The sequence below is a fragment of the Numenius arquata genome, chromosome 9, assembly GCF_964106895.1.
Source record: "Numenius arquata chromosome 9, bNumArq3.hap1.1, whole genome shotgun sequence".
NCBI classification, from domain to species: Eukaryota; Metazoa; Chordata; class Aves; order Charadriiformes; family Scolopacidae; genus Numenius; species Numenius arquata.
Window position 1 is genome coordinate 9,603,409 of NC_133584.1, and position 144,179 is coordinate 9,747,587.

The 144,179-nt window shown below is 40.1% G+C and overlaps 3 protein-coding genes across 3 annotated transcripts; 2 read left to right on the forward strand and 1 right to left on the reverse strand.

Annotated features, from left to right (window-relative positions):
• Nucleotides 1-8,911: 8,911 nt before the first annotated feature.
• Nucleotides 8,912-36,991, forward strand: GPR149 (G protein-coupled receptor 149). Its single transcript, XM_074153914.1, has 4 exons — nucleotides 8,912-9,880; nucleotides 10,912-11,104; nucleotides 14,023-14,477; nucleotides 36,419-36,991. Exons 1-4 carry the CDS (start codon nucleotides 8,912-8,914, stop codon nucleotides 36,989-36,991), a joined length of 2,190 nt encoding a protein of 729 aa, XP_074010015.1.
• Nucleotides 36,992-43,385: 6,394 nt separating this feature from the next.
• Nucleotides 43,386-62,806, forward strand: DHX36 (DEAH-box helicase 36). The gene is made up of 25 exons (XM_074152988.1): nucleotides 43,386-43,637; nucleotides 44,376-44,497; nucleotides 45,325-45,526; nucleotides 46,226-46,264; nucleotides 47,548-47,718; nucleotides 48,601-48,680; nucleotides 49,683-49,757; nucleotides 49,899-50,065; nucleotides 50,650-50,731; nucleotides 51,222-51,362; nucleotides 51,864-51,966; nucleotides 53,559-53,646; nucleotides 54,488-54,543; nucleotides 54,659-54,723; nucleotides 55,223-55,366; nucleotides 55,959-56,076; nucleotides 56,830-56,928; nucleotides 57,096-57,269; nucleotides 57,545-57,631; nucleotides 58,135-58,218; nucleotides 58,314-58,413; nucleotides 58,500-58,590; nucleotides 60,042-60,162; nucleotides 60,765-60,917; nucleotides 61,857-62,806. Exons 1-25 carry the CDS (start codon nucleotides 43,386-43,388, stop codon nucleotides 62,040-62,042), a joined length of 3,000 nt encoding a protein of 999 aa, XP_074009089.1. The 3' UTR covers nucleotides 62,043-62,806.
• A 5,047-nt stretch (nucleotides 62,807-67,853) lies between these two features.
• Nucleotides 67,854-120,514, reverse strand: ARHGEF26 (Rho guanine nucleotide exchange factor 26). Its single transcript, XM_074153374.1, has 14 exons — nucleotides 119,468-120,514; nucleotides 117,903-117,942; nucleotides 115,795-115,940; nucleotides 110,753-110,809; nucleotides 106,306-106,466; nucleotides 90,802-90,954; nucleotides 90,169-90,298; nucleotides 89,327-89,401; nucleotides 88,182-88,271; nucleotides 81,778-81,932; nucleotides 75,266-75,475; nucleotides 71,615-71,682; nucleotides 71,057-71,161; nucleotides 67,854-70,152 (listed from the first exon to the last, which is right to left on the reverse strand). The coding sequence occupies exons 1-14, from the start codon at nucleotides 120,512-120,514 to the stop codon at nucleotides 70,010-70,012; spliced, it is 2,580 nt and encodes an 859-aa protein (XP_074009475.1). The 3' UTR covers nucleotides 67,854-70,009.
• Between the last annotated feature and the right edge of the window lie 23,665 nt (nucleotides 120,515-144,179).

Genomic DNA, 144,179 nt, shown 5'->3' on the forward strand with positions numbered 1-144,179 from the left:
TTCTTGTGCTGCGTGTGCTTGCTTTTCTTACAGCTACTTTCCCTCCCCAGGTGATAGTGACAGGAAGCATTGCTTCAGTAACTCCTGCTCCAAAGCACCATTCTATCTTATTTTCTGGAATTGACCGTGCATTTGCTGGAGATCCACGGTGAGACACCTTGCCAGCCCTTTTGACAGCAGGCGTGAAGTTGGCTCCATAACACGATGCCTTTGCAGCACCAATCAGAGGTAATTTTTGGTACTGTTCAGCAGCTCCCACAGTGGGGTTAAAGGTTCCCGTCAAAGCCATGTGATCGAGAGTCTTTAAAGTCAGTTGTAATTCCTGGGTCTTGCGTTATAGGCCTGCAGAAAGCTGACTGTATGAAACACATGAGTCTGTATCCATCCTTTGTCAGTATTGTGTTAAATGTGTCATAATCATTTAAATTATTTCGAGGTTCATGAAGATTTGATTTTTTTTTCCTTCTCTTTTAAAACACAATATTCATATCAGGAGTAAAAAAAGAAGAACATTTTTCTTACTCTATTCCAAGACTGAACACAGAAAACATCAGACATCTCCCAAGAGAGATGGATTTTATGGTAACTCTGGCATTATTTTTCAGCTCCCAGATATTGATGTAACTTGGTCTGACTTTAAATAACTAATGAAGTTCCTGGCTGAATCCAGGCAAACTCTTTAAAAATTTTGAGGTCAGTAATCATCATGCATAGGGTGAAATAGTTCTGAATGACCTTCCTCTTTTCATTCTGGCTTTATTAAGAAGGCATCTCTGAAATTGGTGGGAAAATTTGGCGTCTCGTCCTTTTCTATGCATTTCTATTTCTCTGATTTCTCCTCTGTGCCAAAATACATTCTTCCTAGATTTTACAAAACAGCAAGCTGTTGCTCCTGTTGTTGCTCTGGGGGTAGGATCAGCCCAACGTTGGAATATTAAAATTGGTGGTAGTTTTGATAGGCTTAGGGGAATGAATATTCCTGAGGAGTGAAAGTAACACAGGATAGCTTTGGGGTTTAACTGTTTGTGTTTTAGCAAAGGTTTTATGGAACTCGTGGGGGAAGTATGATAGTGTCCATTACCCAGAATATTAATGCTGTGCAGAAACACTGAAGCTAGAGATGGGTAACCAGCAGAGCAAGATGTAACTGTCTTGGAAGAGTGCAAAATAGTGTAGCTGCCTTGCTTTGTGTACCTCAGGGAGCTGACAGAGAGAAAGCCTGAATATCTCTTCATGTTGCATTGCCTCATGATCTGATGACCTTTGGCCTTGCAGAGTGGTTTTTATAAATACTTTACAAACAAAAATCCAGTTACTTAAAAGTGAAGTTTGTTTAGAAAAATCTGAAATTAAAAAGCATCATAATCTAAAGTGAACATTTTCTTTCTCAAACACGTACAACCTTGGGGGAGATATTTGGAAAACACTACTGATTTGATTTGTAATCTGCAGTATTCCTTCTTTGCCATTCTTCAGATTTCATGGAAACACTGTCCTTTTGATGAGCTCATACTTCAATAAAACCTTTTCATGAAAAAAAAAAAATCTTGTACAAGAAGAAAGATTTAATTCTGTATTTCAGTCTCATTTTTTACTACCTTTTTCACCCTTTCCAATACAAACTCAGTCATCCTTTACATCGGCAAAGCTAATAGACCTTTTTACTGTCACTCAACATTAATTAGCAACACTTTCTTTACCCAGTACTCTAAAACCACTCCAAAAACACATGCACATTTGGTTACCCTTTGGGGAAGAAGTTAGAGGATATGGCTATGTTACAAGGTGTGATTTTTAGGGACTCCAGGACACAGATGTCACAGAAGCAGTGGCTAGGGCCATCACATGCATTCGCAGCGCATTTTTCATATCTTTTCAAATTTATTAAAGCTATGGCAAAGAAATATTTATTGTTTTTTATAATGGTCTTACAGAATATCTGAAATCCACCGAATTCGCTTTATCACCTGTTTTTCTTTTACAATATCAGTTGTGGGTTTTTTCAGCTTTACCCTAGACTCTCTTCTTTTCCTGTTTTTCCAAACTTTTCCAATGCTTCAAGTCAGAGTAGACGTGTTCCCAAGAAGTCCCAGGATGATTGCTGCACTCGAAGCCATAGCAGCCTCCCCTAATGGGTGAGCTTAAGAAATTTTCCTGTAGTCTCTCCTTTCTCATTCAGACTGGAGAAAGGCTGCCATCTTCCTGCAGAGCTGCTCCTCTCCTTGGGGCTCCTCTTGGGAAAGAGCAGCACGTTTCTGCTACTCTGCTTATTTGGGGAAGGAGTGCTGGTCTGCTGCACAAAAATCATCTCTTTCCTTAAGGTAAAGTACTTTAAAGTCTCTGTAACGTGTGCAGAATAGACAGGATTCCCCCTTTTTTTTAGAAAAAAAAAAAAAGATGTTTTCTTTGTTTTTTACATGCAGTAAGCTGTGTCCTATGCTTTGTCCGCATTCTTTGGGTATCATTTATGATAGCATTTATATTTGAGGTTTCTGGGTAAAGCAACGCTTAAAACACTGGCTTCCTTGCATAAATACTTGCAATAGTATAAGAATAATAGTATCTTTTCAAGAAGCAGGTCAGTGCTAGAAAGAGAATAGGTTTGTTAGTATATGAAAAAGCAGTGATAACCAGCAAATAAAAGTTCTTAGTCCTCTCAAGGCAGAATTTGGTTCCAGAGCTTTCAATCTTCACTCATGAAAACTTGATTTCATCCTGACTCCTGGGGCTGAATTTCCTGGTCTGTTCGTTCAGCCTTCCTTGAAGGTGAGTGGGAGAGATGATGAGGAGGAAGTAACGATGGAAAGAGAAATGAAGGGCTAAAACAACCCACTGCAGAGCTCTTGAGACTATACAGCAGGCAGTGAAATGTGCAAACAGTATTACAAATGGCTCTTGCGGTCATTAATTTTATTACTATTGGACAAAGTTCTACATATACAGCTGATTTTCCTGCTGCTTCCAGATGGGGTCATAGCTGGGTCACTCAAAGGCATATGCCTTCTTCCTTTTTTCCCCCTCCCTTCAGAAAGGCATAATTGTTTCTTCCCAGCTGTTTGGATTCTCTGGTTAACTCTCTCAGTGCAGTTTTCCACCGTAGTGTGGTATTACTGCTGCCCAGCTCTTGCTAGATTGCACATTTTTTTTTCTCCAATATGCTACATACATTTTGCAGCGTCTAAAATAGGAGTGATTACCAAGCACAATGCTACATTTACTAGTTTTGTTCAGTGATTAGGTAAGATCGTGCTAATACAGCTGCATTATGGGTGTTCTACTGCTAGTGGAGCTGCGCAGCAAAATTAAAAGCATTCATATCATGCTGTTCCATGAATTATATTCACAGCCTGCTGTGCTCTCTATTAGAAAGCAAACAGTTACTGTGAGGAGGTGTACTGAAGAATTGCCTCCCTGCTAGCTGTCTGTCTCCTCCTTTCAGTCCGGTAAGCCAGGGCTGCTCAATAAAAGTGACATTGTGAAGTGTCTTGTGTCAAGAGAGCAATTACGCCACACCTAGCAGAATGTTTTACTCTCCACACTATCTAGAATTGAGCATCTCTCCACTTTGGTGGCTGCAGATTTTGCTACCACCTCTCTGTCTTGCCATCCACTAGAGAAATAACGCCTTCCTGACTAGAATTGTCCCTTTCTCCTCCTTGTATACACTGCGTACTTAATGTCTCTTCCCTTTCAGCATTGCCATCCTGGAATTATTATGTTATAATTGCTTGTTTCTCTTCTAGTTGGTCCCACTTTGGACATTCCCTGAATAACAGCACATAATCATCTCTGGTAGTGTGCATATAGTGCAACCCGGATGGATTCAATCTCATCTCTCTGCCATCTTGTTTATTGCCAGCCTCGCTGAAGTGCTGGCACTATTTTCCTTTCCCATCGGCAACCTGTTTATCGGCTTCTGAAACTCTTGGGAAAAGATGCCCACCATGACTGTACCTCACCCAGTGGACACTTTGGGGCTTACTCACTTTTACCTCCGTTTGTCTCTTACTAATTCTGTAGTTGTCCAAAACCTTCAGTTCATTACAGTCCCAATTTACTGTCTATGTTTACAGCACAAAAGCAGAAACCTGAAGTTAGGGAGCTCTGACAATGGGTGCTTGCTTAACGCTGGCCCATCTGCTCAGGGAGGTGCTGCCTCATGGAGGGACAGGCTGTGACCTGGTGCTACAAGTGACAATAGCCTGTTGGTTTCAAAAGGAGCATCTGCACAGCATGGTTCTGTTTCGCTGGAGTTAGAGCCGGTACAGTCTAGTTCATAATGAGCATGTAAGTTAAATCATATTTTTAGGTTTAATGGAGTTACTCCTGATTTACATTGCTCTAATTGCTCCAAATCAGTAAGCACGCTTTTCAGGCAGCACAGCAATACAGCTGCAGCGGAAATGGATTAAGAATAAGAGTATCTGCCTTTTACTAGAAGCCTCCATTGATTTAATTCATCTGAGCCAAATAACTAGATGAAATAATTAGCTGCAGTTTAACCTTTTTGTATCTGAAAGTGATGTCTGAGCCCGATAGACCAAAAATGATCACTTAGTTTGACATATTTTTAAAAGTCTGTTAAAAAAATCTAGAAAAAATAAACCATGTTTTCCCCATACGATTGAGGAATAAATTACAAAGACGTTTATGGAATTTTATATATATACATTTATGCCTGGCATAGAGCTTATTTCACCTTCTGAAATGAAATATTTGTACAACTGTTTGCTGTTGTTATCTCTCCTGAGTGACAAAGGGAAGCAAAACCATATGTCAAAGCTTAGCTTAGTGCAAGGTATGAAAATAAAATGTGACTCATACACTAAATATGATAAATTTTTAATACCCTATTTGTTGGTTGTGTTTTATGAATGGTGAATATTTGATTCTCTTTACAAGCATTCCTGAATTGTTACGTGCAGTCTCTTAGAAATCCTTTCATGGAGTGTTGAGTAGTGCTGACTCTTCTTTAAAGAGGCATCATTGTGCAGTGCTGTTTGAAATGAGGCCAGAGAGGAGATTTCCATGCCTAATGTATTTTCTCTTTGTGATCATTCCTTAGCAAAGAAAATTCGCACTAAGGATATATAAAGAATATATACCTATATTGCAAAGGACAGTATTTGTATTTGAAACATCCCATAATTCAGGAGGCTAAATGCAGAGAAGAAAGGGAATAATCTACAAATGTATCCCTGCCTTGACACAGTCCAAACCAAGGATACAGCAGCAGATAAAGGTGTCTTTTTCTTTTGGTTTCTGGAAGATCATTACCTGTGGCCTTTTGGCAGTGCTATATTATTCCATTCTAGCACTGTTTCTTTAGAAAACTTGGGAGAAGGAGGGTTGTGATGACAATGTCTGCCTCTCTGTTCACTTACCTGGCCTTGCCAACCCCACACCTAGTTGAGTCTGTTCACAAGTTTCAGGGAAATTTGGGAGCAAAATTACAATTGCAAACATAGTGTTCCTGTAAATTTTGAAAGATTGCAATATAAACTCATCCTTTGGAAGAGACCAGAGAGTCTTAATTCAGGTTCATTTGCCCCAGTCACAAGAGATATTTCAGAGCTTAGACCTTAACTGGGCATGCAAGTCAACTGCCTAGAGGCACAGCTGTGTGGAAAATCATGCTTCTCTTTGCAGAGTTGCTTGTTTCTTACTACAACCAAATTCTAACTTTAGTTTTAAGATGAAGCTGATCTTTCTGCACATGTTTTATCAAAATTTATCAGTCATGTTAAAGGAAGAGAAATAAGAAGGGAAGCTGCTTGAATTTGCTGAATCGCTTCTGAATCAGTCCTAAGACCTTTGGTTTATAACTATGAAATGACCAGAGGAAAGAACATTTCATCATATTGTAAGTTATGATAAAAGCTGCCACAGAGAATGACAGGGTGCAGTTCATAGAATAAAATACATTCTGTGGGAAGGGAAACTGAAGTGAGTAATACGTCATCTGCCTTGAATGGGTACGGCCATAAATAAAAGTGACTGTCTTCTTAAAAACACTGACGAGCATTTCATTCCAAATACAAGCAGAAGACACAGAATGGACTGCTCTTACCAAAGTGTCCAAAAATCTACAGAGAGGCATAGGGGTTGTATATGAACAGCCAATAAAGCAAGGTCAAAAAAGTACATGAAGAGGATCGTACTGAGGGAACTTTCAGAAAAAATGTGGTTGATATCTGCTGTCAGCTCTATTGCATATCCAGTGTATTTATAATGACTCAGGATACAGAAGAAAAATTTTCCGAAGTAGGGAAAATAGATTTCCCAAGCATCATTAAAATTGTTTCTAAACACCTGGCAGTAATGTGGCAAGAGCAGATGAGGATGACACAGGCAATGGAAATAGGGAATTTAAGAATGAGTGTAACTGATCACAGATCAGGAAGCACTAAGACGTACCAGAGTGAATGAAGTTGTTTTCCTGCAGTTTAGCATCCAGGTTAATCGAAATTTCACGTGAAGGTTTCTTTATGGTTGGAGTATTTATAAAGCCTCTGCTTTGTCTTCAGTAGTTTCTGGTGAAGAGGGAACTCATCTGCTCATTCTCATAAAAGTTGTGGGAACATAATAGCTTTGACACTGTCAGATTGAGATGAAAAGGATCATTTTGTCAAATGGATTTGAGGGATGGGGAGTGGAAGAGAGAGACATGCACAGGCCTATATCCACGCTCAGGCATGGTCGTGTGTTTCCTGAGGAAGCCAGGCTGAAAAATAAAGGTCCAAACAAGGGTGAATGATGCTTCTTTCTCTTCTTATCTCTTGACTGTACTTCTGACCATGCTCACACTGTTAATCTTAAGATTTAGAACACTGTCCTTAATTTAAAGTTGACTTGTGGGGGCAGAGGTGACTGTGATTTGTAAATAGAAGGAAATGAGCCCTGGCCTTTAGCTGGCACAGCACAGATTAACAATCAATAGTCCAGCAGGACAGATAAATCACAAAAGCCAAGTCAAATCCTGTACAGTTAAAGGCCAGATGGATGGTCCAGATCCAAGACTGTGCCTTGTGTGGAAGGCAGGATGGATGCTCCTCTCTTTGGCAAATTTCTGACATGGGGGTTGACAGTTGGTCCTGATAAATAATGCAGAATCCTCAAGAGGCAGCTGCGATGTGAAAGGGAGAATGGGGAGGAAAAGGCTCCTGGTCACGCTGCATAGGAGGAACGTGGCTTTACAACAGGTCCTGCACTGAGGACAGTGCTATGGCTGTATGGGGCACATGGGGTGGACTGGAATCCTTACCCTGGTTTGGGAGATAAGCCTTCCCAGTGTCGTGGCAGGGCAGCATGGAAATTGGAAATGAGGGAGAGGTCATTCAGAGAAATTGTCATTGCCCTTAGCACTGATTCTTGCATTGTGGGTGCTTGTCACACGATACAGCTGCAGCCGTGCGTTCTCTTCCACTGCCTATCCCATCTGGGGCTCCAGCACCTCTGAGAATTGCTGCCTCCAACCCTGCCCTGCCCTGGCAGGAGGGAAAACATGCGAACAATCCAGCCGTTGGCTTGACACAGCTAATGCATTTCAAAGTGGGTAGAATTGAGCAGGGATCGGGTTGTTAATCACACAGATTTCTAACTGAGTGGATTTGTAATGTTACTCAGACTAGCAAGTAATTGCAGCAGCCTTACAATATTACTTTTAATCAGAAAATATTTGTCCTGCATCCCCATTGCATATTTGAACTCAAAAGTGGTGCCAAAAAAAGAGGCAGAGTCCTCCAAGAAGATAGAAGATAGATTGAACCTATCTGTCTGCTTAACGTCTGAGTGTTGGAAATTTTGTCAGCTTATACATTTCACCAGTATTGCAGGTTCTCAAGAGAAAACATTCATAATGTGCCAGAATGCACTTGGCTGTGATTCTATCCATGTACTCAGCTGGAGCAGACAGTCAGCATTTGATGCAGCTCCGATTTGAATCATGCGCGGAATGAAAGTTTTATAAAGCCCAGACTGAGTTGAGATACCACATCGGCAGGCAACACCTGCCTGACATGCATTGCAGTTACCGGTCATTAATGAGAGGTTGTCACTTAAGTATACAGTTAGCATCCATGTGCAGTGTATGCACGCACACATGTGCACTTACCGTGGGAGTAGGAATACAAAAAGGGAGAGCAGACACACCCCTTCTGTTTCATCTTCATAAAAAGCTCCTGTGGCTTTTCCCTTCGCTAAGCTTGGGGTACAGAAGTGTGAAAGAATAAAAGCGGCACTCTAGCTCGTGATGCACAGCCCCGGAGCAGCCATGGGCTTTACGGGAATGACATTTACAGCTGACATCAGATCTGAGTATTTGCATTGGATTTCAGTGTCAGCATCGGAGGTGTGGCTTAACAGGGACACTGTTTCAGTCTTCTGATCCAGCTAAGAGGCAGCTCCGTCTGAGAAGATACTCACTCCCCTCGTCTCCGCTATCCTGCTTGCATCTGACTCCTCCCTCCTGCAGCTCAGAACAGCGCAGGGTGAATCCAACAGCCTCTCCTTTCTACTATGTTTCTCCCTGAGCTACTAGAGCTTGAACATACCTGATATTCTGCCTTCGTTTCAACTGAATTCGTGAGTAAGGCACATTGACTGATATCTGTCAAAAGTGAATGGCATGTTATTACCTGAAGAGCCTAAATTAACCATCTTCCAGTACTGAAAGGATTATGAAGAACTGCATTTTTTTCAGCACCTTTGATACTTCATTGTTGCCTGATTTTTCGAGAGCATGACTTGTTCTGGTTATCAAGGGTGCTTTCACCTGAATATTTCTTCATCAGATGCCACAAAAGTCTAGGAAAACAAAGAAACTTGTGATGTGGAGCTAACAGTTCTGGTTTCAGCTAGTGAAAACTTGCAGAGTCAGTGAGAAGGCAAAGAAAAAAATTTGCCAAGGACAATGTCGGTAACGCCTAGTAATTTGTCACTCAATGGGACGAGCTTCTTTGCTGAAAATCATAGCATTATGGATAAGCCTAGTGAGCAGAGAACTTTGAATGTCTTTCTTTTCTGCTTGACTTCTATCATTGCATTCGCAGCACTTCTGGGCAGCATTTATTCACTAGTTTCCCTGCTGAAAATGCAAAACAAAACCACGGTTTCAATGATTGTGACCTCTTTGTCAATAGATGATTTGATCAGCATTGTGCCAGTGATTATTTTCATGCTCACCCAGTGGTCTAGTAATGTCCTCCCACAGCCTCTGTGCACTACCTCAGCGCTTATCTATTTATTCCAGGGTATTTCTAGCAACCTGAAAGGATCTCTTATAGTTTCTTACAACTTCTACACTATCAACAAAAGTGAGACAATGAGCTGCAGCACTTCCAAGCGACGAGTGAGCATGGTGCGGGCCATTTTTACCATTTGGATTTTCAGTTTGCTGATCTGCATTTTGCCTCTCTGTGGTTGGGGCAAGTACATCCCTACCTCCTGGGGCTGCTTCACAGACTGTACCAGTTCCTATATCTTGTTTTTATTTATTGTCTACTCGCTGTGCTTTTGCCTCCTCACAGTGCTCTCTGTTCCTCTAACTTACCAGCTGTTGTGTTCAGATGAGCAACAGCTATTACACATTGATTACCAGGAAATCTCTCGAGGCTACATTACCCCTGGGACACCTGCAGGCTGCAGTACTGCTACCCCATCTTTGTCACCGGTGGACCCTGTGGATAAAATCCTGAAGCATTTCCAAAATGCATGTCCGAGTTCAGAGGCGGTTTTTAGGAAAGGTGTGGCTGAGAGCGGTGCACTCGAGCCCCGTTGCATGAACAACGTACAGAGCAGGAGCTTCATGGTGGGCTTTGCCCAGAAACGATTCTCACTGATTCTTGCATTGACAAAAGTCATACTCTGGCTTCCAATGATGGTAAATCATCAGATTGCTTTACTTTCTAATGTTTACTTACCTTTAAGTGGGATGGGAGTTGGTGTGCCATGTATTGAAACAGATGAACAGTAGCCATTGCAGTTGTTCCTTATAGTATAGTTTGTGCTGGCAAAAGTCCTTTTAAGCAGGTCACTACATTAATTAAACTGGCTTTCAGCAGGTTTGGCAGAGCCTGATTCATCAGTATGTTACTCTCATCACATCATTTGTATCTCCTGAATACAGGGATGAATAAGGTCCACCCTTTTGTATTGCCAGCTCTCTGACAAGCATTGGTTCAGCATTATGGGGTCTGTGAATTGTACTAAGCTCGCTCTTCTGCCTCTCCTCACAGCTGTGAGTCACGTCCTTTGCCAGACTGGTTAAAAAATAGGAGTTTGTTAGAAAAATGGGGTTTGCTTGCATCTTTGTAATCTCTGTAGCATTGGGGTGGTGGGATGGGTGCGAAGGAGTACTGTCCATGTGCATGCACTGGTATATTTTGGAACAGGTACTTTCATGTATAATTAGAAAGGAGTCGGATGAGAACAAGGAACATGGGGCTGGGGCAGTGTTACCCCTGTCCCCAGGGTGTGTGTAGACTCAACATCTGAGCTTCTCTCAAGGGAAAGAGGACATTACAGAGCATCTGCAGCACAGCCCTGTGCGGTGCCAAGTTCTCTCTCCTATTCGCCATCTGGAGTTGGGGTTCCTCAGTACCATGCAGGAGAGACTGAGCTCACAGTCTCTTCTGAGCTGCTTGGATTGCAAGTTGCTTGTTTTAACAGTGCTCAGGCATCTATATTTAGCTTAAGCAAGGGTTTTTCTGAGAAATGCAGAATGAGGAGGAGAGCCTCTGTCAGTGTGTTTTCTCCACTCTCTGTTAGAAACAAAATTGTTAGGCTCAGCAAACATTGATGACAACCTGTGTCTTTTAGTTGTGTCATATTCACAGTGAGATGTTCTGTTTATTCCTGGAAGTATCTCATGTGCCTGAAGCGATTTAAATTTCAAAATGCTCTGCCTTTCAGATACAAATGGTTGTCCAGCACATCACTGGCTTTCAAAGCCTTTCATTTGAGATACTTAGCTTCCTGCTGACCTTGCTGGCTGCCACAGTCACCCCAGTATTTGTCCTGTCAGAACACTGGATCCACCTGCCCTGTGGCTGCATCATTAATTGCAGGAGGAATTCGTATGCAGTGTCTTCAGAAGAACTCAAAAGTGAGTATGGAAGGGTGACACGCAGCTGGAATGTATCTTGTAGTAAAGAGCAGAGGGAGGTAGTGTCAGTAACAATGCTTTGTACTCCTTGAGTCGTTTACCTGAGTTGTGTAGATATGGGAGACTCACAACGTTAATGTGAGACAGCTGGATGGAAATAGTGGATGCTGCGGCACAGAAGCTTGGCTGATTTTCCCAGGTCACTGTCAGACCTTTTAGTAGAGTCCGATGGACTCTGAATCCTAGTTTCACTCTCCTCTCCTGCCCTGGGAAGGATGTATATACCAAATCTGACTTCTACTGATCAAATACATGGAACATGCTAAGCATGTTTAATGTTGTGGAGGAAAAAAACATGCTAATTGTGAGCAAATTGTAAGAAGGAGAGGAGCTGTTGTTTGTACACCCGCTACTAAGCAGAAATCACAGCAACACCAATAAGCAAATAGCAAAGGACGTGAGTTCTGGGAGGGGCCTGTGCCTCACTGTGTTCATGCTGCTTGTTGAAAGCTGAGGAACTCCTACACAGCTTTTGCCTAAAAATATTTCCCTACGTGTTTATAAAGTTTACCTTGAAAGGTTACCTTTGTGTAACAGAGGATGCCAGACCTTCACTGGTAACCTTCTTGGAATCTTCTAAAGCCCTGGTTTTCTCTGGGCCTCCATGTAAAACGAGCTGTAGGAGCCCTGCACACGCTGACTGCCACAGCCCGTCTCCCGCAGTTACACGACTTTTGTTCTTCTCATAAAGAACTTGATCATGTGGTAATACTCAGTAAGAGAAATGGAAGACAAAGAAATACAGCTGTCGCTCCATGAACTTTTCGCTACTTAAAAACACATTTAGGCTTCTGTGAGCATGAATAACATTGTCATATTTGTGGCTAAAAGACTGCATAAGGCTTCCCTGTAAATTTCCTGGCTACAGTTACTTATAAAATACCTCAGTCTCCACTCTTCTTGGGTCTGCACAGAGGGACTGCGTTTGGAATTACAGATGAAAATATGTTTTCAGTATGACTCTGAGAGAAATATGTCTTATTAAAATGTTTTATTGAAGTTTATTATACCTACTAATGTAAGTTCAGTATCTTGATTAGTGATTAATTTCTGGGAAAACTTAAAATGTACAAACTTTAAAAAAATTAGCCATTCAACAATAGGTAATTATGGAAAATCTGAAGGACAGAAATCTACCACAGGATATTAAATACATCTGTATCTGTTAGATCTCTGTTAACATACAATAAATACATTCTGGTAAAAATTTCAGTTTGGAAGCTTACAAGGAAGGAATACAGAACAATAACTGATTTTTTGATTCATGTTCATAATTATTATCAAGAATAACAACATAAAATAATTTTTATTTCCTATTTATAATGCTGCAATTATACTAGCATATAAAAATTATAGATTTATGCATTAATCTTTCAGAAGTGAGAGTTGCAGTGCTGTTTTGATACAGTTCTCTCGAGGCCTGGTCCAAGGGGAATTGAAAGTGCTGGCTAGTTTTATTTAGGAAGTTGGAGTTGGAATGGAGTGAATAGAATAGAATAGAATAGAATAGAATAGAATAGAATAGAATAGAATAGAATAGAATAGAATAGAATAGGAGTAGAGTAGTTCAGTTGGAAGGGACCTACAAGGACCATCTAGTCCAATTACAAAAGTTAAGAGCTATATACTTCTGAGGATCTGGGTGTTTCACATTCTCTGGAGTCCTCTGACATCAGTGGATGGATTCCTGACATTCACTGCACCTTTAGGGAGACAGAAAGCTCCTGAATCTTAAAGTCATTCTCATTCATGGCTTTCACTTACTTTGCACACATTTTCCAAGTGCAGAATGGCTTGTGCTGCAACTGATGCCTTTTCAAACCCTTTCCCAGAGAGGATGGCTGTAGCCCATCAAGAAGGCAGCTTATTTCAGATATTTTTAATAACGCTATCTAGACAGATAAATATACAACAGATGGAAAAGTAGCAATTATAAAATTATTTAAAATAAATCTGTCACTTTTAGATATTTGTACTAAAGATTATTCTCAACTTTTAATGCAATGACTGCTAAGATCAGAATTTCACCCACATGTAAATGTAATCTAGTAAGCAAAAAAAACCCTGTTGAGTAGAAATAGAAGTTGTATAAATGTATCCCCATACTGTTTATTGTATAATTTAGCATGAAAGGTTTGGTGGGAAGATGATTTCATTAGTTAAATAAAAGGCACTTCTTTAGTTACTACATAATGTAAGGTGAAAAGGGGGAGGATGGAGAATCTCAGGTGGTTTGTGTTAGAAAGAAGGAAGAATGGAAGGGTATAAATAATAATTGGGAATTTTTATTTAACTGTTCAATTACTTTGTAAGAGTAGTTGGAGCACTGAATTTAGAATGGAGAACATACAAAAAATTCATTGTGTATTTACTTCAAATATTTATTTTTTATGGTAAAATTCTGCTTTTCTTGATTATTGATATTCAAGTTTAGTTATCGATTCTCAGCAATGTTTTATCATTTTGTACAATTTTTGACCTTTAGGAATACAGCTGAAACAGGCCCTGGCAAACAGACTATTTAAAAATTTAGGTATTTTCTTCTTGTGTATATCCCATAAAACATCATATATCCTGTGTTTTTGAAAATGGCAGATAATCTACCAGTTCCTGGGAATCCATTAACTTTGGAATGTGTAATTTCTGAATTTGTTAGGAAGGCGGTATAATAACATACTATCTGAGAAGTCTTTCTTCTCAACAATTCATTCTTTTTATGGAAGGAAAATTGCCTGTCTCTAGCAGTAGTTAAATTATTTATTCCATGTTTTAGAATGTCATTTTCATTGTGTATGCAATCTCATTTTTCTTTTAGGTTTTGACTCTTTTAATGTGACTTTCCTTTCCTCTCTGCTTAGCCAAACGTAGGGCATTCGAATTCAACCTGTCATTCCAGCAGGGCTATGGAATCTACAAAATATCCCATGACAACCACCACCACGATGGTGATGATAAATCTACATCCTATCACAACCTGGTGAGCTACGACTGCGGTAACTCCAAAGAACCTCGGCGAGGAAGCGGCGATCGGCCCCGCGCTGGGGAGGCGGCGTTCAGCACCACGGCCCTGGCGGACAGCTCCCGGGGCGCCCCAGAGGGACCCAATGGCCGGCCGGAGCCAGGCCAGGAGAGCAGCACCGACCGCCTCCTTCCCGACAAGCTGGGAGCCTTTAGCAGAGAAGAGGTCAAAAATTTTGATAAATCGACTTTTTTTGAAGGACCAGAACGGAGACTGTCTCATGAGGAAAGCCATAAACCTGAACTCACAGATTGGGAATGGTGCAGGAGTAAATCAGAGAGGACCCCTCGGCAGGTAAAATACGAATTTGCCCTTATTTTTTTTCTGATAATAAGAATTACCTTACCAAAAGCTAAGAATAATTTTCATTTACATTGAAGTTACTATTAGGCCTATTGGTAGTGCAGCTACCTTTAGCAAAAATCATAGTTAGCATTGTATATTTTAGTAATCTTGCACATATTTGCAGATTCTGATCCTGCAATAATTTCTCACTTGTCTTCTTAATCATGGGGTTTTAATTATTATGATTATTTTGTGTGCAGCTGCACGATCTGTATAAGGTAAGAATTCAGCATGAATTATATTAATTCATCTTAATGAATAGGAATTTTCTCTCCAAAAGACTCCAAAAGATTACATTTTCAAGAGTATTTCCAAGCATCTGGTGACTTTTTTTGTCATCCTTACATTTTTGGTAGGGATAAAGAGAACTGCAAAACCAAACCTATATGGTAAGTCCACGGATAAATGCATTATTTCAATCTGGGCACAAAGATTCCTATTAGATTCAAACAAAAAGATTCCATATATTATATTTTTCATCCCTTTCCTTTAGATTGTGGAAAGTTCTTGGGAAGAAGAAATTCTGAGAAACTTACTAGTTTTCAGGAGCTTTGAGAAAAAAGTGAAGGTGGAGTCTTGATACATTAGCACTTGAAATTGAAAGACTTGCTAAAGGTGTCTGTAACCTCACCTTGTGTAGTTCTTTGCACTGAGGTTCTGATTCTGCTCTCTCACATTTGCTGTGCACTGTACTGAATCCAACAGAGCTTTTCACAGCTTGGGAGAAGAGGAATATCAAAACCTGTAGCCTTTAAGGACATGCCATCTAAAATGAATAGAGCAAGCTCCAATCTTGCTATGTGACTCTTTCACCTAAAGGTGTCTCCTGTTGAATATACCACCATTGCCGCAAAAGTTGGGGTTTGCTTTCAGTTACGAGATTGCAGGATTATGGTCTGTTCCAAGTGCAGAGTCTTCATTTGCTGTTCCTTGCCTTGCTGGTTGTGGCATATCAAGAACAGCAGAATCACTGATTTCCTCAGCTTGGAGATGTTTTGATTCTGCCATGACACACCTTGTTGTTAGTGCCCGTACTGGCAGGGTCTGCACTGACTTCTGACTAGAGCTGGGTTCAACACTAAAGAAGAGCTGTGAGAGAGAATTGCCCAAAACTGCCATCTGTAGAATGGCAAACTGAAATTAGATTCAGCAAAAGGACAGCTATTATTGCATGTAAGAACATGGGCTTAAAGGAGAACTGCCAAGCTTTACTTTTTTTTCTATAATCAGTGTTTGTTTAAGCGGAAAAATGTCACAACAGCTACTGCAGGTTGAATGCTCTTAATGAAAGAAGGGAACGATTGTTAGCCATTCCTTGTCAACTGCCTGTTAAGTGGGCAATGAGTATGAGCATTTTCTGTCTCCTAAAAATTTGTGACTATGAACCGAAGGCCAAACACTGCCATGAGGCACCAGGGGAGCCTGCAGTGTGACATCTTTAGTGGAAATAGAAATGAGCAATAGCCATTTATCCCTGTGGAATTAACATGCTGCTTTCATCGCATACTGAACTCTAAAAAGCATCTCAGAGTGGCCTGAGGAGTACAAAGAGATAACACTGTATCGTGCAGTTATCTGCTCCTTCTGTGTGCACCTTTCCCATGCTAGCCAGGCATTTGTGCTTCAGCACCCAATATTGGTCTGCATAAATAGTGTAGATAATGGTCCTCTGGCAGCATAGGTATATACTCATTTTCAAGATAAACCAGGGAAGTTCTGTGTACATGTAAGTACAGTTTTCATTTTTCATATGTGACACAGTCACAGGTTCCCATTGCTGCTGTAAATTGACTCTGAGACAACTTAAAATGTCAATTCTGCCTGCTCACCTTTGGAAGTTTCCCTTGGTGGAATCTAAAAGGAGCCAGTATCAGGCTTTCAATTTATTATGCATGAGCAACCAGGAAACACATGCAAAAGGACTAAACCAAAGAACACTGAAGTATTAAAAAAAAAAAAAAAAAAATTGCTATTTGAGTAATTAATAGTAATAGTATTTGAGTTCAGATTTTCATTTTATTTTATTAAATTTCAGGAGCCTTTGTAGCATGTAGCAAAATTACTGTTTTTTTTCTGCTATATTGGCACAGTGAGAAGTTCATACTGGCATAGGAAAAGCCTATCTTCAGTTTTTCTCTAGGATTGTGACATTGAGAGGATTTCTGAGGAATGAACAAAATCTTAATTGAAAACTTAAATGCTCAGGAGGATGATTTTATATTTGGGAAAAGCTGTTTCTTGTGTCAGATGGAGCAGTTATTCTCCCCCTGTCCTTCAGTGGTCACACAAACTAAGGTATCAGTTGCCTGTCAAAGGGGTTTAGGTGTCTCCACTGAAACAAGCAGAAGTCGCTGTAAATCTGAGAAGCACGTTTCCAGGGGATGTAGTTGCACGTTTATGCCCTACTTAAGAACAATGGAAGATGGTCAATATTATTTTCCTGGAAGGCTTAGTTTTTCCCAAGGTGTCCTGCCAATGTTTGGAAGGGGAAACTTCCATTAAGGAAGTTGGATTTTAAGGTCCGAATGAGAGGGAAGGACTTGACCTGTCCTGGGTTATGAAAACCCTGTCTTCTGGAGCGAGTGTTGGCTGAACTAGGTGAGACTGTCAGCTTTTGTAGCATCTCTTGCAGAACTGTAGCTTCTGTTAATCTTTCCAACATGTCACTTCAGTGAACTCCACAGTTGGCACAGTCTCTCCTTGCTTATTTGAATTCTGATACCTGCTGATCCCTAGAACCCCAATCCTTCCTCCCAGCACAAACCCAAGGTGATGCAGGAGGCAGGAATTTGGGGCACAATGAGGTCAGAAGCCAAAGCCAATCTGCCTGGTCAAGTTAACTAAACTCTGAGGGTTTGGGTGTGCACTGTGGAATCCAGTAGATGTTTGCCATTACATTCTATGGGAGTGGGGTAGGAGCCTGTGTGAAGTCCACAAGAAAGGAGCTGCAGAAGGCTTTAGGTTGGAAAGGACCTCTGAAAGTCACCTAATCCAACCTCCTGCTCCAAGCAGGGCTGACTTCAAAGCTGGATCAACTTGCTGTGGACCTTTGGCACATTCATAGGTAGGATGTATAAGATATGTTTTATATCTAAATAAGGGAATCCCTTCTCCCTCTGATAAACACAAGTTTATGATTTGAGTCAAAGTAGGAATTTGATATTTCAGATTTGATTGATCATCCCTTCATGAAAAAGCAAATGTTCACTTCTGGTGCAGCGTGCAGTGATGAACTACCGTGTTTCTGTGCAAAAAGTAAACGATGACTCAACCTGGTTTTAATCTACTAGTTCTTGCTAACCCCTTGTGTGCCATGTATAGTTTGGTTAATAAAGTCAGTATTTCACTAGATTCATCATTAATTGTGACTCTCCTTGCAGTAGTTTCCAGATGGTGTTTAAAAAAAAAAAAATTAAAAATTCCTTTTGCCATTTCCTGTGACTCCCATTTCAAATTGCTAGACCTATGACTTCCATTACAGCAGGTACAAGCGTCTCATGTGAAGCAGCTGGCAATGACTTCATGTGGATGACTTTATTTGCTCTGGGGCTTTATGTGCCACTTTTGGACATACTTCTTCACTACTTGCATTACAAGGAATCCCAATTCAGTCTTTTCTGACATTTTCCAACTTATAACTCAGTGTGCAGTTGCCAGGCATTAAGGCTCCTATGGTCTAAAAGTTCAAGGCTTCTAAGTTACAGATCTCAGTGTTTCTGACATTCAGCATGAGCTTCCAGAGCTTCACAGCGCTGACATTTGCTTTGCTGCTGAAAAAGGGCAGAATATAGAACTCCAGCAAGCATTGTAAAAATAACGTTAATGCATTTCTCAGAGGTATGTTGGATGAAAGATCAATTTGGGCCAAAGTTGAAAGCCACCCCTTTTATTTATCCTGTCTGGAAGTCCCTAAGTATCTAAGAAAAGTCACTTTCTCCTCATCACTCTCCATTTCTCACCTTTGTTCAAAAAGGAGTCTTTCCCCAGCATTTATTTGCCATATACTTCTGCTTAATTTGTCAATTAAGCTAGCCAACTGGGAAGAAGGTACCAAACCTTACAAAGAAATGGATGATTATCCTCATAGGGTAAAAGTTCCTCATCTTCAGTGCTTTCAGACTGTAAGTGCTTGATCACAGAAATAGAGATGTTCTTATTGGAGTACTTCCAGCTTTCTTTTCAACAAGCAGAACTTGTAATAACTTACAGTAGGAGGAGGAATAGCAATTACACATGGATTTTCAGTTTAGCTGTTAAGTGATATGGTAAATGTACCCTTACATGCTGAATTTCCACATAGCGAAGGGCATAGATGCTCGGCCTGAGAACTTGAGACAACCATGACCTCAGTCCTTCTGCACATACTTTTTGAAAAATGGACAGTGAGTTGTCTTATAGAAAATTAGAATGCACTTTTCTCACATTAAAATTCTTTTATCTTTTCTGTTGTACTACCTGCTTTGAAAGCTTTTGAAATTAAGAGCCCCCATGATAGCCCTGAGAGCAGCCAGGTCGGGGTGCTCCATTTCTCTGATGCTGTTATTGGGGTTCCCCCTCCAGCTGTTGTGCCTCTGGGCTCCTTTATGTTCACAGGGAGGATCTTTTACTCACACAACCAAGCAATTTGCAGTTCTGCAACAAAATGGAGAGTATTGCAGTAACCAAGTCTAGAAAATACCATGTTGATGAAGTTACAGTTGGGAGAACTGCAGTCAACTTCAGCCAGATATTTGGGAAATCATTGTGAGAGTTGCTGCTGCTGAACGAGTAATACAATGTGCATTGCTGCAGCTGGCAGATGTCCCATTTGGAATAAAACCTGCTTTACCAAGTGCAATAAACCAGAACATTTTGGTCAGGGCCAAAATGGTACAAGGTCACCACCTTCCTAAGGGCCTGTTGTGCCTTTTATTAATCCTTCTCATAGCCACTTCGCAGATTGAACAGGAGAGGAGAGAGAAAAGGGAGATGAGATGTAGCGTGCAAATAAAAGCAGGCTTGAACAAGCATTATTCCATGAGAGAATAATTGCCCAAAGTTTCTCTGAGAAAGTTCAGGAGGAAAAGAAGTGACATACTGGAGAATAGCCTGGTCTGAGCATGCTGCGGTCCAGAAGCAAACTCAGAGCACATCCTGCTCGGGGTACCTGTGGCAGCAGTTTTATATCCTTTACAGGGTGACCTACTACTTCAGCCTTTCAAATGGCACAAGTTCCCTGGGACACAACCTGGCTTGAGGAAGCTTTTGGCACAAGGGGCAGTGACAAGAATCAGAGCGGGCTGTGCAGAATGGTCTGATCACCCTTTCAGTAGAGGGATGGGTATGAGGGGAAAGGAAAGGCAAGGAGGGCTTCTCCCACAAAAGAGAGCACATTCATGCTTGTGTTTTGTTTGAGGGACCTGTCTGAAATAATAGACATGTAGCTCTATGTTATTTTAAAAAGCCATGAAATCACTAAAAGGTAAACTGTTAACTTGAAATAACTCCTACTTTCTCTGTAGACCGTTACTTAGTGTTGCTTATGTAAGGAAATGTAATTAGGATGTATACTTCTGCTGCAGATCACCTTAAGGCTGAATTCCAGAGTTCATAGCAGTGAGTGAGATTTTTACTGGCACTGATTTATAAAATTGACATTGTTTAAAGAAATTTTTCTGTGTCTGCGTGTGCATGTTGATTTATATTAAGCTATCCTATTTTTGTAAGTATCTGTAATGATCTGGAGGTAGAAATACATTAATCTGATGACATTAAAATGATGATGCTCCTCAGGAGATGCAGTGCAGCTGTGTTCCATGCAAGGCGCTTGGTTGGCATGTTGTTTCTGAGAGGGCAGCAGGGATTGCAGCAGCTCTCCGTTGTCTTGCAAGTTGTGTTACCAGAGAACTGGTGGTGAGATCTTGCAGCTATTAGTTTTGTGCTTCTGTTTACTCAGAACTGGAGTCAAACCAGAGAAAAGCAGGATGGGAAAGAGAAAGTTCAGTCACATACTTGAATGTAGTTTAGAGTGAAAAGGCTTTGTGTCTGCTCCAACAAAAACCACTCTCCAAAGCCACTGAAATAGTGCTGGTCAGTTGCAATACCATTCAGGAATGATCCATCTTCTTTTTTCAGCCTTCTTTTTTTTGTGGAGTATCTAATTTACTCCATACCATTATTTATTTACTTACTTATTAGTGTTCACTAATTTATTCCAGTTCCTCACCCAGTCTTGTGCTATTAGCCAGTTCTAGTGTCTGTACAGTGGCTGCTCTTCAAGCTTTCAACAGACCACACAAAAAAGTTACTGCAAGGGCAGGGTTTGAAGCATTCTGTTTTTCATTTCCAGAAACATCCATATGTGCAGACTGTGTTTTCCCTTCTACTTACCAACAAAACCTCTGATTATTTTGCAATACATCTGTTCTAAGCTCTGCCTCTACTGGCAGTACTTTAAAGTTCTCTGCAGTTTTTTGCAGGCTGCCATCAAAAAGAATTGACCTAATCTCATGGAAATTAGTTGGTCCCTTGACTGATCAGAGATACTGCTGCACTCACTGAGAGTTGATCCTAATTCTGGTCTTAAAGAAGACCTTAGGACTTGAGTACAGGCAACTCCGGTACCCTTCCCTGCAGCTTTATGCTGCTGACAATCTACTGGTTTCTTCTGAAACCCAGATGCATGTAATACAAACACTGTGAGGGACAACGGAGATCTAGGCTTGTGGAACTGCAGTGTCTCTAATATGTTCTGTCTGCCAGGGAGGAAAATGATGTGGGAAGTAGCAGGCACTCTGCAGTGCCCAGTTCTCTTCTTTGCTCATTATCTGCTGGATCACGTGCTGGGAGGACCCCGGGGGAGGAACCCCAGGCTGAACTGGAGGTGGGACAGTACCAAAATCCTCTTGAGAATATGGAGGGAAAGTGGAATTTAGCTCTGTCCTGCACATCATCTGGATAAACTCTACTGAGCTTCCCACAAGTCAAGTTGGTGCAAAATGCACATATAGCCCAGTGAGCTGCTGCTGGCTGCGATCTTCAGTCACAGCACAATTATACCATCAAGCAAAACTAAAATTTAATATGGCTCTGAATGACAGGAGATCCTTTGCCTGCCAGTTGCCTGGTTAGAGACAGTTTTGTCTCTGCTTTCTGGAAGGAGACCAGTGCTAGTGCCACAAAAAAAACCAGTAGAGAAGCAATGTTTGGATGTTACTTTTTTTGTCGCATGGGCTGGCAGTCCAGTGGGTGGAGTAGGAAGAATTGTCTGATCAGGTCAGGCTGAGCCTGAGGCAGACTTTGGGAGTTTCTCTGCCAGGACTTACTTCAGTTTGGCAGCTGAAGGGCAGCCGGAGCTGGGATGGGGTCAGGGGCAGAGGGGGTTGGTAGAGCCTTTTGTGCAATAGCAGAGGACACGTAGAAGAGGAGGTTGTAGAAAGGGAAGAGGCAGCTGCTCTCCAGGCTGTTGCAGTAAATCCATCCTTGAACCTGTTTTATAAAGCTTTTATCTGTACTCTATCACAGTTCTAAAGAAATGCAACAATTAACTTGGCTGTCATTTGGCCTTTCTTCTAGTTTTCTTTTATTTTCATATCCAGAGCCTGATAAATTGCTCCACTGTAGAAGTACTGCAAGCGGCAGTGCATTTGTTTCAGCAGAACAAAACCTGATGGCAGCTGAAGGGAGACATCACAACGTGGCTCCCTGTGACTGAGAAGCAAGTGAAGGAGCAACATGGCATAAGAAGTGTAAAGCACATTAATGAGGACATATATTTCTTTAATACTGGTTTACATATTGTAAGACTTCGAATTGAAGTACCTTCCTGCATGTCAGTATATGAAGAGGTGAAAAATGTCACCTGTTCCACCCCTCCCCCCAAGCTTCTTCCTACCATGTCATGTCCACTTTTTTCTTTCTTTCTTTAGCACTTTCCGGTAAATTTACTCAGCCCTTTCACCTAAAAGCTGTGGTTTTGTCTCTGTTTCAACCCAGGGAAAATGAGTGCAAAAATAAAGCTTCCATAAATCTTGTCTTGCTGCAAAGCAAGCACGTGGCAGTAGCTGTGCTGATGAAATGGAGGCAGAGGTGGGAATACTGCATGCAGTGCTGTGTACTAAATTGGAGTGTTTACAGGTAAAAATATCCTCTTGGGCTGCATCCTGAGGGTAGGGACATAGCTGTATTTTTCCCATTAACGCTAATGGAAGTCAAGAGGCTGAACCACACACCATGCCCTGGAAATGTGTCCCCTTACAAAGCCATCTTGTACATTTCCTCCCAGTTCTGCTTCTATAGCAGAGGTGTTCAGAGGTGTTAAATGGTTATAGTCATCATGCTGGTGGTCATATGTGCTATTCTCTCAGTTACAAAGAAATGTTAAATTTCCTATTTTGCTACCTCGAAACTTGGGGTGTATATTGGGCAGATTGGCCCAGCGTGCATGCCACTTCTTAATAGTGAAAAAACCTTCTCAGGTAAAGGACTTGCTGAAATCTTAGTGAATTCTGTGCAATAATTTTCATCTCACTTGAAAATGGTTTGCATTGCTCAGTAAGGGTAAGGATCCAGAGAAAGGTTATGCATTGCTGATGCAAAATTAACGGAGTAAGGAATGAGGACTGCTAGTCTCCTCTCAGTGTTAGGTCAAGTAGAGTTGGAAATAGTGTCTTGTGTTGGTATGACCAAACGACTCATCTGCACTGTGATTAAGAATTAAATGTGAAAACCTGTGTGCTTGGCTAAAACTTGGTCAGCCACTTTGCTGAAAGTTAATTAGTTTCAGCTGAATGGAAATTGGGCAGCATTGAGGACTCTGCAGTTCAAAATTTAAACCCTGCCAATAACATGCAATTGGATCCTTGTGAATATGACTTTGCTGATTTTGAAGTTATCTGATGCACATAGTGAGATAAAGGCATTAGGATTTCATAGTTAAACACACAGTCCTGGAGTTACTGTAGAGGTGGTCCTCATTGACAGCCTCTTCACACACTGCACGAGGGGTGAGAGTTGCAGACTGACCTGCCAACTGCACGTCAGCAAGCAGAGGTGTGATATTGGAATAATGTTAAAAAGTACAGCTCTCCCCAGTAAACTAACCTCTTACCTCAGGTAATAAACTGGGGTTGGCTTTGGAAGTTGGAAGGTCAGAAACAGATGTGGGTAGGTTACCTTTGGCAACTCAAACTTTTATCAAAATGGGGAAAAAAATCCAACTGTGTTTTACTAAAGTTTGTAAGTGGCAAGGTTAGTCAACAGTGGGTCTGATCCAAAGTCCAAACACCCTAGCTTTTAGTCAGATAAATATTCCATTATATTTACTGGGCTTTTTTACAGTCTGCATAAAACTTTCATTTAAAAAACTGCTGGTATTTCATATGTCCGGTGCCTGCGGCCACTCCAGTACTTCAGGGGAAGGTAACTCTTAGCAGTAGTGCATATTTTGCAGTGCTGTCTGCTGAGAGGAGGGGTAGCGCATTCCAGCTGGCCTGCACTGCTCACTTGCCTGGAGTGATTCAGGGAAACAAGGGATAAGAAGTGTCTCCCTATGTTACTTTTTTTTTCACCCTCTGAGCAACAAGTGATACTTGCAGAAGGCTTTCCATTTTAATTTGTATTGTGAAAGCAGTATTTTTTATTCTGTTATTTTCAGACCTCAAATAAGCAGTGAGAAAGGTATCAATTACTTTGATTTAGTTTTTTTAGAGCAGGGTGCCAAACAATATATGTGATGCCTTTGATTTTCTGTTGAAGCTATGTGCTACTTGGAAGATGGCACTTCCTTGGAGTGATAGTAATGATGCTGTTGCTGGTTGTCTCCTTATCGTCTGTTCTGTGAGTAAAGAGTTACTCCATCAAAGCGATTTCAATTTCGCTGGAATAGAAGTGGCATGAAAGGAGAATGAGGGAGTGGGTTTTATTTAATACCTACATAGGCTCACTGTAATTGAGAGGGAGAGAAAAAATGTGACTTGTCATTTCTAACTCTCGCTCAGCTGCATTTTTGAAAGATACCTTTAACATCTCATAAAATACCAGTGTATCTTCTTTCCTAAAGAGATTGGGTGTAAATATATCATGTACTTTTTTGCCTATAGTTAAGCGCCTTCAGGCAACAGAAATATTCCAGGCTGGTGATATGTTATAGGCTTTCTGATTATTTTTTTTTTCTTTGACTTGATACCTCGTCTATGGGTTGCCTCAAGCAAACTCTTTCGAGAGACTCTCTGTACAGAATCTATTTATGTGTCCTGCAAAGAGAGAGAGGGGGAGGCTGTGTAAATTAATTCATTTTGGAGGAGTCAGCGCTGTATCTCTGTATGTCTATAGTTTGAAGTTATTTTAGCAGTGATATTTCTCACTCCAGGAAAGTTGTAAACATTGCAGTAAACCCTAGGCACAGCATAGAGGCTGAGTTATGAATGGACTTGAAGATTATATTTGCTTTCCACTGGCCTATACAACTATACCCACGCTCATCTCCTGTGATGTTCTTCTCATCTGGTCTCTTCCTGCAGGTGGTGTTCCCTTGGTTGGAAAATCAGTGTAGCATTTCACCGTCATCTTCTAACTTTGCTCCAAGTGGGATAAAGTGGTGTGGTCCTTGCGATGCTTGCTGACTCTCTGCTTGCAGTTAAACTGCTATTGGCACTCTGTTGAACTGCACGAACAGGAGAAATATTGAGAGTAGAAACATTTGCCCAGGAAGGAAAGGCTGAATATAGGCAAGCTCCTATAGTGCTTCCCTCATGCTGGTACCCAAGCGTGCAGCAGCTGACTTCCTATGGCTGCTGTTTATTCTGTCTGGTTCAGATCTGTTGCTTAAAAAGGCTTTTATGAATGCTAGATACAAGTATACATGCACACACGGAACTAGAGAAAAGATACAAGAAACTGGGTTGTGAAGAAGTAATGAGGATAAATAAGGCTTGTGGAGCTGACCAATGACACTGTATGTCAGAGACTCTTACAGAAATTAATCCTGCAAAAGGGTGGCACTGATTGATATCAATGTTCTTTCTCTGAGAGAACAGACAATGCTACAAACAAAATCAATATCACACTGACCAAGGGATCCTTGTACATTGGCCCTAACGCCACTTAATGGCACAGGAGTTACAAAAGCAGTGCAATTTAGACACTTTCCAATAAAGCCATTACATTCTAGGCTGATATGTTCTCCATTTTTAAAGGTCTGTTCTGTTCTTCAACATATTTTTCTTCATTATATTTTCCTAGTAAGTAGAAACACCATTTCAGTTTAACTTTACAATATGTGCAGATCAGCAGAAAGCCTGTTAGTATGATGCTTACAAATGAATTTTTCTCCAGGACTGGCAGTACACACATCAAATAGACTTCATCAAGTCTGGTGAAAAGGGTAAGGCCCAGTTTCGCTGCTATTACAAAAAAGAAAATGAATGTCAGCAGATCACCTCCTGTGCAGAGAGTGAACACTTCCTGGTAGCAACGTGATGGAGAGCGCTGGGCCAGACATCCCAAGCTCTGATTTCTGTACCCACCACATGCTGCCCAGTAGACTTCTCTCTTCTGCAATACTAACCTTCTTTAGACAGTTAATAATGCAATTAGCCCTGCCAGTCAAGACCGTAAGAAGTCATTTTCAAATGTTCGTGGCTGGAAAGCTTTGGTAGATATATATAACTACGGAAAAGCCATGTTCTCTAGAGTGTGCAATGTAAGTTGCAGATCTGCACCTTTCTAAAGCAGGAGATGTCAGTTCTGTGGACACTAACACTGCTTTAATTGTGGTCCGGTTTACAAACCCCTTATTACTTGAGACTCATTGATCCTGTGCAATGGAGATGCAGAGGTGGAGCTATCTTTACAGCTAGGAGCGAGGTGGTTGCCTCAGTGCAGTGCCAGCCTCATTGTTCTGCTTTATACCCCAGGTAGCTTCTGCGCCTACTTCTTGGTATGAGCATAGGTATATACAGAGACCATGACATTAGCCTTCAATTGCATGGTCAGTTATTGCCCATTTTCACTGTACCCCAGGAGGAAACCAAGATAGAAAAACAATAAAAGGAAAACAGGGAAAACAAGATAGAAATACAAGAGCCAGGTAGCCAGAGTTCTGGCGTTTTTATATTTTCAGATTCATGACTTCGCAGTTTAAGTGTTCCCGTAGTGTAGATTTTGAATAACATCTCTGTTTCCTGTGCACATCCCAAATATTTGTCTTCATGCAAATAATTAAAACTAACTGAATTTTTAATTCTGCGCATTCTTTTTTACCTGAAAGAGCAAATAAATTATAAGAAATTGTCATATCTCACACTGTGTTGTGAGAACAAATGCACAGAATTATGTAAGGACCAAGTCTGTATTTGTTCTAAATCTTAGTAAAAATAGCAAACATACAAATCAAAACAGACATGGTCATTTTCCCAGTTACTTTTAAAAGATCAGTGTAGAATGTGAGACAGGTGTCCCAAAGGTAAGAAGTTCGGTAAAAGCCAGACATATCAGCCAACCCCATCAGGAAAGCCTGTTTCCATATTAAAGAGAGTTGTTTCTTGTAAAATCAGCTATTCTGTTGGTGAAGAAGCCTATTTAATGCAACAGATGTGAAACAGCAAATCTTTACATGAAAATATAGATTTAACAGTTTTTGCATAAGTAGGTACAAAGCATCTAGACTTCTGTAGGACATCAATGGTAACAGATGACAGAGAAACTGTAGCTCGTGGCAGATGAGTCCCCTGAAGCCCAGCAGTAAGCAGAGCCATGGACTCATCCCAATGACCTTAAAACCGGGCGCCTCATGAACTTCTGTCCATGCTACATCTTTACTGAATGGGGTCGCTAAAGGTGCCATATGCATTATTTGTGGAATATTAAAGGGCTTTCTGTTTGACCTCATTTACTTTAGCCCCAGACAACTTAGTCCAGAAGTTCTGGTACATAGATGCAAGTAGTCTTACCTAGAATGTCTCTGTTACACTTTCTGATGCTTATTTGGTCCAAATAAGGGTCTGTCCGCATTGGACAGGCCGATGACAAATACTGTTTTTCAGGTCATCTGAGGTGAGCTTGTCTATTCTTGTCATACCCTATTAGCTCTAAATTTACTGCAGTCAGCCTCTTAAAGGGCAAATCATTGCAGTAATTAATTTTACTGCAGCTAATTTTTATTTTTAGGGAAGCGGAAGACTAAGCCTCTATTTTAAAATAAACAGAAAACACATTGTCTCTGGAAAGAAACGTCAGGATCCTTACTGGAAACATTCTAAAAATAGAACTTTTCAGCTAGAACTGTATTCCACCAAAGTAATTAGGAATGCAAACTCATTAGAGCTTTATTTAGGTTACTGATATTTCTGTTTGGGAAGGCGGCATGGCCCAACGGGAGTGGCGTTGGACTGGGACGCAGCAAAACCTGACGTCTGTTCTTGGCTCTACCACTGTGCCGTTCCGCAGGCTTGGGGGAGTCACTCTCTGTTCTGGGACCTCACCTCAGAGCTCTCCTACACTTTCCGGAGATGAAATACACACACCCTAATACGAATTCTACTTTGCTGTAACACTAAATTTACACCTATCCCGATTATTCCAGGACCTGTGCTTCATGACATTTGAAAATTAGGAATTGTGAGGGAGAGTTTACAAACTACCTTGTGCTTGAGTCTGTTGCCCAGACCCAGGCAAGCAGATCCAGTTGAGATGCTTTAGGGTGTCCCACTTGGCTTCCAGCTGCTGCTTCAGGAGGCTGTAGGACTCCCATTAGTCCTCTGTTATACTTGGAATTTTTTTGAGGGTGTCTTGAATCCTCTGTGGCATCTTTGATGGCTCTGGGTAACCATGTCTAGGCAGTTCAAACTTAAAATGTCTGAGTACGCAGCCTTCTTGCATAGTCAGGGAGGGTAGCTCCTAACTTAGGTGCACTGGAGTATCCTCCAAACAGATTTTCGTCTTCTCCTTGATCATGTAGGAATTCCAGACTCTTAGGCGTTTCCTTTCTTCCCCCAGTTAACCATTTTTTCTCCACTGGCCTTTACCATACTGCAACAGCAATATATAATCTTTAAAGTCAAACAAAGCTGTGAGCTACGTGAGCCACCATTCAGCTCATGTGGCTCTGAACAGTTTATATCTTTGATATCAGTTGCTAACAAGCGTTACCTAGCTAAGGATCCACTTCTGGAACAAGTCAGCTTTGTTCTCAGGAGATGGAAGTATTAACTGATGACTGTGTTTGGAGAATGGAGCTGTTCATGCTTTCCTTTCCCTGCTGGGCAGTCATCAGCTCCCTGAAACAAAAAATTACTGGGAAATCCTGGGAAGTATGTGCTTATCCAGACTGGACGATGGTCTCTGCAGGTGCTAAGCACTGGAAAACTGGGACCGCTGAGTTTAAGATCCTTGTAACAGGATGAATTCGCTTACACTTAATATAAAATGCAAAAAGTATGTAGAAATATTTAGTACTTGAATTATTCATATGTTATCCTTAAAGAATTTTCTAGACTTCCTCTAGCAGAATAAATTCATGATCACTCATAAACTAGAGTTTTAAATTATTTTGAACATCGCATGTAAATACATCAGAAACAGTATTCAAAATTGATTGCAGTCATACATTCCTGACTGTTCTATAAGCGCCCAGCTCTGCAAACTGCTGATCAACTCCAGCAGACACTGAAGGGGAGCAGAGGAATGCCGTATGCCCCTGGGAGGCACTTACCAGCATGCAGAGTGAGGCTCTGCTTTGGCAAGTGATGAAATGAAAATTTTCTTCGAGTGTACTTGCATCTTAATACCCCTTTATTAATATTTCACATAAGTATAACTATTTCATGGCAAACCAGATAGAAGAGGGTGTTTTGCTTTGGTTCCTGCCAGTTTGCAAGGACAAATACAATAACAGATTTCCCTGTTGGTTTTTTTTCCCTTTTCCCTTCCCCCTCAAAAAAGCCATAGGGATCAGAACCTTATTTCCTGTTCAGGGAAGGCTGCAGAGTTTCTAGGTTCCATAAATGGCCTTAGTAGGATCATTTAAAAACTGTAAGTCAGATGGCTCTTGGTGGACCCTTTCTCACTGCTTTGAGCATTTCCAAATCAAAACCTTTCTGCCAGGGCCCATTGCCAAGCCACTGTGGGGCTCGGTCATGTCCTCTGCAGAGGCTGAAGCCTCCCCCATGTGACCATATCCTCCCCCCATGAATCCGACTCTAACTGTGCTCAGGCAGCCAGAACAGGACAGGGAAGCCCGATCTTAAAGTACAATGATTATAAGGAACATTTGCCTCTTAGCAACCACAACTGCTTTTTGTCTTCTGTGAAATCTGGAAGGTGGATGATTTAATTTAATAATGAAAGGATTTGCTTTATCAATTATGCAGAGATTTCTCTGTTCAGTATGCATCAGCACTCCTTAAGGAACAAGTACATTTGTGATTTATTTCATTGTAATTTTTTGTCTTCACTTGTTAAAAATGCATGTGCTGGTACATGTAGTCCTCCAGTGAAATCCCTGTCCCAGATTCTAACAGACAGAATCGCCTCCAGCCACCTCGGGCAGGAGCTGCACAGAGGGTATGTCCTGTGGTAGGATGTGATGGAAATAAACAATCTCCACAGAAAGGAAAACTTAAGCAAGGGAATGGTCAGCTCCCGTTGGCAGGAGCGCATGGCAAATATCGCGGCATTAGAGATCCTGCAGCATTCCCAAATGATGAAATGTGTGTGGATACATTATGAAGCAACTTTGAAAATTACCAACTTGCTGTTTCTGTGATGCAAACCTGCAGAAAATGGTCCTCCAGAGAGATAGCTCAGATTTAGTGCTAGTCTGCAACTTTTATGAGACCCAGCAGATATTTTGTGGGATTCAGTTAAAGCTGGCCTCAGCATAAACATAGCGATTTTGGCTTACAAAATGTTTTGATTGGGGAGTGCTGTAGTTTTAATTGAAGCATTTGAGCATTTCCAAATTGAAACCTTTCCTTCAGTCCTACCAGAAATTAAGAAATTAATTGTAAAAAGGTAAATATTTTATATACATATATGCATGTGTACAATGAATAAATAAGTACTTGTATGTATCTATGCATGTGTGCACACAGAGAAAAAGTATCTCTATGTGGATATAAGAACCAGAAGAGACTTAATTTTAAATCTGCTGCGTTCAGGCAGATAAGTGTCTGATCCTTCCTTTACCTCTCCTAGTTGAAAGTGAGTAAGGTCTCAGAAAGACGAGTCTTCACTTCACATGATCAGAATGGTTGATAGCAAGGCTTCCTTGTCCTGTGTAGTTACCATGGATGCCAAACTGGTATGGGATGCATGAGAGACAGAAAGAATGCACTTCAGCTCTGGGCTGTCTTTGTGATAGTACTGCAAATCCTGGTATAACTAATTCCGACAGAACAAACACAATACTGGAGTTGTAGAAAAATGTCTTTAGGAATGATGATAATATTATATGTGTATCTAATACACTGCAAAACTGCTGAGACACAAAAGCTGCCAAATGGCACTTTGATCGAAGAGATAGGATTTTATTTTATTTCACAAAGCTCTTTACTCTTATGCTAGTGCTTGGTTCCTGCATGCCTTGTCAAGACAGCATCAAAATTATGTCTATCTGAAGATGATCCAAGAAACAAGGGGCTGTAAGTTTTCTGTACCTTCTTAAAAACACCTTTGTAGAAGTGCTTTAAAAAGAGAACACATAGCACAGATTGTGTGGGAGGAGTTATGTGCATTTCTTTTAGAAACTAGGTTATCTTTTAAATACAGGAATACAGAGCATGTAGGCAAAAGAGTGTGGAAAGAGCCCAGTGGAGCGGTACCTCTTCAAAGAGCATTTTGGGTCCAGGCTGTTCAGAAACAGCACAGACGTTCAGAAACAGCACAGTGGATCTCCTTCTGTTTTCACTGAAGTAAAAATGAATCACAACCTTTCTACAAATGTGGATGCTCTTGTTCACGTTAAAATAATGCAGAGATGAGATACAGGAACCTGGATAGATGAACTGAAGGCCACTGTTAAGCATTACTGAAATTGCTTCCTGTTCCTTTGGCTTCAGAATTAAATTGCATTGTAAGGCTTAAAATCAGAAAGCTGAACTGTAGGTAATGATGGGAGTGGAAGATAAAATACTTCTTTACAGGATATACCATTATAGTCTGGTTTGCTAGTAGGTTCTTATTTATTGACATGGATGTGTCATAAGAAGCAAAAATGGATATTTAATAATGTTATCAAGGACAAAATAAGGGTCACATTCTGTTCACATTAACGGTAATTGATATTGAAAGCGATTTCAGTATGGCTATAGACAAAACCCGAAGTGTATTCTTACCTCTTTCGCACTAACAGTGTTTTTATTCATAGCATTTTTCTGTTGGGCTGCGGAACTCCAGAGCGAAGCTTGCAAAGCAAGCACAAGACGGGGGACACTCCGAGCACAGGAGGGAGCCTGGCTGTGTGTTCAGTGCCCTGTGCATCACTGATGAGCTGAGGGGCTGAATCCAGTTCTCGGTCACTAGCCCCTTCCCAGCTCTGGTGCAGTATCCTTTCAGGTACTCTGGTTGCAGAGGGACAGTCACCATCTGTGGCTGCAGCGGTTCCCCTCCAATGTGGAGCACAGAAGTCTTCCTGGGGCTGTGGCAATTTTGGGGCAGCCCAGGTAGTGCTAGTTCCTCTCAGCACTTAGCAGGGAATTTCCAGAGCTTTATTCCTGCCTTCCCCTGTCATGTAATTCCAGAGTTTGATTTAATTTTTAATATACGCTGCTTAGGAAGTTCTATAGTACCATGCAACTGCTGCTTACTTTTTTTCAGTAATTAGCTGAATTTTTTTAAACTTTGAACATTTTGCATTGGTGATAAATGGGTTTATTTCATACACGTGTAGGTGGTCAAAGCTTGCAGTTAATGGTGCAGTTTCCGTGCTACTCGGTTGCTGCACTAAGGGTGTTTAAGCCATGATTTGAAAGCTGCTCCCTGCAAGGGCAGTGGTTAGCAGGCAGGCGCCTGTCACAGTCATGAGTGCACGGCATTATGGTGCATGGTTTACAAAGAGCCAGATGGATTCTCTACCTGTAGAAACAGGTGAAAGCATCTGTAATTAAACAATATCTCTACTGGAATTATTCTAGTAGAAAATGACATAGTTTACTGGCTTCTTGGTTAGTGACTGGGAAGCGGCATAGGAGACTTTGTATGTCCCTTTCACTTCTAAAAGTAAACACTGATTTCTCAACAGAAAACAGACTTTCGGAAAGAGCTGTGAAATCCGTGGTCATTGGAAAATTTCTCATTCTCCAGAACTGGAGTATTCATTCCAGCACTGAGTGAGGATTACTCATTCTCCCTCCAGGTGCCTCAGACATACCCTCCATCTTCTTGACATAAAGTCCGACAAATCTGCAGTGTTTTATTAAGTAAAACATAAACTTGCACTCAAGTAATCAGTTCTTACTTAACTTCTTTTTTCATACTCTTTAGATGTCTTTCTATATAATCTAAGTGCTGTTTTAGACTTCTTCAGACTCTGAGCTTGATTAACAGCCAGAAATGCAGACACTCTTAACTGTCCCTGCAAAGGACTTTCAGCGTTGATTGCAGAAACTAGACGGGGGGCTGGAAACAGAGCTATAGGGCTTGTATCCAACAGAAATACTGTTCTAAATGTGTGTTACCAAAATTGTTAGGTATCCAGGCTCTATCTATTGCAATATCCAAGACACTAACCTTGTGCCTCCATCTGCATTGCTTAGAACCAGGAGACTTTGCCCACTTCCCCAAAGATGGATTTGTTGCTCTGTCCTCTGCTGGCCTTAATCACCTGGGATGGAAGACAAGCGGACAAGAGCTTCCTCAAGCTGAGAAAACAGTTATTCTCACATCCCTCCTTTCTTGGAGGAAGGACTCTAATTACTAATTACTACAGAAAATGTAAATGCCAACACCTAACCGTGCTTTCAAAAAAGGCTCCCTTGATGCTTTGAAGCAATGGCTGCTGGTGCTTACCTGTGGGAGAGCTGCACTTGTGGGAGCCCCTGTACCTGCCATGGCTCCATACAAGCAGAGGCCAGGAGCTGGTGGTGAGCTGCTGTCCTCCAACACTCACTGATGTAGGACATTTGCTGGCTCGATGACGCAGCACAATAGCTGCCTCTGTAACTGCACATCAGAAGAACACTTGAGAACCATTTTTCTCTGACAAATCTATTAAGGAGACTAATACAACTTTGATTTCTTTCCAGCAGGGCAAGCCAGCTCCTAGGGTTTTGTCAGGCAAATTCCTTTGTCAGAAGAGGACCTTAAGTCACAGTCTGGCAAGATTGTTCTACACAATGAAACCTAATTTCCTTTTCATGCTCTTTAGTGAAGGTGAGGTAATGTGGCACTTGATTTAGCTGTGTGTTGTAAAGTTGTGCCTAACTCAATAAAGGTCTCATCACAACAGCTTCCTTTAATAATCAGCAAGTAATTGCCCTTCCCAGCTCCCTATGAGCAATTTCACCTTTCCAATTGGTATCCTAAACCTCTCTGTTTTTACTCACTTTCTCAGTTTTACTAGAAAGGAAGTATTAAACAGAACTGGTCCTAGTGGAAAAGGTCCTTTCTGTGCTGAGATAATGCTAACACTTCTCCGTACTGCGGTCTAATACTGAGGTCTAATAAGACCTGGTCTTTCTGTCATTCCTCCTTCTTCCTCTCTATTCACACAGTTTGCACAAGGCAAATCAGTACCCAGGAGGACAATATTGGCGCTTCTGCTTCTGAGGGTAAGCTCAGGGCATCCCCCTGTAACTTGCCTGGGAAAGACCTGTCATTTCTGAAGCTCAATTATTCTGCTGTTTTTCTCTTGGGTGCAGGTAAATTAATCACAACACTCACAAACAAAGAGGCATATCCTACTCTCCTAGGCAGCTGTGTCCCTCTCTCATTTTAGCCCTCCCTTACATGGACAGGAAGAAATGTGAGTGATATCCAAACTGCTTAAATGCCTCAGACTTACACATCCTGATAAATCAACTGTATGTCTTCCCCTGATTACCTATACCTTGTCATTTTTTCACCTTGTGCATTGATTGCTGTAATATTGTTTCTTATTCCGAGATTATCCAGAAAGTTACATGCTACTAAGGAGGGTCTCTGTGTGCGGGTACGTGTGTATATAGAGATGGGAGAGGGGAGGATGAAGTTTGCCCTGCCAGGCAGCAGCAGCAGGAGGGAGAGAAGCACCTTAGCTGGAGAGGGAGCTGCAGCGCAATAGGGGTAAGGTTGGGGTTCACATAACAATGTGGTCTGGAGATAATCAAGGTCAATTTAAAAGATCATCAATGGATCTGGAAAGCAGCATAGCAACAGCAACACAGAATACTCTACAGGGTTATTCATCTTGCTATCTGGCAGCTTTTCAGTAGCCTCGGTGCACACTTCTCCCTAGTGTCTGTGTGAGTGCAGAGCTCGATTCTACAGCTTCCCCTAATTTCAGTAGTCTTCTCTGTTGTGCATTTCTCTCTAAACCAGTGCTGCCCTTCCTCCTGAACTGTCCTGTCCCAAGGTCAGCACTTAACTGCCTGCCAAGGCTTCTGCTTTTGGCAAAGCTGAGGTTCATTTTAATGGTATTTTTTAGTGAATAAGAGCAAGTTTTCAAATGCTAATCCTTGCCCTTCTCAGTAAGCAATCAAAGCCCAACTGTAGCAAAGCAGATGAGGATGGAGCAATAGGTGAGCCTTCTGTGAGATTCTCCAGAACCTGAGTCCAATGTTTCTTTGCTGTGTGTGTCTACTACTGCCATCACTATGGTTCTGTCCAACATGAGTCACCGAATGGACAACACAGTTAAAAATTAAAGTGTAGGAAAAAGAGGCAGGATCTGTCCTGCAGCCCTATGGAAGGGAAAGTGTAACAACCTTCCACTGAGTTAGATACCACAGTCTACATAGGAGCAAATCATGTCCTCTGTTCTCCGTGCAGGCACTCACGGGGATTTCTTTGTGTAATGCCTTTATTTATTTACAGACACTGAAACACTATTTTTGCTGCAACTGCTCAAAATTCTTGGTTTGAGCATGACCTTCAGTAATACAGAGCTGTAGCTGAATTTTCTTTCTCTGCCTTCAAGCGTGTAAAATTTTTTTTTACCGATAAATTCAGTTTTGTTCTAGAAAAAATCCCATATTGGCTTCTAGAACTATTGTGAAATGTGGTTGGGAGTAAGGTTCTGGATGGGCTCTCTTGCCATCAGGGTAATGGTGCTGTAAATCCTTATTATAGATTTCCAGCTGGCACCGTTGAATTAACATTATTTCCACCATAAAAATAAAAATGCACAAAAAGTTCCTTGAATTATATCTGACAAGTTGTTTTGGAAAGGTTAGCTTGGTAGCTAAGCCATCTAACTTTAGGCACCTAATTTAGTTACAGTGCTCAAGGGAGGCAGATGCTGTCAAAGTTGGGTCTTTGTTTTGAAGAGTCCTCTGGTGTCATTTCTTTCCTTTCCATCACTATATGAAAAGCCTTAGGAGATCAGTGTTTTGATCTGAATTAAGCAGAGTGAAAAAAATTCAGAGATACCTGTTAATACCAGCTAGAGAGGTGCCTGCTAGTGCTGGCTGTCTCCTTGTGGACTGGCTGCAATCAAATGGGAAGTCTGTAGACTACTGGAATAAAGTCTCTGTGTCCATAAGCTGTAGCTGAGTCACAGTCACTCGGGACTTCATTTTTTACACTAAAGTATATGATTATAAAACACTTCTCTCTACTCTTTTAAAAAGTCATAATGTTAATTTAAATACCAGGTTTCTAAAATACTGTAAGGAAAAATCTACAACGGTAGAATAAATTAACAAACTTGGCTTATTTATAATGGACTTTAACTTCAAAAATTAGCATTAGATAATGGTCATTCTTTCTCTTTTCAGCGAGCAGGTGGGGCCTTAGCTATCCCTCTGTGTGCATTTCAAGGAACTGTATCTCTTCAGGCACCTACGGGAAAAACATTGTCTTTATCTACATATGAGGTAAGCACTGAAGGGCAAAAAATAACACCCACGTCAAAGAAAATTGAAGTATATCGCTCTAAAAGTGTTGGTCATGAGCCAAACCCGGAGGAGTCTCCTAGTACATTTGCTGACACAAATGTTAAAATTCATTTAGAGGTTCTTGAAATTTGTGACAATGAAGAGGCCCTGGATACTGTGTCAATCATCAGTAATATCAGCCAGTCCTCCACGCAGGTAAGGTCTCCATCCTTACGTTATTCACGGAAAGAAAACAGGTTTGTCTCATGTGATTTAGGGGAGACTGCCTCCTACTCCCTCTTCATACCATCAAACAATCCTGACAGCGATATTAACATATCAATTCCAGACACTGTCGAAGCTCATCGGCAGAACAGTAAAAAGCAGCATATGGAAAGAGGTGGTTATCAGGAAGAAATACAAATGTTGAATAAAGCATACAGAAAATGGGAAGAAGATGGCAACAGCAATTAAAAGGCATTTAATCTAGACATTTAAACTGATTTGACAGATACTGCTCCTCTTCACTCAAGTTACCCTACCAAATACAATGTCAACTGTTTTTTCCTAACATATTACTTAATTTTGTTTGGGTACACTGTTAAATAGATTAAAACTTTTAATGATATATGGATGGGATAACAAATACTTAAGTGCTTTACAGCTTTGCATAGTGAATTTCAAGTTATTTATGTAGCTATTTATTTGAGGAGCACTTGTGTCTAAAAGGAATCCTATATAAAGTCTTAAAAAACAGCTTTAGTTGCTTGTTGGCACTGGGTGGTCTGTCTGTGGGAACCTGCAGAAAATGAGGGAATGGCTCCACGGGTGTGAAGTTACAACGGTTTTGGCTGACTTGCAGTTTTGCTCTTACTGTTGTGCCAGACTTGAAATATTTATCTGAAAAAATGTAGCCCAAACCTAAGACTAGCTCATTTATTTGACTAAGTAGAGGATTAAAAGATGTAAATTGTTTAATTTTCTACTGCTCTATACATGATTCATATGTAATACCTATATAAGTGGCTATTGTATAGACCTTTGAATATGGGTGGCTGAAATGTAAGCATGCACGTTTTGTAAATACGACATTGTGAAACTTAAGAGTGTTCTCATGGCTTGACATTTCTTTGATCAAATGTGACAAACTGGTTAATTTTATGCCTGTATTCTGAAGAGTCCCCTTGTTTGCCTCTGTGATCTCTTACCAAGTTAAGAAGTTTGCCAACCTTACAGAGTATTTGCACTCAATCCAAATAAAGGCAGCATTTGAGATGTTTGAGGAGCTAGGATGTCAGAAGTAATTTGAATAATTCTTCATGTCTGAGTTGTCCCTAAGTAGGGAATAGTTTTACGGTGTCACCTCCCTCCTCGAGGCCCGTCTGAAGCTAGTACTTCTCTCGACACAACCACAAGAGCAGGTGTACCTTGCAGATAGTTTCAGGAGTCCCGATGGCTCACAGCAAAAACACTAATGTTTTTTTCTGCCATATATATTCTGTCAGTAAACCTGTCACTCTTCTTTGGATGGACCCTCATGCTTTAGGTCTGAGTCAGGAGCTGGGGTTACGACTGATTTGTGACTCCTTAGGAGAGACGGAAGGAGCTATTCAAGGTGGCCAAACTTACGGACTGAACTTAGATGTCAACTTCTAGAGGGTGAGTCTGGTTACCTACATCAGGTCCCTGCCCTGTATCACCCTCAGGAGGAGCCCATCTTCCTACTTACTTATGAAGAACATAGAACTAAGTCTAAAACCAACCTTAAACCAGTGAATACTCTAATTTTTGTCAAATTCAGACAAGCCAAGGCAGAAACAGAGAATGGACCCCTAAAGTCTTACATTAAATATACTGCATATGCTTGAAATGCTAGTGTATTTTGACTGAGAGCTCTTTTTTCTGACGGTTTGTCATTCATTTCAGTTAAACAGAGGTAAATATACTCCCAGGACTTTCAGCAGTTTGGTTAAAAATTATAGTGCTTCTTTAATGAATAAATTTAATTTCTGGTGGTACGCGTGACGACAGATGTCTGCAGTTTTCCACTCAGTGGGAAGATGCAAGGGAAAATAAGCACAACCCTATTCAGGATTCCTGTATGGGTTATGAACAGACAGAGCAAAAGTGCCAAATCCTGTGTCTGTTTGCACTCAGCATTCGATGTGGAGACATGAAAACAAGCAGGTCACTTCCCTTTCTACTACACCAGCATAAATCAGGCCTGCCGTCGCGATCAGTGGGGCTGTGCTGGTGTGACAGTGATGTAGCTCTAAGAAGATTGGGGTTTGAAGACTGCAGGTTGCTGTGATAAAGACGGATCACTCTGCAAGTTGTGCTTTGTGTGCTGCCTTTCCAAGGTGAAAATGAGGGTTCTTTCTCTTAAGACTGCTTCAAGGCCCTTAGTTCCACTGAGATGCTATGTTATATTTCAGATCTAACAAGAAACTAGAGTAGAAGGAGCAGTTAGCGGTAAGTCTATTGAATAAATCCATACCCATACCCAGAGAGCAGAAGGACACATTCTGCTGTCTCTGAAAGTGTTGCTTTTCTTCGTGTTCTGTAGAAGGAACACAGAATGTATCTTTATAGCAACAGACACACTCGATCCAGATAAAGGTAGCACAGTTGTGAGGGAGGATGCACTCCATCGCAGCTGTAGATTGGTCAGGTGTTCTGTTTTTTCCCTGGAAGTGATTCGGACTGTGTTAACAAGTTTATGTCCTGATGTGTTAATCTCTGATGGATGTATTTACAAAGGGTAAAAATTTGGTGGTATTAAAATTCCACATAGCTGCAACCCCCACCTTGACCCAATTGTAGAGTGTTGTCTTGCTGCTGTAATAAAACATTTTCTTTAATGAATCTGTAAATTTGATAATGTACAAATGTCTGATTGTTTTATTTTTTGCTGTAAGTGACTTACATCATTAAACATTTTAAAATGTCTGAAAAGCCAAGTTGTGATTATTGAGTAGATACCACCTCCTTGCACAAAGCACCAGAAAACTTGCTGTTCGAGAAGATTTGCTCCTGGTTTGTTTATTCACGTAAGTGTTAAGTTGTCTTCATTTATCATTTCATGAAATGTATTTGGACTTAATTTTTTAAACAAGAATTTCATAATAGTTTTTAAGGAAAACATTTTTCTTCCTCCTCTGTTGTTTTTCCCCTGTGTGACCTTTTAATGCATTTCAGTGACAGCTTGACATTTGAGAGCAAAGTGTTTGTCAATGAACATTTGAAGGTGACTTGAAAGAGACCTCATCTCTGTTCAGACACCGCTGTGATGGACGGAAAAAATATCCATTGGAAAACGTGACCTTAATCAGCACCTGGGCTTCCCTTTAGGAGGTGGGTTGTTGAACAATGCAAAGGATAGAAAACAAGAAACTCAGAAATAATTTTTGAGATAATCTTTGGTAAGCGGTATATCCAGTCAGAGTTTCCTTTCAGTGGCACTCATGTACACTAAGAATAACATTGCATTAACGTTACAAGAAAAACAAAAGTGTAATAAGCAGGGCCAGGCCCAAGAATCCTAAAGGATGCCTCAAAGGATTGTGCTTCTTGAAATAAAAGATATAGCCAGGTAGTGAAATGGAAATTTTCTATACTAATCTTGATAGAAAATATATCTTACAGCATCATACTGTTTCAAAGTAGCAGTAATTTAATAAAAAGATAATAAATGTTACTTATACGTTATGTTACCGTTAGAGATATGGGGTTGATGCATAGATTCTGGAACATGGTTTCACTTCCCAGTGTGTATCACTGTAATGATTTCCAAGATGAGGGTTTGAGTGTTTTGTTCCTCTCTCTTAATGAATTTTGCAGATTTAGATGTCTCAGAGCAGAATAAATTCTGCTTTTCTAGACTCAAGCAACAGCACCTACAAGAATTACAGTACCCGTATCTGTATACTCCTGTATGTTGTACGCTCTGTGTTTTATAAAACAAATTGTAAAGACCTTCAGTCCTTGCACAAATAATCTTTACTCATAGAGACAGTCCAACTGACTGCAGTGCTGCGAGTGTGCAATAGCAAGATTTACTCACTGGATTGAGAGCTCTAACGTGGGATCCTCTTTTATTGTGTCTCCGCCTTCTCAGTGTTTGCCTGCCAGGTTTCATATTTCCATGTTAGGAATTTGACTTCAAGGAATCTTACTTCAAAGTACTGAAAAGAGAACATGGTTTTCTGTCCTCTTTGAGGGCATGCTGCTGCGTAGAGACCATTATGTGCAGGTGCATTACTTTACATCATGATAGTGTGCTACCGAAGTGCACATGAGCAGTGGTTAAAAGGAGTTGAAAAGGCCCAGTAATATGCAAACCACTGAGATACTTTCAAGAAATACTTCTTGTCAGAATGATCTATACGTCATAGATGCACATTTACTCTCTTTCCAACATCTAAATCTACAAATCTACTAAAAATATTTGAATTTGTAATGTTTTCTTTATGGTGTGGGTTTTTTTGCAGTGTTAAAAAGACGTGTCTGAAATGCAGTAGGTACATGCATACATCTGGAAATTTCCTTTTGCACTAAAATCCCATTTATTTCAAATGTGTGCACTGCTGAGGTGTCCAAATACACTATCATGAAGAGATACTGGATCAAACAATAAATCTGATAAGTCACTGGAGTGATTCAAGGTAACACTAGAACATTTTTCTTCAATATTTTTAAGGAGATGCAACAGACAAAACCAGCTTTCTGACAGCTTGCCTAGGCATGCAGAACCTAACACGAGATGCAACGGCGTGTCTCAGTCAAGCGGTGTCTGAGAGCCTGGCTGGTGGCACGTGTTATGGATGGTCACCAGGGGCTCTCTCATTCCAGGCTTTGCTAGTTTCAGATTAGCATCAGGCACGTCTCCTGTTCTGGTATATCTAGATAACAGAACTGGAGACAATAATTGCCCCAATTTATATTCACCTACATGCTAAAGAAGGCCCAGAAAGCAAGCTCCTTTGTGTGCTGTGACACTGACATGGAAGTTCATACCTGAGCAGCAGGGTATGTTTTCCCATTGGGTACCTATCTTGTCTGGCTTTTCTGATGGACTTGTGCCCTTCTCCCTTGTTTAACCCGTGTAGGTATGCTAGTGACATCAGGGGATCTTTTAACATTTCTTAGGTTTTGGAATTATTTATTTTGCACTCATTTTCTTTGGCTCTTTTTTACTGCCTAGTTGGTTGCCACTGTGAGACTTGAAAAATGCTGTGAAATGACTGTTAGTTTATGTAGGATGGTGAGCACAAGAAGCCATGGAGTGTGCTTCCCTAGACTGCATTAAGCTGCAGATGCAGGGTGAGAAATGGGGAAGTAAAGAAGAAGTATATTTCCTCCGAGCTCTCTCATTTCTCTCCCACGCTCCTTCCGGTAATTTGCCTTTCAGATGATCTTCCTCAGGATCCTGCAGTCCTTGTACGCTCCGTTCTTGGTCCCCTCCTTTTCCCTCTTTTCTCCGGGTAACCTCACCCAAAGTTCAGCTACTCACTGTGCTGATGACTCAGAGACCTTGCTCTCTATTCCTTACTTGTCTTTTTATTGAAATTAAAACCCGAGCTTCTCTTGAGATTTCCTTGTACCTGCAAGTGGGTATAGCTAGAAAAAGACCCCATGATGTTTCTTTCACAAACCCTCCTGTGCAAGACCATGATGTGACGCGGTGCCGTTCTGCAGACGTACAGATCAGCTCTGGGTGAGTGGGTAGATCCGTACAGGACACTGCGGTGCTCTGCGGTCTCCAGCGCAGTGGAGTTTCATCCTTGGAGGAGCAGGCCAGGTCAGCCATCTGCCACCTACTGCCTTGGTCACTAATAGGAGCTCCTTGTCATTCAGGTCCATCACCTGAGGTGTCTGAGTACAAGGCTACAGAGGTATGCTGTGACAAGGTGATGTGGTTTTGGTTTGCGTGTCTTAAGGCCACAGATTCCTGTGGCCACAAATTCCATGCATTTCCTTAAGCATGGAACAGGATAAGCCTAGCAGCAAGATAAGTGGCTACTTGGGTGCATAAAGCATTTTGTGAGGGGAAAGGAAAAAGGAAAATATAGATCTTTAAATCGAGCACCTAGTTCTTATTTCATTACGTAGCCAACTGCTGGGAGGTGTTGGGCTAACTATAGGTAAAAGGTAGGCAGAGAAAAAAAGAGAGAACAGTTTCCTTTGAAAGAAGCAGTCCTTTACCCAAAAGAAGTTTGAAGATCAGTGCATAACATCGTATTTCAGAGATCTGAATGCTAGTAATTTTTAAACGTAAATCACACCAGTAAAGAAGAAAAGGCAAAATAATATGTAAAGAAATGAGATTGAAGAAGCACTTACAGCTGCACAACGGTGTTCAAGGAAACAAAAAGAACATTAATTAACTGTTGAAAGAGTAATAATTTGGTGAATAATTTCATAGGCTTCATTTAACACTCCAGAGAACATTGACAAAGTATACCACATACAGCAGTGATCAGCCAGCAGACCCAGAACTGGTAGCTGTTTACATTTGTATATTCTGTTTAAAAAAAGAACCACTAGGAATACCCATCTGGTAACACCGGAAGGGTAATAACCCCCTGTGTAACGATGGAGGCCAACATTTAATGTTTCCTTAAAATCTTATTGGCAGCCTCGGGAAGGGAAATCAAATATTGGGTCTGTAAATTGAAGCAAGATGAGGTATTAATGCAGGATGAACTTCAGTGACATCCTGCAGTGACTGTATTACCTTATTTAATCGCTATTATGCTTTGCTCCCAGCTGTGGTTTGAGGTGGGCGCGGGACTCGAACCCGCAGCCCAAGGGGCGGGGCGCAGTGGCGCAGGGCGGGGCGGGACGGCGGGCGGAAGTGAGGCGGCGGATGAGGCGGGCGGTGGCGGCGCTGCGAGCCGGCTGCCGGGCGGCCATGAGCTACGAGCACCGCCGGGATTGGGGCCGGGGCCGCGGCGGCGATGGCGGGGCCGCCGCCTCCTCCTCCTCCTCGGCGGGGGGTCACGGGGGCCGCGGCGGCGGCGGCCGGGGGCGCCATCCCAGCCACCTCAAGGGCCGCGAGATCGGGCTGTGGTACGCGCGGAAGCAGGGCCAGAAGAGCAAGGAGACGGACCGGCAGCAGGTGAGGGGCGGCGGCGGGCGAGGCCCCTCTGCCGGGGCGGCGGCAGCAGCAGCAGCAGCAGCAGCAGCATCGGTGCCCCCCTCAGGCCGCCGCGGTCCGGGGGCGTTTCGTCCCGCTCCCTGAGGCAGAAGGGGAGGAGGGGCAGCGGGGAGCGGGGGCCGGCGGGAGAGCTCGGCCTCATCCGTCCCTGTGAGAAGCTTCCCATCGTGGCGAAGAGTCTCGCTAGGTTGAGAATGACATTGAAGTGTTAATAATGTAATATCTGTCGATATTACATTTTATTATTCCTCTTATTTGGTTGAGAGAGTTGGGGTTGTGCAGCCTGGAGAAGAGAAGGCTCCGGAGAGACCTTAGAGCCCCTTCCAGTCCCTAAAGGGGCTACAGGAGAGGTGGGGAGGGACTATTTATCAGGGAGTGGAGAAATAGGCCAAGAGGCTATGGTTTTAAGCTGAAAGAGGGGAGATTTAGATTAGATATTAGGAAGAAATTCTTGACTGTGAGGGCGGTGAGACACTGGCCCAGGTTGCCCAGAGAAGCTGTGGCTGCCCCATCCCTGGAGGTGTTCAAGGCCAGGCTGGATGGGGCTTTGGGGAACCTGCCCATGGTGTCCCTGCCCATGGCAGGGAGGTTGGAACTGGATGGTCTTTAAGATGCTTTCCAACCCAAACCATTCTGTGATTCTATGATATGCTGAGTATGTGTTGATGAAAATTGTACTTTTTTTTTTTTTTTTACTAGAGAGCTGTTGTGCGTATGGATGAACGCAGGGAAGAGCAAATTGTGCAACTGTTGAATACTGTCCAAACTAAAAATGAAAAGGAGCAAGAAGCCATGTCCTGGTGGTCTGGGGATGAAGAAGGGTAAGGAGAAACAACTACTAATGCTTTTATTACTTTGAATTGAACAAACTTCCCACAAACTGGTAGGAAGATATATCAGAAGGTGTTTATATTTAGTGAGTGAATTAGGTTAACAAATATACTCAGTTTTCTCTACGTGTATTGTCATACTGAAACAGTTGGTTGTAACTGTTGTTCTGAAGCTCTGTTCCAGATTGTTGTTGAGTTTAGGATGTTAAACTTTTACTTAAATTCATAAAATCCCATAACTGCTCTGCAGGCCGACTTGAGTAGATACATGGAATTTTTCAGATCCCCTGTCCTCTGGAATTACTCCTCCAGAGGTGGCATTTGACTTCATTTTTCAGTTATTGTACAATCTTGGAATGTTTTCTCAGTCTCAGTGACATAGGGTCCATTCTTAACACTTAAAGGATTTTAAATGATGGCAGTAAAATGGGCAGCCGGGTGTGTTACCCCGAGTCTGCTGACAGGAGGTGTTTGGGTCTCCCTTCTGAGTGATCCAGTTCCAGGGCAGTGGTTCTGACAGTGGGTTAGGTAGCGAGTCTCTGGAGATGTTTTGTTGCTCTGTTAGCTTAATATGATACAAAAGACCATCTTACACTTCTAGATACCGATGTAAAATTTTTGATGGCGGATAATTTTCAGACTTTAGTTGTTTTAACGTCATATGCCGTATTCTCATCAGCTGATGGCCAAGTAACCTGCAGCTGTAATGCCTCGAAACAGATTTCAGGTTTGCCTTGAAAATTTGAGTCTGCTCTTCATGGGGCCCAGGCACAGCTTTGGATAACCTTTGACGTTTCTGTTCTCTGTACTTGTTTCAGACCTACTCCAGAACAGCCTGCAAAAGTGAAACCAGATACTGAAAAAGCTCCTGTAAAACAGAGACCAGTCTTGGAAAAAACATTTCTTGATCGGGATGTGGAATACCTCTATGAAAAAAATGAGCAAGATACTGATTTAGATGAGCAACTTAAAGAAGACTTAAGAAAGAAGAAATCTGATCCTAGATACATTGAAATGCAGGTACATTTCCACGTGTTAAGTAGGAAGCTTTTTGGATTTTTTTCCGTGTTTTCTTTAAAATAAACTAATCAGAAAACATAACTTCTTGTAATATATTTACTAGGAGGTTGTCATGATGTTACTTTGGCTAAAAATTATCTTCAGAATTTACAAAATGCATACCTATTGATAGGACAACTATTAAAAAAATGAACAGGCTTTCAGTGGCAATTGCTGACAGCATAAAATCTAAAATTTGAATCTTACACATTGTCTAGTTGGGTGAGGTTTTCCAGTCTGTTTTTTTAATGGATTGTACCCCTGCATTTATGTCTAAAGCTGAAAGCACAAAAATGGGCTCTGAAGGGATTGCCTCTTAAAAATGTAGTTTATGTTGTTCTAACAGCCATATATAAAGTTGTCAAATAAAAGTCTTACTGTGAATAGGCGGCTCTCCCTTTGATCTAAGGCCCTAATCTTGCAACAGTACATACATACCTCTTCATGTATTATTTAAAACTGTTGGTTTTAAGTAATTTTGCTAAATGTAATGAAACTGAAAACACAGATGGAATTAAACTTATTTCTAGAAGGTCCATGTTTATATAAGTATTAGCCTGACAGTCTGTCATGTTGTTTCTCAGTTTAGCTTAGATGGTAGATGAAATGTTTCAGTGCTGAAAAGGTGTTTAAAGGTACTGTTACTTTCTTTTTCCCCAGAGATTCCGAGAGAAGCTCCCTTCATATGGGATGAGACAGGTAAATGTATTTAATTTGAAAGAATATGCGTTACTGTTGTTCTGTTTTAAAATAGGAGGAAGCAGTTGTGTAACTGGGACTAACAGGAAACCTTTATTGCCGTTTATGAAGGTGCTGAAGCTCTCCCAGTTCTGACACTGGATTTGACCTCTTTCCAGAAAGCAGCTCAGGTTCACTGTTTTGTAATGTGTGTGCAGTTACTCTGGAGCTAGTTACAGTTTTATCAGTAGGGGCAGCATTATTCATGGAAATGGTATTGGATGCTAGATACGTTGAAGTACACGTTTCTTTTCCTTTTTTTTTTTTTAATTTATTTTTAAAGTACAAGTCTTTTCTTCTTTCTCTGCCAGTTAAATTTCTAGAATGTTCCTAGTCACTTGGATTTTATGTAGAGTAGATGACCACTGCATAAACTATCATGCATTTGTTTTCTTACATATATAAAATTGTGGCCATTTGTTGAACATCTGCCTAATTTAGAATTGAATATAATGCAGGTTAAACCTTTTTCTTTTTTAATCACAGACTTTATGGCTGTACTGCTGGTTGTTACTGCCATTAATTTCCCAGGAAGAATATAAAATCAGTGACAGTATAGGTTGTTATTAGTAGATGTTAATTCTTCATTTGATGTCACCTGTATGAAATAGGTATTATGAGTACTCTGTTACGTTTTCTTTTGCAGGTTCGATGAATGATTAGTGAACTTCTTTTCTAAAGTTAATGTATTTGTCATAATGTGGTCCTTCCCATTAATGTTTTGTTCTTAAAACAGTTATACTCCTCTTTACAATCCTTTGGATTGGGAGGTAGAGGCCGGGAGTGTAAGAAATATGGTCCTGTCAGTATAAGAAACAATAAGATGTTACTCTGAAAATCTTCAGTTAGCAGTCTTGAAATCAACAGAAAGCACTTCTTTTCAGTCACCAAAGACATACAGAAGGCAAGAAGGAGGGAGAAAAGTTAAAAAATGTATTTCAGGCTTTTTTTTAGTAATTTTGTGGGTTTTTTTTCATATAGGATCTTCAATATTTAAAACTAGTATTCAGATTTTATATGCTTTAAACCTTATGCATGTGAAGTGCAAATGTGCAGAAATTACTTCTCTGTAGTTCAAACTAAAACTTTTTTTTTTAGTATTATGAGGAACAGATGAGTATCTATTTCTTTAGTTGCTACAATGCTTTCTAAGTTCACCACACAGTAGCAGAGTATTGTCAAAATCCTTCTAAAATCTGTTTTGAATAACAAAACAATAATGTTTTCTCTTTGTTTGGAAACAGGAACTTGTAAACCTCATAAACAATAATCGAGTAACTGTGATAAGTGGTGAAACTGGTTGTGGAAAGACCACCCAAGTTACACAGTTCATCCTGGATGATTACATAGAGCGAGGGAAAGGGTCTACATGCAGGATTGTTTGTACTCAGCCTAGGAGGATCAGTGCTATCTCGGTAAGTGCTATTTGACAAACTAACTTCTTGTAATTTTTTTTTTTTTACTCTCGAACACATTTGAGGAAAAATTACTACCTTACTCAGAATCACTGAAAATATGATTCTTACTGGGCCTAGGATCCGTGGGCAAGTTGATGAACTGAGTGTACAGTCTGCTAGATTATTTGAAGTTAAGATCTGAAGAAATTCCAAATGACCTGATAGGTACTGTGCATCTCTTAGAGAAACTGCTCTGCCATCACGTATGCTCATGCTAAATTTAAAGCTCAAGATAAGTGTTCAGCCTGTAGTGGACAGTGAAGATGACTTTCTGTGTGTTTGTTTTCAGTCATCTTAAATTCTATTGCAAATAACACTTGTGTTAATACACACTAATTTGACATCTTGTAAGTTTTGGTCATTGATAAAGTGCTGGCACTGCAAGCTTCATTCTTCCCTGAGTTTACTGATGGTTTATATCTGTGGCTTTAATGGATTTGGGCAGTGCAAATGTGTCCAGCCTGTCAGAGGTATATTAATGAGCAAGAAAGAGTTTGGTTTTTAAATGCACAGTAGTTACTCTTCCTGATAGTGAAGTACCAAATGACTATAGAACCTTACTTACCATGAGGAATAGCTTGCCCTGCTGAAAGGGGGAGCGTATTGCTAATGCCTCAGTGGTTGTCTGTCTTTAAAATATGTCCTGGGTCACAAACCTGGTCTTGGGTTTCTGGCAGGAAACACTGCTCTCAGTAGAGGAGAAAAGGTGATTTTCAGGATGTTTGTTTTTTAGGTTCTAGGTATTTCCAGCTGATGAGTAGTGAAATCATAGATCAGCCTTGTGGAATTTTGTGATTTTTTTTTTTAATGTGCTATTTTGATTTTATTTATTTTCCTAAGGTGGCTGAGAGAGTCGCTGCTGAAAGGGCGGAAGTGTGTGGTAACGGCAAGAGTACAGGATACCAAATTCGTCTACAGAGGTGAGAGAGGCTCCCTTGGCAGTTTTTGTGCATTGGTGTACAGTGGTATCTGTTTTTACTCAAGCAAGAAAATTTGAAAAATAGTTCATTACATAGATGGCTGCTTTCATTCTGATATTTTCTCCAAAATGAGTTTCTGTGAATAGCTGGTGTAGGGAATAAGGCTTCTGAAACTTAGCAAAAAGTTTAAGTGCGATTATTGTATTTTATGCAACATGTAACAACGACCAGCACCACGTTATACTTTGTCTAGTAAGTCCTTTTTTCAGCTCTTCTAAAAGGTTCTGCTATAGATAAAACTGATGTCCCTAATCCATTAATTTCAAGGAAAAAATGGAAATGCTAAAGGAAAGAATGCTATAGCCCATATTTCTGGGGAAAATTATGTATTAGCTACACTTATCTATTCAGTAATCCCACTAGGATCAGGTAATGAAGTTAGGTGCGTTGATAAGAGTTCATAGACCTAGTGCCATAGAGCAAAAGCTATTACATTTGGAGTGATCTGTAATTTAAAAAAAAATCTGAAACGTTACCAGCAAATAATGGAATCTCAGTTATTGTTGTGGGAAAAACTGCCGGTGAGAGATGACAGCTTACTCCTTTCAGCATTTTAATTTGAGTTTATAGAATCTCATTTATATTTTTATTTACTATTTAATCAAGAATGTTACACTGCTATATATTTACCTGTCATCTGTGCTGCACTTAGATAGCTATAAGAACTTGGAGTCAGAGGATCCATGTGCAAATGATGAAAAATGATGTCTGGGAAGTCAGGGCTTCTGTCAAATTACAAGTAGTTCATTTCCCATCAACAAAAATGCTGCAACTGTGGCCTAATTCCCTGTTCCACCAATTGAACCCTTAAGTGAGCAAATTAGAGAATGAGGGTGTATTTCGTAATGTCTGTAATGACTATCTGCATTTTGATTTTAAGCTTTTAAAGTACTTTGCAAAGTACAGAAGAGAACTGAGGAATTCTTAATGTATCTCTTTCAGTCGGTTACCAAGGAAACAAGGTTCAATTTTGTACTGTACCACAGGAATTGTCCTACAGTGGCTCCAGTCAGATAAGTAAGTTTTTTCCTATTTAATAAAAAAACTGAATACAATTATGAAATGACTTGACTACTGAGCTGTTTCTAACGATCTCTGCTCTGTTTTTTTTAAATTGTGCTAAAAACAAATGTTTAACTTCCTGCTGTCCTATTTTAGGCACTTGTCCAGCATTAGTCATGTAGTCCTTGATGAAATTCATGAAAGAAATCTTCAATCAGATGTTCTAATGAGCATTATTAAAGATCTTCTGAATATTCGTTTGGATCTGAAAGTAATACTCATGAGTGCTACTTTAAATGCAGAGAAGTTTTCAGAGTATTTTGGTAGGTGAAATGCTTCCTATGAATGTTCCTCTTAAGTAATTTAGGCTTCTTCGGTGTAATGTAGTTCTCAAATTTTAGGACTGATTTTTATCAAAAGAGGTAATGACTTCAATTTTACAAATAGTTGCCAGCTAATGGAGATGCTTATTCCCTTAATTTTAGCTCATCATGAGCATATGTTGCTTCTGTATTTGCTATTCAGACATATCGTGGGAACAGTATCTCCACAGTGTTTTCATATTAAGTATTGACTTGTACTTGCCATATTTTAGAAGTCGTGGTGTGAGTGGGCAACCAGATCAAAGCCTTTAGTTGTTCAGTCTTCCAGCTTTATCCTGTGGCTGGAACCAGAAGAACATGCTGGAGAGCAATATACTGCTTGCTACCTTTGCTTTTTTTATTCAGCAACTTTATTTGGAATTGAATTTGGCATCTTCTGCAAGAATTTAAAAATAAACAAACAAAAAACCCTCATAGACTTAGCAACCATATTGCAAAAATAGTGAAGAATGTTTCTTGCCTTTGTTATTTTAGTACAGTGTTTTATTTGCTGTTTAAAAACTGAGTTATGCCATCCTCCACAGATAATTGTCCAATGATTCACATACCTGGCTTCACTTTCCCTGTAGTGGAGTATCTTCTCGAGGATGTAATTGAGAAGTTGAGGTACGTGTATTTTCTGAACGCCATTATAGACAGTATTTTAGGGTGGTTTGTTTTTTTTTTTTTTTTTGCGTAGTATATCTTTTCAAGATTATCTTGCTATAAATAATCTGTAGAAAAATTAGAAAGGTTTTCTGTTGAAAAACACAACAATGGATGTTTCGAAGCTTTTACATGTAGCAACCTGGAAATGTTGTCTCGAGGAGGAAAAAAACTTGTCTCTTCTTTTTTCTTTTGGAGTGGTGAATTTTCAGGCTACTAAATCAAGCTAGTCTTTCTCTCTGTTCAAACTTTTTTCCCTACTCATTCTCATGCTTACGAGAAATGGTATCTGTTTTTCTAAGATTTCTTACAGAAAAGAAAATTAAGAATCTTATTTACATTGTATAGCTAAAGTGCTGCATATTTTCTGTGGTTTGGAAAACTGCTGTGCAGCTGGCTTTAAATGACTTCAGTTTCAAAATTTAATTATGTTTGTTATTTACATTTAAAGGTATACTCCAGAAAACACAGACCGTCGGCCACGGTGGAAGAAAGGTTTCATGCAAGGACATGTAAGCAGACCAGAAAAAGAAGAAAAAGAGGAAATCTACAGGGAACGATGGCCAGACTACTTAAGGCAGCTGCGGGGCAGGTTGTTCTCAAGTTACTGTTACGCAATTTTAGACACTTTGTAACTGAGAAACATAAATTAGTGCTGTATTCTATTACTGTGCGTTTATTAAGGATGCCATAGTTGCTGCTATGGAAAACAATAATGATGGAATTGCCAGAAGACTTGGCTGGCAACTGTTGAAGTGCTTTGGAGTTATCACAGAGAATTGGCTACCTTCGCACTTAAGAGAACTTAAGAGCTGTCAAGTTGCTTGCTGTTGATGTTGGTATTGCCTATTACAGTCTTCAACATGTTAGGCTTCTTGAGCTTTTGTCATTAGTTCTCTTCTGATGAATTGTCCTCCTCTTCAGTCTTTTTTTTTTTTGAGAGAGAAATCTCAATTTTTTTCTCTGAGACAAATCTTCAAGAGAAATTGAACAGCAGTGGGTTACTTAGATGTGGGATTGTAGAGTCTTACAGCAGAAGCATGACTTCGTATGTTAATAAAGTTACCAATGTGTATTCTTTCGATGCCTGTAGGTATTCAGCAAGTACTATAGATGCCTTGGAAATGATGGATGATGACAAGGTTGACCTTGACCTTATAGCAGCACTTATCAGACACATAGTTTTGGAAGAAGAGGTAAACTTCAGTCTTCTATTATCACACTTTAATCATGTGACTGAATTGTTCTCAGTAGCTGTTGGGAGTGTCAGAGCTGATAGTTTAGCTTATCATACAGATATAAAGAAGAATAATTTTTTATTTTGCTATTCTGAGAAGTAATCAACAGCTTTACATATCTAATTGCTATTTAAGCCCTGAGTTTAGAATGTGGTTAGTTACTGTGTTTATTGAAATGATGGGATAGAATCCATGTTTAAAGGGGAGCAAGCATTTTCTTGAGTAGGGGTTGGGGGTATTAATGAGAGCTACGTATTTAAGAAACTTGGAAAACATATAGATATGTTTGATATGCTCATTTATGGTCCCTTCTGAGCAAGGGGAAAAACAGAGCATGAATTCTTTCACTGACAGTCCATAAATAGAGCAGGATAGATAGCTGAAGGTTTGGGTGCCGTTTGGATTCAGATTGCTGTGGTTTGTTTTTTTGTTTGTTTTTTTCTTCTGGCTAAGCTTTTAAAAAGCCTTCAAATTAATTATACACCTTAGTTATTTGAATAGAATTACAAATTAAATTTTAACTTTTAGTTCTTTCTTTGACTCTGTGTGGGTGTCAAAGGTAGTGTTCTTTGTAGTGTGTAGTAAAAGTTAGGTTTTGTGAAATAGCTGTAGAAAACTGAAAACCTCTTCAGTGTACAACAGTATCTCTGTTCTTAATTTCTCAGCAATGGGAGGCAAAACGCAAGAGCAATTCTTAAGAGTTGATGTTCACTGCCTCATATCTACACAGTGCAGTTGGCTTTAATGGTTTTCTGCCAGAGTAATTTAAAGATGACTTCGGTGCTGTGAAGACTGAATTTTTATACAGACTAGCAAAAGTCTAGTCTCACTTACCAAACACACAGCTAGGAGACACTTCCAGCTTTCAGCTTATTAAAATCAGTAGTTAATACAGCTGCATTGTTATCCTCAAACATGCCTTACCTTGTTATTAATATTCTGATGATGTTACTATTAAATACTAAAAGGATCCTGTGCCTGAAGCAGTGACAAATGAAGAATAACTTCTTTTACCATAGGTATAACTTATGTAGATTGTCAAAACCTGAAGTTACATATTTTTTTCTGTGTTCAAAAACATCTGTGGAAGAGCTCACACCTTGGCTGATTCCTTAAAGAGAATTGTGATTATTAAAAATATTAAATAATTTAATATTTCAGTTGATAAATAATTTAAGCTGTGTGTTATTAATTTATAACGAGGATCAATTGCTATTTTGTATTTTGTTCTTCCTGTGTGGAAAATTATACATTAGTTTTTCTGTTTTATTTGCAGCTTAGATTCTTCTAGTGTTGACATGGTGGTGTTTAAAAGACTGCAGGGGAAAAGTGTTTGCAATCAAATTTTTATTTATTATGTTCAGCTACAAAGATGTAACTAACTCTTTTATAGAAAACAAGCTCATAAACTTTGTTCCAAATTTGGGTTAATGAGATGTAAAATACCACCTATCTAATCACATAGGTATAAGTGTGCAAGTAGCTGGTTCTTTGCATAGCATATAATTTATTCTAACCTCTATTCCCTTCACTCCCTCTTTTATATATAGGATGGTGCGATTTTAGTGTTTCTTCCAGGCTGGGACAACATTAGCACTTTGCATGATCTCTTGATGTCACAAGTCATGTTTAAGTCAGGTAAAACCCAAATTTTACTTAGGAATTCTAGCAGTAGCACTAGTGGCAAACTTAATATTTGCATGTGATTGCTGGTATTGCACTGGATTTATTTTTTTTTCCTCATCTCAAAATGATTGCAGTGTGTTCAGCATTTTTTGCATTTCTGTGGACATACGGTATCTTTCATCTACTAATGATAATAACTCATTTTCCTCAGTGTGGGAATGAACAATCTGAAAAAGAATCTCAGACCTGCATCTTTTTCCTTTTGACCTTTCTTGTAGCTGTGATAACTTCCATTCAAAACTAAACTCCCTTCTCTATTTGTTTCCTTTCAATTCCTCAGCAGCTTCTGTCTACTGTTTTGCTGATAGTTCTTTTAAATGCTGTTTATTCCCAGAAGCTTTTTAATAGGACCCTAAAATACTCTATGCCTATCCGATTATGCTTTAATTTGTCCTTTTTGCAAACTGATATTTTCATCTAACTTGTCTAACTATGCTCTTGACTGTTCACACAGGCGTCTTACAGTTCGCATTGTGTACATTCCATAAAGAATTTCAATGTATTGAAAGACAGTGTCAGTTTATTTATTAAACTTGAGCAATTGTTAAATAATTTGAGAATTTTAAAATGTAATATAAAATACTGTACATAATTGTATATTTTCTTAAACTTAAATTTCTTTTATATCTTTTTACTTGAGAATTTGCCATTATGATATGTATAAGTGTGAGTTCAGGATATGAAACAGTAGGTTTACTTACAGCGTATTTTCTCTATTCTGCATACATGATGTTCCTGTAAAATTAAAGTTTCTGTGCTTATACCGTATCTCTTACTGATTTTTAATTTTCAGATAGGTTTATTATCATACCTTTACATTCATTGATGCCTACTGTTAACCAGACTCAGGTATGCTTTTCTTATGATGTTATACAATAAAATAACATTTCACAACTACAGAAAAAAATAATTAAGAGTATGTTTGGTTTTGGCAAACATGTAAATGGGCCATGGATAATTACAGGTTTTTAAGAAGACCCCGCCAGGAGTAAGGAAAATCGTGATTGCTACCAACATTGCAGAGACTAGGTAAATAGCTGTGCAGACTGAAAAAAGCTATACATTTAATAAAATAAACAAAAGTGGTAATCTAAAGTATAAACCTGTTTAATATTTCCAAAATATATGGGTTTGTGTTTGTACCATTCACTTAAAACAATTTATCTTCAGAAATGTTTATAGACTGAGCAAGAGTTTTCCTTTAATTGTTTTAAACAATTAAAACGTGGATGTTACTATAAAGACTTGCCTTTGTTGTATATGATAAATCTGAGCTGCCTGCCTTTTCTGCAGACTTCCTAACCCCATGGGGGGACTTTTGCCAGACCTAGGAGAATAAATCAAGTTCTTTCTTGAACAGTTTAGTAACGTAATTCTTAATGAAATTCCAAACACAATTTTTTTTTTTTTTATTGTTGGCTCACAGTTTGGGGGAGGGTAGATGCTAAACCCTTTGAAATCCTAGGTCAAGCTTGCAAAGATGAAGAATCGCATTTTTTCTCTCCTTTTTTTTTTTTTTTTTAAACAGCATAACAATAGATGACGTCGTGTTTGTTATAGATGGTGGAAAAATAAAGGAAACTCACTTTGACACACAAAACAACATTAGCACAATGGCAGCAGAGTGGGTTAGTAAAGCTAATGCCAAGCAGAGGAAAGGTCGAGCAGGAAGGTAAGAATAATGGGGATAGAAAAGTTTTGTGACGTTAGGTTTCCATCAGTCTTGGAGCACATGCTACTGAAGGATACTACTTTGTTATTCAGATGTTCAGAAACAGATGCTAGCACAACTGTCTCTTGTTCTTATGGGAAGAACGGTTTCTTTGTCTTTCTAGGAAGCTGACTTAACTTGTGCTGCATTTAACTCATGAGTTTCCCTTCTTATAGAAGAATAAGTCCCACATTTTTTAAATTTTTGTTGGTAGTGTTGGCTTTCACACCTGATTTATGAGGCCTATGATACATTAAAGTGAAAATTACCTACAAATTAATATCACTTAGATATATACCAATTTTTTTTTCTCCCTCTCAAAATACCTTGTGGAATATGTTCTCTCTTGTTCAGAATTACAGCTCCTCTCTGGTTACTCTCTTATTACTCCTTTTGAGCAGTTGATAGGGGGTTTCTATGTTCTGCATGCCCTTTTTCATTTTGATGGGTCCGTGTGTCAGACTGGAAAGCTGTTTATAAATGAACACAATCATAATGTCACAGTGTCATACCAAAAAAAATTTTAAAAAATTGTTCATTTAAATAATTCCAGAGTTCAGCCAGGCCACTGTTATCATCTGTACAATGGACTACGTGCTAGCCTTCTGGATGATTATCAGTTACCAGAGATCTTGAGGACACCTTTGGAAGAACTCTGCTTACAAATCAAGGTAAACTTATGGATCTTCAAGCATATTTATTATTTACTGTTCCATTGTAATAAGAGGTTAAGAGATCAAGTTAATGCAACTGTGAGCCTAGGGTTTTCTTTAAGTCAAAATTCTGTTACACTGGAAGTACTATATACTTAGCTAATAATTGCAGCAACTTTTGCAAAATGCGTACTTGTATCTAGATGCATCCAACCCAGGAAAAATAAGATTGTCTAGTATACACAGTCCTGAGTAATGTGCTATAGGAAATCCTGCTTTAGCAGGGGAGTTGGACTAGATGCTCTCTAGAGGTCCCTTCCAACTCTGACAACTCTGTGATAAATAAAAGCTGAGTGTATTATCAGAAATTTGGACTGTGCTTCCTCCCCTCTCCCCTCAAATATCCTTCAGTCAGAGGAGCTTCAGTAAGAATGCCAGTGAGTCAAGGGATATGATGTCTTAAAAGAATTCTACTAAAAAGTAGTTTTAGAACTGACGTGAGTTTCCTTTTTGGCAGTTTGTATTGAATTCGTCGTGCATGCATAAGGAATACCATGTGTATGTGCACTGAATGAAGAATAGATCCGTATGTTTCAAATTTCATCGTTAATACATCTTTATTTTTGTCCTTAATTCTTAATTAGTGAAATTCCATCTCAAGCTGTGAGTTAGTCTCACTACTTTAATTAGCGTGGTTACTGCTTACTAATTTTAGGTGGCCATCTTTTTCCAATTGCTGTACTTTTTTTGTTGTGTTTTTTTTTCTTTCAGATTCTAAAGCTTGGTGGAATTGCTTATTTTCTGAGCAAACTAATGGATCCACCATCTCGTGATGCTGTAATGTTGGCCATAAATCATCTGATGGAGCTGGTAAAGTATTGCTTTCCTACCATACCTTATTACAGCTGGCTGCATTCTCCAGCTATTAGGCTTTCCTTTGTTCTCTAGGTACACTAGTGGCTATTTCAAGGAAATCCCATTTCAAATACTGTGTTTATTCGTTTTTCCTTTTTAATTTTTTTTTTTCTTTCTGACAGAACGCTTTGGACAGACAAGAAGAACTGACTCCACTCGGTGTCCATTTAGCACGATTACCAGTTGAACCGCATATTGGAAAAATGATCCTCTTTGGAGCTTTATTCTGCTGCTTGGATCCAGTGCTTACCATTGCAGCCAGCCTCAGCTTCAAAGACCCTTTTGTCATTCCTCTGGTAAAGTTTCTAAGACAAGAATTACACACAAGATTTTAAGAATCTCGGAAGGATATTGGGACTTAATGAGGTGTTATAGTTTAAAAGCACTTTAATCCTATTTTCATGTTAATTACATTTTTATTAGTAAAAGATTGCCTTCGCATAGTATAAAGTATTGTGTTTGCCTACAGAATGCTGGATGGAGCATACAAAGTATTGTTATGTATATGTACCTTGATTAGGAAAACTGGCATGTCAGTCGTGAATATTTTATAGGTTCTAATTATTCTTAGGGCAAAGAGAAAGTAGCAGATGCAAGAAGAAAGGAACTGTCGAAGAACACTAAAAGTGATCATCTAACTGTGGTGAATGCTTTCACGGTAGGCAACTAATTTTCGTTTTTCTAATGTTGATCAGTCTTCAGGTGCAACAACATAATTTCTTGCAAATAAGTCTATGAAAGAGACAGAGACAATATAATGTTGCAGTTACCTTCCCGAAGTCATTAATTCTTGTCTTTCCAGCCTCTGCAAGAGGCTGAAGCTGACTTCAAAAGTGTTGGGAGATTTAGCTGTACAGCATTGGGGTGAAGAGAGGAAATAAATGGCCTGGAATGCAGTTTCTACCCAGGACTGTTAAATTCTAGCAAATTTCACTAGATTTCACTCCTCACCATGGAAAAGGGAAGTTTTTGATTCAAAATGTTATAAGGTTGTGATTTTCTATTCTGTGCTGCATATATATAAACAAAGAGTTGGAAGGATTTACTTCCTTTATTGTAGAGAAAAATATATTGTTCGCTGACCTCTAGTTCTTGCTGTCTTGAACATTTTTGGTATGTGTTCACTTACAAACACCTTTTAACTACTATTTTAATTTTTAGGGCTGGGAAGAAACTCGGCGTCGTGGTTTCAGAACTGAGAAAGACTATTGCTGGGAATATTTCCTGTCTTCAAATACACTGCAGGTAAGATCCTGACAGTTTTAAATCATGTCTGTGGGGAAAAGAGGAGAAGCCTTTTGGCACAGCATCATTCTGGAACAATTTTTGTTATTTCCTAGATGCTGCATAACATGAAAGGACAGTTTGCTGAGCATCTCCTTGCAGCTGGATTTGTGAACAGCAGAGACCCCAAGGATCCCAAATCTAATACCAACTCAGGTAAACAGTGGAAGAAAATGGAAAATTTCTTATAGCTGAAATCTTGATTTGCAGAACTACGCTATTGACTTTGCTGTCTTCTGCAGATAATGAGAAGTTGCTCAAAGCAGTCATCTGTGCTGGTTTATATCCAAAAGTTGCAAAGATCCGGCCAAGCTTCAGCAAAAAGAGAAAAATGTAAGGATTTGGTTTAATGTTGGTTTGTATGCGAGGTGTTCTCTACATTAGGTAGTTTAGCAAGATGAAGCAATGGCTTGAGTGCATGAACGTATCCCTGTGTAGCTCAGTCACAGGCAGGGCTTGCTTCATTTGAGAAGGGCGTTTGAGAGAGCATGGGACTGTGGATTTATCACTACTTATCATACTGTTTATTCTTATTAACTGTTACTCACAGTAACAGTGTACTCATCAGAATATAGACATCCTTCTTTACGGACCTGATTTAAGGCAGAACGAAGGGTTGAACATTTGGATGATTTTTCTGGGTGTGTAATGTCGAAACAGCAAGCTAGGAGCAATCATTATGCCTATAATTAAAAAAAAAAAAAAGGCAAAAAAAAAAAACCCAAAGTCATTATTTCTGTGAAAGGAGTAAGAATAGGTAGTCAGAATTCTACCTTGTATTGTGTAATTGAGACCTGTCTATAGCTGACACTGCTCCTCAGCTGATGCTCCCTTTTATACTGAGTCCACTGTGCCCCTATAGTCACCCCAATGCAGTAAGTTATCAAACCCGGTGCAAGTTAACAGTGTCGCTGTATCTTTGCCACATGGTGGAGCTCGGTGTCAGCCGACTGTCTGGGAAGGCTCAGTTTTTATCATCTGCTAAACAAGAGATTTGTTACAGTAACCACGTGTCTAGGGAGGCTTGCCCACCCGCTGTTCCTCTTCCAAACACCGAATTCTGTCTTTTGCAAAATACTTCTGCATGTGGGGAGTGGAGATCTCAGTGATCCACACCCAAAGAGCTACCTCTCTGAAATGTGTGAAGGAGGAGAAGAGTTGTGCTTCATATATATTGTGCTTAGTTTCTGCTTTTATTGTCTGGCATTAATATGTTAGAAAGGAAATGGGATTTCAGGTACTAAGTATAACCAAAGGAGCTGACGGTTATCCCTTGAGTCAGATTCGTTCAAAGGCATGTGGTACAAATCGAGGTACACCATCGCTCTAGACCGGTTGACAGTGGTATGTCCACCACCGTCAACAGTCCCTTGTTCCACACTGACACCGCTTAACGCTGAGCAATGAATTCAGATATATAAGTTCCCTATGTGTTTTTCCAAGAAGTTGCTTGAAACTTGGTTTATGTAACCAAATTCAGTAACTGACAGAGTCCTTCATTTGGAAGAAGAATGCCACTTGTTTTTTCTACTTGAGAGAATGACAGAATTCTTCACAAAGAATTCAAACTTCTTTAATGGAGAGAAAGGTGTCTAAAAATTGATAATGTAGATTTAGTTTTACCGTTTTAGGAAAGGAGTTAAAGTTTCTTCGGATGTCCTTGTACTGTCAGAGTTTAGTATGCTAGCAGAGAATTGGAGCGTTTTTTTAACTTGGGACGTGATTGTGCTAAACTTTGAAGATCTTATTTCAATCCTAAAATAAAAACTTTTTTTTCTTTTAAGGGTGAAAGTTTGCACCAAGACAGATGGAACAGTTAATATTCATCCTAAATCAGTTAACGTGGAAGAAACAGAGTTCCATTATAACTGGCTTGTGTACCATTTGAAGATGAGAACTAGCAGTGTATGTGAAGGTTTATATTTGTGTAATTTATTTTTGTACCTCTCTAATAAGATTGGATCAGGCTTCAAAGGGGATGTGAACGGTGCCTTTGTTTGAAGCCTTCCGGTCTCGGGTCATTCGTTTTACACGCCGTCAGATTATGTTCTTTGTCATACTGGTGGTATTGTTCCACAAATAACTACTATCTTCTTTGTGGTTGGGATTTTTGGGAGGGGGGTAGGGGGTGGGATGGGGGGGTGTCGTACATTGGTTTTTGGGGTTTTTTTTTAAGGTTCTGGCATAGCGAGTGTAAATTTCTTTTTTTCCTTTATTTCAAACCACTGTAACACTTCTGAATATGCTGAAAATTTTGTTACCTCAGATTGTGATGGAGCTGTCGGTTTGATTTCACTAGTTTGAAGGACTGTATTTGGGTACATTTTTTGCTCCTGTTTAACGTGATTTCTTGTAACTTTTCCAACTGCAGTGCTTCAAATATGTCTTGCAAATTTATGAATGACTGAATAATGATCTTTGGGAATTCTGTTACGAGTTTCATTAAGGGCTACTGATACCACTTCAGATGTTTTGAAGGGTGATTGGACAATTTTGTCATCTTGCAGATTTACTTGTATGATTGTACAGAGGTCTCCCCATACTGTCTCTTGTTCTTCGGAGGAGATATATCCATTCAGAAGGATAAAGATCAGGATACCATCGCTGTGGATGAATGGATTGTTTTTCAGTCTCCGGCAAGAATAGCGCACTTAGTTAAGGTGACTATGTTTGATAGTAATGCAAATGGAAGGCTTAGTGTAACACTGATTCTTCTTAGAGATTTCTATATTTGAAAATATAGAAATATATTATGTACCTATGGGTACCTATGTACCCCATCACTACAGGGAGATGTTAATTCATTTAAAACATTATTATTCTGATCAGTCTGTATACCATGGTAAACTGGGCAGTAAACAGTAATGTACTCCCTTATGTTTGGCCTTAGGAGCAGATAGATTTATTTTTTGTCTGTTTCCACTGTAATAGCCTGACTAATGGGAAGGAGGCTGTGTCTGAGGCATCAGGAAGATGGTGGCGATGTTCTTGTGCAGCCTCTGCTGAAGAATTCATGGGGATATTGAAAAACATAGAAGCTTCAGAGAAGAGTCATAGGCTGGATTTAAAGGGTTTATAAACATGTCTTACAGTGAGAGATTTGAAGAGCTTAATCTCTATAGTTTTCCACAGCTAAAGATGTAGGATGACTTGATCAGTCCATGAATGTCCACAAGGATACGGAAATATGAGGATGGGGCTCTTCAGTTACCAGTAATAAGTTCCAGTGGAAGGAGGAGCTGAATAGCCCTTTGTTCAATATTACATCCTAGAAATCATATCTGACTTTTTTTTTTAAACCCGAATATTTTTAATCCTGAAATAGTCAGCTAATGGATGTATAGGCTGTTAAAGGCTATCACTTCCAGAGATAGTAATTTGTCATAAAAGGAAAAACTGCTAGTTTTTGAGAAGCAGCATTTGATAGCAATGCTGAAATGAATCGATAGGAGGACAGCAGGTGTAAAGATTAGGCGAACAGAGGGCCCAAGGGATTTGAACTTGCTGTAGTAATGCCGTTGTGTGTAGCTCTAATTGCCTGTCTCTCTTCTTCTTTCTTTTTTTTTTTTTTTTTGTTCATTCCGACAAATTCTTTACAGAACTTAAGACAAGAGCTCGATGATCTTCTACAAGAAAAAATAGAAAACCCACATCCCGTGAACTGGAATGATACTAAATCCAGGGATACAGCAGTACTGACAGCTATTATAGACTTAATCACAACGCAGGAGAATGAAAGTGCCAGAAACTATGCTCCACGATTCCAGAGCGAACGCTATAGTTGACACACTTTCATCTGTATCGATAAAGCCAACATATTTGACTCTTTTGTTTCATTTTTTTATAGCATTTCTTTAGCTTGAAGAAAAACTTTTTTAGGGCAAGGTGGTAATTCCCTCATACTGAAGAGCAGTTATTTCAAAATAGTTGGTAATATCTGTATATGCATGGTATTCTGTGTTCAGTGTAGCTTTTTAAGTAACGGAAATGCAATGCTAGCAATGTTAGTTGATGTATGGTTCTTGTCCTGCTGTAGCTTTTTTCTTTTTACCTATCAGGTAACAGATAGATATTAAAAAAACTGCTAAAATACTGCTTAGTAATACTTAAACTGTTCTTGCTATTGGTAAAAACATCTCAAAAGACTTTTTTTTTTAATTGGGGTGGTGAGTAATTATACTTGCTATGTTATTCCAGCTGTGCAGCAGTCTTCTCACCAACACTTCCACAGAAGGTAATTATAGCTTAATTAAACTAAACTTGAAAACACTTGTTAAATTTGTACTGTGGGAGGAAACAATCTTCAGAAATATTCTTTTCTTCCGCCCTTCGCCCCATTCAATTAATCTTTCTTCACTTTCTGTGCCCATCCGTCATCAGTACTGACTAAAATTTCAGATTACAGGAAAGATGGTTAGATAAAAGTCATGGTGGAATACACTTTAAGGTTGCATTGCATTCTAATTTTTTCTTTTTTTTTTTTTTTAAAAAAAAACCAGTCCATGTATGGGTTATAATATTACATTAAAAGTCTTTTCTTTATGATGTTACTTTATCTGTTTTCACTTCTTAATGTTTTGAATGCTTCCAGCTGTGTAAGAACACTGTTTAGGATTTCGAGTCGGGTGACTAGTTTGAGAAAACACTTGTTTTGATCAAACCGCTGTTTCTTTTAAACCCTGGGGGCTGGACTTGGGGCTGGTCTCTGTTCCCCGCTGCTGGGGGCAGGAGATGGAGCTGAGAATGAGGATGGGCAGGGAGAACTGCTGGTGGATTACTTTGCAGCCATAGATATGGTTATTTCTAGCTTTATCCTTGAAGAACAAAGCTCTTGCGTCTCGTTTTGTTTGCCTGGAAATGTCACCCCTCTCCCTTCTTGGGGTTTGATTTTTTTGTTTGTTTGTTTGTTTGTTTCTTGTGCTTTCATAGAATGGTTTGGGTTGGAAGGGACCTTAAAGATCATTTTTTTCCAACCCCACCTCCCACTAGAGCAGGTTGCTCAAAGCCCCATCCAGCCTGGTCTTAGAATTGTGTTTCTTTGCCAAAATGATCTTGACCACCAGGCTCGGGAGGATTTATGACCCTTATCCTGAAGAACGCAGAACTCACCAGGTGAAACTATTAACGCAGCTGCAAATTGCTATGTCGTTCAACCTCCTTCTTTTGCCCCCCCTCGCCCCAGTCAGTTGATTGCTTCACCCCCAGGTGTTGAGGCTGGTGTTTTCAGTGAGGGAAGAGGAGAGGAAGAACATCTTGCCCTGGGGGTGCAGGAGGCAGTTTAAAGAAGGGGAAAACAAAAGCTCCGGCGGCTCCGGGGAGGGAGACGGTGGGGCCCGGGCGCCGGGCGGGAGCGGTCGCTCCCGCCCGGCGCCCGGGCCCCACCGTCTCCCTCCCCGGAGCCGCCCGCGATTCCGTGAGGAAAATTCAGGGCTGTGAAGCCTGCGAGGATCCACCGGAGGCCGCCGAGACCCGCCAGAAGCTCGGGTGTCAGGTAAGAGCGGGAGGCTGTCGGTCCATCTCGCCTCATGGCGGCGGCGAGCCGCTCCGAGGGCTGCGCCAGTCAAAGTCTGAGGAGGCGGGAGCTTCACCGCTGAAGGTGAGCCCTGGAATCAAAGGGGCGGGGGAAAGAAATTAAATTAGTGATAATTTGTGTGGAAATGGAAAGGAAATACAGCACTACAATCAAGTTAGTTAGGGCTACAGGTCTTGGAAACGCAGGGCCTAAGATGGCGCCCAGAGGCAAGATGGCGCCTAGAGCTGAGAGAGAAGCTGTGCTTCGGGGCGGGGTGTGCGATGGCAGGCGCGTTACCACAGCAAAGTAGGGTGGGCTGTTCCACGTAACAAATTTGTAGGTTTTTGAGGAAAAATGGGCAGCAGCGCTGTTACCGGCAGGGTTGGATTACAAGTAATGACAAAAAAATAAAGGCTGACAGGTGATATCAGTCTTAATCTCCTTATTCTTGGGTTTTGCGGTACTTAAAAGCAATGATGCCTAAATGTCTAGCTAACGACACAAGAGGCAAAAAGAAATGGTGGTGATAGTGGAGCCTGGGTAAGAATAGTAGTGTTGGTTGAACACAGCAGTTCTCTCGAACCCCTACTAGATTGTGGATCAGGTTCAATCTGTGGTATCAGGGCCACCACCAGAAGAAACGCACATGGCTTGGTATGGTCAGATCTGTACTTACAAAGTAACATGACTAATGTGTAAATAATTGTATTAGTTATACTTTTCCAACTGTGCTTAAAGCGTGTAGCTTAACATACTTTTCTGCTTAAAAAAAAAAAAAAAAGTATGAGACATCTCTGTTCCTCATAGTTTGAAAATTACCCTTTTCCCAATGTCAGGTGTACTGGTTTTGGCTGGGATAGAGTTAGTTTTCCTCATAGTGGTGTGTGTGGTGCTGTGTTTTGGATTTGTGATGGAGACAGTGCTGATCGCAGAGGGATGTCTCGGGTGTTGCTGAGCAGTGTCTGTGTAGGGTCCAGGCCTGCCTTGTTTCTTCTGCCCCCCCTGCCCAGCAAATGGGGACAAGGAGCTGTGAGGGGACACAGCTGGGACGACTGACCAAAGGGGTATCCCACACCAGCCGTACAGCCGTATCGGTCAGCAATAAAAGCCTGGGGTATGGAGGAGGAAGGGGAGACATCCAGAGCTGTGGTGTTTGTATTCCCAAGTCACCCTTACTGGTGATGAAGCCCTGCTTTCCTGGAGATGGTTGAATGCGCTGATGGGAGGCAGGGAAAGAATGCCTGATTTTGCTTTGCTTACGGCTGGAGCTTTTCTTTGACCTGTTAAACTCAACCCATGGGTTTTTTCACTTTTACCCTTCTGGTTCCCTTCCCAATCCCACTGGAGGAGGGTGAGTGAGTGGCTGTGTGGGGTGTAGCTGCTTACCAGGGTTAAACTGCACCATCAGGTTATTAAGCAATCTATGAGGTAATGCTGGTGTAAGGTTTTTTACTTTCTTTTTTTCATATGGCTAGCTAGAGACTGTGAATACTTGTCTTCCCAGTTCATAGTGTGCTTAATGACGGCTGTTTCTGCCTGTGTGTTAAAGAGTTTACAGCATCTTCTGGAACTCCAGCTTAAGGAATGAAACAGAATTCAGTGGTGGTAATTAATTCTTTTTGACCTTCCTGTTAATTGCCAGTTTGCCTAAATGATGTAGTTGTTACGATACAGCTGTTGAAAATCATTTGCAGACTATGGTACAGCTAAGAGTACCACTAGCTCTGTGTAATTCCCAGGAAACAAGACCACCTCAGATTTCCTCAATCTTTGCATCAAAATTTACTCTAGGTTTGTTTCTAATACTTGGTCTGTCCACTTGTTTTGACCAAGTGTGTTACTTTGTAAACAGGGAAAAAAAGAAATTTGTGGGAATATATTCGATAGATACAGAGTTTAAGGTATGTGCATGTAGAAGTGATGCTGTGCAAAGACTGTTTCATGAGGTTGTGTAGGTTAGCTGAAGTGGTCCTACTTTTGCCTGTTTATTGTCATAGTGTTGCATAATGGCAAACAAAGTTATTCTTTGATGTGAAAGTCAACAATATTGCATTATAGTGCTACTTTTTTAAAAAGTTCAGATTAAAATGTTCTATTTATTATGTTGCAGGGATGGTATAAAGAAGCAGAAAATATTATTAATAACTGTTCTTTAGCTGTGTCATACGAGTATTGGAAATGCTGAGACAGGTTGATGTCGGGTGGGCACTAGTTTCCTGAAAGGATGCTTGGTGATCTCCCGCAGCCCACAGAGCCCAGCGGGACCCAGTGGGTTCCTTCCCTGGGAAGTGCTGATGTTCAGTTCCCTCTTGGCTTCAGTGAGGGTTAAGTGTAATCCGGAGACCTTGGTCTCATCCTTGCAGGCACCTCATGGCTGGGCAGTCACACACATTGGACTTCGAGTGGTTTCTGCCCACCTTACGTGATACACATTTAATTGCATCAAGTAAAGTTGAACTTTGATGCAGGAAACCGAGAGCCTTTTATTTTTAGTCAACTTGCTTAAAACCTGATTGGAGAAGTCATGAAAGCAAGGGGTACAAATTCCAGGCCCTGCAAAAATGAAAGTTAATTTTACAGTAACAAACTCCCAGTAGTGTTCTGGGCTGTTTAATTAAAAAGGAGATACTAGCGTCAAGTCCTCTTCCTTGGGCTGGGTGGGGGGCAGAGAGAGAGCGCGTCTGTGTATGTGTGCACGTGTGCACACTGGTTAGTGAAAGTAATTAATGAGTTTTTTAGATAATTCCTTTTGCAATAGAAGTGCCTGTCTTAGAGCAAGTTTGAGTTAAAAGATTACTTGTTTTTGTTTGCTAATGAAAATATTGTGGAGTTGCTAGATGGGGGCAAACTATGCAAACAAGCAGGTGGGACAAACATATAATGGAATGAATTTGTAGCTGTCACGCCTGTACCAGTGAGGCTGTAACAGCTCCTAGGCTAAAGGTGAGGTTGTTGTTACTTGTGAGAAGGTTCCCAGACCACTGCTGTGGCCAGCAGGAGCAGCTGTTGGGCAGGAGAGGACAGTCCTGAGGCACCCCTGCCCCAAGCTGTCAGGGCTAGGACAAGCAATCATCTTTCTTCCTTTGGATACTAACCCCCAGAAAAGTTATGCATTATAAATAATTGCAATACAGTCTTCCAGCATTTATTGTAACTATTTAGCACTAAGTAATGCAGTCATCTTCAGCACAAGACCTGGATCTGATGTTTCCACTTCCTGAGTGCTCTACAGTAGGGCCTTGTTTCGTCTGTCTCTCCTGATTAATTTTGAATTATTTTCTTCACAGTCACTTCTAGAAGTCAGGTGTGAAAAATGCATTGGATCCTGTGGCCAGATTCTTAAGAGGCTCATAGAGAGTAGCAAAGCTGGTGAAGGGGCTGGAAGGCATGTCCTCTGAGGAGCAGCCGAGGACTCTGGGTTTGTCTAGTTTGGAAAGAAGGAGACTGAGGGGCAACCTCATTTCTCTTTGCAGCTTCCTGAGGAGGAAACATGGGAGAGGGAGGTGCTGAGCTCTTCTTCCTGGGATCCAGTGATAGGACTCACAGGAATGGTTCAAAGATGCATCAGGAGAAGCTTAGACTGGACACTAGGAAGCATTTCTTTACTGGAAGGGTGGTCAAACCCTGGAACAGGCTGCCCCATGCCTGTCAGTGTTTAGGAGGCACTTGGACAAGGCCCTTAATAATATGCTTTAACATTGGGTTAGCCCTGAGGTGGTTGGAGTAGATGATTGTTTTATGTCTCTTCCAACTCAACTCCACTACAGAAAGCAAAGATAATTAATTGACGAACCTTATATTCTTGACTGTATTAAGAGAGGGAGACAGGAAAACAATCTCTGAAATACAAGATGTTCTCCTAGGGTTGCATTTTATGCCATTGTTCCAACTTCATGGGCATATGTGTAAATTGGATCTGTGACAGATGAAGTAGGACACATGGTGGTGCTATTCATCGTTACAGAACAGAAAATTTAAAATGCCACAGCTTACAGAACAGATTTAGTTTCTTTGGTAAGAATGACATTAACAACTTGCAGTTTAACAGTATTTCAAAGAAAAATTGAAGCTTTTTTTTAGTAAGGATTTAAAAGTATTTTATTGATTGTTGTCCTATAAAATCATAGAGGTCTTTAATTCCTGAAGAACTGTGTCCAACAATAGGAAAAATGAAAAAGTCTTTAAAAAACATTACAGCACTTTCTGGAAAAACTAGGTATGAAAAATATATACAATGTATTAAAAAATCTGAATAAAATTAAAGTCTGGATTTATACACTCAGTTGTATTAAACAACTGCCTGTGTACAATAAAATTTGTTAAAATATTAGCAGTGTTTTTACTATGTTAAATAAGTTTCTGTTCAATTTACAGTTTCTCATTACTATTTTATCAGTCTACTTAAATTAATTTACAAGGCTGTATAACCACTGTCAGACTGTCAAGGTAAGTATTTTTGTACAAAATTATTGCCTCAATATATTTTAAATTGTTACAGAGATGCATCTTTATAAACATCCAATTAATTCACAAACTGAATCAACATATTACAGTATATAAAACAACATACAGCCCCTTTAAAAAAGACAGAGAATGCAACAAGCAGAAAACCTTTGTACTGCATGTTTTTCCCTCATTTTTATTGAGCATGTATTCTACTCTGCCGAGTTATCAGCTGGTCCTTAAAAACGTGAAGATTTTTATAATACAAACTGTCACACCTATATACAGAAAAGATGCACTGAAACTTACTTCATTTTTGAGTGCATTTTGTTCACACAACATTAAGTGGTTGGGTTTTTTCTGTGAAATTCCAAAGCTAAACTGCAGATGCAAAAAATTCAGCAGGTGTTGTGTGTAGTGCAATTGTGAGAAGTCTTCTCTGAAGCAGAGAAGAGCCTGTGTGAAGCAGCACCAATGCGAGCTCCTCTGAAAGCACGGTCCCAGTACTATTTTATCTATCGCTCGCTCTCTCCCTCCGTCCTTATCTCTTCCCTGAAGCATCCAGTGACATCAGGTCACACTGCAGTAGGGAAGGCAAAGGTAACAAAATACCAAGTTAATCAAAGTGCTGAGCTGTCTACTTCTAGGTCTTTCCTTAGTGGTGGTCTTACATTTATATATACAATGGAGATGAGGATGGAGATCTTACTTCTCTCTCTACAGAGGGGAAAAAAAAAATAAATATCAATCTCCTCCAGTACAGAAGAGCAGAAAGACTAAAGGACAAAAAAACCCAGAACAAACACCCCAAACCCAGAATAAACATTTCCTGTTTTCTGCAGTCCCCACCAAAACCCTCGCTCTGAAGCAGTAAGTTAAGATGAAGATCTAGTTAAACACGTGGGGAAAACAGAAACAAACTGGACATTTCCTGCAGTTATACTCCTTTAAAATACCTGTGCTGAAATGGATACGAGAATGAGATAATAAACATATATTTTGGAGAGTTTGATACCTCTTTCTTGCTTTCAGAAATCCTTTCACCACTCTAGCACCAGAAGGAGAAAAAGTCTAACACACCATACTATAGACCACCGCCACCGGAGGCACTTGTCTGGATTCTTCCCTGGAGCTTGCGTCAGCTTTGCTAACATTGATTAGAGAGGTCTAATTACCTCTTACGAAGCCTAGGACTTTACTGGATTTGTGCTGGAGAGGTAGTCCTTTATGGATTATGGATTAGTCATTCTAGTTCAGGTCACACATAGATTGTGACACAACTGGGACCATCCCATGACCATCCTCTCTGGTACTGCATGTGTAACCCTGCAGTTTCTTAGGAGCAGGAAACTCCCAGTATTGCTATTTACCTCCAGATCAATGGATTAGGTGACACTCTGGTGTTCGGTCTCCTGCACAGACTGCTACACAGAGTTCTGCTTCTGAAAGAAAGTCAAGATGCTCAGAAACAGATGGAGAAGGAATACATAAAGAGGCAGTGATGGAGGAACTAAGGTTGAAACTGGTATTTGAGTCAAGGAGAAGCTTGGCTGATCTCCAGCACCTAAGAAACTACTTCTAGTTGAAATCTGCTACTGGTCGAGCCAGGTTTCAGTTCAGAGCTCTCAAAACACAAAGCAAAAAGGGATGAGTATCTGAAATATCAGTGCTCTGTTACTAGATTTTTCGCATTGGTGACCCACATCTTCCACACGAGAGCTGTAGGGTGCGTCACCGTGCCCCACTGACAGCAGTTAGTGCAAATCCTGTAGAACAGTATGAAGAAGGAAACCCAGTCTACACATTGGTTTCAAGTCCAAGCAAGCGTCCCATCCGCTCCATGTTCTTGTCAATTGTGGCACGACACGTGATTTCTTTAGCACACTCCATGGGAAACCAACCTCGTTCGCCATCCCGCAATCGTTCCCCTTCATACCAACCTGCGAGGGAGAACCGACAAGGAATAACAAACCTTCCCAAGGAATGTTAAAAATACTTTGTGAGACTTGTGTGTTGCACTTGTGTAGACACAGCTGACACAGTCATCACAGACATTATACATTTACCTTTGTAGTGAATAAAGTACAAGATTAAAATAGGTTCGGCAGATTTCTTTTTTACACAGGCAGACTAGGAACAAAATAGTATGTAAAAATAAATACATGAAACAAGTGTAATAAGTTTTTTTATACTGTAATTCACTTATATTGTTTGGGACAATATAAATAATATAATTGTGATCTAAAGAAAGTAACGCAGCAGAACTGATAGGATCTTTGATTTCATATGGAATACTGAATGACATCATTACATCAGGATTTAGTACTTCAGGCATCACTGAGTCAGCACATCATGAGGTAGTGGAATCACTGACACGTCCAGGCAAGAATCAATTTTGATCTCAGGGTACTTGATGCTGTGGAAAACAGGCAGAACCACTCTGCTAGACCCCTATATTTAACAGGCAGTGAAGCGCAGTATGTTGCACGACCAATAATGCACATTTCTCTTAGAGAAACCTTGTGCTATTCAACTACAATATCTGGGCTCTATCTTTTTAGGTAGAATTCTGTTTCTTTGTGGACATTTCACATCTCAAAACCAACCAGCACACACTTTCTGCAGCTATTTATCCGTGTAAGTTATGATAGACAGTGAGTTACTTTGAACATCTGTTCCCTAAAGAGAGGCTGTCCTCTAGAAATCTGAACCGAAATGCTCACATTTTTTTTGGAAGCTAAACCTTTATCCATTGTATGGCCAGTGCTGTTAGGAAACAGATTTTTCTAGCTGGATTCACCTGCAGCAGTGACAGATGGTTATAACAGCAAAATTCTCACTCACCATCGTTTACTTTTTGATAAACCAAAACAACATCAGCAACTTGAAGAGACAGTTCATCCGACTGCTTTGCTGTGTAAGTTCTGATGATCTCTACCTGAGTCAAAGCTGTGGAAGAAATAAGCCAGGCTGAATTAAACAATTCACATAACACATATAATTTATTTTAAAAATTTCCATCTTAGAGTATACTCCCCCCCCAAACCCCAAAGGAGGTAGCAAATTATGCAAATGGCTTCCTACCTGAGCAATTACACACAAACGGGATAAACATATAACGGAAGAGGCTTTGCGCTTTTGCTAAAGGATTGAAACAAGTGACCAAAACTAGTGTTAATGAATGCAAACAGAGATCACCGTGTGAAACAAAGCCTCAAAGAAGTCCCCGTGCACAGGAAGAGAGGGTAATTCCACATATGCTAAAGCAACAGAGCCCAGGAAAAAATCTGGACCACGTTTCTAAGGGCATTTGTAGTCCACACTTGCCCACGTCCCCACTAAGGGGCAGCGCATTTCCACCTCCTGTCAAAGCTCTCTGAAATCTCGTCAATTGTAACTTACTTGTCCTGTCTGTTTTCTGCCCGTCTCTGTCCTGTCCCAGCGCTGTAATCCAGCGAGCTCTGTCGCTCCTGCAAACAGCAAAGACAAGACTCACTTTCCCAACTCCTGCTCTTGGTAATGGTCGAGCCTACTCACCTTTTCAAAATTCTGTGTTTAAATTTTTCCTCTTACTGGGTACAGAAAATAAAACCTCCTTTTTCTTCTCAAAATATGGCCAGAAGGTATGATACCACTTTAGTAATATATTATTCAAACATATTAACTATTTTAAGCATGCTGGATTAGGAAAAAAAAAAAAGCCTATGTACACGGGACCTACTGGCATGATGTCTGATATACCTTTATTTTAATTACTGTTAAGTAATGCAGACAGATTTTTTTTTTTAGATTACTAATATGCATTAGTCACAGAAACTAGTGAAATCTATCTACTGTACAAAGGATCTGATAAATGCAATACAGCCATTTTAATATATAATACCAACAGGTTTCCTGTTAAGAACTACCTGCAGCATGCACTTAGAATGAAAAGCAAGAATGAAAAAAACCTTTGACTATTTTTATATCCCAACACGCATTCTTCCTCAAAGATGAAACTACTGCACACGTCCTTCCTACTAACATTTGATCAAATGGTCAAAACTGCAACACATGCTACTGTAGACATTTCAGTCATTAAAAGTAGGTGGTGCTAAACTTGTGTTTCAACAAAATAAGAAAAGTCTGTATTAAGTTTTGCATGAGCTTAATTTTGTGATTTTTTTTTTTATTTTTTTTTAGAAACAGGTGTTATTTATACTCTCATTTTCCTTTCCCTGTAACCATTCTTAACAGGAAAACTACATTGCCTTTCAAACAACTCTGAGAAAAATGGGAAAATCACAGAATCGTAGGGGTTGGAAGGGATCTTCGGACATCATCTAGTCCAACCCCCCCCTGCCAAAGCATGTTCACCCAGAGCAGGTTGGATACCACACTGTCTCCCAGTTTAAGTATGCATTTCTTCATAACCTGCGTATACCATGTATTTTGTGCCTTATTCACAGGTGCGTTTGTACTTGAGAATCCCACAGCACAGGAAGTGACAAAACATGATCATACTGTGCTAGAAATCTTTGCGTCAGTGCAAACACTCAAAGTTTACGTGTGCAAAATTCTATTCAATAAGCACCCTAACCCATCCAGTTTGGCCTTCCTGGTGTAGATCCCCTGCCCGTCCTTCTCAAAGCTAAGAGAAAGTTAAGTTTTTCTGTACCCTGTGTATAGACGATAATACTCTACAAAAATAGGTAATTTCCAAATAAGGTAATTCTTTTCTGAATTTTTACTTTGGAATGACAAATCTGCTAGACTGCTATTTATATTACAAACAGTATTATAGTAAATCAATAATAAATTTGCAGAACAAAATGTCTTTTCTTTAAAAGGCCAGACAACTAAAAGCATACTGCATTTTTTTCCCAATAAAAATGCATTTCCAAACAAGTCTGAATCATCTGCTTACTTTATAATGAGATCTTTACTAGAAATCATTAACGATCTATAGTTTCTTTCAGGGTTATTCTAAACTTTGAAAGCAAACCTAAAATTGTAAATTTTTCCAGGCTGGGATACATCTGGAGCACTCTGTTTCATGTCTTCTGTCCCGCCTCCAGCTTCCACTAAAACAGATAAAATCTTTCACTTTTGTGAAGGGTTGTGTGGAAGTTAATGGCACCACAGAGAAATGATGGCCTCTCGCATATTTGCACCCGAAAGAACAAGACACTTCTTGTTGTGCGTTTCTAAAGCGGAACACTCTTCCAAACTGCGTCAGGAGAACAAGGACCACCTCTATCCCTGCACAGCTCCACAGCTTCCCCCAGGCAATGCCAAACTCCTCCTCCCATTTAATCCACTACTGGTTCCACTTCTGCACCATCCAGCCGTTATAATAAATAATTCCCAAATCACTGCTCCAGGACAAGGGCATTCTGCCTTCATACCTTAACAACATTCGCCTGCCAGCACCATTGTGCCTTAGGATGCACCTGTGCCTATCTCCTCCTTGTAATACTGAGCTCTGCATATAGACAACATGGTATAAATGCCACATTGCTTAAAGAACCGACAATTAGAATAAGATACTTAGTAAGGAACAAACCAGCACAGAAAAGTATCAGAGATGGAGCTTAAGTGAATCTCTGCAGTCAGATTATTCAAGCTCTTCTCAAGGTAAGTTTGGAGAAAAACCTCCCTCAACTACAACAGTAAAAGCAACCATTTTCCTCATAGTAACCTGCGTTACGCTTGGATTCGTGTGCTCAACTACTCAGCCTGCACAGCAGCACGGTGTGCCAAGGATGAGATGGGAATGGCGTTACAGAGCCTGGAACTCCGACTCACCACCTCGATTGCTTGTAACGGACCTTTCATTAGAAATTTAAGAACCCTGCAGTTGTTCGTCACTGAGTTCTGTTCCTTGAGGTCTGTAATGGTCTCGCCTGTTTGTAGGACAGCTATATATTGAAGCAGGCTGTAGAATCCATACATATACAGCACTTTCAACTACAGTGTACTATTTACTCTTCTGGTTTACTTTAGGCACTTACCCTCCGGACATAATGATTCTTAGGTAAAAGTGCTATGTTAACAGGTAACCTTGGCAGAAAACCTGTGTCTTGACTTCCAGTTCTCAGAAGGTGCACTAGAGAAATATGTGAACACATCGCACTCAGCTACAACAAAACCCAGTGATGACTCATATTTTAGTTAAGACAATTAAACAATAAGAAACCTCCATGTTCCAATATGTAGTCATTAGATTGTGTAGTTCACTTAACACTTGCATTATGTAGCAGGATTTTTTTTTATTTTTTTTTTTACCCTTCCTTCCACAATCCTCAAACTCCAGAAATCTAAACTGCTTAAATCTCCCTGCAGCCCCCATTTACCTCACCAATAACAACTAGAAGGGATTCAGCAATCCCTGACTAGGGAGCCGGCAATCTCCAGGGCATAGTTAATTCCTGGCCTGAAGACCCAAAACAGTAGCACGTAATAACGGATACTTCAGTTGACAGAATTTTAGCAGATGCACTCAGTTTTCCATTATTCCTACACCATGACCTCAAGGAAGGAGAGTGACCCTAAGTTGACATGCTCTTAACAACCACCGATTCCTCTCATGACAAGATGACATCTGAGAAACTGGACTAGGTTTGCAGAGGCTGTATTTTATTCCAGTAATATTTATTGCAGTATCTGGGGGGGGGGTAGTATACAAGCTGCACGCTGTCCCGCTTTGTCATTCGTTAACAATCAGAAAGGTTTGTCAAGGTTACTTTGCCTTGCTCTGAAAATACACAGTTAAAATACGAACAGTGCAAATGCCAGCAGTTGGCAGGTGTCGCAGTGAGCGCCTCAGTGTTACTGAGCAGGGCACCAACAGCGTCCACGACAAACAGAGGGACGTTTCTGCAGTAGCGCTCCTCTGGTCACTGCTGATCGGACACCACAAAGACTGCCCGCTTGGGAACTTGTTTCATTTCATTTTGATTTAAAACTTGCCAGACAGAAGCTGGGCATTTCATGCTACTGTGACTGTGGCGGGGAGGCAGCCTGTTGAGATGGTCAGGTAAAAAATGACAGAAACGGTAACTCTTGACTTACTGCGTCTCTGTTCCCAGGAGCATCTCCACCTTCTCCCCGGCGTGGTTACTGAGCACCGCCAGCCGGAAGAGGCGAGTCGCAGAACTCTGCCGCGAGTAGAGCATCGTTGAAGCGTTCTTCACAGGAGAAGAAGTCAGGTCCTCGCTGTCACATTGTTGTACCACCAGCTGGTCCCTTAAAGAATAATCCGTGACATTGTAATTCTCTTCACTGCAGAACAAAAAAGGGAAGAAAAAACCCACAAGTTTAATGTTTAGTTTTTCATTAAGTATGTCTGGAAGCAAACTCAGTCATAGAATCCACTTTTATCTACACAGTGGGGCACGATTATTCTGACACCTCAGGTCTTCATCTTTTCTATTTATTTGGTTTTGAAACTACCAATTTTCCAAGACATAAAGTAGATCAGGTTTTAAACCTTGTGGAATTTAATTTAGTGGCATAGTGAAGTGACTTTGGCTGAGAGGGTGTAAGCTCAACTTAACTCAATTTGAAAACAGGCAGAGCAATTGTATAGAATTGTGCCGCTTTTTCAATTCTGTAGCTTCAGATGAACAACAGACTTTAGTTTTATAATGTTCTAGGAACAAAAGTAAAATTTCCCTTTTCCTGTGCCTGTAAAACTACGGTATGCATTCTGCTTCCAGAGAAACACTACTGATCTTCATTTTAAATGCAGGATAATCATCTGTACTCCTTGTCCATCTGCATGTAGGTGATCTAATCTAAGTACTATTTTACAGTATTGTGAATTTTAAAAATGGGCAAAGGCTTGTCACACACTATTGGTATTGCAAAATGCACTGTGCAATTTACCTGTTAGAGAATACTTTGTATGTAAATATACCACCTCTAAGTGATACGAATAAAGATACTACATGTGCTTAATAACTTCACAAAAGGGACTAGAAAGAATTCTAAGAAATTAAGCAAATTAGAAGCTTTGCTTTCCTTATGGTTGAAATGTAGGTGGAGAAGTGGACAAAACTTATCTTCGCTGACACACCACTATGTTTGACACAGAAAACAGAAGACCTCAGAACTACTTCTTTCGTCAAAGTCATCGAATGTTGAGTGATGCCAAAATGGTGTTATGGTAGTTTTCCCAGATAGGTGAAACTACTAGACACCACAAATCAGAACATAAAAGCGTTACTGATTTCAACAACAGAAAGACTTAAATAAGAACATTTGCTCTTTCCCAAACAGCATGCTTTTATTTCTAAATACGAGAGCCGCTTCAGCTACTCAAGATCTTCCGGACAAGTGAAGGCAAGGGAAAAGACAGGAAGAAGCACATCAGGACAAGGCACCCTGTCACATACAACAGCGATAGATAGCAGCGGGAACAGTTACTTCAACCCCCCTCTTCTTCAATCCACTACGATTTATTTACAACATGCGCTTCACCTTCAGAATATCCAAACATCTTAAGCAGCGCTCTTACACAAGTTCAACCCGTCATCGTGCCTATTGGTTTTGCTACTTACTCACATCAAGGCAACACTGGAAACACATTTTTTTCCAGTGAAAAATAACTCTGTGTTTCCAAGTTTTTAAAGTTGTGAAACATAGTTAAAGAATCCACATCATTTACTTGAGAAATAGCAATTGATCACAAGAAAAGAGAAGCCAGATTAAAAGGCCTTTTTGTTTCCACTGAAACTTGCAAATATATTTCCCAGAGTTGCCTTACATGCATTTCCAAGTTTACCAGGGAACGTCATCAACCCAGGACACTGATAAACTAAGTTACCTCTTAATTTCATGTAAGCTTGTAAACTTTAATGTAAAATCTATTTAGACTTCAGCCTCAAGCGATAAAAAGCTATGCTACAGCCTCATACGGTTCATTAAAATAATTTAAATTGAAAAAATATTTGAGAAGATTAATTTTGCTGCCAGAGATCTACAGAAACCCAAGCACTGAACTGATACAAATGAAATCCCAAACACCTGGAACTGAAGCCGTCTGCAGTGCTGATGGTGACATACTCCTTTCTGGCAGGTGCAAATGAAGCGTGTTCTTCCTTTATGGTTGCTCAACTGTTATAAGAAAATGGGCAGATGATGACTTAATGTCTGTTGGGGCGTATTCTACCCAGTTTGTGAACTGTAGGAAAAATACCTGCGAATACCTCAGTAGTTGATATAATGGTCTTTATAATTCTTATGTTCATTCCTTCAGAAAAAGAACTGCTAAAACACAACAACATTACGACTCAAAACATCAATTATTGCTGATTTCTGTGACTCATGCAGCATTAGAAGAATTTCTCTATTCTTCAAGTGACAACAAGTTTACAGGTCATATTGCATTTGTGGATTTTTGTGGATTAATAGTTTCTGCCAGTGCATCTAGTGTAAAACCAAACTTCTTATTTCAACTATGTGGGCTATGTTTTCACTTTTGTTCTGTGAATTAAATACTTGATTTTTTTTTTTTTTTCAGTACAGCTTTGTACGTTCTCAGTCAACATAGTTCCATTAGTATCATGTTCTAATCTTTCTTGCAAGTATTTTTTCTTCTCATCTGTTCTGGGGAGGTTGGGGGCTTTACAAAGGAAGCAGAAGCAACGACAGACAAGCTTAGATTTATCCTATAGAAGGACTGAAATCACTAATGCTGGTAAGAACTTTCCTTCCCTGTTTCTTTTTCTCCAAGTCTCAAAACGGTACCAACAATCCCCGCCATCCGCTGGCGTTTCCCACTCTGAGGGCTGGAATCACAACTCCCCATTTGGGTACAAAACATACCAAAACGTCCAAGAGCACTGTTGCAAGAACGTAAAATGGCTTTAAAAACTCTCCACACAGTTTTGATTAACCTTAGCTTTTGATCAGACTGTTGTTTCCATGCTCCTTAGAGTAAAAAAAAAAAATTTAAAAAGTCACATAGGAAATGAGCCAGACACAGCAAACTCTTTTTTACATATGACTTCTTGGGTCCCAAAGTAGAAAGAATACAGATTACAAACAGGTTTTGGTCTAATTAAAGGAATTTAACATGAGGACACTGAGAAGCTGGGAGAATCTTCAATATTTCAGCATGTAGAAAACTAAGTTTTAACTTCTGTACATATAACCCAGGGATGCTACAAGGAATCTTAATTTCAAATGTGTTCTGTATGTCCTTATCTTTTGGGAAAGAAGCGTACGCAGCTCGTCCCTGAAACGTAACAGATTTAAATTTACTGTGATTGTCCTACTGCAGAAAAGTTTAAGTGTTTTAAAAGAGACTATGCGAGGGGAAGGAGTAGAGACTATGGATTTAGGTTTCACATTCCCCTAAATCCAGCTCTAGATTCAAATGAATTCATTTATTTACAAAAAGTTGCTACTTGTCACTTGAGGACAGTTGTTTCAAAGGCCATCTGTAGCAGCTGAGGGTTCCAACTGAAGGAGGAAAAAAACATTTTATATCCAAGAGCTATCAGTATCTCTCTTCCCCTTTTTTTCTTTAAATATATACTCTAAAATAGAGAAAGGCTGGGGTTGTCGGTTGGTTGGTGTGGGGATTTTTTTGGGGGGATGGGGCTTGCTGTGCTTTTTTGTTCAGTGTTTTAGTCTGGGCAATCCCTGCTTAGCCAAGGGTGGAATTAACCAAAACAGCCAGGGATGCCACTGTAGTTATTTGGGAATCTTGCATCTGAAAAAGCAATGTAGTCTATACATTTGCATAATGAATAATAAATGCATTCCTTAAAAAATAATCAACAGAGATAAACCTCTACAAATCCTTCCTATTTCTCGCCTCCATTCAACAAAACAGTCTGACTGGAAACCACTAGGCAGTCCTCATCTTTTTACCTTCACAAACTCTCCTCCTCCCAAACGGATAATGGATAATATCAGCTGATAAAGCTGACGGTGCTGGCGTGAGCAGATGTACGTAAAGGGAATGTTAATCCGCTCAGCCAGGCAGCGAAGCAATAGGAACGACACAATACATCCTTTAAAATTCTCATAATCGGGTAATACCAACAAGCCAACATTCATTTTCAGTTGAAGACAACTTTTTTGGTAAACTTTGGTTTAGATTCAGAACATGAAATAGGACGATTTTATATCCCTTTGCAGGGAATAGCCTGCCTGTGTGCTTTACAGCACACAAATCGGAGCCTAAATGATTCCCAAGGTATCTGCAACACACAGAGAAATGGACAACCCAGTACATGGAAAGCAGAAGCCTCTGAAATACGTCGTAGTGGCATGAGGTACAGCCACGCAGCATCCGTTAAAAAGGAAGAGATTTTGGTAGCTAAATTCCATTTAACCTACTTAACGAACAAGAGAAGGCAGTTAAACCTTGCAGCTTCAATCAGTGAAACTGTAGCTGAGGAAGATCATGATGAATGAAGTATCATTAAAATTAAAAAATTAAAAATTCTGGAGAATGCTGAGTGCACACTGACACAAACCCTCCCTTTATCTTTTTTTATAGCTAAAATGTAACAGTTCTTATTAGGAAAAGGTTTCCAGAACGCTTGCTCACTTAGTACTAAAAATGCAGTTCTTCCGACGGGGATTCTGACATTGGGAAAGCGTCCCTGAAGGGCGTGTGAGAGCAGTGATACAGGCCGTATCTGGTTGGACTGGAATCACTAACGGTCACCAACAGGACTTCTCCAACAGGTACCATCAAGCCTGGCCTTTAAGAAGTCAAGAGTGAGCCGCTGCTGGCTGCCTGCGCCAGGTTCTGCATATACAGCAAACTGCTCAGAGGGGAGAGATTAACTTTTGGGTAAAGATTAAACAGCATGATTGGAGCCCTAAGTATTTTTAGCACAATAGCGAGCAGTTATTTTTTTCATGCAATGTTAAGAATCTTCTGAAATGCAACTGCTGGAGTAAAAACGCAAACATTTAAATTCAACTAGCAACAAATATTTCTGTCCACTGCTGTGGTGTCCATGGGAACACTGTGGGTGGGAAAACAGATCGCCAAAAGCTCAAATATTATTAATAACCTTAGTCATTTGGGCAACGTACACGCTTCAGGCTCAGAGTATCTGGGAGACTCGCAGAAATCGGTCCTTTTCAATTCTACCCATTTGTTTACGGCATCTTGCTAGAGTGAGTAAGTGAGTCTGATCATTAACACGAAGAGTTCCTCAATTTTGGCTTCTGGGCCCATTTAGGACATTTCAATTCCAACAGCTGGAAGCCCTTATATATCAAAAGTCCCAAAGTTTGGGTAAGATACATTGTTATAAAAATCTGTTTTACAATCTGGATGAGGAGCCATCACATAGGAAACCAATAAACAATGTAACAACACAGATAATAGATTTTTCACTTTTTTTCCAACTCAAACATTTACTTAGCTACCAACACCATAATAATAAGTTCACAGTAGTCCCATGAGAAAAGAAATGCGCTGTTTAGAAAAGTGCGATACGGCTCTGTGATGCGCTGCCAGTGATTTAACAAGAGACTTTCACAGAAACATTTCAGCCTAAACTTTGATAAACACTGACTCTCAGAACCATGTTCACATCAGTGCGACAGCTGCAGAGAAATCTATTCACTTTTCTCCCCATCTTTATAAAAAAACCCTTCACTTACTATTTTTTCCCCTCCATTTTCATTTAGCTTTCTCTTTGCTTAAATATTAGCGTTTTCTTCCCAGATTTTATATCATACCTCATTCCTCAAAACGTACTTATATTACAGATTAGAGTTTCACAGAAGGGTGTCTTTCAAAAACAGCTATTTGGCTTAACTGGCCAACCCAGATGCAAGATAATTGTTCTTCAAAACAATTTTTAGCCTCAGGAATAAGGTTTATCTATCAAGTGTTATCTACGAGCAACAGTAGAGGATGCAAATTCCATTCAATTTAATAATTCTAAATGTCCCCTCAATTACAATGATAAAAATTTAAACGGAGACTGCTAGAAGTTGTATCCCGTAACATCATTCTCAGAAACAGCTCGAGCGTGGAAAGTGTGGAGGGGAATGAAAATTACTACTTCTTTATCCTTCCAAAATTTCTCCCTTTGCTAGGCATCAAGGATGAGCTTTTTAATTTGTTTGACAATTTGGAATTTCAATTGCGTTTGGCAGAAATAAATCCTGTTTAACAAGTAATTACTTGTCATTTCTAAATGCAGTCTGACAGAGAAAGATTAGAAAACTCAAATAACTTCTTAGTTCACTTACTCTCTCTGACACAACACGTTAAAACATATAAATGGCTTTACAAATGTTTACTGGACTTAAAACACGTTTAGTCTGTATTTCCTCCCATTTTATGCTGCAAATGTACTGGGTCCACTTCCTTCTCTTTGAAACTCCTTTGTTGTTTCAAACAAAAATGTAGCTAGAGAATACGTAAAACCACTGTGGATGCAACCCGGTTTGCCATTCCAAAGCCAGAAAGCTTTGGTTTTCACCTCCCGTGTAGCAGGAGGCACACACAACTCTCATGATAATTTTAAAAGACAACGGTAACTCAGCTGTTCTCTCTGTAATTCACAAAGGCAGTTTTATATTGGTGACACTCTTACCTCTTCTTCTTGGTGATAATGAGGACATCATTAAAGAGGAAGAAGTACACCTGCTGTTTAGAAGTTCGTTTAGAAAAAAGTCCAGTGTCTTCTACATACGCTGTTAACTCGCCCCTTTTCACTAACCATCGTGAAGAAGAAACCAATGGAAACGGCTACAAAGCAAGAAAACAACAGTTTAAATCCTTTAAAACCAGAGATTTTTTTAGACGCAGATAACAGAATACTATATATTTGGGAAAAAAAATTCTTGAATAAACTCAACGCTCAGAGATCATGAGTACAAGCACAAAACAGAGGTTTCCAAGGTTTAAGGTAGATTCATCATTCACACAATACACAAGTCATGGTCTACAAATACTTGAAAATCACTCATGCACGACATAATTGCTCATCTAAGATAAAAATGAACAGACTTGATCAGTCATACTTGGGATGGAATGGACTATGTGAGATCTCCTCAGGAGATTAAAAATAAAAAGACTGTCTCCCAGGAGTATGTAAATTTTTATAGAGTAAGCAATCATTCTTTAAGCACGTATGAGCACTGGATTTTCCTCTCGGTACCTCACAGCTTTTCTGCCTAACAATCGGAAAGAAGAGCTTCAGCTTCTCGTCCCAAACACGAGGGCTACTGTGCACCCCGTTTCATCACATCCCTAAGACCAGTTAAAATGATGCTGTGCCTTCTTTCTGATGGTGTATTCTGTACCATGCACAGAATAAAGAAAGAAAAAGTAAAATCCTTTAACAGAAAAATACACTGTACAATCCACTTTGAAGTATTCTGTGAGTATATTAAAACAGACAAAAGGATACAGAGAGAGCATACAAGATAAGATGGGTACTTCAGGATACTATAGCTCCTCTTTATCTAGTTGATGTAGTTGAACTCTAAATGTTCTGTGGAGCAGGATCTCCATTTTTCTCTATGGTGAGGACCAACACTGCAACAGCTGAAGCAAGCCAAAGAGGATCAGAGCTGCCTGATGTGAAGACCAGGCTTTATTAATCCAAATTATTCCCAACTGCACGAGAAACAGGCACCGTAGAAGGACCTTTTGTTTCCCTGGGCCATGAACACAAAGGGAGATGCGAGATTGCACGTCCTGATCATACAGAGAAGAGATCATCTCTGAAGCTGTACCATGACATGCAGTGCCAGAAAGACAAAGGTCCATTGCAGTGCTGGCAGCTGTCCCACTGACCAGGGTTCCTCAGTCAATGATCTCACTGATGGTTGCTGCCGCAGAAGCGAGCAGAGCTGGTGCGTGGGAACGTTTCTTCCATGGCAGAGCATGGACAGGTTTTTTCTGCCAGACTCTGCTGTCACTACGCCACAGTCTAAGCAAAGAGACTGGCCTCCTCCCTAGGTTTCACCCCTCACTGTTGGAATGACCTGTTTGGGTCCTAACTTGAATACTGAAGATGCTGGTACTTCTGTCTCTCTGCACCTTTGGGTATTGCCTACGTGCTGCACAGAGCATCTGAAGATGCCCGGTACCTCCCTACGCTGGTACCAAAAGGGACCGGGCTCAATGGCTTCTGCAGGCCAAGCCTGAGCTGCACAACCAGTATGTCATGGGTTCCACACGGTACCATTAGAAAACAAGAGGCATCCACTTTGCCCACACTTACTGATATTTCTACGTAAAACCTGCCAAGTAAATGGGTGCTCACTGCTAAATTGTATGGAGCTTATATATTTTTCTTCATCCCAAGCAAAATAATCAAATTTTTGTTTCTACTTTCAATGTAACTGGATTTCTGCTTATCAAACTTCCCTACCTGCTTTGCTGTTCAGATTCATTATTGGTCTTGCATGATTAGACTAATGAAGACAACTGCTTTTTTTCTCCACATTTAAAGCACCTTTCACATGCTTGTAAAAAACACTTCTTCGTTCAGTTTGTCAGCTGTCTTGTCCATTCTGCATGGATTGTCTTTTTATATCTTTTTATCACTTCAGCTGCCGTTTACTGAGCTAATTTCAGCTTGTCAATACTTGCCCCAGAGCACCAAGCCAAACCCAAAAACCAGTGCTTTGACTGTGATCTTGCTGTCGGAAGAACAAAATACTAATTCCCTAATTTTACGTGCAGCCTTCCCCTTGTTAATGAATTTTGAGATAAGATTTTACAGTGACTCTGAAACGGCACAAGACAAACAGTTATTCCAAGGAGGCTTTTTCTGCCACCCCCAGCACCACAGAACCCTTCCCGTAGGTGCAGGGCACTAATGGCAGATGAAGGTTTCTCGAAATCGAAGTCTAGCAGCCCCCTGGAACTACTGCCAGTTGTTACAAATTAAAGAAGCCTTACACTTTTTACCTCGCCCCAGGCTGATTTATGTCCCAGTATTCCCAGAACAGGCAGGAATGAATGTCCACCCTCACCTGGTTCTCAAAGACAGACATCCACTAACAAACCCTTTGCTATACTGTGGACCCGCATCAGGGACCTTTCAAAACCTGTATTGTTTCAGAGTGACTACTGATAAACACCAGCGTATTTCATTCATCTGCTACGATTTCTAGTATTTTTACATTCATGCTACCAAGATAATATTAGTGTATTGAATCCTGAAGAAATTCCCTTTGGACATTTTTTCCCCAATTAACCTCAGCTCTCATGTTCTGATTAATGTGACTTCTTTTGGTCCGTTTCTAGTTTTGTCTTAGCCATTAGTTTATTAAATGCATTTTCTATTGTATTCTCCAATTTGGAAATGCAGAATTTTGTTTCAAACCATATTTCATAAATAGATTTGTATCCAAGCCTATTAATGAATTGGAGTAAATCAATCTGGTTATAAATCACTGTAATTTCAAGTTCATTAATTGATCTTGTCACTCAGCTCAGTGGCTAACTTGGACTTCTATCCATCCAACTTTATTGCTTTCTCCTACGACATCCTATTATTTTTCTTATGGATGGTCAGCTTATTAAAGACACATCATTAAACCTCACAGGCTGTGAAGGCCAGTTTAGCTCCGTGCTCAGACGTGACAATCCCAGAGGAGCTCCCAAGCTCCACCGCTGTAATCAAAGAAGTTTAATATTAACATTGAGCTGTAAAAAAACTTGGCTTACTTTCAATCAAAACTCTGCTGGTTCAGTACCTCCAAGTTACATGAAAAATCAATTTTTTAAACAAATGGCTTTTATATTTCCTGAAACGCAGTTAATGGTTCCATGAGACAATACAGGAACGTGGAACATCAGACCATACCCTACCAGTGACACCACTGCGCTTTTGGGGACTACAAAATTGAAAGACTTTGGGGTGAATGCTCCTTGAACATAGAAGTCACAGACAAGTTTGTTTCATGAACACAAAAGTGTGTTTCCAAGAAAAAAAAAAAAAAAAAAACCCAAACCCACAACCTTTCTGGTGCTAAAGAATAAAAACTTCTGTATCTTCGTTAAAAATTAAATTCTACAGACTAGCCATGTACAAAAGTGACATCATATTTCAGTAGCTTCTCTTGTGCTCCCATGAAATGCTCCACAGTTACATCTAACAAAATAATAAACAAAAATCCCAAAACACTCTGAGGTTGAGCAAGAACAGAAATAGTTTACCTAATTTATAGTGGTTATAAAACAGAATTATAGCACCACAATGATTGTTTTACAGACAAAAGGTATTTTAACAATTTCTATTTGAGGATGAACTAAAAATTCATCTAATCTCCAAGTTCATTACATTTTCCTAATTGACTATATTCCAGAGGCAGCTTTTTACTTTCCAATTAATTTTTCCTTAATTGCCAAAAGAGTACATCACATAGACTATCTCCTTTCTATATAGAACAAGCCGTCAGAACTTAAAATGTATTGAAACTTGGCCAAAGCAGTCTTTTATACACCAGCTGGTGAGCTCTCAAACCACAGATAAGGTCTAAGCCACAAAGTGGTTATATTTAAGATGCACAAAGGAGAAAAAAAAAAAATCTCGCATAAAAATGACAGAAAAACAGAATACAGAAAGTTGCTGTTACTCGCTGCTGGTGATAGTGTGTACAGGGAAGAACTGCTCAGGGCTCTCGCATCTGCAGAACCAGGATCAATGGCAGGCATCCTCTCCCCACGGGGGATGTAAGAGACTACAAACCATTTAAGCACTTGGACACCGTTGAGTACTTCTGTAGATTTGAAAACTATGAGTGAAACCACAAAGCGAAACCCAAGGACTTCAGGCCACCCAAACCACTCTCTTAGACTATCCAAAGACTCGAGACTATTATCCGTCATTGTTAGCAAATATAGTGATGTCACTCATTAAGAGATGTTTCGTTTATTGTTGCTGTTGTTATAAATAAATATTATTATGATTCTCAGTTTTTAGTCAGTTTGAAAATAGGGATACTTCAGAGAAGTTGAGAAACATCTTTCTGGAGATGGCATTTTCTCAAAGACTGACCAAGATCCTTTAAAGAACCGCATCTTTAAAACCATGAACCTCTACTTGCTACATGTGTTATGATAAAAAAATCTTCTCACAAAACAAAGCTCATTATGTAATGGTGTGAGACATTATTTATAGAAATGGTATTTTAACAAACATTGAATAGAAAAAAGTAAATATACTTGAAGCCATACCTTGGAAGTACAGTAAAACCCTTACTGACTGTGACTGTGGCTGCTATTTTTTCCTACCCAAAAGACTGACTACAGAGGGTTTTTTTAATAACAGCCTGAATTGTATTTTCAGTACTTGAAAGAAAAAATTTGGAATATGTCAGTATCCTAAGACTTTTTAAAATTACTTGAGGGTTAATACTTCCTGTACCAGCCAAACAAAAACTTGGTATTATTAAAGTGAACTGTGTTAATGAAGGTGTGGTTTTGCTTAAGCAATTTCCCCTCCCCTGGAGCTGGCTGTTGCCCAGGTTGCTTTTCCAGGCAGGTCTCACACAATTTTGGTTGCGCGTCTGACGCTGCCTGAAGTGCCACCGCAGGCAAAGCTGGGGAACTCCAGGGTTCCCAGGATTTCAGGTGGGGCCCAGGCGTTTCACAGCACTGAGCGGGCAGCACTCGCAGGCTCGGCCATCCCCCACAAAAAGGATGACTGACTCCTCAAACTGACAGTTTTTACAGTGGACTATTAGAATCTGGTAGAAATAGACTGTAATTCCACGAAACACGTCCTAAGGTGACTGGAAATAGACCTGTTTTTTCTTTTATTTCACACTACTGTCAATCCAGATAGTCAAATACTATTTTTACTAGAAGTATTTACTTCGGCACGCTTTTCCTATCACGTACGTGAGAACATCTCATCATCAAGCAGCAGCAGTTGGCAATGATCTTCATGGCAACTTTGTCTTTACAGCAAAGATTACTTAATTCAATATATATTAAAAAAATCTATTCTAAAATAACCCTTAAAATAAAAAATAACTAAGTTTTATCCTGCTATAATACATCATTTCTTTGTAAGAACTACGGTGTGATATGAAGATGCTATTAAAGTTCCACGGTTTACTGCATCAAACAGTTGCAAATACCAGTTCACTCTAAAGAAACACACAATTTGTTCCTCAGCTGCAGTTAGAAATCTAAGCAAAGCTTCAGATCTGCAGTTCACAGCAGAGAGTCAGAACTTGTTCACACGCTGCCAGGCAACGTGCTGAAGTGAGAAACAGAACTGCTTTGCAGTGCAGTACCTCCCCCCAAAACATCGCTTTCATCCATCCAAAAAGTTCCCAATCTGCAAGAGATTTCAACAGATTTGTCAATCAGGCAGGTGACACGGCTGTGTCACACGTTCAGTGCCATGGCCTCCACTGCCAGAGAACTGCAACGATTCTCCTACAGAGATGTGCATTCCTCTGCTTCTGTTTTATGTGAGGAGGAAAGAGACAAAAAAGAAGCAATTCAAGCTCTGACAAGCCTTGAGGCAATGAATGAGAAGAAGGATGGGCACAGAGGCAATGTGTCATTCTGTGTGTGAACTGGGACAAGACCATCACACACATTGTTATGAACGACAAACCAGCATAAAACTGTACCGTGACTGGTATTACCAGGTACTGTCACCCCGACAGGGAGTGTTTCATCCACTTTGTGGGTAAACCCAGAGCCTGGACATACCTCATTCTTCAGAATTAATGCTAATTAATTGTTTTCAAAAAATATATATCCCAATACTCTTCCTGAAAAGCTTCCACCTGAAGCTTAACCCGCTGAGTTAGATGCAACAGTCCTCAATGACTGAGTTTCCAGGTCTTCAGCTGCCCAGAATATGAACTTGTCTTCCTTGACTGCAAAGTCCTGTCAATATTACAGCCTACACTTACTTACTTCATTTGTGCTGGCAATGAACCTATCACAACTTAAGATATAGTCAAAACTATTTATATGGTAAATGATTTATGGTCAGAAATATCACCATCGTACCTTGATTTTAAATTCCAGTTGGGAGTTAATCGTGTACATCATTTCTGTCCTTTCCATCTTCCGAGCACCTTCGTTGCATAAACGCACCAGCTAGAAACGAGACATTTATTTAACAGGTTTAATGTGCTTCAGGACTTACAATGCAAACTTTGGTCCTTTATAAAATGCACTTCTGAGGGAGGATATCACGCTGGGTCACAGACATCATGTTTTCGAGACCCGCCCTAGAGAGCAGGTCTGAGCTGACAGCAATTCTGCTTTAAGGCTGGACTGGATGAATGACCTCCTGAGATCCTCCTCCATCTGAATGATCCCACTACACTAATTATTTATTCTTCAGGGGAGTCCAGATGGTACAAAGGTTCAGCCAGAAGTTCTGACTTCTGGTTATAGTTCTCTGATCCAAGTTAATGATCAGCTCAAAAGAAACAACCTCCCAGCCTGACAGATCAGCGCCAGGAGCTGCCGTGTCTACCACGCACCCCGACTCACTCATAGAAGAAAGCCCCAACACAAACATTATTGTACCACCTTGTTAAACTAAGGCAAACAGTATCCTAGAAAAAAGTTTCATTGCAGCTGACCACCTATTTTTTTTTTTTTTTTAAAAGAAAAAAAGGTCATCTGATTGCTAAGGTTCAAATGGAAGGAACCAGAATTTATCATCCAAGTGCTGTAAAAATTCACAATCCATGCATGGAAATGGACTGTGCTCTTCTTCCACCACTGATTCTTTGCAAAAAAGCATGACTACAGGAGAACAATTTTGAACAGCCGACAGAAGGTGATCTGCTTAACTTTTACAATAAAAGCAGAAACAATGTTTCAGTTTGCTTAGAAGAATCAGACTTTCTTGTCTCTACTGTCAGGACAGTGTTTTGGTTTTATACGTATGGCCCGTCACACGGCTTTCTGCTGCAACGACTGGCAGCAAATAGGATAAATTTGTCCAACTACACAATGAAACAGGTCAACAAAATGAGTAATGAAAATGAAAATTAATTCTCAAGTGAGTAACAAAAACCAAAACCATCAATTTCTCACAGTGAATTTTTGAAATGCCAAAAGCACACAGTGCAATTTAGGAAGGAAAACAGTCAAAGCAGGAAAAATTCCTCATCCATGTTAAACTTTTAAGAACATACCTTGCTCACTTCTTTCAGAGCTCTCTTGCAGTTCTCATATTTTGGTGAATCCTTAGGAGTTTTCTGACAAATCGTCTGAAATAAAATGCCGGTTACTTCACAGGACTAAGTAGCAAAGATTGTAACAAATACAGAATTTTACATACATATTAATTAACATCAAAGAGGTGAAGTCACAGCTGTGGACTGGGATAAACTGTATGACTTCAGAGTGTTTCCTGACATTAGGGAATGCCTCCCTTAAAAGCTTTTTGGAGCAAAGTGATGTTTTGCACCTCTTGGCCAACCTCCATCCACGGCAGCACAGTGGAAGAGACAGGCCGTGTCCTTCCAGGAAAGGGAACGTTTCTGCTGTCTTGTCTCTAACTTTTTACAAACCACAATAAAATCCCATTGCAGCCGTACGTAACCAGGTTCTTCCTATTTCAAGTACCATGTTAAGCTTTTCCTGGAAGCTGAAATACCTATTTATGTATAATTGTACTTAGAATAATCTGGTACAATTTTCTTATTGCATCTGACCTCCTTGTGGAAGGTAATTATTTCCAAAGGATTAACAGAAAAGGCTCTTCAGGCTACACAGTGATGTGTACCACGGAAAAATATACATAACAGTATTATATTATTAAAACAAAAAAGCACATGGGAAGGAAGAGAGCTGCAGCACCCAAACAGAGGAATTACAATACTTCATAATCAATAGGCCAGTACCTACAGCCCTGAGCCTGGTATAAGTAATAAGATATGAAGAGACTGGAATGAACTAGGAATTGAGTATCAAAGAATAGTAATATTAAAACAACACGCATCAAGGAAAAATAGAGTAACAACTGTGTTCTCACATCCATCAGTAAGGGAAGACGAGTAACTCTCTGCATGGGAAGAATGAGGAAAGAGATCATCGGTAAATTCCGACAATCTTCATGGGACTCGATCCGTGATAACACCTCTTTAAATGCTGGATTTGTGGCTCTGGTGGGGAAAAAAACGAGGAGAGAATTAAATGGTATGTTTTAGCAAAGAATTGTGAAAGTTGCTAGATTTTAAATAAATCATTATTTTATTAACAGAAAAATGTGGTTTGAAGTAGTCATATCGACTAAGCCTTCAGCTTATTTACTTAGATATGCCAAACCAGTATTGACATTCAGAAACCTCAAGTTCTCCCATACAGGAAGGTGAGTGCAAACAGACTCGTATGGAACATACAAGGGAAGTGTGTCTCTGACACCAATTAAACTGTACTTATCAGGGAAAGGGAATGTCACACATGACCACAAATGGCATTGGACTATGCAGCCAGGCATGTTTTCACTCTCAATTACTTCAAAGGAACTTGTACATTAAGGAGAGCTAAGCATGTCAGTACATGTTTAATCGGAAGCCATGGGTTTTGCACCAAATACCACAGCCTACTACTCACTCTTACTACAGAGAGAGTGATTTTGCAATCATATTTTAAAATTAGTTCTTACAGTAACTTCTGTAGTGTTCGCTGCTGATAGACTTCATTGGTGCAGTACTTTACATACGGATCAAACGTTGAAGAACTATGCTTTTCGACTATATCACTAATATCATCAATAAAGATGTTGTTCTGATGTCTTGCTTCAAGTTCTTCAAAGAACCTGTGGGGGAAAAAAAAGAAATTACTCATTTTTACAAAAAAATAGCAGACTTTCTCTTGCAACATTTTACACTTCCCCTGACACAACCCATGACTTTTATAAACTAATGACAACAAATGGTTTGTGAAAGGGTGAGATCACCTCTCCTTGGGCAGAACAGTGAGGGAAATCTTTACGGGATACAAGCCCCAGGGTGGCGGTGTCACCTGGCAGAGCTCAGCAGAAGCAATCCTGGCAAAGTTACTTCCCGTTCTCTAGCTGCCAAAACCGAAACAGCATTACTGATCTGGTTAGACTAGAATTTCCAGAAACAGGGTTGAAAAAGAAATGAAACTTCAAACACAACATTAACACATTTCCTCTTGTAATAAAGGAAGTACAATACCAGAAATGTCCAATGAAATAAAAGTACATGTGAACTGCTAAACTAAGACCAGAAAGATACATAGCAGGTTGAGCTGGACAAGGTGCTCATGTACCACATACTTCAATCTACCATTAAAACCAAACACAGATTGGAAAGAGTGAAAATGGGAACAGAAACCAAAATCCTGAGCTGAGGTTTTCCCTTCAACATGCCTGTTCCAAGAACTTCCCTACTGTTCATCCTCCGTTCCACATCTGAGTCCCTTTGGCCTCTGAAAGCTTTCCAGCCTTCCCTGCACTACTAGTTTTACCAGAAAACAAAAGCCTTTATTTCCACAATGCTCATTAGAAATATTTTACTGTTTGGGGTGTAAAAGCTCACACAGATCGGCAGTAGATTTATTGCAGGTCATTAGAAATACCTACACTGACACTCCGACATCACGGCAATCCTTTGAAATCTAGAAGCTGCTGAAAATCTCTCCAATACTAGTCTTGCCTGCAGCCTTTATAAAAGACAGTTCACTAGAACAATCCTTAACTCCCCACAGTAAACCAGCTAATAAAATATTCTTGTACAGCACAAAAAAATTAAGGAAATACTTGGAACACACGATCTCAGATCAAGCTAAAATATTTTGAAACATGTTTTATTTTATTTTACCCCTTTATTACATTTTCTCATTACTAATACTGGCTCTTCAAAAATCTGTCACCTTGTAGCATTTCATTTTTGTAAGGGTGTCACCAATGTTGTCCATAGTTTGTTTCACAAACAACCCTTAAACACCCAAGAAGAGAAGAGGATGAACAGAAGCTTATCCTACAAGTGTTTAACAACACGGGTTAACTAAAATTAACTTTTTTTCAGGTGTGCTTAGAAGCTGCTGCCTGAACTGAGGGGTTGCCAGATTCTCACTTGGTCAATCACACGGCCCAGAAGAATCAAGTGGAGGTTTTCTATTTTGGTTTTGGATTTTTTGTTTGTTTTTTTAAAGTTCTGAAATATTAACTGCAGACCGAACCGACTGATGTTTATCAGTATTGTCATTTAATGAAAACCAGGACACTGCCTACAAATAGATGTAATGCTGTTTACTACAGTGCAGTTTTCTTCTTACTCTTCCCTTTTAAGTGGTGCAGCAGTATTTTTAATAACCTTGCCACTTTCAGAAGGCAGAGTCCTCCACCATCCTTCTGTCCTCCACCATCCTTCTGTCCTCCATCCATCTTATTTCAATGCACAAAATATTTCAAGTTGTCACTGACTTACATTACGCTTTGTACTTGGTTTTTAGTACCAAGCAGCACAAGCTGGCAAAGGACACTAAGGAGGCCTCATACAATACATGGACAAATAATGTAGTTAACAGCGGCCTGAAATTTCACTAGGGTCCAAAAAGAGAACAGAAAAAAAAAAAAAAAAGAAAAAAAACATGTCTCCAAGTCACAGAGTCTACGATTTCTCACGAACAACAACAGTCAGATTTCAGCCGTTGACCACCATGAACTGCAGACGACTGGAACTCGTTTCTACTCTACTCAGACATGTTTATGGTTGGGAGAACTTCTCAGCGCGCTGCCAATTTACTTTGCTCAGGAAATTAGGAAATACAACATTTCTTCCTGCTGTATGTTATGGCACACTGACAAGGTGTTTGACCACGCTGGGCTAGAACTTCCACTTTTAGAATTTATCTGATGCTTCATCAATTACATCATCAGTCACAGTCACTGTAAGGGACAGTAAAAATCCTAGATGATAGAAGATTAAAAAAGAAAAAAAGAGAGGGGCAGAGAGAAGCAGCACACCCGGGTCCCACTCCCCACAACATGCACTGTAAGAATTATTGCCTTTGGAAATCACGCAGCAGAGTTTGAATCAAAGGTTGTCTTTTTTTGCATCCAATCTGCTAATTACTCTATACGATAAGTGAACCAGACACATAATAAAAAAATCTTTTACTTAAAATTTTAGGGCAGATTCTGTCATAAAGATCAGTACTGAGTGACCCAGTGTTTACATTCAATTTAACCAACTACAAATTAGTTGTGCTGTGTGACTGGCTTTTTTTTGCTTAATACCAGAAGGATTTATTTAAAGCATTTGTTTCTGTTAAATCCAGAACTTTTCTGGTTTAAGTTAGATCCAATTAAGTGAAAGTCAAACAGCATCATAAGACAGCATTTGATTTCCCTCATCTTATGTTGTTTAAAAGAAACATCCAATTTGCAATACTCTACAATTCCCCTAAGGGCTCCGTGCCAAATGTAGAAATGCAGGTTTAATTCACTTCCTGCTTCTTTCTTTTTATAGCACGGTATCTGGGAACACCAGAGATCTCATCGACACTGGAGTTTGCCCTGTCTTTACGACAAAGGTTCCCTCAAAGTTGGTGGCTCTTGTTAAGGATCTTCCTGTATCTTCAGGCAGCTCATTAACAAGCTGGTAATTACCAGGTACAATGTCCTAATACTTGCTCAGGCAATTTTCTTACACTATTTTTCCCTCCTCCTTGGCACTGCTTTAATCAATGACTGATTTCCACAATTTTCTCAAAAAGTCTAGTTAATTCAGCTGTATAAACACAAATGCGCAGTGGTACATGCACAGTGTTACAAACTATTCCACACAATTCACCTTTATAGGGTCTAAAACACATCTCATTTCCAATTGCAAAATTCCCATCAACATCAATAGAAGTTCTACTTTAACAGATGCCATGAAAAAATACACAAAATAAATGCCCAAAGATTAACCATTTTGGTCAACGTTTCCTCTCAACGTTTAGTCTCCCTTCACACCTAGATAAAGACTAACTGAGCAGGACTTACAGTCTCATGAACACTGTATCTCAGTATCTGGATATTCCAGAACTAGACCACACTGCATTAAAAATATTCTAATTAGGCAGATAAAAGATTTAAACTAAGTAAGCCACATTAGTTAGAAAAACAATTATTTTACAGAATCAGTTATTATCCAGGAGCAAAAAGCATGTAGAATCAAATGACAGCACATAAGAGGAATATACAGAAATATACAGAAAGGTCCTTCAAAAAATCTACGTCACGGGTAACTATAGAATAAAAGTGGTATCAGAGCCTTTCTGGTGAGTGAGACTGGGAAAGAGCAGACTTGGCGGAAGATCTGTCAGAAAGTGAAGTAAACATGGAACACCAGAGGTCACCAGACCAGGGTGATCAGCGCCCAAGAGGAAAAAAAAATTCTCATGAAGTTACTAAGAGATCATTTTATTCTGTTTGCAAAATGACAGAATACACGTAACAGCACTGCCAGGCTGGTGGGAAGGACAGATGTTGTAATAACGTTATGGTCTCGTGTACAGGTTACGCAGCGATCATAGAATCAAGGTTCTCAAACGTTTATCTGACTTTTTTTTCCTACTGTCCCACTTTCCTATTGTCCCACTCTGCCAGATGCCACAGTCACTGAAAACAGCAGTTTGTCAGCAGCAAAGCCATTCTGTATGTGCAAGTGAACTGCGGTCGAGGTTGTAGATCACTTCAAGTTCATTACTATTATTCTTGCTTAATGTTTTTGAAGTTATAATGACCTATATGTCTGGCATGAAGAAGATTATAAGATTATAATGCAGATTGAGCTTCATAGGGATGTTGCTGCTGACACATTACTATCCAGTAACACAAAAAAGCCACTGGAGTGGAAGCAAGTACAATTTAGCTTCTTCCTCTTAGAGATAAGGGAACTGGAAAAGCAATGACCAATTTCAGATAACTTTGGATAAAAGTAATAAAAATTTCTGAGTAGCCTCTCCAAATCTGGATATGCTCATCAGGAACAGAAGCTTAACATCTGCATCACAATCTATAGTGGGGTTGTTGTGTTTTTGGGGGTTTGGGTTTTTTTTTTGGGGGGGGGAGGGGGGCAGGGGGAAGAGAGGGAACAGAATTTAAAATGGTAAAAATTGCAGCTTTATTTTCATAAATTTTTACACTGAATCAGAACTTATCAGCCATTCCTTTGTTAAAAAGAGGGTGATTAATGTAAGGACTGCATCCACAGGTGTTTGAAATTAATCAGTTTGTTACAGGAGTTACCACAGTCTAAATAATGGAAAACACCACATACATATACATATATTTATAACATCAAACACTGCAACATTAATAGTCTATAAAAATACCTTTCATTAGGCAATATTCACTGAATCACTAGGAAGTCAAACAAGTAAAAAAAAAAAAAGCCAAAACATCCCTGGCAGCCTATTCCTTCACTCTGCAACAAACTGGACCAACTGTCAGCAGGCCTATCTGCAAGGAACTGTACTAATGGCCAAAAAAGCCACTTGCCTTTCCAAGTATTTCTAGTCTTCTGGCAGAAACCCAGAACAATAAAAAGGCCATGGCAACCCTGTCAATATATTCTGTTACAGTGAGATTCTTGAGATAGAGGGTAAGTGCTCATAGCATCTCGTTCAATGGTATGCATTTCAGAAAAACAAATCTTGATTCAACCAATTAATACCCACTGACAAATGAATCCACAAAGAACACTCTGTGGCACTAGAAATGTAAATCTTTGTGATAAATTATGAAGACATCAGAACACGAGTCTTCGTTTTTAAAACCTTTCCCATGCTGAACAAAGTAATGCTGTTTATACTAGTGTGAAGAAGCAGGGTGCTTACCTGGCTCTCGGAGTCTAAAAAGCTACCTGCATAGTCATTTGTCACACAACAAAACAATCTCTTGCGTGTCACAAACAAAGAATTTATAAATCATTTTGTGAAACTTTCTGACAACAGGGATGAGGCTATTTCCATACAACACACTTGCCAGAACAGCCAAACCAACAACCACAGCAAGCGAAGGCCTTGGAGAATGGAAGAGAACAACAGGACGCATAACCTGTCTCAGGCTCTACAAACCTGCAGCCCCCAGCTTCACCATAACCCAGTGTCAGCACTAGCAAATACTGATGTCCTTACTATGTGCAAGACAACTAATCAATCTTGGTATGTAGGAAGAAATTTTTGTTACTATAAAAATACAAACCATACAAAAACATAAATTAAGCATTGCTTAGTCTTGAGGGAAGCACAGCAGCCAGGAAACCCTCCACCACAGCCTAGAAATAACAGTGATTTACAGAGTGCCCAGGAAACTCCCCAGAGAAAATCTGGATTTTGTCATTTCGTTTCAAATGACAAACTCCCCCACCAGGCTTCTGCCCCTCCCTCTCAGAGCCCAGCGGGCACCACGTGGGTACCACACACCTCCCGGCAGCCCCAAGCCAGAGGGAGACTGCAAACACTCCCAGGTTAATCTTTCCCACAAGGGCACCTGTGCCAAGTTGGCAACCGCCTAAATTCCTGAAGGGAAGGAAAGCAGGTTCAAAGTGCAAGTGTACGAATCACCACATTACGCTGTTTTACAGCCCTGCTTGGGAGGCAGAGCGGCGATGCCTGTCATGGGAAAGGCCAAGGGGCAGGAGGACACAGCGCTGTGAGAGGCGACACAGCACAGCTTCAAGTGCTATTGGACTTCTCTTTGTGCCGTTGGAGGAACTTCAGCCTCTGTTCTACACACCTCCAGGAGAAGTTATCCAGGGCAGCAAATTATTGCGCATGCTTAAAGGTAGGGACAAAGTTGCAGGTTTTGATACTGCTGCACGTAAAGCTGCTTTTCCTATAGAATGTACAAATAATCATCTGTCTACATGATCTTCATATTGATACTGCCACATCCATAGTAGAAGTCACAGTGTGACACGGAGGACAGCAAATACCACACATCTGCAGGCAAGATTCTCTGGGTACAAACACTGCACAGACCAACCTCACAGTTGTCCAAAGTAATGTGGGCACTGCAATGTAACGCATCCATGTGCAATGCAAGCTTGCACCTCATGAATTTGAGCACCAACAAAAGATCCTATAGCTTTAAAATCTCATTTAAACAAAGCACATTGACCCATTGATACATGAGAGGAGCCAAAGGAACATACATATATCCTCCCTCTGTGACAGCCCTACTAAACACAGATATTTCTAGACTTACTAACAACTTGGTGCCTTTTCAAAGCTACACATTCTTTTTATGCAAGAAGGGAAGTAGAAGTTCTCTGAAACCAGACTGACCTCTTGAAGACTTATCACTCAGTCTCAACCAAGAAAGGCCGCTTCTTCATTCCTTAGCAGCCCCTCTACGAGGAAAGCAGAGATGCAAGTTCAAATAACTTGAACTTTACTACCAAAAAAATATGCAGATAAATACAGTCTTCCTCCTCTGTGCTTCCTACAGCAACACTAAATCTGAATAATCGGTGAAAGATTCGTAAGCTACTACTAGAATAAGCCCTGCAAGACCCAACGGCAAAGCATGATTGCTTGAGAGGATCCATGTGAGCACTAAGTTTCAGATGACTGTGTTGGTGGTGTTCTGCAGAAAGGACATGTAAACACCTACTGGATAAATAGTTTTTGGGTTACAGCTGGAAGGCTTTAAAATTTTTAAGTACTTTTGTTCTATTGTACTTAAACACAAATATTCACATAAATAACTCTTTACACAGAGGTTAGGCCACAGAAGAAAAGCCAGTGGCTCCAAGAAGCCAGTAACGAGTCCTAGACCAAGGACTGGCAGAAGAGTTTTGAAAAGTAAAGTAATTACAAGAGGAAAAGTTCCAAGAAGACCTGACAGTGAGTCTCCCCTTGTAAGAATCTGGGACACGGAGTTACATACCGTCTGTGCTGAATTTCCACTGGGAAGATAAATTGACAGTACAGAGCTTCAGAGTCAAATTTTTCAGAAAAGGACACAAAGATAATTATTTTGTCAATATAATTTTGGCAGCAAAACAACACACAAAGAATACCGAGAGGACAGAGTGCAGATGAACTTTTGAATACAAGCATAGATAGACAAGAAAAAAATACCAGAATTCTCAACAGAGAGAGATAAAATACAGTAAGACTGTAAAGGACACTATTCAAGAATACTGTTTTTGTAAATTTAAAATAGAAACTGAACTATTTTTCATCTGACAAACACTGTAATTTCGTCAAGCTTCAGCAACCACAGTAAAAATCAATAGAAATGCACAGCTACAATCATGCAGTTGAGATGACACAGCAACCGTAACTGACTTCCCACAGCCTCGGGTGCTTTGCCATTTCTTTGACTGAACCTTTTCCGAGGAACATACACATTGCCACTCTCTATTCCCTGACATTTGCCGTCAGTCCAGTTCAAGTGAGGTGAGGAAGTAGAATCATGTTTTGTGGAGAAGAAAAAAGAAGAACCAGAGACAGTAGGCCTGAAGAGGACACCAGCGAGTAACACAGAAAACAGCCAAGTGGTTAAAGGTGCAGCCCGTGCCTTGGTTTTACTGGGGAACTCAACCCTACACCAGAGGTTTAATCAACCCTACCCCAAAGGAGGGCTAAGCAGGACTGTTCTTTAATTTTTGTCCTCCCCTGGCATGCAAATGCTTAAGAAAATTGAAATTACATTATTTCAGGGAAGTTGGGGGGGGTAAGAATGCAGTGAAAAACACCCTGATTTGTTCTAGGAAACTCTTGAGTAAAGCTCATCAAAAGAATGAGTTCTCTCTATCCTTTGGTCAGCATTGCAGTTTGTAATGAGAGGACCTTCACCCATTACTCTTGATCTTGGCAACTGGTGGTCATTTACGTTTTGATTACGTGGTAAAAAGATCTGATAAATGGAGGGTACATCTACACTGCCAAATAAAAAACCCTGAAACCCAAACAAGATACTTTATGTACCACTTCACCACGTAATCTGTCAGAAACAACCCCCTGCAGGGTCTGCTCTGAGCAAAGCATGAGATGGCAGCTCTAGGGACCTAGAAAACATTGGCAAATCAGTTGCCTTGATTTTTTATACACATATAGATTTTTAAACAAAATCCAGCTACATAGTGTCTTTTTTAATTACCAATAGAAGTAAATGCAATGATTCACGTGATCTGAAGGTCTCCTTGAAAGACTGCGCCAGCTAATACTAGTTTAATCCCTTTAAAATATGTCTATGCAAAGCTTGACAAGCATTTCAAGATCTGTTGGGTAAAACACCATGGAAGCTGGATGCTAAACAAAAACATAGTTACATGGCCAGCATTTAAACAACACTGCAAACGACCCCTGGGATACAGAAGATTTTTCTGAACAAATACAGATTTTATGCAACTAGTATTTAAATTTCATATATCCAGCACTGGAAAAAAAGAACCATAAAGACAGTTTAAGTTTTATGCTTATGTTGCTGTTTCTTGAAGATACTGAACAATCTGTTAGACTGACAACGCAAGGCAAGTTTATTCTGGCTTCTAGTCCTTTCTGGTTTTAATAACTGACTTCAGGCTCAGGCTAAATTAATTGATAATAGATACAGAGCTGCAAATGCCCTCCACCAACATTGTGCCATACGCATCGTTAGTGAAGATTCTCAGATGGCCTCTCCAAAAGTGATCTTTTAGAACACCTCTAAGCAGGTGTGAAGGCAAAGATAAAGAGGCCTGAGCGGAGACTGTGAAACCTAACATGGGCTACATCTAATTTCACAGAGGATCACACAAGCCAGAGACAAGCAAATTGCTAATAGATTCGGTTTTCTTTACGATGAGCTGGCATTCCTTCAGAGGGGCATCTGAAACGGAGAACGCAATGGGCATCTTGAACAGGACTTCACACAGGACAGAAGGGAACACACTGAAAAACACTTCTCTTTACTACTCTAAATCACTATTATATTAAAACACTGACTGTTCTCAGAAACTATTTTAGGAGTTAAACCCATCCCCATTAGCAACACCATCACAGCTCACTATCAACAGTAATTATCTTGGGTGGAGAAACTTTTCCATAGGTAGCAGCCAAAAAGTGCCTCCCTGCTTCAGTCACCACTGTGACTGCGGGTGACACGTCAGAGCTACGGGTGAGGAAAGCTCAGGGATCAAAGTCCAGGTTACCAAGGAGGATAGTGCAGCAGCAGTGGGAAGAACAGGCTCACACACAGTTGAGCAGACAGTGCTCTCCAGTCACCATGGCAGAGTCACTGCCCAATTATCTTCCTGTTGTGTCCTTCCTACGCCAAGCAGCAGCTGAACACCGTTTAGTCTATTTACATAACATGAAAACACACCGTGAAGATGACAGGTGGAAATCTGTGAGTTTGGGGTATTCTCTTAAATATGTTTAAGTGAATAATTTGAAGCTAAAGGCTTATTTTATTTTCTGGAACACTAGTTATTTTCTTCAGTGTTCTTCTTCAAGAACACTTTTTGTATAGGTAATTGCTAGGTGTTACCTAAATTAAGTATAAGACAATGCATATATATGTATAAACATTTCTAAGTTCATTTAAAAAAAAAACACAACCAAACCAAACAGCATTCTTTCTCTTAAAGTTTTGTTCACCCAAGAAAGCCGAGGGAAGTACAATTCTGTTCAGATTTGTTGTTCCTTGGTATTGAAGTCAGACATCTAATCTTGTCTCCAATAAGGAAACTAAATTACAAAAGACCAATCACTGGTTCAGGAATGCAAATACCAACTGCATATTATTTTAAAGTTATTGTTTACCAATGCTGCTAGGCATTTGCAAAGAAACAGTGCAGAGAACCCAGAGAGTTTTTTCAGCTGCCACAAGAACTCCATAAACAAATAATTCCTAGATATTAAAGCCAAAGAGTTCAGCAATGAGCCCTGGTGTCAGAACAAGCCATGAAGGAAGCAATTCAAGGAAACACAAGGATAAATGCACTGTCCCAAGTCACCGATATGATGCAAACCCATAAATGTGTTCTGCAGGCACCTAAAATATAAAGGAAAAAAAAAAATAATTGTATTTTGGACTCACTGCTCTACAATAGGTGCTCCAGAATCCTTGGCATCTCCTGACAATCAAAAAAGGCCCCAGCAGCAGTAGAAGTAGATTATGCAGCAAGGCTGGGAGAAAGGCAAAAACTGCAAATGGTAGATTTACCAGCTCTGCAGCACGTTGAAAACCCAATCACCACGTATGATCACTGCAGATCACCAGCACCTGCTGTCGGCCAGGGCAAGGCCCCAGCTTCTGCAGAGCCACAGGTGCCTCACATCCTGCTTCCAGATCATTTGGGAAGATTTCTCTCCCTCTTGTTCCTGTTTCTCTGTCCACCATTTCCAACATAATCACTCAGCCCTACCGATAAGGAAGCCACTCATCCGCTTCGAAACTTCCAGTATGAACAACTTTCTTCGAAAGAGCAGAGAAATTCTCCCCCAGATCACGCCCCAGTGTCACTTATTCAACAGGGTTAACCATGCTCAGCTGGATGCCCTCAAGACATTACTCAGCTTTCCTCAAAAACTGCTAACGGCAAGAACTGTGATAAAATACACAACACAGACTAAGACCATCAGTCTAGACCAAATAGGAAAAAGAATGTTAGCGACTTGTATCACCGTCTTACCTGGAAATCAAATCAGTGATCTGTAACTTATGAATAATTCTCTTGTATTACAATTCACCTGAATCACTCAGGGTCTACTCACAGTATTTAAATTTTTATTTTTACTTTTTTTATTATATGCGGGGTTTGGGGTGGGTGGTTTTTTTCAGTCTTCTAAAGAAACTAAGCAACAGAACTCTGCATTCTTTAACAGTAACGGTTTTTATGCCTAGTTAACTGATTCAATACACATATATATTTTCCTATAGAAAAAGATGAAGCTGCCTCACTTACAGGATGTTGGAAAGAGGTGAAACCTCATAAACCTTATTTACCAAAAAGTGCTGCAAGAAAGCTTACCCGGTTCTTAATATACATTCACGCATGTAAAATTAAATTAAGATACTCAGACAAGATGTTAACTTGCCTCACAAACCCACACGGGCTTCTCTGCCAAAATCAAGACACAGAGCTTAAAAGCAGTCACAACCTATGAAAGTATTTTTTGTTTACATCCTTTTCTGCTAATGCTAACCCCCTGATATTCCATAAGCTTTTTGCCTTTTGCTGGCCTAACAGCAGAGAGAGAAACAAAATGCAAAAGCTTTCCTTTCTCCTATAAATTTGCTGTTTTGGCCTGTCAGACCAATTGTTCTCCAAGATACTTCATTAATTCCCCTGTAACTCCTCTTTCCCAAGATGGACTCTTGGGAAACTGACCTCTTTTGCACCACATATTGAGACTGGAGAGAGTTCTTCTGACTCATGAGATTGATTGTACAGTATTCTCAGACTACACAAGCTTTTATTTCTGAATAAGCTGGCCTGTGGATCCCCGTCAGCTCACATCTCAATGTAGCAGCTCTCACTGACTCGGGCTGCAATTTGTGTGATTTTGTCTATTATCAGTTATGAACTCCCGTGATTACACATATAGGCAAATACACCATAAAAGACTTAAGCTTTCTGAAGGCACCTTACAAGACATTTTCATAAACAAACACATTGTATGCTGCACAAATTATTCAGATCAACTCTTCTTTGTTAGAGACATTCCAATGAGCTCCCAAAAGCAGAGACGGTCTTTGCTGTCTGTATTCTGCTTCTAACAAAGGCAGCTTTGTTCTATCAGAAATGGCCTTGTCATGCATTAGAAGCCTATCTCGGTGTTTCTGGAGGGTTTCCATTAAACATGTTCTAAGTCAAAGTTCCCAGATGTCAGCTTTAAGCAATTTTTGACTAAAGATAGTATTTTTTACCAGTTCACGTTCTTTAGCTCACGAAACTTTTGTCTGAGCAACCAAACCCACTGATAACTACACTCGGATTTTCTATTTTTAAGTAAAAGAAATGCTGCTTAAAATGCAGCATAAAATATAGCATAATGGGACAGATGTTCAATTTCATTACAATTTTATAACAAAAGGATGGATTTTGCTACCTTGAAAGACCTTGAAAATGGGAAGCAATAGTTTGGAGATACCGAGAAAGAGGCTTCTGTTTTAAAATCACTTTCATTATTTACACAACTGAGGTTGTAGAAAGCCAGCACAAAGTTTTGTTAGAGTTTAACAGTATTGCATAACTCAGGAAACAAAATATGTTTTCATTTAAGTTGAAAAATTAGTTACAAATTTTGTTTTTACTCCAAGTTATAAAAAACAAGTTATTAAACCATTAGACTTTCCAGACAAGAAAGAATAAAATCATAATTTTAGGCTAATGTGGTATTTTTCCATTCATTCTTTTTTTTTTCCCCCCTCCCACTTCCTTTGAAGACTATTAATCAAAAGGGTTGTAAGAATTCCCCTAAAAATATTGCTCTCCCCACCCCCATCTCTGCTTTAAATATTTTAAGCAAGAAATTTAAAAGTGGATTTGGAAGGCTTATCCAACACAGGGAAAAACACCAAACACACAGCTATTCACAAAGCTATACTAGAATGGTCAGCTGTCTCTTACAGAAACAATACAAAGCAGAGGCAAAGTCTGCAGGTTAATTAAATCTTTGATTTCTATTAAGGTACCTAAAAAAGATGGCAACTAGCTCTCAACACATGATGGTTCTGTGACATCAACATTTGACTCGCAAAACATGTGCTCGTGATACTTCACCTTTACAATTCACATTTCATGTAAGGAGACACCTTTAAAAAGTACTATTTCTTGAAAATTAGGACTTTGATAACCTGCACTCCCTGACAACACTGCTGTGCTACAACTTTCATTCCTGTGGTGGCTGTGGATTCAGGAAATACCCAACTTCTAGCAAAAGACCTCAACTATAAGAAAGAGAGAGAACCAAATGGAACAGCGGGATGGAGAAACAAGGGTATGCCAAATAAGTCCAAATCTACACCTACTATATTGCTCCTAAATTCAGTTTGTACTTGACACAATAGATTGGACTCTCTCACACATATACTCCATGAAACAAAATCTTATTACTGCATAAACTTTAGAAGACATAAAATGAAACTGCTGCATCAGAGATGTAAAATTCCACAGACTTTGCGGGGCTTCAAAGAAATAGAAGCCAAGAAGGGATGTTACCATGACTGGGACCATGAAATTTGAAAGTTGCCAGAAAGGTAAATCCAGGTTTAATACTAAAGAATTCAGAACATCGGAATTTCTACAAGAAACAAAGGGGACAAAAGAAGGGGGGGTGAGGTGGGGGTGGGGTGTGAAAGGTAGGGAAGAACTGACTCCAGAAATATTCCTAGTCTGACAGATTCCTTATCCAACCATTAGCCCCATTTCTGAAATGAGGTTAATATTTTTCTGTTTCACAGGTAAAGAGAGATACATTTAAACTCCTACAGTGCTACCGTTAAGATCAATCGGTATCTTAACTAGGCCATCTGCATCCTTTAGCCATTGTGCTTGATTTCAAACTGGAAATAAAGTATAACAAAAGAAGCAGAGACATTTTTATTTTTTAGTTATGCAGACCACAGAAATCCACCTGCTGATACTGCTATTATCCAGGCTAGGATAAGAAACAAATTATAACAAAGCAAACCCTCATTAAATTAACTTTTTGAAACACAGTATTCATAACCCTGAAGTACACTGAGCGCACATACACATCCCATATTAAATAATGCTGGCAGTAATTATCAGCAATCGTAAAACAGACTTTTCAGCACTTGTATCGTATAAGATCTGCCAACATTTTCTTTTCATTAGGCACTATTTGTAGTGTATCTGTTTTTCTTGTATACTGAAGTTCCTTCAGTACAAAGTCAATAACAAAAAAAAAAAAAAAAAAGGCACAGCAAATCATCTTCTTAAAAGAAATACAAGTCTCTGGTGCCAGGTGCCATGGTGCACACAGCACTGTTCATAAACAGTAAAAAGCCTATGCTGTTTACGTAAAAGATACCATAGTCACACAGTATGCGGCACATTGAGTACTCAGTAGAAAGTAAACAGTGATTCAACTGATTAAGGAAAACACTGGCAAGAGTCAGTTCTTAAGGGCAAGTATGAAACTCTTGCTCAGTTTTTAACAGTTTAATAAAGGCAGAGAGTTTAATTTGACAGATTGTAAAGACTAGGTATCAACATTTTGCTTAGGAACTGTTTAGATTTGAAGAATGTTAATTTCTACTAAAATACACCATGTTCTTTCCTTCCATGCTAATTTTCACAGAAACTAACACCAATGCCTATCCTATTAAATGTGAGCTCAAACAGTGTCAAAATGAGTTGGTCAAACTCACGTGCATGTTCACCGTAATTACTATTTTCCATCTTCAAAGTAACATGACAGTTTTGGAAGAAGCGGTAGGCGCTCTAAAATGGTTACCTGAGATTCCAACAAGAAACTTGCTTTTTATGTTCATACAATTATTGAAATAGTAACCAGATGTCTCCAGTTCTGCCTACCTGCAAGCTCTCCTTACTAAATGAGTACAGCCAGAAAACTAAACAACTGTTTAACTTTAAGAATAGAGAGTATTCTGGCAAGAAAACCTAAGATTATTACAAATACAAGCAAGACACCGCAGAAAACAAGAATTTACATAAGGCATAGCCTGAGTAGTACCATCATATATCACAGATAGCACTAATCAAAGCTCTACAGTTCAAGGAGTTGCCTATAAGTTATATAAGGAAAATACAATCCAAATAAACAGGGGCCTACTCATATCACAGACAGACTCTATAGTTAGCAAAATCAAACCTTAGCTGTTTGCATTATATTAGATGATCTTTAGTGCTGCAGAGCACGTATATGTTGGTGCTCTCAAAGCACAGAGAATCAAATTGCATTCTAATTTATTTACAGCCTATAAAATCCTAAGACTGCATATTAACAAGTGCAACGTTTGACTTCTCATTCTTAAATTGTCAGGCCTAAATTTTTGCTGAAGTTGCCACCTTGCAGCTTTTCCTTCATTTTGTGGTAACAGTAAAGATACTATTTTGTATACTGCATTTCATTACTTGCTTGAAAGATATCTTCACTACTAGTAATCACCCTCAAGTATAATTTAAAAAAAATAAAGAAGTTTTTGTATTTTTACACTTACTTTTTACTTGCTTCATAGACATCTGAGATATTGGAAAAAAGGTGATGGCTCTCCGTTTTGGTCATTGTGAGGCTCAATTCCCTGGAATTTTTAAACATCCGGATCAGAATCTCCAAGCTCAGCAAATAAGAATGCTCAGAAGATATCACTTCAAATATCGCCTGCAAAGTGGAGCGAGGAAAGAAAAGACTTACTATTGACTAGGTTTTATTTCTTTTGTGGTTTTTTTTTTAAAAAGGAAAGTGCGGAGGAGGGGCACAAAGAAAAGTTATTGGATATAAACTGCAGATTATAACATAAATATTCACTTCCATGATAGTTGCATCATTTACTTAGAAATAAGTGATCTAATACTAGAAAAAAAAGACTTTTGAAAAGTCTTAGTATAGACTTTTTAAAATGCAACTGCAGAGAGTTTGAAGATAAAAACATAACACTGACTGCGATCACTCCCCATTCATACTCCTAAGAGGTTTGTTTGTGGGTTTTTTTAATTACAAAAAACCATGTCTGTTTCTGTAGTCCAGCTGGAAGCTTCCTATCAGTCACACCACTGTTGACCAGCCAGTATTTGCTTTTGCTTTTTTTAAACAGAAGCTGGCAAGTTATTTACTTGTTCTTGGGCAACAGAGCTCTGCTTACCCAAGCATCTGCAGAAAAGCAAACCCCTTTGCAAAATTCAGGCTTTAGTCCTGTATCAGCAGTGATACCTTGGTTACTTTTAAAACATGAAGTTAGGAGAGGCACATGAGAAGCTGAGCTATCTGCAGCAGGGAGAGAAGCCAGGAGGCAGAGCAGACAAGGGGGGGGTGGCAGCCACTATCCCCTTTAGTGATTAGTGACCAGACAGGCAGACCTCCAGGACATTCCCTCACCTCCCACAAACAACTTCTCTATTTTATCACCCTACCACTTAAAGAGTGGCCACTGTAACTTCCATCAGCTGGCTGACATACAAAGCAAACTTTTAATGGACTCTTAAGACTTTGAAATCCACATACTTGTTCCATTGGAAATTTTCATCTCTGATGTAGAAACCTATTCAAGCTTTTAGACATCTTCTACCTCTCTAGGCTTCATTCGCTGATAATCTGCTGGAGTTTTTATATGTATATACAAGGGAAAAAATCGAATAATTTTCATGACCCCTTTTGTCACAAGCTTCACCAAGTCACATTTGTCATCAGTGCTACCTTCCAGGCGTAGTACTATCAGCAAAGGTAATATTACTTTGTTCTCAATATAACTCATGTTAATATTTGCATGTATTTCATTAGTTATTTGCAACTAACTTCTCTAAGCAGTCTCAAATCAAAGGACACATACATACTTTAAATGCAACACTGCAGATCTGATTATTTAGAAAGCCCATGGCTCTACAAACACAGAGAGGGTCTTGTAACTGACAGTCTACAGGAGGAGTTCACTTAGATGGTCTGACCTATGTGCTCTAGAGAGACCCTGCTCTTCCGTGACCAGATATAAAGGCAACGGTGACCATAGGCAGACTGAAGGCAGGAATACTTTTCCTGAATATTCCCAACTGCCAACTGAGAGAAGCCATACTGGGGGGGGAAAAAAAAAAAAAAAAAAAGCAAAACATTCTGCTGAGGACCTTTGTTCATAAGATTTATTAAAGAGTTTAAGTCCAGTGAATTCTGCTGGTGTTACTAAGGTAAGCTTTTGATCAAGTGCAATTTCTCTTGGATATCTTGAGACTCACTGTTCTCAGACTGTGCATTCTTGCCCTTCTAAAAAGTCTTCTTCAAAGAACTGAGATTTTAATAATGAAATTGTAAGTCTTGGATTTCTTTGAACAAAACAAAACAATCTGCTTTAGCTGAAAGGTTTATGCAGTGCAAAGAAGATTTATCAACACCACAGAAAACCTACAGGGCGATTATACATACAAGGAAAGGAAGTCTAATGTACATATCAGTAGTCTCTCCATCTTCTTACCTACCTAAAAAGCTGAAGGGCTCTGATGAGAGATACAGCAGCAGCCAGGTAACAGCTACAACATTCTACATTATTACTCACATGGTGAATGCTGCTGTGCAAGAAGATATGCAAAGATGATGCTTAAAATAATGTTAAATTGCCTGCCTGCTGCCTCAGGAACCTAGAGAATGTGTACATACAACAGCCAAACTCTGGCAGCAAATCTACCTACTGTGTGGCTAACAATGTGCAGAAAGTTGCCTAAAAAGGGCATTTTGGCCCTTGCCCAGCAATTACATTTCCAATCTTCAGTCTCATTGTACTTCTCCCAGCTGTGCTCACAAAGAAAGGATTTACTTAAGGAAAATATACAAGCTCTCTGATTATTATTATTGTTTCAGAGGAGTTTTGTTTGTGCATGAGGACCCTCGTGCACTTCTTCCAGTTTGGTAACAAAGTCATTAGCATAGTCAGAAATAAATGGGACAAAGAAAGGTACTTTGCTTCTAGCTTCTCCCTTCTAAGGGAAGGGAGAGAATATCATCTTACCATGACCCAAACACATTTCAGAGAATAAAAAAAAAATAAAAAAGGATTAAGAAACAATTTTGGCTTTGACATAGAGTAACTACACCACATTTAGAGGCTGGGGTGGCATTTACCAGTGTTTCTGAATGGCATCTGAAACCATACTGTGGTTCATTTCCATGACATCAAGGTAAGCAGATGTTTGAATCCTGATGGACAGTAAACACTCAAGAGATCAGATGCACAGTGCAGTTTGTACACATGTATGCAGTCAGATTTTCAAGCTTGAAAGAAGATCTATTGAAAAATATTTTATTTCAAATCAGTCTGTATGACACGTTTTCTTTAGAAAAAAGATGCACACAGATCCATCGCGTGAATGTGTTCTGAAAGATGGGATGCGTATAAATGCATGCCATTGACGTTTAATCAAGGCATATAGCAAACAAATATATTTTTCTGCAGTGACAATACATTATGATAGCAAAAATAATCTAATGGGCTCTAAAAAGCAATTTAAAGAATAGATAATAATTGATAAAAGGCAATTTAAAATAAATACAGCAAAAGCATGACTTGGTAGTACAACCATATCTTAAGTCTATTTATTTAGGCTTCCTCTGAAAGAATGGGCCTCTAATATTCAAATGAAAAAAAAAAATCCCTCAGGCTTGAAAACATTTTTGGTAACATTAAAGACTTTCCATTTAAAAGGCATCTGAAGAACTTGTTCTCTTTGAAGGGATGTAAATATGACTCCAGAAAATATAGACTAAAGGCTCCTAAAGGATACAGGACTGAAATAAATGCCTTGTGTCTCAAAGCTTCCCAGCGGGAGGAGACAGAAAAGCAGAACACGTGGCCTGAACTGCTGCACAGCCTCTTCCCCAAAAAAGCAGAAGATAGACAAAGAAATGTAGCATAACAAAAATAAAAATCCACAACAAACTATTGTCTACATTTCATGTATGCAAAACAAGGTGTTTCTGTATTTCATGTATGAGCACAACAGCTGTAGGTCACACAGGTACATTAACATTTGAGGTTTGCTATATACATCTCTGAACTTCACAGAAAACCCCAGTCAGGTCTCACTTGGCTACATTCACTGAGGTATGTCCTGAAGTGAAATGAAGATAATTGGAACAAATTACCATGGCAGGTAACGCTACAGTGTTTTTTTCCTATTGAAGGACATACCTCAAGAACTGCAGGTATATAGCTGGCTAGGTCAGGCTATTCTTTTCAACACCTCTCATTCATTTTGATATAGCCCCTGTAAGTAAGGAAGGAGGGTAAAGCAGATAAAGTGGACAAAAGGAGCAAAGAGGAAGAGGAAAGCAGATAAAGAGGACAAAAGGAGCAAAGGGGAAAGAGACAGAGAGAAAAGATAACTACATCAGTAATTGCTGCTGTTGTCTGTACTGTTGACAGCATGGATGCACCTACTCCCGTTTAGGTCTGAAAGGAAAAAGGTTACTTACTCCAGATACACAGAGCTTGCATGTTCAGAAATGTTTACAGGATTAGTTACAACTAAGGGGCATTGTAAAATTGTTCTAAGGGGCATTGTTCTTTGTTCCTCACTCCCTTTAAAAATTTATGTGCCACCTCCTACCCTCGGTGAACACAAGGTTAATTTCACACCTTCCCCAGTACAGCATGAAGCAGTGACTGACTGCTGTCTGATGTAGCCATCAACCCTGCTATGTCTGCTGGAGCCAGCGTACCCAGGAACCACTCCTCCAGCAAGACCTGCAGGATGTTGGCAGGAGACCCGTGGCAGGAACACATGAACATCAGCAATAGACAGGTTTTGATTTTTTATTCTCCCTGGGGAGAAAAGACACTTCACTCTAGGACAGGAAGCAGTGTAGTGAACTTCTCTCCTTATCAACAAATAGAGAGTATTAAATGAAGCACGTAGTTCATCCCTAAACAATCAACAAAAAAAAATGTGTGCTACTTTAAAGAGTACCTCCTGTCTTTTTCTTTCTTCCTGGCTGATCGCTTCTGATAATCCATTCTTCTTTACCTAAGAAAAAAAAAAAATAAATTTTTAGCATCTTTTGTAGAAAAATGCAATTTTTAAAAAATAATCTGTCCACTTCAGACAGACAGCAATGAACCAACAGAACTAAAAAAAAAAGTCAATAACGTCTGACATTTGACTTGTCAAAGAACTAAATAATTTCAGTAAAAACTATTCCAGGACACACACACAGCACTACTGCAGCAAAAGCACACACAGTTGAATCACTGGCACCCTGCAGAACACCCCAGACAGGTAGTCTGTTGGCCAAAAAATTATTCTGGAGGAGCTCCACTTTGCAGACATGGCAAAGTCCTGAGTAAACACCCCTGTACGTCTATCCTCAGCCCTACGATGACATCTCTCCCCACTCAGCGCCCTACAGTCAAATCAGCCAAGACAAGTTTGCCCCAGCTCTCCGTATACAAGCATCACGAACTCCAGCCATAGCCACATTTTCCACAGCCTGAAGCCACATAGCTACCAAATTCCACACTAGAGACCCCTGAAGTTTACTGTTTCCTGGTGCAAACCACATGCATTATGTCATTTCACAGAAAGTGAAGCACCAAGGAGGGACTGACTTCATGCATTTCCTACAGGACCTCAAATCAGGAGGTGACCTGCATGTGGCACACTGGACCACGGAAGGGGAAAGAGGCCACTGCACAGCACTACACATGTAAAAGATACTGGACGTGAGACCTAACAGATGCGCTTCCATTTTCTCATTTCTCTTCCGGTCTTCTCCAAAACCTCCTAACGTACTATCATCAACAGCTTTCTCTTCTTACTCCACTTGTTCTCTGGAATTTTAAAGGATATATTATTCCTCTTTTTATTCCTGTGTACCAGGCACCACAAACATGAATAGCAGGCTCAAGAGTAAAGATGGCACAACATTAGGAAGCACCGCAGTTTGGTTTGCATACACACCAAAATACAAGCACACATGTATATACTTATAAAAATAACACAAATGTTCAAGCAATTATTCTTTTGAGCACAACTTACAGATTCCTATGTCATCACAAGTATACACTTCTGAATACCACACAAGAACTAATTAGATGCCTTTCTATTAAGCTATTAAAGTACCTTTCAACCAACAACCTGAAACCTTTGTACTTCCTAGCAAGTGCTTTAATGTCACTTTTCTTCTGGATGCAGTGGAGGACTTTTCTAAAAATATGCCAACACAGGAAATACCTATGAATGTATCCAAGAGATTTCAATGCTTCCTGTTAACACAGCAACTGCAAATTTCCAGTGAGGTCAATGCGGCAACTGCTGTTCATGACCGCATTCATGTTCAGAAAACTGTACCTGTTTTGTGATCGTTATTTTGTTGTATATGGGTGTGTACATACTAAATAAACATGTGAATTCATCATACAAGCAAATGGATCAACCTTCCATTCTTAATAAGCCCAACACTTCCAAAGAGAAAGAGGCTTAAATATGGAGGTTATTTTTTGGCATTCTCTGTCAAAAAAACATTCAATTCCTATTTTTTGAGGTGTACAAAATGTTTTAGCTGAAATATTGTGAAAATCACACTTGTGATACTATACAAACAAAAACTTAGTTACATACAAGAAGTTCCTCCAAAATAAGGAGGTGCTGTGGGGGAAGGAGGAACTTACCATAACCATAAAAATTTCTTTGAGAACTATAATAAGTGGCTGCACCATAAACCAAATTTAACATAAGTCCTTTGATATTGGGAGAGAAAGGAGAGCTAATGCAGAGATTAGCCCTGAAGATCCTTGACAGTAAAACCAGCTAAGTTTTTTAATGCATGAGAAAAAAAAAAAAAAAAAAAAATCACAACCGCGTTGCCCCAAGCCAGAGAAAGAGATGATCAGAAAAATGAAACACAAGGTGACCAAAGCTTGGAAAGAGTTTCAGGTCAGAGAGGCAGCAGTTGAGAGAAAATGTAAAATCCTGATGCAGTGCTGCAAAAATACATTGAACCTACTGGGCATGAAATGGAGGACTTGATGCTAAAACCCATTTAATATTAAATACTTCAATAATTATTAGTGTCACCATGCTATGGGACGGGTGCTTCCAGTGCTAGATCTCAAGATTATTTTATAAGAATCACACCAGCGTGAACAGTAGTAACGAAAAGTGAACATGCATCATATTCTCCAGGCTGGACGGTAAGGACACTTGAGTTCAAAGTCCGCCAGTCAGATGCAGTGGTCAAACTCTGCAACAGATTGCCCAGGGAGGTGGTGAGGTGTCCACCTACGGGGATGTTAAAAACCTGACTGGACCAAGTCCTGGACAACTGGCTCTAACTGACCCTCCTCAAGCAGAGGGGTTGGACAAGATGATCTCAAGAGGTCCCTTCCAATCTAACCAATGTTGTAATACTTAGCATGCACAATAACACACATTGTCATTATCCATACCAACTGAATGCTGCATTTGTTGGAAAGTAAAAACATTTAATATAACATGCAAGTTAGTATCAGTGCTTATGATCTGCTGGAAATTCTTCAAAAATATTGAAAGACACTTTAGGAATATATTTTGGAAGCATTGGTTGTTCTCCCTAAATTAAACTTTTAAATCAACACACGAAGCTTGGAAGGAACAGAGATAGTAGATAAGCTAGCTCTTTACCTAGACATCTGCTTAGCTACTGATAGCTGTCTAATCTGTAGCAGTAATCTAAAGAGGAAGAGGGTTCGAGAGGAATTTGAAAGGAACTGCACTTAAATAGCACTCTATTTCAGAGTCTTTAAATGTTCTCTGAAAAACTCAATCTTAGTTTCACACATGTGTGTAGACTGCAGAAGACAGAAAAGCCCTTCCCCCCCCCCCTTTTTTTTATCATCATCATCATCATCATCAAGGATTTGACAACTCCATACATGAAGGTTTCAGTACCCTACTCAAATAGAAAGTCTGGTCAGAACTACATCAGCTGTCAAGCCCGTATAGCCAAAGAAACATCTTGCAGGAGGAGTGGATTCACTCTGCTGTCTTTTCCCTTGATTTCCTAGCATAACCACTGCTAACAAATACCCTAAACGTATTATTCTCCTTCTTTCATAGCATATGTTGAAACTCAACACTTTGACGTTTTCCAGCTGACTTCCTGTTACAATCCCACGCTCACTTTTTAATACACATTGACAGAATGTAATTTTTCCAGAGTTATAAACACAGACACTATGAGATCCATATTCCCTTTTTTTTTCCACAGTGCACTACCTTTTCCCATATACTCCCCACTTCCAACCTTGTAAATCAAGTAAAGACACTGAATAAGTTTGCTGTGCTAGAAATCGTAAAGAACAAGATGGTTTATATAACTGTAAGCATGGCGAAGGAATAGCTCTCTTACCGAGATGATCTTTATACTATTTTGGTCTCACAACAAATTAGTGTTTTTGAAATTATTGCTATTACTGAATGCTATTACATTCCTTCCAAAATACCTCAGCTTTTGAAGACCTAACTGCTAGTTTGCCTAGAAGGCAGAAAAAAAACAAAACAATTTGACTTCATTATAAACAAATTTTTTGCAACATTAAGCAAATTAACTACATTTAAAGTACTTGATTTGTTGAAAGAAAATGTAAAGTAAATCTTTTCAAAACCACATTGTCTTGCCTTCTTTATAATTATCAAATCAAAGAAGGATTTGTATTTCAGTATGTTAAACTGCAAAAGGTCATCAACATCTGTAAGACAGCTCTTCTGAACAATCTAAATAGCCTTAGAAGATCTTGCTGAGGCTTAGTAAGTAATTTATATAGGACATACACAGCCAATGGCCCCAACTTTTGAATATTCTAGGTGATCATGTCACGTAATAATAATCTTTTCCTATATGACACGTAGAGATGAGGTTCTACATTCTGCAAGTTATATTAAAAAAAAAAACAAAACAAAACCCCCAAACCATTCATTTTAGAGATATCCCTCCAGAAGCCACAGAAATAATCAAAGGATAAAATTAACCTCAGAAACCCAGCAAAGCTGTGGTTTTGCCAAATACAGGAGCCTAAATTGAACTTTCTCAATTGCATTGCTTTTTATGCAAAACGAAGCCCACCAATTCATCAGGATTTCCATGTTGTTCTTATGAAATGAAAAACAAGGTTTAGCCAAAAAAAACCAAACAAGACTAAATCCTATTTAAGGTTTGGTCCATACCACTCCAACTTACCAAAAGGAAAGCAGAGATTTCAGATTTCACTCTCAGTTTACATGCTTTTAGGATTTAAACCTGTCTTTTCAGGCTTCCTGACAGCACCTCATTCAGAACAGCCAGATACAGCAACGTACATTACCGTAAACCATAACTCTTCTCAGGACCTGCACCAGTGCAGCTCCCAGCACCCTGTGCAGGCAAGGCCCAAGCAGCCATCCCTAGTGACTGGGGGAAGTACAAAGTGCAAACAAAGAAGGACACTTGATTTTTTTTTTTTTATCCAGCATAGTTTAAAAAGAAAAAAAGATAATAGAAAGGTATCTTAAAGGGTAAAATTATTAAATATTAATTCCTTTTCATTTCACACTGAATTTTTTTTCTCGGTAATTTCACATCACGGACTCTAACCAGTCTTGTGTGGCCACATGAGCCTACAAACACTTGCACTAGAAAAAGGGAGGTGTCAGGTAACCAGGGAAACTGATTCTGGCACAAACATCAGTCTATACCTACTAAAATTGACAGAGAAAACATGCTTTATGCTTTCTTTAAGCTACTGGAGTTACCTTACATAAAACTTAAACAAAAACTAAATTCAGACCTCTGGATTTGGATTAGTAACATCTGAATAGTTGCAAACTTGTCAATAAAAAAATTCAGACACCTTGTATTTTTGAAGGGAGAAGATGCCTTAGATTTTGGAAGGGAGAAGATAACAAACTTCAGTCAAGAACTCCAACAGCGAGTAAAAAGACTTGCTTCGATACATTTTTAGATACTTTGTCTGGCTCTACAATGATCAAATACTCACAACAGACAGCTGACTCCATGTTGATCTCAGGGGCTTATAGTGAAAAACAACCTTTTCATCCGATTTCTGCTCTCGGGGCTCAGACTCTTCATCAGAATCTATATCCAGAGCTTTTTCTTTATAGTTCTGATACAATACAGCATTTTCTATAAAACAACAACAGCATGTCATTAATTGCTAGAAAGTTAGCTTAGTTGCTTTCATAAAAATTATAACTAATGCTTAAACAATAAAAGAAATCAAAATGTCAATGTGCCGTTCACAAACTCCAAGAGACAAAGATAGTATCTTATTTAGGGTGGACAATGGTGCAGTACAGTAACAATGGATCACTGTACCACTACCAAAAAGATCCACACTGACTGAATTAAAGAACAGATGTGTCCTTTGTCAAGAAAAAACAGAAAGCATTTTTTTCTTCCTTGGTTTGCTGTACAATGTTTCATAATTAGCCAGCAATTTCAAAATGGAACAAGCGTGTCAGTAGAGCAGAGTCACTAATCTGGAGGTCTAGCTATTTTAATCTGCAAGACCATTACCGTCCACTACCCGTGCCAAGTTTTATTCTGTCAGCTTTAAATACCATCTTCACACTTCACTAAGAGAAGGAAATGATCCAAATTTCAGAAATTTGAGATCAGAAATATTCCAAATAGAAACTTCAAAGCTTGCTTGAACAAGCATGAGGCCTATGAACCTTAAACCAAAATACACTCATTATGTATTTCAGTACTGCCAGTATTAGTTCAGTAATATCAATGGTAAAGAAACACAGGTGTGGAGCTCACCCTTTCCATTTCCCAGCCTCCTGGACCACACACCCATTTCAAAAGCAGACAGAAAAGGACAGAGAAATTCAAGACCAGAATAACCTACAGATGGATTAAGCGATTAAGAAAGTGAGCTCTAAAAGGTACTATTAGAGATGGGCCAGGATTTGGACTATATGCAATTTTCCCATGCAAGAGAAAGGGGAAAGAAGTGAAAGGTCTGGCAGCTCCACGCACAGATGGAACTCCTGAGGTCTTACACCGGGCTGGATGGATCTGTTCCACCTGCTCGGACCTTACAGCCCTGGCTGAGCATTACACACAGTTTGGCCTTTTGTATTTGTTCTTTGGAACATGTCTACATAGTTCATACACTTTTAAGACAGGAAATTGTGTACAGTAACAGAATGCTCAGAGGCATCACAGAAAAAGTTATTAGTTGGGATCAGCCCAAGGTAAAAGGAAGCCTTTAGAAGAGACTCCAAAAGACATCATTGGAGATAGAGTGAGAAAAGCTGAAAATAAGAGTAAGATAGGGGGTGATGCAAATAGAACAAAGTGGAAAGTTTTGAAAAGGCAAACAGGAGGAAAAGGAAGGTAACACCACAGCAGAGATGACCTTAAGGAGGCATTAAGCAGAGAAAAGCCAAAAGAGTAGCAGCTATTATAATTAAACTTCCATGGACTCATAGCCAGGAAAGAATTTTTTTTCTGGTTGAAATATTGGGAAAAGGGCAAACTTGGCAAAGCCCAGAATTAATGAGTAACATAAAAGAGCAGATACATGGATAATGTTTTTCTGACACTTAAACTTGAAGCCTAGGTAGCAGGAAAAGAAAAGGATTACAAAGTCAAGGAATTCACCCCTGTACCCCAGCCTTATGAGGAAAAGAGAGAAATAGCTGCATGAACCTAACAATTCAGGCGCTTGCTGCAGGTGATGACCCCAAGCCTGTGAGCTGATGCACCTGGAAAGAGTCACAAGGAATAGGCAGGAAGGCAGTCCCAGCTGGAGGAACAAGCCTCATCTATGTAATCCTACAGAACTTTTAGGGCTCAGATAGACACATGGATCAGTTCACCTTTTTGCAGGGCCAAGAGTTTAAGTTGAAAATAAGCCCTTCAAACAAAAACCCATTTTTAACCTGCCATACTATATTCTTTAAAATATTCCCTAAAGTATGTCCAGTGCCAAAATTATGGTTCCATATTTTAGTCAGTGTACTGAAAAACAAGGTACTTAGTCTTTGACTATGTATGAAAGTGTGCAAAATGATCCTGAAACTTGTGTCTCTTGTGATTGAGCATATAACTGAGTCTGTACAGAAAAGCGCTTACCTTCCCCATCAAATGTTCCTTGTCCTTTCAGCATTTTCTTCTGATAATTTAAACAGGAAAGAGACATATACACATTAAAAGAAGAATGCAAAATAACCAACAGTAACAAGAACTTCTCTTTTATTGATACTTAGGCTCCAAATTAACAGGCCCTAACGTACAAACTTCTGATGTTGGACAAGTACTCATGAAAACAATTGCTTCATCACAGAAAGTGAAAAGCTACTCTAGTTTTCCTTCTCTCATGCACTGTTTATACATATTTGTCCCAAATGCTTCATTTTTCCTATGTTTCAAAAGCATACTATATTAGCTTTACAAGAGTTCAGTGAACGTGTAACTTATCCCGCTGTCACTGGGTTTTTCTAGGAGGATATAAAGTACATGACTGAGCGGCTGTCTCTAACCATGCACCCTGCAAAGAACAACCACAGTAAGTATTTTGTAAACTAGCGTTTTGAGACCAAAACAAACCTTTGAAATAAAACAGCTGCTTTGGTGCAACAAGTCCTATGGTCTAAGAAGTCTGTTTAAAAAACCACTACTAGAAAAAGAGAGCTTTGTGTGTAAAGAAAGGACAATGTCATGTCCTCCTATTTTAAACATAACCTACTGTTAAAGTCTATTACCAAAACAAAAACCACCTCCCTACTCAGTAGTAGTTCACAATTTGATCTATTACTATTTCACCACCTGTAGCATTTTCACAAAAGCTTCCATAACCATAATATTTAATTTGGCTAAATATTGTCATATAGCTGATAATTATTTTAATAGCTACAGCATTAGCCCTTAGCCTGAAGTATTTTATTAAACAATTGCAAACACTCTGCAGAAACTTACCAATATATTTTTTAAAAAGTAACCAGTTATATTTAAAAAGAAGGAAATACAAGATTACAATATTGTACGTTCAAGTAAAAGAATACTTTCAGTAAGTCTTTATAGTTTAAATACATTAACATTCAGTATAAGTCTACTAATCCTAAGGGATTACAATCAATAATTAAATCCAAGCATTCTGCTTTTACTTGCAGGCAAGTAAATTTACTTGCAATTAAGGTACAAAAAAATACCTTAAGTATTTTTAAAGCAATTTTAAAGTCACTGAGTTTTAAAAATACTTTAAAAAGCAATGCCTCAGATAGAAAAATAAACTTCCTCCCTTACTCCTCTGTCAGTCTATTTACTCTAGCAGGCAGACTTTATTAAGTCAATGTCTCTTTTTTTCCTGTTTACTGCTTTTAAAACATCAATTTGATTGTGAAAGAAAACCTCGATGTGCTGGGGAATCCAGCAGGAAATGCAAGTGCGAGGCTGACATCCAGACGTTTTTGAGCTGCCCAGATTTCAACAGAATTGTGTCCCTGAAGCCTCTGCCACTTTACTTTGAAAACAACACTTATAAGCGATCTGTGAGACTCATCAGTAACTATGAAAAGTTTCGTGGTAGCAAAAAGCAAACTGAAAAAAGCGCAGCATTTATGGAAGACACAGATGTTGCGAATCACACTCCAGTGGTCTATTCCATTCAAACCAAGGCGTCACCAGTCAACACAACTTACCTTTATCCTCCCCAGGCTCGAGAATTTCTCTTTATCTTCAACAACTGCTTTAAGTATGGGCTGGGACATTCTGTTTTTTTTCTTAAAATTAGCAGAGCCGTCGAAGTCCACACCACTCACCACCGCCCTGCGGTAGGATGTCGACCTCAGGCCTCGCCTCAGAGTCCCTGGGCTGTCCAGGTCGCCCTCGGCCTCCTCCTCAGCATCAGCGACCAAGGGCAAGCTGAGGCTCTCCACCATGCTCCGGACCTTCAGCACCCTCCTGCTCGTCTCTGCATTTTGGCTGTTCGCTTTGCCCGTCACCTTGATTTCAGACGCCAAACTCTTGGGGATGATCTGCTGCGTGCCCACCTTGAGCGCAGCGGGGCTGTTGGTGCTCAGGACCACCGGCTGGTCCTGTGGGGACGCCGGCCTCTGAGGAGCTCCACCTTGCTCTGGGGACATGGCGGGAGACACCCCGGGTGGCCCCGACGACACTTTTTCTGCTGTTTTGGAAAGCCGGTTGCATTGCAGGGGCAGCGCGTTGGTGTTAGCGGGGGAGGGTGCGTCTCCCGTCGGTGAGGGCTGAGGGCTGGCTGTAAAAACAATCCGTTCCTGCCGCGGGGTAAGCGCTGACGGGCTGGAAATCCTCAGGGGACGGCCCAGCTGGCTCCCCGGTGAGGTAATGGTGCCGTTGGCAGTAAAACCGACAGAACTGTTCGAAACCAGAGTCAGCACCGGGGAGGTCCGCTCCGGGGAGACGGCTGTACCGGCTGGCGTCTGCGCCTTCCCGTTGGACACCGATCCCATGCTGGAACTGAAGAACGAGGGGCCCCTCCGGAGCGCCGCGCTGCCCGGGCAGGTGCTGACGGTGCCGGCGGGCTGAGTCACGGTGAAGTTGCACCTGTCCTCCACGGGAAAGTCGGTGAAGAGCACCCCGTTGGGGCTCTGGTACGACTGGGGCCGGGGTTTGCTCCAGCCGCGGGGCTGCGGCCGAGGGGTCGACCTCCTCTTCCAGCGCGGCGCCGCGCTGCCGTGGGGGAGATCCGCCTCACCCTCCTCGTCCATCGCCCGCTCCTCAGGGCCGCCACCACCTCAGGGCGGCGGCAGCTCCTCCTGCCCGCCGCCGCTCTTCGCCGCCGCCCGCTCCCTGCAGTTCGGCAAAGGGGAAGCAAACGGCACCGCTCGTCAGGCCGCAGCAGCCCCACCGGCGCGGCGGGCGCCGGGCCAGCGCGGGCCGGGCCGGGCCGCGCCGCGGGGGAGAGGAGAGGGAGAAACACCCCCGGTTCCCACCCAGCCCGCGCTTCCCGCCGGCGGGCGGGGGCTGCCGCCGCTCCCACCTGCGCGGAGCCCGCGCTGGGCCGGCCGGCCCCGGCGGCGGGGAGGGGAGGGCCCGTTCCCGATCGCGGTCCGCCCGCAGCGCCCAGAGCCTCACCTCATGGCAGCGCCCCCAGGGGGCGAGGGGACACTGCCGCCTCCCCACCCCACCTGCGGCTCGACTGAGGCGGAGAGTCTCGCACAGCCCTCCGGCAGCCCCTGCGGCCACCGCCGAGCTGCCCCGCCGCGGCCCGGCCCCGCCGCACGGCCCCTCCCCTGCCCTCCACCCCCGGAGCGCGGGCCGGCGCCCGGCCGCCCAGGTAGCGGGCGGCGGGGCGGGAGGGGCCGGGCTGTCGGCAGGGGCCGGCTTCAGAGAGATGTAGCCCAGGCAAAGCGCCTCAGCCGCAGCTCTTGGGAGCCCCGGGACTCGACAGGAGTGACTGGAGTCAAAAGTGGAATTAATTTACCGCAGTGTTAATTCGCGTGCAGTGTGGGCTGCCCTGGGCAGGAACGCCATCTAGGCCAGCGCTGGTGGACAGAGAAGCAGACCATCCTCCAGGCACTCAGGGCCTTTTTCCAACCCATTGAGGGGAACTGAGGTGCTGGAGCGTGTCCAGAGAAGGGCAATGAAGCTGGTGAGGACAAGTCTCATGAGGAGCAGCTGAGGGAGCTGGGGTTGTTCAGCCTGGAGAAAAGCAGGCTGAGGGGAGACCTTATCGATCTCTACAGCTATCTGAAAGGAGAGCGTAGCCAGGGGTGTGGGTCAGTCTCTTCTCCCAAGTAACAAGTAATAGGACAAGAGGAAATGGCCGCGAGTTGCACCAGGGGAGGTTGAAGATGGGTATTAGAAAAAGCTTTTTCACTGAAAGGGTTGTCAAGCATTGGAATAGGCTGCCCTGGGAAGTGGTGGAGGCGGCATTCCTGGAGGTATTTAAAAGACTCATAAATGTGATGCTGAGGGACATGGTTTAGTGGTGGTTTTGGCAGTGTTAGGTTAATGGTTGGACTCATTGATCTTAAAGGTCCCTTCCAATCAAAATGATTCTATGATTCTAAGCCATGCAGCTCCTAATAATGACAGCCCCAGGCTTTTCGTTGGAAGAACGCACAAGTACCTTCCACGCTGGGAAAATGTTTGATTTTATCCTTGGCAGGAGCCGTGTGTGGCAATGCCATCCCCATGGCTGTGCCAGCCCCTCTGCCCACACACCTGCTTGCTCATAGGAAAGCGTGGGGCTTGGCCAGCTGAGGCTGGCTTGCCGTCTGCTGAAGAAGTGCTGGGGGAAAGCTGAAAAGGAGCAGCTTTTTGGTAAGAAAATAGGACACAAACCATGAACCTGCTGGGAATTCTGACTAATGACATCACCCTGAAAAACCTGTGTTAATCTTGGCCTTCACTCTGAGGTTTTCTGCCATTCAAATTAGTGGTGAAACATTCAGGTCATTTACATCTGAGTGACCTTCAGGAAGCAGGGTAAGCAGCTGGGGGGGTGAAGGCTTTGTTAGGCTAAAGTATTTTCCTCCTGCCTGGCTGAGGGGGCACTTTGCTTTCATTACCTGCAAGATGCCAACTTGATTTCTCCACAGGTTTTAACTGAAAAAGAGTAATACAAAAAGCTTTGATGTGGAGATTGGGCCTGCAACACACACCAGCAACACCCTATGGCAGATGCCTCCCCGGTGGAGTTCCAGGGTTCTGTAGGGCCAGGGACCAGCTGGGGGGGTTCAAAGGAGAGTTCTGGGGGTGTGGAGCTGGCCCTGCGCTATGCATCTGTGACACAGGTGGTTCCTGAATGACAGAGGAGAGCTCTGTCCTCAGGGTAGAAAAAGCAGACAGATGGAGAAGACTCTTCAAGGCGCTGTGGTTGGCAGGGGCCAAGGGGGTGGTTTGTTTCCCTGAGAGTATGTTTAACTAAAAACTCTACCGGGTTTCTACTTGGCAGATGCCAAATCATGCACCGATTCTTAGGAATTTTGAAAGATGAGGTGATGGATTGTGTTTGTTACAGGAAAGGAGTTTAAATAGAAAGGAGGAGAGAACTGCAACGAAGAGAAGGGCTATCATTAAACTTCATGGCAACCTGTTTCAAAGACTAACTGAATACCCCCTAAACATATGCATGAGTATGGAATTGGAGGAGAAAGGTCCAGGGGTAGCCTCACACAGGCTACAATTCACTCTGCTGCATTAATACGTGCCTAACTTTGACAGTGCAAATTTTTCAACTCAAGTGAAACAAAGTAACTTGCTCATTAAAGATGGGCACCCACTTAAGCTCCTGGCTAAACTCAAAAGGAGAAGGCCCAGAAAAAAAATTGTTAGATTTTTGATGGTTCTCTCTCCAGACTTGCAGAAGTTGATACATCACTGCAATTAGAATAGATTAAGAGTGCTCTATTATCTTTTTGAAGACACTAAAAATAGTTTTTATACTAAGCCTGCTTAGTAGGTAGTATCAATCAGAAAAAAAAAATAGAAGAAAACATAAGGAACAGCCAACAACGTGTACATGCGCATAAACTTAAGATGTATTAACTCTTCTGCCAGAAGAACCCAGGAAATCCAGGAAAACCAAAAATCTTACTGAGAATAACATTAAACAAAGTACAATGAAATTAAAATTGACAAATTTGTCTGTCTCACAAATGAGACAAAACTTCAAATTGCCACACCAACTTCAAACAGCCAAAATACACATGGAAAAGCCACAGGCATAACCTAAAATGCTAGTTCAGTTGTCACTTAAGATTTCACAGCCTTATGCATTAATTATAAAGAAAATTCACACTGAGGATTATTTCTAAAATTATCTCTCAACTTTCCACATTAAATTGACAAGGAATTGGATATGGTTGCAGCATACTACTTAAGTCATAAATCCCAATTATTAATAACTGAGGTAATCAGCTTTTACACGATTATTCTCTGACACATAGTTATTAACTATGATGCAATTAGAAGAATAATTTTTGTTTCTGAACAGCCATCTCAGTGTTCAATTTCATACAGAGTAAAAAAGAAATAAAACCCTTACAATAAAATTGCCACCATAAGAAAAGTAAAATCAACTATATAATTTAAGAGAAGAAAGAAATTTAAATGTAGTTATTAGCACCTCATACAAAGCAAGGTCTCAGTATAAAATTACTGAGGTACTTTTCTAGAAGTGAAAAACCCTGAAATGAACTAAGTACAGGCAGGGAGAGCATGTCATTCTGTAGGGCCCCCACTTAGACACTTTGTCCAATTTCAAAAACATTTAAGATCTATCATGAAGCTCAGGACTGTCTCTCTGGTGTGTGCTCGACTATAGCTCTTCTACCTCACAAATACATAGAGATTACCAGGAAACCTGTAATTCAGTGTCTTTAAATAAACTGACTTACTCTGTTTGCTGTATCAGTGCTTCTTAATCCATACTTTTATCAGTCCTCTCTATCCCCCAGTCAGTTTAGGGTGTAAGGAGGTGTGACATGAGAACTTGTGCCAGTGGAAACTGACTGCAGCAGAAATAATTTCTGTGCATGTGCTGTGAGTTCTATTATTTTGGAAACTGTCCTCTCCCAAAACCAGGTCCCAAACCAGCCATGCCCCTAATACTGCAGACCTGTGCAGATGAGTTTCACTGCTGTGCAGGGTCCACAGCTCTTTCACTGCAGCCAGCCTCCTGCACTTGGCTTTTTCAGCAACATCTGTCCTCTTCCATGCCTCCAAGCAGAGGTGAAGCGGATGACATGGCTCCCAGGGAAGTGCCTGACTGCTGTTTAATCTGCAAGGAAATTGACTGTATGTCCCATCTGTATTAACTGGCAGCTATGAAATATTAATATAAATAACATTCTTTCTAAACTCTTCTCTCTTCATGACGTTGGGCAGCCTGTTTACAGTCAGCTGAAAATGAGCCAACTGTTCTCAGAAGATAAGTGCAAGTCTCGATCTCATAATTAGCATGCATGAAGGAATAAGACTCTTACTGTCTCACAAAAACCCTACCACAACAACAGGAGTGACAGAGGTCACCACAAACTGAAGAAAAGACGAGATGTATGCGTGATGGAGCCAGGCCACTGGTGAAATACTTCTGTTACTGTTTTCTCCACTCTGGCAGGGACATGAACTGCAAGGCAGTGGAGCTTCTTGCCAATGAGAGCAGCAGAATTTTATTGAAGAGGACACTTGTTACTCCAGCAACAGAGTAGAAAGGGTAGAGCCTTCCTAGCTTCTCCCCCTCCTTTCTTTTCTATACAGCTGCAGACTGTGAAAGATTTTACTCTGAATAATGCTCTAGCTAAATTTTAACTATAGATCAAAGACAGCAGAAGAGAGGTTCTTTGGTTATTTTTGTTTTCTTCTTAATTGTTTTTGCTATTGTAAAAATAATCAGCACTAGTAGAAAGCTTTGCAGCATTAGCTAAAAGCTTTTAGGGGAAAACCAAATCACATTGTACTGCAGTAATAGAGAACTTGTTAATGCTCATGGAGTAACAAAGCTGAAATAAGATGTTATTTCTACTGTTGAACTGGGATGTAGCTTGGAAAGGAACAGCAGAAAAAGAGTAAGAAAGAATGAGTACCCTGAGAAACACGACTAATGAGTGAGGTACTGCTACCTCTTTGATTCTTATAATGGAGGTTATGAATTTCTTGTCTACATGATCATAAAAATAACCCTATGTTTACTAACACTTAAGCAGATATTACTTGTTGCCCAGGTACTTTAACAGCAGTCTTTCCTGATAATGTCTCTTCATTTACTACATCAGAAGTGGGTCCAGAGATCAGTTTTTGGATTCCATTTACATGTTTGAAATTCTGACAGTGAACTCCATCTCAATAATTTTAAGAACATCCTTTCTATAGGAGAACAGTTAAGTCTCTGAAAAATATAGATATAAACCCTTTTAACTGATTACTACAGTTCATAAGATGTTGCTGTTTAAACAGCAGGAAGATAAGGTACTTTTATACATTTCCTAACAAAAGGATTGAAGCACTGCTTGCCATAACTGAACACATTTTGTGGTTGCTATTAGAAACTAAAGAAAGCTTGGGAGCCTGCAAAAACACGTCTTTGCAGCTAAAGGATGCTATTTTCTATGTCTGCTCTTTCTTTTTCTGCATGTTACACAGAAAATGCCTGAACAAGTGACAGGAGGAAGCAAGGATCGTTACTGTGGGTATGTCTCCAAAGAGCTGCTTTTTATTCTTTAAGTTTGCGGGCTTTCTTGTGGGTTTTTTGTTGGGTGTTTTTTTAATGAACATTCTGCTCATATAGAAATTAAAAAAAAAAATAAAATTGGAGAGCCACTGTGGTTTTGATCTTCTTCCTTAATGATTGATAATAATTTACAGGTTTGATTCACCACTGGCATTTTTTGCCGTGGGAGCTGAAGAGTCACCTACTCTGCAGCGCCTTTCAGGCTGTGACTATCTGGCCTTCTCTGTGTCGCTGGACTTGGCCCATCCACCCTGCAGCTGCAAAGCTTCAAGTGAGATGTGGTTCCACTTGCCCACTGCTGATTGCTGAACCTGTGTACCAGGCAACTCCACAGGACGCCTCTGAACTCAGTGCTGCCATCTCTACAGGTGGGGCTACTGTTGTAAATGGAGGCTGAGATTTTCAAACCTGAATCTTTCAGGGTAGACACCTAAGCCCTATTTAATGGCTTACCTAAATTGGGCTGATTTTCAGAAATGCTGAACCTGGTTTAGTTTCAAACAGCTGGACAACTAATTAACCTATAGTTATGCACCAGATTTCTCCTTTGCTGCATTAAAATGCTGGAATTTTATGAATGCCATAGCAACAGAATCAGAAAATGAGGAAATCTGGAGTGTGAGGCATGGAAGCTTGTATCTGTTCTTCTCTAATGAGCTGAAACTCTGAAGTGTGTCTTTCCTCCTTAAATTCAAGTTTCCCATTTGTAGTCTCTACATTCAGATTCCACGCTTCACTTAGCTTCTTGGCTGAAGTTCCTTTAGTGGAAACTATGCATCAACACATGCATAACGGGTGAGATCCTGGTTCTGTGAAAGGCTGTGGGAGTTTTATTATTGACTTCAACAAGACCATGATTTTGGCTGCAATAGGACTAATTGGATCTGAATAACCGTGAGTTTGATAGAATTCCCTGATCTACTTAGCGAGAGGTCGTTCTCACGTTTCACCAGTCCTTCTACATGGCAGTGTACTATGCGCAATATATTGTCCAAATAATGCAGAAGGAGTCTTTCTGTAATAATTTTTTTTTTTTTGTGAACGGCAGTATATGTAAGATTGTTCCTTTCCTAAATATTTTGAAAAATTGGCACTTCTATTATCTTTCCTCTTCAAGCTATTAGAAGTGTTCCTAATTCAACTCTGAACCCACTAATTAGCTCAAATACATTTTAATTAGTGGGATTTAGTCTGTTGTTGTATGTGCCAAAATTCAGCTATATGCTTTCTCAAAGCTCAAGTTTTCTAAAGTTGTTGCATTTCCAGTCAGATTCGCACTCTAATTTTCTAGCAGTCACTTAAGTGTTCTTCTCATTTGGGAATACTTTCTATCGTATTATCGAAGTCCTTTTTTAATCCCTCACCTTGACTTGACTTATTTCCTAACCTACCATAGAGAACTTCAAAGTTCATTTATGTCTCTGCTTCTCAAAAGGTCCTTAAGAATGAAAAGACACATCCCAGATGGAATCTTCCATTTTCTCATCCCCTACACCACCATTTTCAGAACTGATTATCTTTCTTCTCAGACAACAAGCCCTTCTGAAATAATTTTGATCATTCACATCTCTCGAATAACTTTGTGTTAATTAAGATAGGAGAGTATTAATAGTGAACACAGTTAGATATGCAATGCATGAGAACCTGTATAGCTCTACCAAAAGAATTCTTATACTTAAATTATACATGTTTTTATGTGTGTATATATCTGTCTATGTATTTATATATAAAACAAGTACACAAAACCCCAAAGCACATCTCAGGACTTAGATGTAGCAATTCTATGTTGAAAGCACAACAACTACCTAAGCAACTCAAGCATCTCTTTCTTAAAAGTAGTTGTCTTACTACCTGGTCAGCTGGAGTGCTGTCACTGCATTTTGCTCTGCTAGTAAAGACCATTCTCCCCAGCTTAATGTCAAATCATGAAGACATACGTGACATGTCCATGACCAGCCAGGAGTCATTATATCAGGGAGTCATATAATTCAGCCCCACTTCTGCTACCTCACTGCTGCAATAAGAAATATAAAACTGACAATACCCGAGCTTGCTATAGCTTAGTATCTCTCCTATACAAAGGAGATCTCCAGCTGTCCTTTCAGATCTCCCTTCTGAGGCCTGTGCTCAGTACAGATTAGTAAAAGCAATAGCCAAGAATCTGGGTTGATTCTCAAACACAACTTCGCAAGCACTACATCTCCCATTGTAACAGACACCAGGAAGTACCTCCTCCTGCAGCAGCAAAGCACGGGTGAACGTCTCAACAGATGGAGATAGTAATGCGCTTGCACAGGTCTCAGTACCACCAAGTGTTACAGAAGCATGGTTTATGAAGCTGTTTTATTGCATGGTTTGTAAATGGTAGAGGAGAGGGGGTATGGAAAACAGAATACTGCAGGAAAGAAAAGAAAGACCTTCAGGTGAAACAACAGTAAGTTAGAAGGAGAGTGAGAAGTCTGAAAATTCATACAACACTTCTAACAAGACTAAAAAGAGAGAGAGAAGATGGGGGCAGAGACACATAGTAAGCCAAGAACAGAACAGAATCCCAAGAGCAGAACTCTGGATTTAAAAGGAAGCAAAAAAAAAGAAGTGGATAGACAAAGTACCATTTTGCCAAAGGCCTCTGAAGTAGAACAGCTAGTCCTCTCTGCCTAAGCAGTAAATTTGGCCAAGGTTATTAACTTTATCTGTGAAACAAGTCTCCATAGACAAAATATTTTGATTGCTTTTCAGTTGGTTTAAAAATTAGTCACAGACAAATTTCATCCCTTAAATCAAACTGAAGGTGATCAAGACCTTGAAAAAGGCATTCTTCCAGAGAGGCAAATACTGGACCCAAAATAAGCAGAAACCTTGCCCAGCGTAGCTGCCATGGAGCATAAGCTGTTTTATAAATGTTAATAAAGAGTTTAAATACTTTTCAAGTCACTCTGAAAAAACTTAGCATGAGAGTCATGTGAACTTATTTATCCCAGCAGTCAGCTGGCCGGCGTGCGTAAGCGTGGGCCTAACAGAGAGCAGGCTGCTCAGCAGCATCAACTCCACATACTTTACCAAGTTGGGAAGAGCTTTAATAGGCAAGAGCCTTTCTCTAAGGATGAGGACTTACTCAGCTGAGTTCCACTGACTTTGTAAAGACCTTACAAGTACCTGAAACTGGAAGCAAACATGGCACTTGCTTGATGGCTGTGGAAACAGAACAGGAGCTGCCCTGAATGTGCTGGGACACCACCTCGGACATCTTCATGATCTATTAAGCTGAGCAGCAAGTATGAGCAGTGCTGGTTTTCACACAGCTTCAGGGAGCTGGAAAAAGTAATTTGAGCTCATACATGCACCGAGACTTCTGAGTGGTTTTACAGCATAGGTGACAATGCTCTGTGGTCTTCTGAATGATTAGAAGGAGCTCTGTGGATTGTGGTTCCAGTGACAACACTGTTTATATTTGGTCTTACTCACTGGGCTTTGGATTTTTAGTTTTACAGCTGCTATTTTGTACAGAGTTTTTTTAATGTTGAATTATGCTCCTCTGGGGTATAGAAGAAAAAAAGGTAAGAGTGGATTAAGGTACACGCATATACAACAAGAATGTTTCTTCGCAGCTCTCAGAAAGTTTTGCGTGGCTCCTTCCTAGCAAGCTCTGTGATGTTAAATACATGTCTGGATTCACGTGTCATGTCAAAGTGCTTATGCTTCATTTACAGTTTTATTCAAATTTTCTCAGGAGATGAAAGACAAAGTGGCTGAAAATATTTAAAAATGCAGTCTGAAAGCAAAAGAAAAGAATTTTAACCTTAGTGTCATTACTTGGAAAACCTAAAAAGAGAACTGCAAGCAGCAGTTTGTCTGATACTGTAAAGGGCTTCCTGTTCTTGTTTCTGCATGTTCTTTCTTAAAAAATTGGACCAATTAGAAAAGCGATACTAAATTGCTGGCACACTCTGTCCTACAGTACTGAATTAAGCTGGCACTTGTCAGACCAACATTTCGACCTACTCCACTGCAGTGTCAGTGTGTTCACTGGCTGAACAGGAGGTTACTGAAGTGATGGATAACATTCCTAGGCAATGTTATGATGTGGTTTATGTTCTTGTTTTTTTCAGTGATAAAAGGCAGAAGCTAGAAGGAAACAGAACGTTTCTCTTTCTGAGAGAAAAGAGAAGAACATGTGTTACAAGCCAGTTTACCTACTTCATACCTACCTGCTCTGTATCATACTTAAATCAATTCTTCAAGTAGCAAAATAACCAAATAAATTATCTTAGTCATCTCACTTTGAGTTATATAGGCTCTTTGATAAAAGCAATTGTTTTTAAGACCTAGCTCGAGGATGTTATATATCAGATACAAATGCTTGCAAGTGGTGAACTCTCATGTGCTGAATGGCAGAAAATGTTCATTTTTGTCAAGCAAGAAGTTTCTCCGTCCAGATACTTTCTATGGATTTTACTGTACGGTAGTTTGCGTGTGCCTTTATGGACTTTTGTGACTTGGCAACAACCGTACAGTAAAGCTCACAGGAAAGGAATTTGGTCTTACATTACACTGTGAGTGATGCCACAGTCCACACCTCTCGAATTTTGTAACTAATAATTCTTTATGATCCGTTCAGTTAAGCCTGTCCAAATTCCTTTGTAAATACTCCTAAATTAGTTTACTGATTTAGAATTAATTTTTAAGCTTATTTTATACATGCCAGGTTTAAACAGATTTAAGTGCATCCAATGGGAACACAATAAATATTACAGTTCACCATGTACAATTGGGGTGTGGAGGAGAATCCTTCAGTAGCTTCAACACTGCATTTAGGTCATCTAGAGAAAGAGTGCAAATCAACTATCATCCACTATAAACAGTATGACGGCTTTTTTTTCTTACTTCATTTTTTTAGTGCGATAAATAACTTCTTAGAGGAACTAACAATGCGTAGAACAACTTAAAACACTAAATAAATTTATGAAAGTTTGCTGCAGAACATAAAGACTTGCATATACGCCTTAACAAAAGAGACACATGATCCTTCCTGCTATACCCTGATTCTCTTTTCTTTGCTGTTGATGTTTAACTTTATTCCTTGTAATGATAACATTCATTGTAGCACCTCAGACTATGAGGAAACTGATTCTGAAATAGCCATCTTTTGCATTACTATAAGCCCTCAGCACCAAAAAGTCACAAGAACTGGAAATACTCAGATCCTATCTGAAGACAAGCAGAAACATTTGACCAGATACAGAATACTGATCACTGCTGTGTAGGTTATTAACCACTGGCCTGTATCATAAATGCTCCAATCACCAGCAACAGCCACCTGGCTCTCACCAAGGGCAGAATCCAGGTGTGCTCTGTAAGAGACCTTTGGCAGTCGTCAGCTGTATTCATGATAGCTGCATCAATGACATATGTACAGGGAACAAGCCTAGATGGCCCTTTCTAACTTGGTCACATTGGTAATGATAAGCAAAATCTTTTGCAAGGAGTTTGAAATAAATTGTTTTCTGCCATTGGTGCGCAGCGGGCGGTTTAGTCAAGGCATCGGAAGCCTCTTCACTCATTTTAATGGAGTCTTTTTGCACTATATCAGTCAAAACGGTCTGCTAGGTGTCAAGCTACAACTAATCAGTAATTTAAAGTTTAAAGAGGCATTCCCAAATCTCCTGAGAATTCTAAGAGAAATACTTAAGCCAGAAGTAAGAGACATTAGAAAGGACAGCCAGCTGCAGATGTTCTTATCCTTGTGAGTGAAAACCTAGAAATACTTGAAATACTTCAGATAGTTATGACTGGCCAGCAAACGCCACAGCAAATATCTATCTTTGTTTTAAGTAAACCATTAACAGAACAGTCCAATCACAATGATAAAAACCACACTAATATTCTTGGACTAAACTACTTAACTGTAACTAGCCATCCAAAACTAAAGCTACAAAAATTGAGACACTACCAATAGAGGAAAAAACATATAAAGAGCAGGCTTCTATGACACAACATTTTTGAAAGCTGGTCTTTGAAACACAGGAGATTTATTAGAAGTACATTGTATTACAACAAAGAGGTCTGCTCTGAAATTTAAGTCTAAAAATAGTGTTTCTCACAGTCCTATTTTGAGTGAAAGATTTATTTCAATTACAATATAATTAGAAACCTTTCTTTGCCCTTAGCACAGTCAAATTATGATTCTTAATCACCCAACCAAGTCAATTAATGGCTATGATTTCAGAAAGAAAACAGTATTTTAACAACATTCCATACCTGTTTTAATAAACTCCTTGCATTATTGCACCTGGAGGGATTTTAAGTACAAATATATTTGGCATTATATACACTGTTTGTATTTTGATCCAAATGGTTTTGTGGGGAAAAAAAATTTAAAAAGGGTTTCTCACTTCTCCTCTATTTTATGCCACCACACACACAGTTCAAACACAGCAGGGAAATCAAATCTTCAGTTTAAAAATCTGCATTTGTTATGAGAAGTTCTATACAAATAGGAAGTTAACATGGAAAGGGGGAAGGTAATGATAAGGAAAATCTTTCTTTCTAGTTTCATGTATCTTAATCTTAATCCTTGCTTTTATAAACCCCATAAAAATAATTTTTTTCCACCATGTTTCAGTTAATTTCACAGTCTTCAAAACTTAGAGCAACAGATTGTAGCTACTAGATGATGTCTGTTTCAAAAGATCAGCCTGAAGTATCTCAAATCTTGTAACTCACCTTTTTTTTCACAATACAATTCTAGTTCATTTTTTCCTTGGAGCAAAGCACAATAAAAGTATGGCCTTAATCCATTAAAAATATTAAAACAGATTTTAAAATTGCGAGCCTTTGGCTCCATCGTTGTAATGGGAATCTCATTCATGTGATAATACATGCCTCCGAGATCTTGTTGGCAGCCCTCACCATACTTAAGGGAGGCCAGCAGGAGCCAAGCGACATGGAAAATCCCCTGTCCTTATTCCATCAGCGTGTAGCGGAAACATGGCCACAGTCCATACTGAGGGCACTGCACGCTGCTATTCATCCCAGAAACAGGAAAGAGGGAGGCATTATTTTGGGATGAACATTTAGACTCTGCTTTTATTCTACGTACTTCCATTAGTGAATTATTTGGGCATTTTAGACACATAAATATATATGTTCATATGCACACATCTTTTTCATTTCATTTTTTCATTTTTTTCCCTAGTGATCTATTTTCTTTCTGTCCACAATCACCAAATGCACCCACAGCTGCCTGGCTTTCCCAGACTTGCTTTCATATTAAGCTCTGCTCGAAAATAACAGAGGCTCGAGCTCAGAGAAAGGTACACAGACAGGAACAGGGACAAGGAGAAGTGTCACTACACCGCTCCTGACACGAAATGCACCAAAGCTGAAAGGGTGGACCAAATGGCAACATCCCGTTTACCAACGGGACCGCTGGAGAAGCTGTGAGCAAGCTGTACAGAAAGGATTCCAGAGGCCCTTGGCAGGGCTATAAAAGCATGTAAAAAGTCACCTGTCGAATGATACAGCAGTCCCAAGGGGAAATAGAGCTGAAAGGGGAGCTCTGGCTTTTTGCCCATTCAGCTCTTGATTTCTTTACTCAGACAGTTAAGAGAGGTACAAAACAATGCCAAACATGTTGCTTAGCAAGTTAAAGTTAAAACAAGTTCTTTTCTTTTTTTAGCATGTTTATTTTCACTAGTACCTGTATGTATTCATATATTCACATATACCTTTCTTAAACAATTAGTTAGCTCCGAAATCACTGTCATAGATTATTTTTCTCAACTCCTCATCACTAGTACCTGCATGCCTTGCATACTTCCAAACCTGAGGATAAGGATATTTAATAGACCGTCAGCATATATGTACAGTACATGTTAGTTTGGGGAAATACAAATATTCACAGCTGACTTGTCACTGACAAAGACTCTGGGGTCTCTTTATCAAGAAGGGTACTATTTTCCATTGTCCCTATCCCTTCCAAAGGGAACAGATATTTCTCTCATTTACGCAAAGGGAGAACAGGCAAATAATGAATCCAAAAATGGCTTGCTCCTTCCAGAAGCTCCCAGTAACCAGAGGTGATGCCAGGATGGTAGGGCTATTTCTAAAACATACAGAGCTTTGCCCAGGACTAAAGAATAAGATAGCAAATGGAAGGCAGCCACTACACACACATAAAAGCTCTTGTCAGGGTAAAAGAAAAGCTCAGCATGGTTTTAGTCCTGTATTTCAAAAATACAGTATGAAAAGCTCTTCACAAAGCTAAACAGAGACAGCTGAGCTGGCAGTTATAATAGACCCACATTAACAAGCAAGGAAGCAGGCAACTTCTGAATCCATTAAGAGAAAGATTTCAAGACTTTTTAATTCAAAAAAAGATCCACTTTCTCCACAAGGCAGTACACCATCATTTCATTTACACATGCTTCACATTTTGTCCATTCTTGTTGTCTTTGAAGAAGGAGAAGTGAAAAGACTGTTCTGAAAAAAACAGAATGGAACAGAATAGATTTAAATGTGCTTTTGTGATAAACACTATTAAAGAGTGTTCACTTATTAAAGAGTAAAATTAGTAAAGGAGTCCTTTTAAGAAAAATAATAACATGTAAAGTAGGGATAGTTGCTATGATTCTTAAAAAACATAGGAATTATTTTATACATTTCAACACCTATTAAAGATAAGACAAAAAGCACGTGTGTCCTGCCTTAGAGATTAATTTCTTTTATAAAGCCACTGCTCAGCAGACACTGTGTTCTTACGGGGAAAAGGATGTAGATGGAACAAAACATGACTGGAGTGAGAATGTCTGAGACACGGAAAAACAACGGAAGAACAGGCAGTTCCAAGTTCTGTATTCACAGGCCAAAAACCCAGTCAGTGAAAGAGAATACATGACTTAATCATTTTAATAAATAAGGCCTCTGTTTTGATTTCCATAGTTTGAGAGAAAGTTTGTCAGGCTTCTTCATTTGCTGGCTGCCATGCCTAGTTGCAGTACTGGACTTGGGCAGAGCAGCAGTTACAAGGAATTTGTTATGGTTCATCCCCAGATTCCATGTGGCTCCCTCTGGGCCTCCCAGTGGTCCCAGAGCCAAACAGTGCTGTCCCCAGTCTACAAGAGATGCTGTCCATGCATTAGTCAAATGTAAGTTGTGTTCAGAGTAAGTCTTATGAGTCCCATCCAGTACCTGACCTAGAATACTACAGTTTTTTCCAGGAACCATTAGATACAAATGTCCTCTTACCTGCTTTCTGCTGGTGGGCGATGGCTCACCAGTCTCCAAGCAAAGATGTAACTGAACACAGCCAACAGTACTTTTCACTGGGGAGATGTGGGCAAGCCATACACCGTGTCTGCTCCACAGAGAACTGGTTTGTTCTGGAAACACGTGGATAGACAGCAGGAGAGTTGAGCACAGGCTAATGTATCTGGTATCTCTTTCATCTCATGGAAAAATTAGAAGGTGCAGAAAGGCTCATGAAGCTACATCAAAAATCACGCTGGATTAGCTTCAGAGAATGGTTTCACTATTGCCCTTTCCCTGCTAGAAAGAAAAAAGGGACAAGATTCTCTCCTTCGCTCCAGGACACTCTCACCCAGTGTCCAGCCAGCAGCACCTGTCCCTCATCAGCACCCAACTCCGCCTCACTATACACAACCCCAGTTTAGCTTTTGTGTACAAAGAAATTGTAGGCTTATCGTCAACTGCTGGCTCAAGGATCCGTTGTGCTGTACACTACAGTAATAGACATTATAGCATCTGTGACATAAGAATCCAAGGCCTATGAATCCTTTGTTTCTTCTGCATTCAAATTCTTATGTTTGATAAAGAGCGAAAGAAGTTCATGACTTACATTCCTAGACTGATAAGCTTGTTTCCAACTAACCTTTACAAGCCTCCAGCTGAAAATGTAGTATGACTAAAGCTTTGAAGGTGGAAAAAGTGTGGAAGTGTTTGACCTTAGCTACCGCTTCACCTAGTAGCAACAGAAGAACTAGACTCACCCTTTGTTCACCTTATTTTAGTCCAATAAAGAGCTTAGCAGCAGTGGAAACGTGAAAAGCAAATGAAGAAGAGAAAGCTAGATTTCCCTGTCCTCGAGGAGATAAAACTCAGCAAAAAAAGTTACCCTGGTTAAACTATTGGATTATAAATGGATGAACCTTACTCCCCAAGTCTCCCTTGAAACTTAAGATCCATTCCTAATAGCATTTTTCATCTGCTTTCAAAAACTGCCTAAGTTGAATTCATGGAGTTTTTTCCACAACTGACTGATCTCACCTGGAGACAGATGACAAAGTAAAAGATTAAAGGCACAGGAAAACTTTGGAGAGAAATCTGCTGCTTTTCTTTGCCACTTTGTTAGAGAAGCATAATCCCCATCTTTCTTAGTCACAGCTCCCAAGCATTATAGTCTGATGTAAACCTAGAAGAGACTTGGCCTGAGTCAAGGTGACCCTCCTGTGAGGCTTTCCCAGAGACGGGTTTCCACACAGAGCCGATGTGTCTGTGCCACCTCTCCAGGCTGGTTTGGCAGAATGCTTGGAAGGCCCATGTTTCGTAGTAAATAAGGAAAAGACCTCAAGAGAGCGCCCAGGGAAACCTGCATCTGATGCCATTGCCATTTGGGAACACAGGCGAAGTGCCAGGATATGGTGCATTCTACTCCAGGCAAAATTATCTGCACAACTGCTTTTACAGAAGGAAGACAACTTTTATTCTTTTCAAAATATGTATTAGGTCCAGAACTTTCTAAAATTGTCACCATTGGCCTAACTTTGTTCTCATTAGGTGAGTGGCAAGATTTGTGCCCTTGCCTGAGAGTCAAGCTAAGCCAGCAATCCAAGCTTTTCAGAAAATCCTCTCCTAAAAAAACTAACGCACAGTATTATGAAATTTGTCCAAAAAGCAACTTCTCTAGTACACATTTCTCTTCACTTCTCTCCGTAGGGTCAGGTTATACATCTATCAATGCAATTAATTCACAGATCACACAATCATGCATTTATATTTCCTTACCTGTCCCTTTCCCTTGCACACAATAAAAGAAGATGTAGATGCTTAAAGAAAAGAGTTATGGATTAAGTTTACATTCACACAAGTTCCCTGACCCTGTTCTTTTCAAATGTGCATACAGCTCAGCAATAAGACTCCATCAAAGAGTCCAAAAACCACATTCTTAATCAGGCTAAATTTCTGCTCACCCAATCCCATTTAAATTCTGCCCACATGAAAGGGCTGCAGCTAAGACGTCTAGTGTGATAATTGCTATTGGACATTAATTAATAGTTATTTTCATTTACGGATCAGAATAATATATACATGTTAGTTTTCCAATCGTATTACCCCAGTTAATGCTAGATATTTGAGGGACAAAAACACAAACAATGCTTTAAACGGTGATTGACATGCAGTTACAACCATTCATCCAACCAGCAATTAAATCACTTTCAAAAAATTGGTTTGTCAGAGATAAACTATTTTAAACAGATCCAACGAGCAACACATATTATTTTCAAATATATCAACTGACCCTGAGCTCCAGATGCTGTTTTTCCTCACACTGCCTTTGACTCCTGAGATGCCTCTACTGCACACTGTCCTTATCTATTACAGCCTTCCATCCTGCATTCTTGCCTGATATTTTCTGGGTTAATGCCTACCACTGAGCAGACATGAAGGAACCGTCTTTTTTCTGATCTTCACTTTGCATACTTGCAGCAATTATCAACTATTCACTACATGTTCTGTTGCCCTGTTACTGACTCTTCTTGACAAATGTACACAGGCAAACCCTCATAGAAAATCTATTGCACCTTCAGATTTCTCCTTCAGCAAAATTCAGTGTTTGGTTCTAGGACCTTTCTGCTTGCTCCATTTACTATGGCTACTGCAAAGAGCAGTGATCTTCAGCAGAGTGCTTTAAATATAAGCATTGTTAAGTGACATTTATACTTACAGATTAGGGTAACTTTAATACAAGAATTTAAGGAGCAAACAAATGAAAGGCAGTTTACATGAATCACTGGAGAACAGTACCCTGAGATTTACATTTCAGACTCCACTTAAGGCATAATTCCTCTGGTATTCACTGCAGTATTTCTGCTGTGATGAACGCATCTGGCATTAATAAGAAACATAACATACTTTAACAAGAGTCCCACTGCTGTCAATTGCAACTCATGAGAGTAAACAGAAAACAGTTATTTATAAAACCACTCAATCATAGAGTATTCAAGAGTCTGTAACAGTGAAATCTGCACAGTTTATCACTGTAGTTCTAGTTTATATGAACCCCAAGGCAAAGATAAATAAACCTCCTGGCTGGTATTAGGTGGTAAGTGTTGATCAGCTTTGTATGAATCGTGGCACATCCCCCTGACACAGGGTGTATCAGGCAGGTCAGTGATAATGGCCAGGGAAGCAGTGGGCTTGCGCTCTGGGCAGAGCTTACCGGGCCATCATTTGCCCAGCATGAACTTGAACTATTGTATTTTTAAATATATACATACACACATGTATGTGTGTATATATATATGTAGACATCCTTAACCAGGAAATTTGATGAGGGTAATGTTACTACAAAAGAGGTTATAAATATTTAATCAAGTAAAAAAAAATAGTAGTGCCTGACTTATGTGATCAGCCATATACCATTAGTGACCAATATGATCAAAATTATTATGCAGAAAAAACATAGGCAGAAAGATCTGATTATAAATATATCTATATTGTATACGAATACAACTTAGTTCAACTTAGTGGAAAGATTTATAGCTTCTCATTGACAATTTTTTAGTCTAGCACGTAAGTTTATTCCAATCGTGCAAATACTTTGCCTAAGTGAAAACTGACTGATTACATGGCAAAAGAAGGGGTTAACTTTGCAAAGAACATTCATTAATGAATGTCCATATGGCCTATTTATACAAATGCATAAACAGATTACTGAATAAAGCATATTCTGTTTTAAGGATGAGACAACAGTTTCCCTCTTCATTTGTATATATCAGTATCCGATTATTCTGTTAGCTAGAATTGGCAAATGTGGCATGAGAAATTACTGCCTTAATATTACAGATTAAAAACCAAGCCTGCACCAAATATTCATCCAGGTACCAAGTCTGATACAGACTTCTCATGCAGACTGGAGCAATTCACATGTACACTGTCAAGTTTTTCTGCAAGCACATATGTATTTCTAGACCCACAGTCTTAATCTCTTTCTGTGCCCCTGTTTCCCACAGAGAAAAAATAAAGAGAAAGGAAGAGTATGAGAGTGTGACTGTGACTATTTAGTATTAAAATATGCACGTTTGGTTTATATGTTATCGACATACACCTTTTTTGTTATATACAAAAGCAGGCAAAACAGCCATTAGATATGAACTGGAAACACAGAAACAGCAACAGCATTTCAAAACAGCAGTGAGCTTAAAGGAAGGCTTACAAATGTGTTTGTAAAGAGAATAAAAGAGCTATTAGTAAAAAGGTACAGATGTGAACATTTTAATTGACATACTCATTTCAAATTTGCAGTACATATCAAAGTGCCAGCACGGAAAAAAATCCCAGAATTTCTTCTCCCCTGTGTATGAGCTTCTCTCATTCAGATGTACATGATTGTTTGCGAGAAACACCCTTTATAGCAAATAGGAAGAACAAAATAAAACTGCCAGAATAATGGTGCCTGTAATCTCTTGCCTTCCTCAAGTTTGTCAACAAATGGAAGTGTTTAGCATATATAGATCATAGGAGCATATTAAAACTTTGAATTTTGGGTTATCTCCAGACATAGCTCTTTAAAGAGGCTGCTGAGAGACCCTTAGAGGGTTGAATAAAGCCTCCAGGAACATATTTAAACAAATCTCTATACCACCCTTCTGAATTCAATATGCTCCAAGTCAGGTTGCAAAAGAACATTCTTATTTTCCTTGTGCCTAGAGAGAGTTCAGTGCAGGGCCAAAGGAGAAATGATTAGAGATATTAAAAAGGGAGAGGAAATAAAAAAGGAAAAAAATCTCAAGAGAGCAGATCCTAGAAATACTGCAGTTTAAAGTCTGAGAATTGGCAGGCGACCAAGAAACATACTGAGAGCAGAAGACGACATGGGGATTGCAAGGAATTGGCAGGCAGACATCATGGGAGATGCCAAATGAGAGCACACAAAGAGAGTGAAATGAGTCAGAACTTATAAAAGGAGATATAAGAAAGAAAACCAAGCACAAGGGGAGAATGAGAAAAAGGAGACATGATCCAGGACTTGCAGCATTAAAATGTTTCACAAAAATAACGGAAAAACCTAATTCGCCAGATTCAATCTGGTACATGACAGAGAAAAGCAACAACCTGAAGTGATGGGGCACACAGTGAAAAGCACTTGCAGAAAACTGGGATAAAGTGATAGTCCAGAGAAAGCAATTGAATCAAAGTCCGGAATTCTTTCTGGGCAGGGCAATTTGCAAACTGCAGGTTTCTATTATCATTTCTCTCCTTATCTTCAGTCTTTGCTTATGCAAAAAGCGAGTCAAGGCTGCAGGCTATGTTGCCGAGGGGAGAGTGGAGGTGTTGCAAGTGAGGAGACAGATTTAACAAGAATGCATTCCTTTTATAAAATTCTGTTGGCTTCATTGGAGATTTCAGACAAAAGTGTAAGTTTAGACCTCACATTAAAGTTCTGCTGCACATGACTCTCTCAGATAGTCACAGCTTATTTCTGTCTCTACCTGCTTGCCATGATAACGAAATTACAGCCGTGCTTGCCTAGAAAAAGCAGAATCCTTGTTTCAAGAAAGTTTTAAATATAAAAGGACTGTGCGGTTTGTTTTGCAATCTATGCAGCATCTGCTCTTTAGCTCTAACCTCTTAGTGCAGCTCAGACGTGCTGTCTGCTCTGGTGTTGGGTATGCAATTCATATGAAATCTTGAGCAACTTCTCCTGAGCTCATCTTCCATCTTTTAGGCTCTGACCTTTGATCCTCCTGTAAACTGATGTCATTAGACAAGGATAGCATGCTGAATCTTTACCCTGAAATGCTTTATGCAACCTCTTTATTATTTGTGCTTATTTCTTTTGATTTACTACAATTAATACAGGCAGTTGTAGTCTCAGCTCTAGGCAGCACTATGCACAGATACATATGCATACATCCAACACAAATATACAACTCAATTATAATTCTAACAACTTCACTAACTTCTCTCTTCACACCCATTTTCCCTTTTGATAGAAAGGTATTTTTTTACCATCAACATCTTCAGTACAAGTATGCTTTGAATCATTCTGTAAGAACCAATTAAAGTAGATAAGAAGGAGTGGGGGGTGTGGAGGAGGGCAGGTGGGCTGGCTCTGGGTTTCCAAAACTTCATCTTGATGAGCACACAACAAGAAAAGCAAGACCGAGTAGGTGGCTGTCAGACTGCTAAAACTTTACAGACCAGAGATAACACCATAGCACCTGGGAACTGCTAAGGACCAAAGAGCAAGGAGAATCTGCACAATAGCTCTACTCCAGAGGTAGTACTTAAGACTGGCTGCTAAATGCCACAGTCCATCTATCACAGTCATCTCTATCAGAGCACAGATGGATTTTAACTGGCTGTTGGGTCCAGCACATTTCTTTAACTGAACATCAAGATACTCACGCTAATAGTGTTTGCATCCAAAAACTTGGGATATCCAGGCAATCTGCAAATAAAGTAAGCATTTGCTGTCCCCTTTCATCTTCTAGCAAGTGGAACACCAGCCACTTGCCCCCGAGGCGCAAACTGAACCGAAGGAGGGGGTTATCACCATCACCCTGCCATGCAGCTGACTGTCACCTCAGTATTATCACACCGTGCTAGAATTAGCCTGGTTATTAACAGGTCACCAGACAAGATGACCACACACTGTAACAGCTCAGGTAAAACCCTCGACACAGAAAGCTAGAGGCACGAAGCAGAAGAGGCTGCCTTTCAGATGCAGTTCTTCACTTTGTCTGCACTCAAAGGTTTCTCTGCTTTGATTGTGTTGGAATGTTTTATGCATTATAAAGCTTAGGGAGATTTCTATGACCCAATGGCATGAAAGTGTTTATATGAGTAGAATTACTTTCAACTGAGGAATAACTTTGTCTAAGCCCATTTAGACCAGTATAATTTCATCCATGTGAAGGAATGGATCACTAGAAAAAGAAGAAAAAAAATCACCTATCAGATTTAACTAATTATGGTGGAACAGAGATGGTTTGTTCAGACTGATCTTACACAAGATCATTGTTTTCCTAACTTGTATGTAAGAATTTATTAATGAAAATACTTTTTATATAAAGCTTGCAGGGCTTTGAATGTCTTTTATTATAACATACCAATGTCAAAAATGAGACAGTCTGAATCTATTGAAGGTTGAGACACAGGCACAATCTAAATCAGCACTGTAGAAAAGGTGGCTTTGCATGGTACAGAAAACCTGAGAATATTCTGTGGGCATGCTATAGAAAGAGAATTTGTGCTTTTCTTGTCATTTGAAGTTGCCACAGGCATGACCTTAGTTCTCTGGCAGCTTCAAATGTCTCTGCAAACGTTCACCTTGCACTTCGCTTTTTTTTTTTCCCACAAGACCTATGTTCTTAAACAGAACAGTGATTTAGCACAGATGGCAAGCAGTAGTATCTATGGATGCATCTCATTAGCTTGTTACAAATTTTTGGAAGCATCCTTTGAGATAGAAAAAACAAAATTGTTAACAAAATAGCCACCAGCTGATTTGTATGGTTTTGTTCCTATTGCATACATCCTACAATGCATTTTACAGTACCAAAATCATGTGATTAAATTAAATTCTTTGAAGAACACTTTTATAAGTAATTTTGATTTTTCAGGGAAAAAAAAACATCTTCTTTTATGACATTTTGGAGAAGACGTGATTTAGAATTTTTAGTGTTTTAGAATTTCCTTCGGACTGTAGCAAGCTATTACTCACTGCATAAAATAAACAGCCCAAATTTCCATTCATACTCTTTGGTCACGACCTTGGAACATACATACTCTTAGCCAAGATCTCTCCACAGAGAGGACCATATTAATGCCCTGTTTGTAACTGGGGCTTTTTCTGCCCCCAATATCCATAGGCAGCTGAAGGCAGCCCTCTCCCCATCACACTCCTGCATCCCCTAGGGGCCAGTCACTCTGAGCCTGCAGGTGGGGTTGGAGAAGATGGGACCAGGTAAAGATGCCCCAGGTGGGTCCAGCTGAGTGCTCCCACACTCCGGGCATTACCTTCCATCCCAACAGTGGAGTCACCTCAACTCCTGACCTTATGGCACACAGAAAACAGAGTTACAGTATTTTAAAATCATTAAAAAATACTTATGCTTTCTGCATCAGCTGAGTGCAGACAGCTCAAAACAGGGAGTTCTCCAGCGACTGTTCAGGTGGGGGATCCCCCACCCCTGGTTTCTGGCAGGGTCCAGAAAGGTTCAGTTCTTTTGTTAAGAACTACGTAAGGAAGTATCATGGAAGTTGCACAAAACCCAAACCAAAATGACATCTGGTCCTGCAAGGCTTTCAGAGCAGTACGACAGGCTTGTGAGCGTGACACGGATTTTGAACATCCAGCACCAAACACTGGAGGGGGAAGGGAAAGCGCAGGGCCTTACAGATTACAACCACAGCTTCAGGAATGGCAAAGCATCAGGGATTTTTGTTGCTTTTGGTGAAAATTAAATAAAGGCAGCAAATCTCTTACAAGAACTAGGAGAAAACTCATGGCAGAATGTGGCCTCATGTTTATCCAGTGTCTTTCCAGAAGTACTTGGAGCATTTGCCATGTGTAAAAGCAAGCCAATCAGCTATTTTTAAACTCACTTGATTCAACACATATGGGCTGAATTCTGTTAGAAATAATGACCTTCTGATGTAGTTATTGAAACTGCCACCAGACAGAGCTGTTCATCTTATTTTTAACCTCAGAAAAAATTATAAGCCGAGTGATATGCTAGAAATCCAAGAGGAGTTTGTATCATAGATTCCTTCAGAAAAATGGCACGTGACTGTGACAACTGCATGGCATTTGCAGCCAGGGTGTAGTTTTTGCACGACACTATATATAATCTCATCACCAGAGCTGAGGGCTGCATCTCCGTCTCATAAATTCTCTAGTCATTCACAAAGAGCTAAAGAGATGACAGATAAAAAAAAAAAAAATCTGTTTT

Coding starts and splice junctions, on each gene's coding strand:
- GPR149 (XM_074153914.1), top strand. CDS start 8,912: ATGTCGGTAACGCCTAGTAATTTGTCACTCAATGGGACGAGCTTCTTT. Junction 9,881..10,911: donor TACTCTGGCTTCCAATGATG/GTAAATCATCAG, acceptor TCTGCCTTTCAG/ATACAAATGGTTGTCCAGCA. Junction 14,478..36,418: donor CAGAGAGGACCCCTCGGCAG/GTAAAATACGAA, acceptor TTCTCTTTTCAG/CGAGCAGGTGGGGCCTTAGC.
- DHX36 (XM_074152988.1), top strand. CDS start 43,386: ATGAGGCGGGCGGTGGCGGCGCTGCGAGCCGGCTGCCGGGCGGCCATG. Junction 56,077..56,829: donor AACTCTGCTTACAAATCAAG/GTAAACTTATGG, acceptor TTTTTCTTTCAG/ATTCTAAAGCTTGGTGGAAT. Junction 58,414..58,499: donor CAAATCTAATACCAACTCAG/GTAAACAGTGGA, acceptor TGTCTTCTGCAG/ATAATGAGAAGTTGCTCAAA.
- ARHGEF26 (XM_074153374.1), bottom strand. CDS start 120,514: ATGGACGAGGAGGGTGAGGCGGATCTCCCCCACGGCAGCGCGGCGCCG. Junction 81,933..88,181: donor AACTGGAATTTAAAATCAAG/GTACGATGGTGA, acceptor CTTGCTTTGTAG/CCGTTTCCATTGGTTTCTTC. Junction 70,153..71,056: donor TTATCAAAAAGTAAACGATG/GTGAGTGAGAAT, acceptor TCTCCCTCGCAG/GTTGGTATGAAGGGGAACGA.